The sequence below is a fragment of the Lepisosteus platostomus genome, chromosome 3, assembly GCF_059453375.1.
Source record: "Lepisosteus platostomus isolate fLepPlt1 chromosome 3, fLepPlt1.hap1, whole genome shotgun sequence".
Classification (NCBI taxonomy): Eukaryota; Metazoa; Chordata; class Actinopteri; order Semionotiformes; family Lepisosteidae; genus Lepisosteus; species Lepisosteus platostomus.
Window position 1 is genome coordinate 63,363,796 of NC_142613.1, and position 117,427 is coordinate 63,481,222.

The 117,427-nt window shown below is 38.2% G+C and overlaps 1 protein-coding gene and 1 long non-coding RNA gene across 5 annotated transcripts; both read right to left on the reverse strand.

Moving 5' to 3' along the window:
* Positions 1 to 1,137: 1,137 nt before the first annotated feature.
* On the reverse strand, positions 1,138 to 25,327 carry gckr (glucokinase (hexokinase 4) regulator). Of its 3 annotated transcripts, none has more exons than XM_088626382.1 (19): positions 24,455 to 25,327; positions 22,506 to 22,661; positions 18,782 to 18,850; positions 17,604 to 17,672; positions 17,350 to 17,423; positions 16,904 to 16,970; positions 16,336 to 16,389; positions 15,888 to 15,982; positions 15,390 to 15,495; positions 12,480 to 12,598; positions 11,917 to 12,015; positions 11,575 to 11,672; positions 11,005 to 11,081; positions 9,691 to 9,787; positions 8,342 to 8,439; positions 7,473 to 7,556; positions 5,130 to 5,279; positions 4,542 to 4,676; positions 1,138 to 2,843 (listed from the first exon to the last, which is right to left on the reverse strand). In XM_088626382.1, exons 1-19 carry the CDS (start codon positions 24,476 to 24,478, stop codon positions 2,670 to 2,672), a joined length of 1,845 nt encoding a protein of 614 aa, XP_088482508.1. In that variant the 5' UTR covers positions 24,479 to 25,327; the 3' UTR covers positions 1,138 to 2,669. The 3 variants fall into 3 exon arrangements, with proteins under 3 accessions (XP_088482508.1, XP_088482507.1, XP_088482509.1); XM_088626381.1 differs by lacking the exon at positions 24,455 to 25,327 and adding an exon at positions 23,590 to 24,063; XM_088626383.1 differs by lacking the exons at positions 18,782 to 18,850; positions 24,455 to 25,327 and adding an exon at positions 23,590 to 24,067.
* A 55-nt stretch (positions 25,328 to 25,382) lies between these two features.
* Positions 25,383 to 83,191, reverse strand: LOC148675253 (uncharacterized). Of its 2 annotated transcripts, XR_015935481.1 has the most exons (4): positions 83,048 to 83,191; positions 53,757 to 53,881; positions 26,359 to 26,479; positions 25,383 to 25,829 (listed from the first exon to the last, which is right to left on the reverse strand). It is a non-coding gene; the product is annotated as an uncharacterized LOC148675253 (long non-coding RNA). The 2 variants fall into 2 exon arrangements; XR_015935482.1 differs by lacking the exon at positions 26,359 to 26,479.
* Positions 83,192 to 117,427: the final 34,236 nt, after the last annotated feature.

Below are 117,427 nucleotides of genomic sequence, written 5' to 3' on the forward strand. Positions count from 1 at the left end.
GGATTTCCGTGCATAATGTTGTACTGAGAGATTCCTAGATCAATCGGTTTGTTAGCAACTGAAAATCAAATGACCACGAAGTTAAACGGCAGCCTCTCATTTTCTTATAATTTTATATATTAATATTCAGTAAATGTTATTTTATTAAGACTAAACAACTAACACCTTCCCTTTAATTACATAATTTAATTATATAACATTTTTGCTTGTAATAGACTCTGCTTTATTGACATTAAGAAATGTTTACTAAATAATTATTTATGATCAGCAACCATTAAAAATGCTGATAACCAAATTTCACGAGGAATGACAGCAGCCGAAAGCTTGGGAGAAATTAGAATTGTTTATTGTGATGTGGAGATTTGGCGTAACCCGCTTGGCTGAGGGCCAACCTCCCGGCCATTGGACGGGGAGGATAGGACCCCCATGCGACCAATTGGGTAGCTGCAAAGGTGGAGAGGGGGTGGAGGAGGGATGCAGAAAACGAACGAGGAAGAGGAGAGGGTGACGTTTGATATTTATGGAGACCGGTTGCTTACGTCAGGATTAGCGAGAATTGCGGCAGCTGTGTCGAATGAGCGCGGCTGCCTTCATTCCTCCCGAACTTTCATTTAAAACTCCATAAATCAAAGTAACATAAAAAAATACAGTACGCACATACTAAACATTAATGACAAATCATGATGTATGATTGCTTATGCAATACCCCATATGTTAATATTATACATGTAATATTTATTTTCATATGTCCCATATGAACAGCAGAATTAAAGGTTTCTAATTCTAATATGTGTACCATCATACTTTCTGATCTATATACAGATATTGAACGGATATCTATATCCTTTCAAACACCAGTAAATCTATTGAAAAAACAAGTTTGTGTGCTATACTGTAAAAGATTATTACTGATTTGAAAGTGAAACAATTATGGACAAACAGTATTGAATTGATTGCATATTTAACATATAAATAGAATTTAAATGCTGAATAATATTAACAAGCATTTCCGATTCCAATAAACACTTCATTCTAACAACATAAGATGATGGCTAGCCTTAAAGAACAATTACTAAAAACTGTCCCTGCATCTGATATCTCACTTGAGACAGTCAAGTTCGTGCTTATCTTTAAATCATACTATAATCATACTAAGCCAGTTCTCAGTTACTGTAAATAACTAAGTCATCCTTCATATAATATCAATAGGAAAGACAGGAAAAAACAGTGAAAGTAGAAAGAAGAAGAGAGACAGAGGAGAAGAGATACCGCAGAGAGAAACCTAACTCAAAAGACCAAGAGGCCAGAATCTGTCTAGGTAATCTCAGCACTGAGAGGACTGGTTCTTAGGCCTTAAGACTTGTCTTCGTTAAATTGAATTGAACCTGAGTTTGTGGAAATTTTGATTTGTGTTATCCTTTGACCTTAAATAAATCCTAAGTTGTTTATTTATTCTCTGTATTTCATAGAGAAATAGGTTCTCACTTGTTGAACACATCTTTAGAAAGTGATTTATTTCCAGGCAGGATCTTTTCTTTAAATCTTTCCCTCTTTTCCCTATACCTGTGACTTGTGATCTCAGAGAGAGTTCTGTATTTTCTGTGTTGACACGGGCAGGACTCTTAGTCGCATGTCTGTAATATCAGTATGTAGCCATAAATTTCTGTGTGTCATATGGTAAATTATAAGTTTCCCACCTGGTCATTGCTTTGATATCACGTAATGTCTGGTATTCCCCAATGATAATGAGCGCATAATTTAAAAATTTTCAGAATTTGCTTGTATACAGATGTCTGGACCTAATGTGATATGTGATTTGATTTCTTCTTCTAACCTCCAATGTTATTACAGTATCTATATACACAAGACTGATTCTGTGATCAGCCTTGAGCCCTAAAACTGCCAGGCCTTGTGACACACTGTAGCTTTATTCACCACTGTGTGGCTCTAGTGAGCTAGGAAATGATCAACTGAGAAAAGGTGATCAAATCCCAACTCAGGACAAGCAGCATCATTGCACTATAGTAGGGAACCTACTGGGGAATCAGATTAACGGCTTTGGATTTGTGCCTGACCTTATTGCATTCCGTAAATCTATGGCAGATGTATTGTATTTTTCCTAATGAAACAAGTGATTTAAAACTAAAACCAGGGTCACTGTCATTAACTACTGTACATGTTCTAGAGGTCCTTTAAATTATTCAAATAGTGGCACTTCCTATAGAAACTGTAATGTGGACTGAGATAAACAGAAACTCAATAACAGAGAGAGAGAAAAAAAACAATACTTAAAAAGGCCCTTGCAGTTCCAAAACCATACCAATCTGAAACAGTTATGGCCACTAAACTACAAGATCTTATAATCCAAATACATAAAAAATTGTATGATGACAAGATGTCAGTAATGAATCTTGTATAAACTGTATATTCGTGAACATTGGGACGATGCAGAACCACAAGATCCATTATGTGGGATAGCTGTACCCTGCAGATCTGATACTGAATTGTTGATTTACATGTGTGACACCTCTGGACCCTGCTGTTGTAATGCTGTAAAGTGTGATATGCTGTGATACTGTTAACCGCTCAAGATACTTTTCTTCAAAACGTTTGTGTGCTTCCTTCCATTTCAAGACAAGGCACTTCTTGAAACCCTTCTGTGTTTATCCTCATTCGTTTTCCCCATGTATTCCTGTTGCAATTTGGTCGGCGGTCCTTTTCCGTCCTGTTGCTCTCAAACATGCTTCAATTGCCTCTCGCATCGTTGGGTGGGCATCCAGCCTAGACCTGGCTTCTGTAAGTGAGCAATTCCGTGCCAGGATCACCACTGCTGTGGGCACCACCTGCAAAATAGAATATCAGATGTTAATCTACTTTCATTAATATGTAAACCAATCAATCTCCAGCCAAAGAAGCAAACACAACCATAAGCTCCCGTGCACACGCAGCAGAACTGCTATCTATCAAAGAAACGGCATCTGATATATCCCATATCTGATAATAACCTGATTATGAGAAAAAATAAAATAATGCATTCTCCAACAATTTCTCAGTTTGGAATCCACAAAAAATGAATATGAAATACTATAAAGTCTTCCTTCCTCATTACTTTGATTTGAGTGACTTTTGCATCTATACGAATAAAAAAAAAACTTTTAGTACTGGTGTCTACGTAAACTTTTAATCCAAGTTAAAATGTGTGATATATTGATGTGAAATATATCTGGCACATTGCTGAATAGTGAAAAACACATCATATTACATCTAAAATTTAAATACATACAGCAATCCCTATCCAGAGCAAATTAATGAAAAGCCTCATGATGAAAAGACAAATCAGATGACATACTTCATGAGAATGAAATAAAAACAAAAAATAAATTATACTGATGACTCATAAAGTTGAAATTGGACACCACTGTCAGCAAGCAAACTACATGTACAGTATTAAAATAAACCATAACAATACAAACATGACTGAACTTGAACATGACTGTTTAGGACTGAAAAACAAAATCCTGCGAAAGTAGGGGTTTATAATAAGATGCTTCCTGCATTTGATCAAATAAGTATATCTCATCTAAATTAATACGCTATCTTTTTTATCTTCTCAGATCTGAGATGACCTGTCTCTAGTACAATGGTGCAAAAAAGTGTATAAATATGACCAAAAAATAATGTTACTATACAGGGCAATTCACTTATGTATATGCTAATATCAAGAAAATGAGAAACCTTTTGTAGCAGCTGTATTAAGACTTGAATAGATGTTATACTATAGCAGCAGATTAAATTAAGAAATGATAAAACTCTATATAGTTTATGAAAAAAAAACCTTCTAAAATACTCAACTTATTAGCTGGTTTCAACATATTGCATACAGGTGAAACAATACAAACATTAGATATAAAATGTAAAACACTATGTTTGAAGTGTAGACTTATGAAAAACATGTCTGCCATATGGCAAAAATTATGGTTTATATATTTAAAACTAGAATTTAAACTGAATAGTATTGAAATTGTACAGTACACTAGTAAGACGATTGGTCACCCATGTTTAAAAAAATATTACTTCAAGAGAAGAGTATTTTGATATATTCAAAGGCTGAAAGGAATGTCCTACTATGACAGGTTGAAGGAAATTCTATTAATGCTATCTTTACCTTCTCTCCAGCAAACATACTGTATGGACAAATGTGTTTGGTGTTTGAAAACAATTATGACTTTTTTTTTACCCAAAGGCATGTGGGAGTACAGAACAAGCTACCAAATCATGTTGTTGAAGCTGATATTTTAGTTCATTTTAAGAAACAGCTCCATGAGATCTTTTACTGACCATCAGTCACACTAGATGGTTTATGAATGGATACAAGTTATGAAGGGTTACGATCATAACCCTTCTTTTTATATGTTCTTATAATTGTTTAATTGAAAATAAAAACAAAACAAAACAAAATCTATCTACAATCTCAGCAGTCGCCAGACGTGATTTTGATTAAGAGGGAATATAAAGTATTACTCTGCTGTTTGAGTACTTACTTGGTTCTTTGTACTTGCCATTTGGGTATGTTTTGTGACTTCTGATGTTCTTATGGGATCTGTCAACTCATCAGTGTCATAGATTGCTTGAAGAAGTGCCTCCTGACATCTCAAACGGGATTGACCAGTGACCCTCTTGATAGAAAAAAGGACAGTTAAAAATGACCACTCATGAAGTTATATACTGCAGATTGTGGAAAAATAAATCCTTCTATAAGCACTAAACAAAGATGTGCTTGTGATTCAGTGCCCAAGAGGAAAGAAAAGGTAATTCATTTTCTCAGATATTATATGTATTTTAAATAACTTTTGTTTTTTCTTTAAAAAAATAAAACGTTCCTCATTCTTAAGGTTTTCATTACCTTTGGTGTTTACAAAGGTGCATGAGCCTAAAAAGTCTATACTCTGGTATTAGAGCAACGTTTTATAAAATAATATTTGCAGGCTCAATAATATGTCAGTCTTAATAATACGTACAGAAAACACTTTCTAAACTGAAATTGTTTTGTGCAAGAAACTGTAGTTTACAGAGTGTGGAATATGTGATATACCCCTATATTTCAGTTATAATATGACACTATTCTTTACCTGGAGAATTGCAAGGGCTCTTCTGAAGAGTTTGGTGTTGCTGACTTTGAGGTCCATCATGTAGTTGTAGTAAATCTTTCCTTTTAGGATGTGGCCACCGGTGCTGATAATGTTTAAAATCCACTTTGTGCACAACTCCCTTTGGAGCTTCTGAATATTGGGGAAAATAAACTTTGAAAATGTTTGCAGTATTATTTACATAAGATTAGTCTCTTGGTGCAGATCACAATTATTAATTACAGATTTCAGCTTGTAAAAAAGTCATTATGAGGTACAGTTTAATAAAGATACTTCTTGTTCTGTCTCCAGAATCTGCCTGTGGCTTGAGATTCGTGACAAAATTAATAAGAATTTGTCATTAAGACTTCTATCCTATTGTTATTTCTCCTGCTCCTGGAAGGCTGTTGTACTTTCTGGTTTTCTTCTCATGTTGGATGCTTTATGAGTTTATTTGACTCAGTTTATTGAAGTGGTCTGTATTACCAACATTTCCAGGTCTGTGTTCAATGTGCACTGTATGTTACCTACTGTATAAAATCTCATTTACTGCTGCCCTCCAGGACCAGGGTTAACTAAAATTCAAAAAGAGCTTTATTGGCATGATCGATGAATTACCGTTTTGCCAAAGTAGATACAATTAACAAAATGTTTACAGTCAGTATTCCTTGCTGAAAAGAGAAGAGAGGAAACACAATGTTTTGGCTGTGAAGCCTTCTTCAGGTGAAGAAGGCTTCACAGCTGAAACGTTGTGTTTTCTCTCTTCTCTTTTCAGCATGGAATTAACCTATTACTTGTTCCTTTGCAGACTACGCATGCTGACGCAGCTACCCACCCGAACTATTTACAGTCATTTACATTTATTGTACATTTACATTACATAACATAAAACCTTATTGTTAGACAGGCTCACTGTTCCTCAGGCTGTAACAGAAGATCACATACTGGGTTATCAGCTCTACCGAGTTCCCTCCCTCCTTCTCCCTCCCCCAGTAGGACTGGAAGCTGTTCTGATTCTGCAGGTGTGGGAATTCTGGGATAAGACTTTTTTATTTGAGCGGAGAATGCTTATCTAATCCCAGAGTATCATTTACAGTGCATCGGAGAGTACACTTCTGTCTCTGTTTCTCTCTGCTGGCAGTGGGAGCATAGCTTGTCCTCTCTCTAGGTCCACCTGTGTCACCCAATTACTATGGCTAGACTGTGTTTATTGTCTTTTTAGGATCTGGTGACATTCAAGTTTGTATTGTGTTTGTTTGTGTGTCCCACTGATTAAGGTAGTGTTCTTTGGCTTGTGCTGTGATTTGTGGCGTTTTAGTTGTGCTGTCCTTTTGGATGGTGCAAGCGAGCTTCAGGACCACCTGGTGAGGGAGATCTCTGGGCTTAATTCATGGCTCAGCAGGGCCTGTTGTGGTAACATTTCCTTCTATAAAACCATAACTCTGGCCAGGTGCTGCAGACTATTCCAATACCTCTATTAACTATAAATATTGAACAGCATTGACCTCAGGCTGTAGCGCTGTCTCACCCCATGACCCTAATTGAAGAATTCTGTCTTTGTGGTTCTGATTTGCACTACGCACCTATTCTCTTTATGTTAATTTAATCATAGGCTTTACATTCAATACCATTTTGAAAATAAATTTTAAAACAGTCCTTTGTGCCAAACTGAATCGCTTTTAAATCAGTAAAGTAGCATTTCCCCCCATTGTTTCATTGATGGACATGTTTGTTTGAAAGTGTGTGTGGGGTGTATATGTGATAAGATGTGTGGCAGTTTGGTGGGAAGCTGATCTGACTCTTACTCAAGACATTGCTCTTGGTAAGGAATGCCAATGTTAGAGCATTCATGATACTGCAGAATACCTGCCATTTGTTGCTGTTGACACAGTAACACCAGCAATTATTAGGGTCAAGTTTGTCATCACTTTTATGGTTGGGGGCAATTAGTCCTTAATTCCAGGCCTCAACGAAAGATTGAAGTGTTGAGCAAGTCTTGCTGCAGCTCGGAGCTGCTGTATCTCTAGAATCTTGTTGTTGATTCCATCTTGGCCACAGGCCTTCAATGGTCTGACAGTTTGGAGTTTGTCTTGTATCTCCTGCTCTGTGATCAGGGAGGTTGCCTGATGCTGGTTAAAACTCATCTGGTTTCTAGTTTTACTGCCATCTATGAGACAGACCTAGATTGTAAAGCAGATGAGACTTAAAAAAGCCTTTCCTGAATTCTGGCCTCTCCGCCATTACTTACTATTCATGCTTACTGTGAATGATTCATATGGAAAAAAATAATGCTGAAAGAATCTTATAGTTATTGTAAATGTGGAACAAAAAGTTTGAGTATTTTACCTGTACAAAACAACCTTCATATTCAGAGAATACAATGGGCCATGTGATGCTTATAATGGATGCAAATGATTTTTTAACATTCTCCTGAAATGAAAACAAAATTTAAGAAATTTCATTTGTTAAATGTTTGACCATTTTATTATTGTTAACCGCAGCGGTATCAACATAATAATAAGGAAATGGTTTATGTAATAAATGTAATATATTACACTCTATGTAAATATTAATCACATTATTATTATTATTATTATTATTATTATTATTATTATTATTATTATTATTATTGGAATAGTCCACTTATTCATCTATTGATGAGAAGCCTTTCTGTACATACTGCTGTATCATAATTGAAATTGTCAGCATTATAATGAACTTGTACCACTGATGTATTTAAAGAAGCTGTTTCTTTAATATAATTAACTTAAAAAGGAGAAACTCCAAATATTTTTGTTATCCCCACACACGTTTGTGTGAGCCAATTGGGTGTATTGTATGACTCAGCTCTCAGTCAAGGGACTCTGGCGACAATGAAGAAGTATCTTTGAGCTCCTCATTTCTTACACGGCCCAGGGACAGGGATTTAGGTCCAACACCCTTAGATACAGATGTCCAGGAGGCTGCAGGTGTCACTGAGAGTCAAGAGAACCCAGGTTATCTAATTTCACTCTTCTCTCTGCAGTACATTGGAAACTGTGTACCCACACTTGGGGAATCTCAGTCACAGTGACATGGCTCAGTCTTGAACCTGTGACCTACAGTACACTCAGGTATGTGCCGCTACAGGTGGAGCAATGTGATCCCACCAACCTAATTTAACATTTTACCTCAATGGAACAAAGGGAGATAAGTAAATGTTAAGAATTACCTACAGGAACATAGTGTCCAGCAGTTGAATGGGCAACTGCATGAAGATTTGAGGTGTTTGCGCTTATCTGGGTCGCCAGCTTATCAATTTCATAGAGGTCATCTAAAGTAATCAATTCAAACAAATTAGGAACTTAATATTTATATATGTATGTCCATATACAGGTGTCTCCTAAAATTATACCCTTGATATAAAAATATATATTTAGTAGTGGGTTTAGCTAAATAAATGCTACTCTACTTAAATTGAAATTTAAAAATTAAATTAAAGTTACAGTATACTATACTGTATGTCTAAAATGAATGATCTGTGTTGCTAAATTTTTGCATGGACAAAAACAGAGAACCTTCAACAATTTTACATCAGAAAGCAAAGTCTCCAGGACTGCTATTTGAAGTTGACCTCACGAATCTGGGTCTCATGGTGGAACTCCATGCAAAAATACAAAGATTCGAAGTAGCCAAGTAGCACCTGAGGGACTTCTCTGCTGAATGGAACTTTTGTGGCTGGATGAAATGTAAACTGAAAGTACAGAACACTCAAACATGGTATCTACACGCAATCAGGATATTTGGCACAGAAAGGCAAAGCTGTTGACAAGAACAGAACTAGTAATAAGTTTATTCCATGCTGAAAAGAGAAGAAAGAAAACACAACGTTTCAGCTGCGGAGCCTTCTTCGGAGCAGCCTCCACAGCCAAAACGTAGTGTTTTCTTCCTTCTCTTTTCAGCATGGAATAAACTTATTACTAGTTCTGTTCTTGTCAACAGCTTTGCCTTTCTGTGCCAAATATCCTACGCATGCTGACGGAGCTACCCACCTGAACTACTAAGAACACTGTTATAAAGCATGGGCATGAATCTGTTCTACTTTGTGTTTGCTTTGAATATTTGGAACCTTGTTCCTGTGTTAGATCTGAGTTTTTGACTTTTTAAAATTATACCAGGATATTTTAGCCAGGATATTTTAGATATTTCACAAGCTGTAACTCACCAATCAGATATTAGTGGATACATCATATTATATTGTTTGTCTTGAAGCTTTTAATTTTAAAAAGATTTCTAGATGCATAGACAGACAGACAAATCACATTCTATGGATAGTTTTGTTGACCTATACCTGGCATAATTTTCCACTTAACATATCATTTTAATACAAAAAAAGAGAATACTGTACATCCATCCTTTTTCTAACTGTTTCTTCCAGTTCAGGGTCAGTGCTGGAGCCCATCCCAGCAAGCAGTGGGAGAAAGTCAGGGAACACCCCAGAAGGGATGCCAGTCTTTTACAGGGCTAAACAAATACACTAAATTAAAAAAAAAAGTAATAATAATTTATTTAAACAATTACCTACCATCCAGTGTAAAAAGGAAAAGAACTGTGTCATTGTCATTAACATGCGGCAGAATGTTCCTCACAAAATCATCATGGGCAATACAGAAGTCTGGGCCCTAAAAATAGATTAGATAAATAGTATAATAGTGTTAATAATATAGTAAAATACAGTTCAGCATACTGTGAATTGTGTATTTTATAGATTGTATGAATATGCTTATATTTTAAAATACTTTAGCAAACATTTTTGATGGACATCATTCATCAGCAACTTTCAGCTTTGCATTTCTTTAAATGACTGACTGTTACCGTATAATCCCTCCTGATTTGGAATCAGCAGTTGATTTAAAACAGGATTTTCTGGCAATGACCCAGTAGACATTGAGATGTGCAGAGCCCCTCTCCATTTGACATGTTGCAAGGAGAGTGCAGAGGAGAAGCAGGAAAAAGATGTGCATCTCTTACTAATTTCACGGCAAGAGTGCAGGCACCCCGCACGTTTTAGGAGAAATCGTTTGTCAGAAAGACATGGAAGCGCTGTCTGTACTCTACCTCAGTGCACTGAGCCAGGTGAAGGCAGATTTTTGGGAACGGTCTTGATCACTGTCAGCTAAAAATATAACTTAAACTTAAACTTAACTTAAACTTAACTTAAACTTAACTTAAACTTAACTTAAACTTAACTTAAACTTAACTTAAACTTCCCTGCTACCATCAAATAACATGCAAATAACATGCACAGTATTAAAACAATCAGAAATAGCAATATTCTTAGATAAGAGTTAAAATGTCATGTGCCTGAAGCAGGGATCTTTCAATCAATCTTTCAATCATTATAACTTATAAAGGTAAAATAATTGAAAATTATTTATAAATTATAACTCTTTGGAGTTATACATTGCAACAAAGTAGTTACTTTGTGAATTCTGTACACATACAGGTAACTGTCATATATCAGCATGCAGGCTGGTGAATTGCAACAATACTTTATTGGGACATCTCTCAGTTTGCCTTGAGCCATTTTATTCAACAGGGTTCATCTTCCTCTGCATAAAAGTAAGGGTTATTTGGTGTCTCTTTAATAATGAAATGGCATCCTGTTTTATCAAGACATGTGCTCTTTGAGAAGCTATGATACATGTTTCATCTCCCCGTGACTTCATTTTCTAGCATCTGTTTTACAGTCTGGGAGGAATGCACAAACTGGCTTTCAGGTCTTACATAAAGACCTGTAATATGTACTGTATAACATTTACTCATTGTTCAAACAATTTGTGAATAAAAAGAGAAAGGCACTATGACATGCTTTATGTTTGAAGCTTCAGCAACTTACAAGTGATGCAATATTCCCTTCTTTGTTGTCCATTTCTTTATATCCATTGTTGATAAATCCACGAACATCACCAACGTCTATAATGATCAAAATGTAATAAATCCATTAGTTTTCACTTGTCCTTACATGTCAAAGAGCCTCATATTATCACTCAAGTAACATTATCAGAATCATACAAGCTTTTAGTTTAAACAAGGGCTACTGTAACATATAATGTATGAATACTGTATTCGGTATTATTCGGTTTAACTATTTGGTTAAAATGAACATTTTTGACGCAGACAAAGGCATTTTGGGACCTTTCCTGAGGTTGAACTGGCCAAGCATTTAATACTTCGCTAAGCTTTCTCCAATATTTTCAATAATGCCAGCAAGTTTGATCATTTATCACTTTATACTGTACAGTATACACCTTAGTGGACTGAGATATTGGCACCGGGTATTTCCTTATGTTCTTGAATTATACTGAAATGAACCCATTTAAAATTATGTGACTAGGTGTGAGGTGCTTTGCTCTCAGGCCCATCAAATTAGAGCATGGATCTATAAAAAAAGGGAAACTTTTGTTACCTGCTCCAAAAGTGGGTGGACATTCACTGGCATCAATGATCCCCATTACTCCTAAAGTTTGCCAACCAATGTAATATACATGTCCCCCTTTCTGCAAGCTATTACAAAAAATAGGAAATAAAGATTTAGAACTGATGTTTCTAATTTAACGGAAAACAATAGTAAGCACACGGTGGGTCTGTAGTTGATATAATTGAAGAATATTATCTACAATAAAACTTTTCTTCCTCAATAGGTGTGTCTAATATACAGTATAAATATATCACTTTGTATTCAATTACAGTGATCTATAAATGATGCATAGCAAAGCAACAATAAAATGAAAAAAGATAGACGTCCTACCTTTCTCCAACTTGATTTACTAATACAGAAATCTTTTTACTCTGAGAGTAAGTGACTTTATGGACTCTTTCATAAGCTTGCAGACAATCCAAAATACCACTGTAAGATACAAAGAACAATCAACCCCCACCTACAACACCAAAACTTACACAATGGAATGATCAGTTTTTTAACATTAGCATTTAATAATATAATAACATTTTTCTGTTATTGTGGACACATATACTGTATCATTGCATATGATGTTTTAGACTACTACATCTTTAATGAACAATGTAAAGTGTACTCATAAAAACGTTCCACATAACAACAACAGTGACAACAACGACAATAATAATAATGAATAAAGTGACTTAGCTGTGCATTAAATGATATAATAAAATGTTTCTGCTATTGTGGACACATATACTGTATCATTGCATATGATGCTTTAATGGTGTGAATGTGGGTAAGACCACTACATCTTTAATGAACAATGTAAAATGTACTCATAAAGCATTCCACATAACAACAGTGACAACAACGACAATAATAATAATAATAATTATGGTGAATATACTGACTTAGCTGTGATTTCTTTGTTGCTAAAAGCAGCTCTGTGGGCTGCTAGGAAAAGAATTTCTAACATTATTTTTGTTGCACTCCCAGCTTTCATGCGGGAAGAGCCAGTGATGGCTTCAGGCTAACAAAGAGAAAAAAATATGCATTAGATATTGTCACGGATGTCCAAAGGGACTAACCGTGGGGAGTAGGAGAGCGGAAAAAGACCCGGGAAAAAGAGCGGAAAAAGACCAAATGCGTAGCGGCGAGACGGGAAAAAGGCCCAGGCTCATTAGTGCAAAGAGTTCAGGAATGCCGTATAGAAACCTATGCCCTCAGGGAGCGGACGTGGGGCACCCTGGTGCTAGGCGGGTCTCAGGACATCCGAACGTCAATGCTGAGCGAGGACAGAGTGCAAGACCCGGAAATATATAACCCAAGGGAAAGAGAGGGACAGGAAGGACAGCAGACCGGAAACTAGGGACAGGACAGAGAAGGAGCGCCCTCTGGCTGCAGAGGGCGTGACAGATATACACAGTACAAATATACTGTACATTTCCTTTACTAGCCCTATACAGGTAGATGTGATTCACAGATAGCCCCCAGCAATTCACAATAAAAGAGCTGATCCTTGATAATTTACCTCCATGGCAATCTGTCAATGCACCCTAACCACACCCCAGCACTTCACACTGGTATAAAATGACCCCCCTGCAGCAGCAAATTGCTATTGTGACACTTTGTCCGCCTGATAATTTTTCCCAGAAACATCTGAACCACCCTCTGACAATTAATCAAGATTGCAGCACAGATGTATGAAGTTAAAATCAATTCAATATGATTCATTTTAAAGTTGAATTTTAAATTATTTTGCTTCAAATCTTTCTGATGTGGGCTGACCACTGTGGTGGTCTGATGTTCTACAACCTTGAAATTGTAGATAACCGCTAGAATCTACAATTGTCGATTACAAGCTTGTAACATGACAACAATGTCCCAATAAAGAAAACTAAAACACTGTGACAGTTTTGTGACTGTCTATTTATGTAATCTGGGCATTAATTTTAATGAGGCAAAAATCACTTATCACTGAACCTTAGCTCAGATTCTGCATATTTATTTTTTCATGCATTTAAATATAGTATCTTAAATCTTCACATGTGGAAAACTGCATACATAAGTCTCAGGGGATTGAAAGATTTTGGGCTCCATCACACCACTGTGAAGTAAATCAGAAGAAATCAGATGAGAGCAAAAGCAAGCAGCAGCCGTGATTGTGAGATTGTAGGTGACTTTTCTGTTGATGTGAGCTTGCTCAGTGGGTTAGAAATATTATAAACCACAAAGTTCTAAAGTCATTTAATTTAATCTGTAATCAATCAAATAAAAAATAGAATATAATTATGTATTTTCTGTTCAGTACTGGACCATTAGCTCTTTATTCGTGCTTTAGCATTTCAAATGATAATCAAACAAGCCCTCAGTGTACAGTAGGTGTTTAAATATACAGTATATACTGTATGTACATATATACAGTACATATTTATGTTAAGGTGGCCATTATGCTCCAGAAAAGCCAAACTGTCAGAACAGGACTTGTAATCAGGATTGTTTTAATTGCACTTGTGCTAATTTGTTAATTACCTCGATGCATCCCGACAATAAAATGGTAAAGTCCACACCAAGAAGCTTACCAGGTCAGAAATCATCCTGTTTTTTGCTGTGTTAAGTTAACAATATAGCATGTGACTGTCAATCCTTCATCCCCTAGACTCTGGGCCATTGGATTAACCACCAGGCAATGCAGGCTGCCACATATACAACTGGGTGCTCTGAAGCAATAGACGTAAAGTACCTAATTCAAGGGGTACAGCAGCAGTGACTAGAAATCGGATTTGAACCCACAACCTCACAGCAAGACTGACCCAGCTAGTGATGAGAGATAAGCAGACAGGCAGGCTGACAGTCTTGGAGAGAGAAGGGCTCCCAAAAAAACTGTTTAAGGACTGTCTTGTGTGAAGGTAGCGAGGTAGCGGGTTGAGCTGGTGGAGGGCTGTCAGTGCAGAAATTAAGTGAAACACTAATAGATTGAAGCTGTTGTGAACTAATGCTTGTGGTTTGGGAGCACAGAGTATAGCCAGTGGCCTCAGGGCTCTAGGGAGCTCAATGTTGGAGCATCTCTCTAGTGCAGGCCTTAAACAGGCCGATCATTCAGGCACTTGCTGCCCGATAGATACTGTGGATTGAAGCTGGACTAGAGAGATGGCCGGGAGCATTCTCACGGGGCCTTTATTTGGTGAACACTCATGGGAACGCCCTGAGTTCCCAGGTGAAACACTACTATTTTCTAATGTTAATGTCTTCTCTTCTTGATCTTAATTAGTGGGGAGCCAAATACTGAAACAGTGTTTTAAATAAAGTCCAGGAGAAGGTGGAACCCTAACCTCACCTACTTCTACTCAAATATGTACAGTATAACTGATAATAATGATTCTAGCATAACATTGAACATAGTAATTTGAATCCCTCCCACCACCCCATCATCCCCTTGTGGCATCTCTCTGGAAACTTATGGTGTACATTTTTTATCTTCATTAATCTTGCATAGTTCACTGTTGCCTATCAGGTGAAATAAGTCATTTTCATAGTGAAGTGCAAAAGCCCAGGTGGAGATGTAGCTCTCTAAGTATATCATTAGTGTTAATTACCAGTCAATCAATAATATGGTATTCTCTGGTATAATCTGCAATGATTACCATTCTACTGTAGGTTTCAATTCCAGACCTATTTACATGGTAAAGCTTCATTTAGTTTATGGTCCTGTTCCATATTCAATTTAGAAGAACAGCAGCTTTTCATGTGAACCATAGTAAATGAAAATTAAAAGCAATATGTTAATGCATGACTATTAAGATGACTCAAAGAACACCTACTCCAACAGCAGGGTTCAATATGAAGGCTCTATAGTTCTTCTGCAGCTCCTGCATCCTCTCAGCTACCTGGTAGAATGTCAGATGCCAACCCTCAATGATTTCATTCCTATATTACAAGAAAGAAATTGAGAGCACCTGCATTCAAAAAAGGCCAGGAATATCAGGAATGAGAAAATACAAATTGTGTTTGTTATGCAACTGCTCAGATTATTATTTCTAGAGCAGTTACTTTACCTTGCCAAACAGTTTTACCTGAAAGAAAAGGAAAATTATGGAGTTGACATACAATATAGGACAGAACATTTCAGTTTTTGAAAAAACAGCTTTGATTCCTGGATATATCAATTGCTGAGTACAGTATAGCTTAAATTATTTAAGCTGAGGAAACCAAACCATTTTTCACATTGGACACTGTGGATGTATTTTTAATTATTTACAAATGCAATACTATTCCTTATTCAAAGCTGCAAATAACGTACTGGGATAATATAGTCTTACCTTGCCATGTTCGTAGGATTAAATCCAACCAACACAGGTGTGAAGACATTTAGATTGTTCATACAGAAATCTAACTGTCCAGCAATAAAAGGAGCCTTTAGATTGAAAAAGTAAAAACACAGCACTGTGAAAGTTATTAAAAAGAAATAAGAAATAACTAGAGTAGAACAAGTAAAAAAGAATAAAAAAGTAGACAACTGTTACATACTAATACACCTTTTTTTGCTATGTGACAAAATAGGAATATACTTATTCTCACACCTAAAGAAGGCTCCACAGCCAAAACGGTGTGTTTTCTTTCTTCTGTTTTCAGCATGGAATAAACCTATTACTTGTTACTTATTCTTATATATATCTACTTCATATTTGTAATTACTAAATTTTGAATAATATATCTCAACTTTAAGAATAAAAGAAAATACATACATAAATATATAACAGTTCCTACCGATAAACCACATGATATCCCAATGAAAAGCACTTGCTTCTTTCCTGCACACACCTATGAATAAAGAAAATACTTATTAATATAAAGGAATACATAGTGGTAATTCTGCAGTGATGTTTGGCTTCTCAATACAATGCTTGCAGGGTTCCAAAGTTCTGTCCTTCATCCTTGTCTCAGAACATGGGCAATGAGTAAAGTAGGTTCAGAACTACAAGGGCAAGTGCTTTGGTTACCATGAATGTCTGTCGGAATTACCCTTAGGGCTCTAGTAACCAAATCTTCAATGGTAGAATGGGCAGAAGACAAATGGATTCACAAGGACTGGCCAAGCAATGACTGGCCAGAATGCCTGTTTGTGGCATGTAGAATGTGGAGACCTGGTCCAGTGACAGAGAATGACAGGTTTTTCTCCATTGGTTCCTGGGAAATGTAGTTCAGAAAAAACTAAACACTTAATCACATATGATACAGAAGAACAAATATTACAATTCAACAAGCAAATAATGGGATTTAAATACTTAAAAGGTATTTACTTGATTCCGCCATTTTATAAGCTGATCAGACTCACCTTTTCTAGTTCCTCAGCTCCCAGATAAGGGTTGTCTTCAGGAGCTTCCTGAGAGGTCAAAAGGGCTCTAAAATAAAATTAGATACCTGAATAAAACAAAATGCAGCTATAAAATGTTAAGTTTAATACTAAAAATACATCAGATACTTGCTTCTTGCAATATAACCACTTGGTAGTGCACTCAGGGATGGTCACAAAAGTCACATATACCTAACTAAAAGTATATGTGAAAAATATTTACAAACAGGAAAAAAATACACATTTAACAAAGCAGTAATTGCAGACTTTCAAGGAAAACAAAAGTACAAAGAAGAAGGATTTGTTGAGTATAGTAAGTGAATCAGGTTGCAATAGACACATAGGTGATACTGTATAACGAAGATGTGCACAAGCACTTCATTACATTTCTCAATATACTGTATGGCTGTGAGCTACAGTATACTTACTTGTCTCCCCCAGCAATGATGTAGTCATAGGTGTGCTTCTTCTGCAACCCTTTTAACAACCTGTTGAATGAGGTCTGAATAGAAGAAAAAAACATACCGTAATACAATACATAATTAGATCAAATATAGTACATATAGTAGGTAATTAAAAGAGAAATACAAAATGTTCACTTTATTTACATTATATTTTTTAACTACAGTAACTTGCAAAGCTTAAAATCATATTGATGAAATAAACAAAAGAAACCCTTTACCACAAGTAAATATGCAAGTCTTCCAGATGTTCCGCAACCACTTAAGACAACCAGACTGTGTTCTGGATCCTGAGAACATAAATCTGTCATTAGAATGCGTACATTGTACACTTATTTAAAACAGAGATGACATTTAATGTACTCTAAATTCAAGTCTAATCCATATTTTCTTATCATTCTTTATCATAGGCACATCCATATGAAAAACAATTACATTTGATCTATAGATAAAATAAAAAATAAAAATGCTCCTATTTTCTATGTTCTGTATTGTAGACGAATATTCTGTAGACAATTGAGAAATGTCCTAAAGAGCCACTGAGTGATTTTCAGTGGTCTACAATTCTGCTAAAAATGCAGCAATTTGAGTTATAAAAAATAATGTGCCATGCCCAGATTTTCACCTCCATAGCATGATATCACATTTTGTTGAATTCAAAAGAGTGTTTAAGCGTATACTTTTCATCAAAACTTTTCAATGCTAAAACTGAAGACTTTTATGAGTAAAATAAGTTCAATTTCAGCAAATACTGCAAAGAAAAAGAAAACAAATATAATTTGATGATTGCATATTTTTTACCATATTAAAATGCATCCAGACTGTATAAAAGCTAAATACTTTGCCAATCACTTCTATGTTTCCTGAAGAAGACTTACATTCTGTGTATTAACTGCTTTAATTGCTTAATGCTTTATACCATCCACTCAAAAACTGTAGTGCTGCCTGTCCATTCTCCAACCTTTTGTCTTCACTGCAGCTCTTTCATTCTGACGTTGACAGAAGAGGATCTACAGATTTTATTTTTCTTAACCATACTCTCATGAATTGGGTGTTTCTCATTTGACCTAATTTGTGTTCTATTAGAAATGTCCAAGAAATGTGTTTGGATTGCATTTAATCGACATTTCATTTTTACTAACTTTGTATACTTCAACAGAAATGTTTTGAGAAAAAATGCACTTTTGCTCAACATAGTGTATATCAACCTGTTACAAATCAACAACGTCTTCTTTACTAGTCACTAGTCCAGCAAACCCATGGGGCTCCTTCAATTATGATAGAGCTTTTACAGTACTTTCCTTGTACTGTTCATTTCTACAAATGAAAATCAGCAGTGATTTGGTTAACAGTGTTATTTACCATTTGATCCAAAAAAATAAAAAGGAATTACTGACACCTTCAAAATATCTTCCACCTTCTTGGCAACATCAATTAACGTCTGGAGTACAGATTCACTGTAGAGTCTCTGTTAACACACATTCAAGAAACAGGACGTGAAAATGAACCATAAAAACAACAGGTGAATTCATACTATAATGTGTAGCTTTTGTCTTACACTTTAAGGAAACAGATTAAGAGTATTTTGTATTTAATAAAAACAATGTCAGTATGTATAGCAGAGGCATGATTTTGAAACACACCAAATATGCCATGATTGAAGATTTATTCATACATATTCATACAGTACTTTAAGTGTTTTTTTAAATAACTTTCACACCAAACTATTTGTGCTTCATTTCTTTTGTATTATATGTTATTATTGTTCTTCTCTGAAACATACAGTATATACTGTATGCTTTTCAGTTGTTACAGTCTTAGGTGACAGTCTTTTTTGCCTCAGTCTTCTCTGGCTTGTCATGCTTAATTACTGTTTTGCACACTATATATTTATATCAGATGTGTTAATTGTTATCTGCAGAAACAAACAAATCTGCTACATATAGAATCTGCTAACTAAATACATACTTCACACAGGAGTAGACCAAGGAGGTAATAAAATATTTCAAGCCAAAGAGGGGCAAAGGTTTATCAACATAGAAGATGTACTAGAAATATTAGGAGCTCTTAAAAACTAATCTGCAGGGCTGAATGGATTTTTTCCAATTGTATAAAAATGATGGATGTTATTCACAGACCAACAACAGAACTGTTTCACCAGTGACTCTGGACGGAGTAATACCCAGTCACTGGAAAATTGAAAAAGTAACACCTATCCAAAAAAAGAAACAAAATCCAAGCAGGTAATTACAAAATAGTTAAAAACAACTTTTTTACATGTGAGAGTATAAAGCTGATGATTAGACCTAAACATTTAGAACATGTCTTATTAAACATGTTTGAACAAATGGCAACAATAATAGATTCAGAGAGTGCATAAGATATGGCATATTTGGATTTTCCTAGCAAGTCAAGTTAAAAAATGATAACACAATTGAAAACTTAGTAAACACTGCAGGAGCAAAATAAATTAAAAAAAGATGGACAAATTCCAAATTCAGCACCTATAGATGTACTCATTCAAATGCATGGTTAAAACCCTGTACCAGGGGTTTTGAGCTACAGGCGACCGCGATACATGATTCAGTGGCCAAAGATGATCGACAGGTGGCACTTGTAGTGCATTAGCTGTAAGTGAAATGATTGCTTCATTTAATCTCTCTACTGTGCATGTTTAAATCCGCTTAATATGGAATATGAATATGAAATTTTACAACTAAAGGGACATTTTGGTAACTGAGCATAAAAACAACAGGAGCATAACATCTCTGAATATCATATTGTCATAAACAAACATTAATTTATGAATATAAATATATGACACACTTTATATGGCCAGTAGTGGTAGCTTACATAAAAAGTACACAACAGTATTCCACTTACTGTCTATTTTGACAATATTAAGTTTATATACTTTGTAAAAAGCTATAATGTTTTAACCTTTTCTATGACTTGACTTGACTTGAACTTTATTGCCATATGTAACCGGTGCTGGTACAATGGAATTCTTACTTACAGAAAGTCTCTCGATTGTAAAACAAGTGTAAAAAAAAACAAAACAAAGTGCAAACAGTGCATCAAGACAATGTACAAACAAACAATAGACAATGTGCAAGTAAACATGCAGACAGTTTGAATGTAAACAATACAGACGTGTAGACAATGACTGGAGACGTACAATAAATAAATTACAATGAGGTAGATGGTGATGGTGTAGGTGTGGTCCGAGGGGGGTGGCTAAATGTGTTCGCCAGTCTCACTGCTTGTGGATAGAAGCTATTGAAGAATCTAGTGGTAAGTGTCCGTATGCTCTTATATCTCTTGCCTGAGGGCAGTGGGGTGAAGAGCTCATGCCCGGGGTGGTGACTGTCCTCTGTGATGGCCAGAATTCTACCACGGCAGCGGTCCTCATAGAGCTGTTTAATCTCGGTGAGACCGCAGCCGATGATCTTCTGGGCCATATTGACCATTCTCTGCAGTGCCTTTCTTTCTCGCGAAGAGGTGTTGCCATACCACACGGTGATCCCGTTGGTGAGGACGCTCTCGATAGTGCAGCGGTAGAAGTTCACCACAGATGTATTGGCATCCCCCATCGCTTGAGGCACCTCAAGAAATAAAGGCACTGCTGAGCCTTCTTCATGATAGAGTCAGTGTTCACAGTCCAGGTTAGATCTTTAGAGATGTGAATTCCCAAAAACCTAAAGCTGGTGACTGTTTCCACTTCCGTTCCATCAATACTGAGTGGGTTTTGAGTGTGTGGCCTGTGTCTCCGAAAGTCCACTATTAGCTCTTTCGTTTTCTTTATGTTCAAGTCCAGGTTATTGCTATGACACCACCTAAGCAGCAGTACAACTTCATCCCTGTAAGTGGACTCGTATTCATCACTGATCAGTCCTATTATAGTGGTGTCATCGGCAAACTTAATGATGCGGTTGTTGCTGTGTCTTGCTGTGCAGTCGTGAGTAAATAGGGAGTACAACTTTGGACTCAGACAGCAGCCTTGTGGGGTTCCAGTGCTCAGGGTGAGTGGTGTTGATGTTTTATTGCCTATCCGCACCACCTGTGGTCTCTCGATAAGAAAGTCCAGCAGCCAGTTGCAGACAGAGTTGCACAGACCTAATCCCCTGAGCTTTGTCACCAGTTGACTGGGTATGATGGAATTGAATGCTGAACTGTAGTCCACAAATACTTTTGTATTAAAATGAATACTTGCTGTTGTCATTTTTAAGGAAAAAATTGTATTTTTTAGAATCTGCTTAATAGGGAATATAATATGGAATCGCATAAATAAAGAAATTAATAACAATATTAATTTAAGGATCTAAATATAACATATTTATATAGTTGGTAGTATTACCGTAGTCCACTTTCTTTGTAAACATGTTTTATTTTTTCAAATGTCAAACTGTTTCCAAAACATCCACTTGTGATATTTTAGCTGCTTAGTTACATGATTCCATATTAATATTACTATCAAGTGGTATTAAGAAAAGGATAAAACATTATAACTTTTATGAAGTACAATATATACTACTGTTTTTTATTTTCCGTTGTGAAAATTTACTATGTGGGATTAAACCCGAAAGAGGCACATCACATCACGTTCACAAGCTACAGTATAATAATAAACTCTTTTTTATATATCCAGCTGAGCAATCTTGCTTTTATAAAACATACCTACTTTTTAATTATACACAGTTTAATATTAGATTGTCCCTCAGCATTGACCAGGATTCAAAATTAGGTGTTTTCTGGCAACAGCCCAAATGCTCCACACACCATGTTAAGCTTTCAGTACTCCACCTTGCGATTTTACAAAGTATTACAGTCCCACAACTGAGTATTTCTAAAAGCCGCAGACACTGAACTGCAAGCTACTGCAGTATCTTAGTAAGTTGATGACGGACTGCGTAGTCTTGTGTGTTAGATTATGAAAATAATGCACTTTATAGCATTTTTTAAATCAAAGACTGAATGCAAAAAGTAAGTAGATACTGTAGGCTATAGGCAACAATTAGAACTGGTAATTAAGGGCCCAGTTGGAACAAAACCCAGCACTCATTACCCTGGATTGAAAACAGCTGCTCTAAAGGAAAGATTGCCACCTGCTGTACACATCCTACCTGGTAATTTATGACTGTCTCCCCTTCCTCTTGAAATATTTCTGCATCACACAGCTTTAGCAGGTGGACAATCTGCAATGGGTCAGCTTTGTCAATCTCTTTCGTGATAGGGTTTGATTTTTCAGTGAGTGGGAGAGAGGCTTCGTAACCAGCAAGCTGTAATATAAACACACATGATATAGCAGAAGATTCAACAGCAGAATTGAACAAAATCTTACCTCCCAAGGTTACACCTCAAACAAAGGGTTATGCATTATTTAAAATATATTTTATCACATAAAAGGGCTGCCAGTTTCTATGGAGTTCTGAAAACGCTAGGTTCTGAGATGTTTTCAGAAGTGATATCGGGATGTGGCATGTAAAAATTAATTTGATTTTTTTTAAACACAATGTAGAATTATTTTACATATTGAAGTAAGGAATAAAGGCAAAAAGATAAGGTAATCCCACCAATAAATGAAAGTCATCTTGTTTCTTTTTAAAACGATGTTTTTTCAAATCCTAGAGTGAAACCCAATACTTCTGACACAAATTCCTATACACTTTTATACACTGCCCACACAAACATACTGTATGATTATAATCTAAATGCATATGTGAGTAAAATGAACCACATTGTTCCTTGATCCTTGCTTATAACAGCTGTAAAAGAAGTTTTGGAACTTCTATTACACCTATACACTGACTTGTTCTCACCTGAAGTAAATTTATAAATGACACATATTATTGCCATGTACATTGGGCTAATTTATTATTTTTATAGGAAAATGAAACAGAATCGTCAGTTGATAATTTTGAGATAAGGTAAAGGGATGTAAACAGTTTTAGAAAAATATATTGTACACAAAACAATGAAAGAGCAATAATTTTGTATAATTTTTTTAATCTGTAAAAAATATACATATTTTAGTGTACCATAAAATTTAAGCTTGAGAATGTAGTTACTCAGCTCTGCCCACCAAAAAGCTATGAATAATGTCCCTTATCTTTTACTGTCAGTGCCACTGAACCTGTCGCTGTCCATGTGAATACAGCAGCTCCCATCGTTCTCATTAGCCCTACTGTTCACATCAACTGCACTCACCTGCCATTTCCCAGTGTCCGGTGTCTCAATAATATGGTTGTGCTTCCGTGACCCTAACATCTTTCTGAAAATTCATTTAGTTCCTTATTGTTATGAAGGCTAAGTCCTAGCTGTATCCTGCTTTTAGATATTTTCCTTTACTTTTTAAGCACCGAAGTGCTGAATCTGTTTCACTTCTGCACTTAATGGCAGTCCATCTGGCAAGGAATTGTTTACTCTAAAGAAAAAAAAAACAGAGCCGAAGTCCATGAAAGTAATCATTAATCTAAGCTGTTAATTTTCAAACTGCCCACTACTGTCATTGATCCCAGCTGAAATATATCAACCCTGTCCAGCATCGTGATTCATTGCTGAAAACTATTATGCAGTTTACGTTGAGGCTATAAGGATGACCCGGTATCAGTTTAACTGATATTAACCATCTTTAACTTTAGTAAATAAAGTCTTTCCGGAGCAGAGTTGTTTGCACTGCAGACTTGACAAAGTGTTTGCATCACAAGGGTACTTACAGTTCGTCTCTGTCTGTAACTTTCTAAAAACTAGCTTTAACTCTCAAAATATTTTTGTAATTATTTTCAAAATGTGAGTTTACAGCAGCTACCCATCTTCCTTCAAAGCTCAAACCTAGAGCTAAAATATTTTTTTTCAAGAAATTACTGGAACCTGAAAGCTTTTATCTTCAACAGTGCTTAAAGTTCTGTGTTTGAATGTAAAAGGTTTAAAATTAAACAAAATTGAACTCCGAGAAATAGGTTTTTTACCTAGATAGATCTGTGAATGTTACACAAATAAGTAATTATTGTACACAATGTTTATAACATTTGTGATCTATTCAAACAACTGTTTCAGAAATACCGTACAGTACCTGTAATACTGCCCAAGGATTCATATTGAAGCAGTTATGACTTTCAGTAGATTCATCAGAAACCTTCAAACTTTTGTCTCCTGAAAAGAAACACAGTGTACTGCATTGTGTGTTCCAAGAAACATATTGTTATTTCAATGGTCTGCAGTAAAACAAACAACAGAATAGCTGCTTCACTTCCTTGCTGTCCAGACAGGTCCTTATTAAGGTGGGACATAAAAAAAGAAAATTTCCCATTCATTTGAATATCTTGGACGCACTTACTGTAACTAGCAGGAGCCCCAAGCAGCTGCCTTTTTAATGCAGCCCTCATTAAGTAGTTGAAGTAGTATATTAATATGATAAAGATATATATATAATAAAGATATATAATAAAGATAAGATAACTTTATTAGCCATATACAATTTCTTGCATTAGGAATTTGTCTTTTTGCAAACCTCAGCTTACTCTCCATGAGACACACAGGCAGGGAGAGAGAAGCTTGGGGTCAAACCTTATAAAAATACTTAGGGACTTGGGTCCACACTAAACAATAAGTGGTGTGCCTTTAACAAAGTACTGTATTTGTGAAATAGTTAATGCAGCATCCTATCTAGATACACCATAACCTAAAAGGTATAATGCATGTAAGTATATTTAAAAATGCAAGCAGAGAAGAAAGACATACTGTACAGTATGACTCATATCTAATTTTTCACTGATTGGTAAATCTACAGTACATTCCAACCAAGGTACCTGTACTCATTAGCGTTCCATATAATGTCATGATAATACTGAACATAATGTTTAATTCACCAGAGAACTGAAGAGATATGATTCATTTTATGTGTAAAAATAGTTAAAATAGTATCTGCGAGCTTTTAAGAAATAACAAAACCTTATAATAATAATAATAATAATAATAATAATAATAATATAAGAAATAACAGTTCCTTAAACTCTACCTATTTTGAATAAAGTCACTTGTAAACAAAAAACAGTTTTTCAGGTTACAATTGAACTGGAACCATTTTCAGTCACTCTTTAGGTACAAAGAGTAAACACTTGAAATTCTATGTTATCATTGTTAACCAATATTAATTCATAGCTGTGTAATTTCTCTTGAAAAGAAAAAAAGCTTCCACATAAAAACAAACATCCTCTAGCTTTCGTTTGGTTCCCTCTTCAGGGGGTTAATTAGAATTCGTCTCATGCCTTGGTGCTGCATGATTCTTTGAGCCCTGCGGAGCGCCGAGCGGGCAGGAACGTCTTGCTTGCATGCAGCTGCAGCAGGCAATGCTGACAGAATGACTGAGCGCCAACAGACGGCCGGGCTGCAGGTTTCATTGCTCTGAAGACAGATGATACACCAGCAGGCAGCTCTCAGAATGTGGCCTTAAAAAAAGAAAACACAAGCAGTGACTGATGCCATTTGTTGCGTCTCTAGATTCTGAGCAGTAAAATCCCCGACCTTGAGCACTCCAGTCATCATGTTGAGGGTATTGTGTGATTTTGTGGCATTTTGCTTAATACCGTGTGGCAGATTCCTGAAATGCAGCAGATTAGTCTTAAATGCACTGTCGACCTGTTTTGGAGGTTGTACATGTTACACTGTTCCTCACTCAATTGTTGCACAGCCCTGTGCTGAATTGCATAACCAGATGACAGGACATTCCTTGTTTATTATAATTTATGAATATTCTCTTTGCTACTGAACAAACCCTTAAACTATATATTTAGCAGATCATCCACCCATCCATTTCTAACCATTTTATTCAGTTCGGGGTCATGGCAATCAACTGGCACAAGGAAAGATACAGCCTGGAAGGGACGCCGGTCCACTGCAAGGCAGACACACAGACAAAGAGACACGTCCACTCACACTCACACCAGAGACAGTTTTTCCAGAAGCAAAAGTACTTACAAATATGTCTTTGGACTATGGGAGGAAACCAAAGCAGCTGGCAAAACCCCCCAAGAACACAGCACCCCACGAACAGAACCCAGGGCTTCAGTGCTGTGATGCCACTGCACTACTGTCACCCCTCAAAAGCAGAACAAAAATAAAATATTTGTAAGGTGACGTTTCTTCCCCAATCACCATAAAAAATATTACATAATATTATAATAAGCATATATTATTTTATGTGGTACTCAGGATAGGAATGTCAGAGTCTGACTCACTATTCGACCACAGGTATTCAAATTGGAACTGTACTAGATAATAGTGATAATAGTGTTGGACTATTATTATTATTATTAGTAGTAGTAATAGTAGTAGTAGTACGCTGGGCAAACGTCCCGAGATCGAATTCTTCCGCGACGGGGGTACCTTTAAAGCGGAGACGACGGCACCGAAAATTTTTGGCGCGCCCTCTCTTTAAAGCCCTGGCCAAATACGAAGACAGTACGTACAGTTATAATTCAAACGGAATTAAAAACTACACATGACAGTTACCATGGTGGTGCTTGTGATCATTGCGTTTAACCAACGAAACAGGGCGAAAAACCAGTCACATGACTTTGGGGCAGAGTTTCGAAAGCTTAACCTATCAGCAACAAAGCGAAATTTACACGATAGGCTACCTCAAACTGTCAGTTACACGACTGTGTATGTCGCTTAAGCCACTCCTATTTGGCATTTTAGTTATGGAGGCGAGAAGACGCCCCCCCCCCCCCCCCTCTCTGGGTGTCTGATTTGCCGCCATGTTTAACCGTCCGTGTCCGAATCGCAGTAGCTACGCGTATGAAATAAAGTTCATCCCAGCTACAAAACATATATATTTTTGTGGTAAGAGGGCGCAAAACATCAGTATTTACTGCTATTAATTACTGTACGATTTATAGTTGAAATCTGAGCCTAGATATAAAGTTAGATATAAAGTTAAAATCTCGACAAAGCAATGTAGGAAATACAGAGAAAAGAAATCCTTTCTGACATCTAAAATCAGTTTCGATCAAGGTCTCTAAAACGAACAAGAAAAAGAGGATTTTCGGAGGGCAATTACGCTGTGTTTATATAGGATAAGTGATCTATGAGCAATCTAATTTCTTGTTCGTTTAAAACAGTGAAATGTCAGCTGCAAAAGATCGCACCAGAAACAGCACTCTCTCTGCCTGTCATAGACGTTCAGGAAAGGCTGAATGAAGTCATGTTAAGAACAATAATTCTGTGATCAATAATAACAGTTGTAGGACAAGAAACAAAAGATAATGAAAACTTCTTTAGGCTAAAACTCAAGTTCATTCTACAAATTAAGGCAAATGAAAATTCAGGATGTTAAAGTGCTAGAGGTGTAAAAAAATACAAAAATGCACATGAGTAAAAAGTTTTAGAAATGGAGCAGGTGTTGCTTTGAAATAAGCAAACAGAAAAAAAGCCATGACTAAAGTGCAGAAGAGGGATGCAGGAACACTTGCTTAGATATACAAAAAAAATCACAAAAAGGTGTATGTTACAAAAGAACATGCAAACATGTTCATCATGTACATCAATTTCCCTTCACGATCAATAAAGTCTTATCTATAAACATGAAACAGAGTGAGGAATCAGAAAATTAGCATGCATAAAAAACAGCAATTCTGTCAGTGACCCCTAAATGAATTAATAGCAACCATGGTTTCATGGAGGGCTTCTCAGATAGTTGGGCATTCAGGTAGATTGCCAGGTGAAAGGATTTGTAAACATACTTTGTTAAAGCAAGTCAGTTTTTTCTGCAACACATAAAAGACATTTTTCCAAGAAAGTTTAGCCTTTGTCACTAATGAAACCACTAAATAAAGACATAAATATAGAAATCTTAAGATTTTGTTATTCAATGTTGGTAGCAGGATGAACTGTGCTAAGTGTATATTTTGTCGCAGCTTTGCTGCAAGATGTTAACAGTGAAAAAAGGTATTTAGAAATGAGTTATTTCAAGAAGAAAATGTTCAGAATAATTGCAAATCTAGCAGGATAGAGAAAGCACAGAAAACAGGCAGTAAGATTGATCAGATTAGTATGAAAAGTTATTTAGCAAAGGGAATGAGAAGAGTGACAAACTAGTATGCTTTAGATCTTTTTATCTGGACCAGGGAAAACTGATCATGTTTCTCTATAACAATAATAAAAAACTTTATTTTATATATCACCTTTAAAAGTGGCATCTCAAAGCATTACAGTAGATATAAAAACAGATAAAAGGACCACAGATTACAAAGTAAATACATATAAGAAAGACAAGCAGTTAGAGGTGCTACCAAAATTAGAAAATGAAGCAGATACAGACACTAAGTCTTCTGAAAAGAAAGGTTCTGAGGTTAGATTTAAATGCACTCAGGGTACGTGACTGATATCACTGGGAATACAAATTGAGAGCTCTGGGGTGCAGCTAGAGAAGACCCTGTCACCCACAGAATGTAGATGTTCTTGAGGACAGCTAGAAGACCAGAGTCAGACGGACAAAGGTGGGGAGTAGACAGATAATAAGCCATATACTGTAGGTACTGAATGAGGATGAGGATTTTGAAGTTGACTCGAAACCTGATAGGTAACCAATGCAAGGACTTGAAAACAGGTGTAATGCATCCCTGATAGGATTCTCGCTGTCATATTCTGAACATATTGAAGATTGCTCAGTGTGGATTTAATTTCCCCAGTGAACAGGATGTGCATTTATTAATTCTAGAAAAAAAAGCCTTTCTTGATTTCTCTAGTTCTTAGTTTCTCTAGTTCCCTTTAAAATAAACTATTATTCCACAATGCAGAGTATTATATGGACAGTATTTACACATGATATTGTGATTTAAAGAAATGAACACAAGCAGCTTTTCGAGATTTAAGTGTTGGCTGAGTTATTGCAGGATAAAAAACTAGAGATGTTGGTAAGAAGATAATATTGGGATAGCTGAGGAATACACTGATAACAAGAACACTTCCTAATGGGGTTAGGCATACTTTTGATGAAGATGATGAAGTTAACTGAGTGTATGTTTACATAGATACTAAAATGAGGATTGTATTTTAGATTTTGTGTAGTTGCTAGCATTGAACTGTGTGTTGGATGCACATGAATTGAAGGAATGGGCAAACATCGCTGATGCAGATCCACAGAGCCAGCATATTAAGATGTTTATAATTAGAGGCAATTTGTTTAAATAACTAGGTATGGATACTGATGTGCAAGAGAGGTGGAAAGGCTGTTTACTTAAGCCAGCACTATAAAATATTTTATTCTCAGTGAGATGCTGCCATTTCATAGTGGGTTTCTAACACTGTGTATAGTTCAATCCACACAGTGCCTTTACTTCCATCCATTTCTAATCTCTTTATCCAGTACAGAGGATTAGGAGCCTATCCCAGTAAGCAACGGACACAAGGCAGAATACACCCTGGACATAGCCCCAGTCCATCACAGGACAGACAGACACAAACACACACACCAGGGCCAGTTTTCCCATAAACCAATTAACTTACCAGTATGTTTTGGAGTGCGAGAGGGAGTCATATCACACATATGGAGAAAAACCATGTAACCCAGAGAGAACATGCAAACCCCACACACACAGGATGGCAGGAATTGAATCTAGGACCCTAGTGCTCCAAGATAGCAATGCTAACCACTTTGCCACCATTATAAATGGATGGATATCTTAGTTATCTTTCTAGTTCACAGGTTTGCATGCATAATTTAATTTTGAAAGGCGCCGAGACATCAGGTACTACGGTTGTATTTATGAAAAAGAAACAAAACAAAAAGCATACTAACAACTGTGCCATCCTACTCTTTAGTTAATACAATTTATTATTTATAAACAGTTAACATTGTTAGCAAAATATTTTGAATTATATTTAGTCAGATTTAATGTATATTTGAACAATGAAAATATATTTTTACAAGATGCGGGGGAAAGTGCAACAACTTATTACAGTGCTAAATTTAATATTGATTGCTTATAGTTTATGCTAACACCTAACTTTCTTAATTAGGTGTAATTAAAACAGTGAACTAAGTGTAACATACCATTCAGAAATACAATCGAGAATAGTTTTGTGGTGTTTGTATGGAAGAAACGTTTCTAAAATGTATAACGTAACAAATTTAAAGACGATTAAATTCTGTAATCTTTCCACTTGTAATGTCATTAGACAGAACAAGAAGTTTCTGCTTTGTCTAAGGATGGTATCAAAAAGTAGTCTAGGTGGTGAGAAAGCTGTGCTTAATGATAATTAAGTGACTTAAAAGTAAAAAGAGATGGTTCATATTGCTTGATTAATTTTAAAAACTAAGTTATAAATGCAGACGCGATCACTGCCATAAGCGCTCCAGGCAGTAGAACGTTCGTTCTGTGCTGCTGCGCTCCGCGCCTCCTCCCTCTCTCGGTGCCGCGCCCCTCTCTGACGGAGCGCAGTGGGCGGTACGCTATTTTCAGAGCCTCTGATTGGGAAAAAAAGACCTGCTGATGAGTTTCACACAACAGGAAGAGAAAAGAATGGGATTTTTTCTCTTCGAAACGTGTGTTGTCTTTATGAAATTCGTGTATTTTAAACGTTTAATTAAGAAGTAAAAACCTTACAGCGTACACAGAGATTCTGAGCTGATCACGAGGAAGAAAAATCACCCATTTTTCGCGCATAAAAAGTGGTTTTTAACTCTCGTAACCCATTTTTATACGTTTTAAAGTCGTGCAATGTCTAAGTTAAGCAGGAACACATCATTATATCTCATTTTTTATTTCTTTTAAAAAAAATTAAAAATCGTTTGCCCAGCCTAGTAGTAGTATTGCAGTAATTTTGTTTTTAGATATACATAAAAAATGTGTTTACCATTTAAGCATGACAACTGTACAAAACAATAGCACACTTTGTAATTGAATCAATATTGTGGAAGCTGCATTGTGTTTAGGTATATTTAGAATCGTGGAACTGTAACGCTTTCTCAAACAATTTTATGACATAAGTATTCTGGAATACTGGTGTAGCGGCAAGTCTTATTAAAATACAGGAATTAAGTTTGCTGCTCCCTTGCCAGTCCCTCTCTCCTTCATCTCAGTGGTGCTTGATACAGAGAGGCCATTCCATTTGGTTCACAATGAAGGTGTTTTTCTAGCCGATAGAGTGTCCTGATAAGTAACAACTCCTAGTGCTGAGATTCTCCAGCAACCCTAATAAATGGTCATCTCTGGTGCCTTACTGTCTAGGAGAGTCTCATCCCAAGTTGTTTACAACCCCAAGGTCAGAGTGCATGGTTACTCATCCTCCACCTACTGTAGATCAGCCAATCAGGAACTTGTAGGGCAGGTTAACCCCATGTGGGTCTTGGATGCCCACGAAACTTTCAACCAATGAATGACTGTAGTTCCTCCAGGTAAAACAGGCAGCACAGGGCTTCCTCCACGCGCCTCAGCGCCTCCTGGACATCCTCAGACTCAGCTCGGACCACCACGTAACGGCCAGTGTGTCCAAGTGCAGGATTTTTCTTTGTTCTAAGAGTCGAGAATGGAGGTCACCAGTGCGTAACCAAAGGATCCACCCAAAGTTAGCCCAGCAGCAAGCTTCGTGAGCCCACTGCAAAGCTCACCTGATCAACAAGTGAACTACGGTCGGAACTGTGGACAGCTGAAATCAGTATTCAGAACTAGCGCTATATCAGGAATGAACCGGCCTTCTTCCTATCTAAAGAGTGTGACCTGCTGGGACCCGCAGTCACTTTTCTCCTGTGCACAACTTTGCTAGTAAGCCAGAACTAACTAGGCGGTCTTCAGAGAGCCCACTGCTAGAGCATCGCAGCAGAAATCTCTTCCTCCTTCCACCACATCGCAAGCCGCAACAGCATTGCCTGGCACCGAGCCAGAGAGCACCGATTGGACATAGCAACAAGCCTGCCACTGTTTCTTTGTGTCAGCGGGAGATCTGAATCCACACAGATTGGATGAGTATTCAACTTTCTGCATTACAGCTCAAGAATTCAATTGTTACCTCAACCCCAGCTGATATCAATTTAATTCCTATGAGTGATGTACTTGCTTTTGAGTATCTAGTGTAGAAGTTGTAATCCAAGTTCATTTACGAAACGGTCTAAATGAATGATATACTAAATGTATGTCCCTCTTGATTTGTAACTCTTCGTGATTGAATATATACCTTTTGTATTCTGCTCACCCTCACGATAAGATCTGTTATGTTTATATGCACATTTTATGTATTAATAAATGTATTCTTGTGTATCAGTATCCTTGTGTGCGTTGTTTGAGTTATACTGCAAGGTCGATTCTAATAGCCATCAAAGAATCATTTTGTGACTTACTGCTACAATTAATAATTGTCCCAGTAAATGCACAAACCCCTACATTTATCGGTGCCTCGTGAGAGGATGCATACACTGGGTAAAATCTTACCATTCTTTTTCTTTTACCTTTTTTTCTTTCATGCTCTTGTCTTTTATACCATGACTGTAAGCCATTTCACAAATAAATAAACAACTATCTATAGGAGGGGGTAGTGATTTAACGTAGAAGTGAAGGGGCTTCTGGTTCCATGTGCAGTGATGTGATCACTGTGATGTGTACCACTATTCAACCATAAATATTCACAGATTTTTTTTAAGCTTAATGTTTTCATGGTAAAATGTTTCACTCTGCATACCTTTTATATAAAACCCTATAACTGTGTGAGAACAATTCAAGCAATATTTTGTTAAAATGTTATCACAGATTTAGTGCTGCTTTGTGATTTGAACAATCAAAACCCAAATAAAGTGTTAGATTGACTTTGATAGCATTACATGTGCAAAAGAATCATTGACAAATGGCATGAATGAAAAAGGAAAATATCAAATTATCTTGGTTTATAAAATTGTTTTTTTGAGTTTTTGTGGTTTTTTCTCTATTTTGCTCTATTTGTGAATATATTATCACAAACAGTTTTCTATTACATATACTGTAATATCCAGTTCTTATAGTGTGGGTCCTGTAGCTAGGAGTCATCACATATATTAAAATGTTCTGAAGCAATATTTTGCTATCCTCCCCTGGAACCATTTTACACTATCAGTTTAATGGAGAATTCCGATCTTATTTGAACCAAGTATAATAAAAGTGGCCAAAACCTTGCCCACAGGATACTTTGTCCAAATCAAACAATGAAAAATAGCATTTGGAAAGTGACTGTTGTGAATGGAGCTTTTCAGTTTGCCAGCTTTGTTTTAATCCAGCAATGTTAATATTGAGAAATCATTGATATGACCATGAAAGATTACCAGGTTTTAAATAATCACTGTTTTTGGAAACAATATGGCTCTTTATAATGTCTTAGAAATTACTTCTAAGGAACCAATGCCAGGAGCTACATTTTCCCCATCTGTAAAACATTCCTTTTACAAAATGTTTATGTCAAAAAGCATTGATTAATTAGGCAAAACGTTTGTATTAACCTCCGGTAACCTAACTACTGAGTCAGCTCCTTTCACTTACATTCTTGCTTTGTGTTTATTTCTGAGTCATTTAGATATTAACCATAAAATGTTACAAAAAGTGCTTTCCCTCTAAAGGTCTCTTATCTTGAGTGCATTAAGCTGTCAATTTTCTTAATACAGCTACAGTATATTACTTAATTGTCAAAAGAGGAAACATGAGCTGTACAAAGAAGACAGATGTAATGCAATGGTATGCTTCATAGCATTAAGATCATATATTCCATTGTTCCTTATGAACTGACAGATCCAGACATGAGCAGTCACATCGAGTGGGCTTGTTTGCATTGATTTACAGTACTCGCCATATACACTATATATATGTACTGCTTTACATTTAAAGTTTAAATGAGCAGAAAATGATATCTACAATTTAATTGTAGATTGCCAAGGGAATCGTCTAAAATCAGCCTTTTGCAGATACAGTATCAAAGCTCCACGATGAGACTCACATTCAGTCTCAAATTCAGTATTAGAAAAAGAGGATTTCCACTGCAGTTTCCTTCTGTATGTTGATAAGAAGGTACTGTAGATTCCCTCCAAGCTGCCACCACCTGAACTGCATTGCTGTCACATAATCTTAAACAGACAAGATTACGGGGGGTATTCAGAATCCTTGAAGACCTTGCCAAAGTAAAAGCAGTGGACTTCTTCAGAATGATTAGTGAAACATAAAGCTTAAAGCACAATTGGACTCTATTTAGCATTTAAAAACTGAGAACAGGAGGAAATTCTTAGCCTTCAGTGCTGTGGGAGTATGGAACCATGTTGTTGATGCCAATACCATGCCTTCTTTCAAGTAACAACTGGATGAGGTCCTTGGATTGATAACTACATGATTATTGATTACCTAATAAGTACCTAACAAGCTAGAAAGGCCAAATGGACTCCTCTTTAGTAAGCCCAATCTATCTTTAGAAAGAATTCCCTGGTTAAACTTTCACTCTATCAGCCCTCCTTTAGTTCTGTTCTTCATTGTGAACATTTCCCTAATGCATTCTTGTTGGATCCCTCAGTGTTTGCTTTGTTTTTGGACATTGCATCTCCTGCTGGTTTTGTCTGAAAGACATTTTGTTTCATGGTAACAAAAGCAGCTCTAAGAATGGCTATCATCTGTTTATCACTCTTTCAATGTGAATCCATTTGATATTATGATCGCGTTATGAATTAGTCTTCATTATTATTTTTTTTCATTATATAAACAATATATTATCTTAACAATACTGCTGGATCCCTGGCTAGATGCTCAATAACAGAGTTATACTGACCGGGTATTTGCTACTTCTGTCAGATAATTAAAAAATATCAGATAATAACTACCAGCACAGTGTAATTTTGTCTATTCTTCCTGATGAAATTGTTCCAGTTCTGAAAATGAAGAAACTTGACAGACTAGATTTCATCAAGTCTCAACATAAATTTTGTATTCAAGTCAATTCACTCTCTTCTTGATAGAACACAACAGTGTCTTTGACCTAGTACTTTAGGTCACTGTCTTGCTGAGATTTAAATATTTGATCCAATTTTAAATTCTTGGGTGACTCAAGCAGGTCAGATTCCAGGATTTTAGAGTAACAGCAATACATCCACAATCCACTACTTGGTAATCAAATTCAGAGCTGTCTAATAGGAGAGAAACAAGATGGACATCTTTACCGATGTCTGGCGGCACAAATGAGGAGCGAGAATATGAGGATGGACTGTAGCTGCAGCTTGAGAACCTGAGGCAGTAGCTGTGCTGAGGGTGAAAATCTGAAATGGGGATAGGTAGAGGGAAATGGGGCTGAAGCAGGACGCGGAGCTGAAAGGAGGGATCTTTCAAGTTTAAGCAGGCAGAAATTAATGGCAGCTACAGGTTCGAGAACCTGAGAAACCTACTGGGAAATCTGAAGAGAAATGTTATCAATTAGAGCTCAGTGGTTCTGCGTGAGGAGGAGAAGGCGGAATCGGAAAGCTGAGTGAAGGAGGAGGAGCTGTCCGTTTCGCAGTAGGTGAAGCTGAAGAAACTAGAGTAGAGAGAGAAGGACGAAGAACTTGTTCAGCTGAGATGGAATCGCATAAAAGTAGAAAAAAACCTAAAAGGTCAGACTGAGGTGGAATAGAAATAGATCTGTCCAACAGCGATTTGAGGAGCTTTGAAAGAGGGTAGTTCTTATAAAATAAATACGAGTTGGCGTATCTGTGATGTTCGGCGCAATCTGGGAGAGACGATGGGAGCAGCAGAAATGTTGGCAACCAGCGAGAGAGGTGGATTAAGTTGAATCCCAGGAGGTCGACGGGGCAAAACAACAGAAAACGAAAAGTGGGGAGAATTTTTTTAAGGTGCAGAAGAAGAAGGAGGCCATCTGAGGAAGGCAGAGAATTATGCATGCGAGCCATTATAGGTCTGGCGCTCAAAACTCAAGAGACTTGAATTCAAAACTTAGGACATATGTATATGTTACCATGGTTCGGGTTTATATACAGTAGGAAATAAAAAATTGAATGAAAGAGGTAAGGAAGGAGCACCCCCATCTTCTCCCCCTGAACCTTCACCTGTCGGTTTCCATTTTATGTAGATGAAAACTTCCTTTGAACATTCTGGGGTTAAATGTGTGTCTTTTTCACCATTTCTGTGAAAAGCAGAAATGACACGTCTTTAATCTTTAAACAGCAAAACTGAAATGGTTATAGTACAATAAAAGCATGAACATTAATCCCATTTACATGTCATAAAACAGCATATTACTGAGGGACTTTGAATGGTAATGATGGTGCTTGTGGAAGATGAGAACTGAATTGTTTGAGGCCATTTGACTTAACACATTTTTCTGTTAATGTCATAACCATGTGAGTTTTCTCTACACTACCACTGTCAGGTGCCTTGAGTATTGATGCTATACTACTTTGAAAGAGGATTAACAAAAACAAAAGAAAAAAACAAACAAGCAAATACAACTCTGTTGATGTCCAACAGTAACAGAGTGATTGAGAGAGAAGACAGTGAATAGTGGTGATTACTCAAAGATTTTAGAACACAGCTACCATGGATTTAGGCAGACTTCATATGATCAGGTATCGTTTGTGTCTAGTCCAATGTGCATTGGACAAACCTACATTGGTGAAGTTTCACCCACCCACATTGGTGAAGGATTTACTGTATCTGTTTGAGTGTACAGTATGTCAATTGTGAGGTGTTTATGATTATGGAGAGCAGGACAATGTAAATGCCATTGTCCTATGCCTCATCTTCCACATGCTTTATCATTACAATTAAAAGCTGTTTAGTAATATGCTGTTTTATCATATGTACAGTTAATGTCATTAATGTTCATGCTTTTATTGTACTATATCAATGGTACTTTCTTTTTTTTGCAGATCTTTTTAATAAAAACAAATAGTAATTAAGCATGTAATTATATAGCCAAAATGAATCTACAGTACCCATACAGTATATTTTCAATAATCACTTAACACAAGGCAGGAAAGATGTAGGAAGGGAGGCCAGTGATTTGCAGTGGGGAAAACTGGAATAACATAATTCTTGTTTATAGACAGTCACCACAAACAAGACGCTTATGGTAAACGGATGCCAAGATACAAGATTGTGAGGATTAAAACACATTTGATGTGTGGTGAGCGTACTGGTGCGCTACAGCCGCCATCGCATCCTCCGTTTGGGGCTAAAAATTGGTGGGGAGTCCCCATTACTTGTAAAGTGTAAAGTGCTTTGAGTGGAGTGTCCAGAAAAGTGCTATATAAGTATAAGGAATTATTTATTGTTATTAAAACAAAAAGATTGTGAAAAACAAAGTAGTAGACATACAAATTGAAGTTTGGGTAAGGTGCCCTGCAGATCTTTCTGGTTGTAGAAGTGAATAGGCAGCTGCTTTACATTCCATATTAATTTAGAAATATGAACAGGCAATCTTTCCTAATCCCTAAAGGGGAAGAAATACAAATTATGGTACCAAAAATATTCAAGCGAGGGAGCTCATTAGATTTTATGGAGAGAGATGAGCTGAAGAGAACTGGGAACATTTGTCCATCTGTTCATTCAGCATCTAACTCTTTAAAAATTCTATTAAACTGTATATAGTGATGGCGTGTAATTTGTAAAATAAGCGCCAAGACAGGAGCGACAGCAGATGACTAAATCTGATGAAGCAGGGGGGATGAGAATTGATGGAGAAATGTAAGAGATCTAGAAGAACGATCCATGTTATAATCTTAAATTAAGTCTGAACAGTGCAGCAGGATGTGAAATGACTCAGAGGTTGGTCCAGTCACATGGTAGTTTTGGAAATAAATTTATAGAACAAAGTAATTAAAATGCTGCTAGCCAGCAGGTTTTTATTTCGCCTTACAGTACAGTCCCCTTTTGACCTCAATACACTTGTCTCACTTCTTCAAACTGTTTACGCCAGCAAAATATCTGCCAACTTCATGGCAGGGCTGTGCAATTTTCATTGTGGTTTTTACAAGCACTTCAAAGCAGCAGCCCCAAGGTGTCAATACAGCCTCATATGAAGGCATTTAATGAGTAATCACTAAACAAGCATAACATTATGATGCTTTAATCATTTTGAGTTAGTCTTCCTGCTGCCACAAAAAGTATAAAATTAGTCATTAACAAATAATGTTATAGACAGCTATATACATTTTTTCAGTTTTACAACCCACAATATAAGAATTGTAAAGAAATGTTTTTATGTATTCGTGCTTTTCCACATAGTACAATTAATTAAAATGTCATAATGATATCTTAATATTAGCATAATTCAGGATAACACATGCTCCTCCAGTCTAGCTCTGATTACTCTGCGATTAAAAAAGGGCATTTGTTAAACAGAATGTGTGTATAAAATGAGTTCTCCGACATAAATAGTTGTTAAATGTATGATTATTTATTGAATGTGGTTTGTTTTTTTGGTCCGATGATGTGCTATTAGCGTTATGCTGCGGCTGGCTGCAGCTCACTACTGCGGATCGAAATAATTGGCTGAGATCCAAGTATAAAACTCTGTTTTCTTCATAAGATCCCGGAAAGGACTGAGGACTGAGGAGAGGGAGGCAGACTGGAAAAAGACCTCTGGGGTGATTTCTGGTAGGCGGCAGGCAGACAGATGACAGGCAGGCAGAAACAGGCTGTTAGGCACAGACTGGCGGGTACAGACTTGTAAGAATGGGCTGACAGGAACAGGCTGACCAGAACAGTCTGGTAGGCACCGGCTGGTAGGCGGGCACAAACAAGCAGACAGGAACAGGCAGACGGGAACCACACCAGACTGGTGCTTACAGCAAATGATGGTCAAGACACTAAGGTTTGGTTCATCAATCAGGATTCAGAGTCTGTGGATTCTAGAATTACAGGTTTCTCAGAGCAAGGTTACTCGCAGCACTACCTGAGGTGGATCTTAAATGGCAGAGCCCTGTTCCAGTGGTGTTTCAGGGATTAAATAGGGCATTCAATTACCAGTTCGATTAGCTGATTAAGTGCCCGTTTAATAGGGGGAAAAGCACACTGACAGGCAATGACCTAACACTAACAGACTATGTTCTAACAGGCTCTGGAATAATGCAAGCGCTAATGTGAACCCTGTGGTAGCTATTGCAGGTTGTGAGACCCGGCCAGCCCAGGCGTGACAGTTACAATTTATTTATACAGTATATACTGTAACATTTTAGCTTCCACCTCATAAGTAAAAAGAAAATTTCTGGATAAAGCGGGAAATATTTTTTCTTGAAATTAACCACATTTCTTTAGAAAAAAAAAACACTGCTGTTTGTTTTATATATCTGTTCCTTTCTCTGACTTATATTCAGCATCAAAATGGTGTTTTAGTACAGAAGTTAGGTCTGTGGAGGTCAGATTGTAATCTCACACTTACATTTCCCTGCAAATCAAAGCTCGCTAGTTTAACATACAGTAGCACTGCTTGCATCTCCCTAGTACTCTGTGTTGTGGTCTTTCGCAGAAGGACATGTTTTGCATATGGGATCACTGGGGTATACCTTTATCATGCTCATCTGAGTTGCTTCCTTGCCTGTTCAGCCTCAGAGTCCCACCAAAAACAAGCTGCTCCTGTGTCCCACATTTTATTTCAGGTCTCCCAATGTCAGAAAGTGTTTCTAGAAAGCAGCTGCAGCAGTTTTCCCACTTTCCCCTTTCCTGTCTCTTTCTAATATCGCCCACTTCCTTACCCCTTTTTCTCTATATATCTGGTCAAACATCCAATGTATCACACCTAGGACCCAGACTATTTCTGTTGTTTTGTCTCTTCCCCTCTCCTCCATCCCTCATTTTTTTTTACTGACCACAACATTAGCTCCTGCTCTCTGACTTCCACTCCACAGTGTGAGCATGTGGTATCAGTCTACACAAGATCAGGTTCCACATTACTTCCAAACTGTCCCTAACGCAGGCCTAGGCAGCTACAGTGATTGATTCTGGTCCCATTGTACAACTGGTCAGTGCCACCCCCTCTCTTTTGGGGATTTAGCTCCCCCCCTCCCCCCATCTAGTTGCAATCTTAGACTAGTTAGTGCTACTTCTGTTGCTAGACATTAGCGCCTCCCACTATTTGCTGACTCACGTTTTGTCGCCCACAGCATATGTGCTTCTCATGCCCTGCATATCTGAATCCACTAGTTCAATCAAGTGCACGCTTGCATCATACAGTACATGCTTTTCAGTCATCACATGCAGGCTCTACTTGCTTCTGGCAAAACTGCACCCACACTAACTCTTAGCACAGTGTTCACAATCTGTGTTTTGGCGATGCTTTTGGGGGAACCAGGTGAGTTCATATTCATCTTTATATTCGAATACTTTATATTCGTCAGCGCATTTCAAGATTGTTAGAAATTTGACCAAGCAACATGGAAACACAGATAACAGACATGATGAAAACAACCATCTGAATCAATCTTTTAAATATAAGTTCTGTGTTGCTTTCCAGTAACAAATTAAATTACAATTAAGCATACAAGAGGGTGCCACAATTAACCTATACAGTAGTATTACTTTGAGTGAAATTCACACAATGTCTTTGTTCACAGATTTAATTTTTCATTGTAATTAATGAGGTATTTTATAATGAGCCATTTTGATTAATTGAGTTAATCGAGGTAGTTAAATCCTGATACTGGAGGGATATGTGTCAGCAACGTTTTTTTTTGTTTTTGTTTTTTGCAAATCTTGACAAGATAAAGCAGACAGATTGACTCTCCAGGACTAGAATTGGACTGAACTGGATTAGACGATTACTGTTTCGATTTTTGGAGCCTGAGTGCCTATACAGATCTCCACAGATTCACTGTTGAGATGTTAAAAATGACTTTATTATACTGTGAGGTTTATATTAAAAACAAAATGCAGAGGCCCTTTCATAACATGAATAAAAGTCTTTAGATTCTGAGAGACATCAATAATTTTTCACCAGATGTGCACTGTAGATTGGGTATTGCATAAGGAAAATCTTGAACAACAGTGTCTTGGGAACAGTAACAGTACATCATCGTGACGTTTAAACAGAGAATTTTTAGTCAACATTTCCCTTCTTTTTCTGCATGATGGCTTGCTTCAATTTTTTACCAGATATAATTCTCAGTGTAATAGGAACATTGCGTGACATATCAATAGTCATCACCACTCCCTGTGTATCCCATAAATTGCTTGCTACGATCCTGTCCATTGATGGTTGAGTGTGGAGCTTCTGCAGAGATCCCAAGTGCTTCCACTGCTTAAACCATCTTATCTAAGGGTCCCAGTGTTGAATTAATGTAAATTACTTAATACTTTCCAATGGCTCCATACGTAAAGTTAGACCCCTACTTTGGTGCTGTCAAATATTCGAGGTTCCATCACCATACGCTCCAAACATTCTTACCAGCTGACAGATTTGTAGGCCTTCGACTTTACCACTGGCAGAGCTAGCTTTACTGTAATACATGCTGTTGTGCCAACAACAGAAATAGAAATGCATTGTTTTCCCTGTAGAGTTACAGTAAGTTAATGTGCGGAACCCAGATGTTGTGATTTTGAGAAGCTTTTCCTATGAATGTGTTGACCCTTGTTGCTTTGAAAATGCATGAATTTACTACAGTGCCAAGAAAAAGTTTACAAACCCCTTTAACATATTTGAAACCTTAAATGGTATTACATCTTATGTCCTAGTAACATTTAAGCTTAAATTATGAAACTTTCAATACCCAAGTATGACAAAGTAGGTGAACCTTAAGATTGAGTAATTGGTCACAGCAATGGCTGCAACTACTGTATGTGTTTCCTGTAACAGTTGACCAGTCTCTTATATCAGTTTTAAAGAACATTGGCCCATTCTTCTTTATAGAATTCCTTCAGCTCTGTGACATTTGAGGGCCGCCTTACACAGACATTTCAGGACTTTTCCTAGACCAAGTGCATAATTTCTTCTTTTTCAGCCATATTTTATAAATTTGCTTGTACAGTATTTTTAGGATAATTGTTTTGCTGTAAGACCTTTCAGTTCAGCTACAGCTCACAGATAGATGGCCTGACATACTCTTCTAGAATCTTCTGATGCTGTACAATGTTGATGTTTTGACCTTAGATTGTGACATGATTTGTTTTCCACACTCCTTTATGATTAAGATCAAAGTCACTATGTTTCTGATCTTTATATAAGGTGGGGCCTTCCAAACAACCCCAAGTTGTGCCTATTTATTTAAACATCAAATTCTAATTAATCATTAATTGAACTTAATTAATCATTGTTTAATACATCAGTATACAGAATTTTGTTTCAAGAGACATAGACTATAAAACCTATTGGATATTTACATAAACACTGGTTTTGATTTTTAAAAAGCCATCATAGTAAAACTTTCCATATGTAATTTCCATATGAGTCTTTGGGGTCCACAACCTTTTTCTCAGCACTGTAGATGTATTGTAAATATCTGGTTCTTCAAGAAAAGATTAAAAGCTATATCACTGCTAAATGTTTAGATTATCACTTTTTTAGCAGTCTAATATGATCTGCCTACTTACTTCTCACATTCACCAGGATAGGACACTTTAAAAGAATGACTTTAATGGATAGTTGGTGTTTCCTTTCCATATGTATGGAGTCAGAGGTTGAGAGTTCCTGCAACACATGTCACAAACTGCATAATAAATCATTCCCCAGCTACCTGAAGAAAAGAATGCAGATTGGGAGGTGACTTTGACTTCTCCAGGAATCCTAGTGCGGTCTGCTGTTCGTGACTATTAGTCAGGGACATTGAGTCCTCTCTTGTCATAAACACAAGCTTCTCGTGACTGGAATGGAAAAAGGGTACCATACTTCATAACACCGGTTGCAGAGCTGTAAGAGTATGATTTTAATAAAGGAAAGGAGATAAAGAAAAAAAGAGATATTTACATTGCAGATATTTAAATTAAAGTCAGAGGCTTTTAACACTAGTTTTATATAGAATCTTAAAAGGTTCAGAAGTAAATTCCTGGATGGCATGTTAATTTATAATAACTAATTAAAATGGAATGAAAATTAGTGGATCCATTTCTTGAACATACACAGATTTCAAGAAGCTATCTGTTATTTAAAGGCGATACATGGATAACATTTTTGTCCTTACTGATATAAAATGTCCTTACTGTATTCTTGTGAATTACAGTAATTCTGCGAGTAGTATATCAGAACTACTATAATCCACTAGAACACAAAAATGTAGTTGCAACATAGGTTATGATTGGAGGCTTAAATTTTCATAAATGTAGTAATGTGCAAATGTAGTAAAGCGTAATAAATGTGTAAAAGAGGTAAATTTTTAAATTATATAATACATAAAATAAACAGCCTATTGCTGTGTTCATTTCATTTACCAAAAGATAGATGTCTAGTTGCTGGTTTAGTGAATGCAATTATGCAAATATTGTAGCAATTCCCTCTTTTCTATAGCAGCGTAGGCATGTGCTGAACGAGAGGCAGGAGAGCAGACCTGCAGGCTCACTGAGGTTTATTGGCCTTAAAGATTCCAAGTTTGTTAGTGATGGAGGAGGGGAGGGTGCAGACACAGAGAGCAGCTTTCCCTGCCAGAACATGAGGTAAAGAGAGAAGGAAAGGAAACCTCACCCTCCTTATATAGAGAGGGGAGAGGGAAAGAGTAATGCTATCATATACAGCTTTTGTATTATATCAGGGTTGTCCAATCAATACAGTGAAGGTCCATGAAATGCACATCAGCTTTGGTTACCCACACAGGTTTGCTGTACATGTTTTTATTTTGGTTTCAATTTAAACCATCAGAACTGTAACAAAATAAGCAGAAACGTTGTAATACGTTTTTCCACACCCACCCTCCTCCCTGCCATCTTCCCATCTGTCCTCAAACCCCTCATAAATCAGACCAAAGTCAGTCTCTCATTTATTCTAGTCACAGCTTCCCTTCAGATCTCCAAAGAACCATCACTAACCTTGTTTATCCTGGAGGTAGAAAATTGAAGCATCACTATATCCCAGAAATATGACATCTATTGACAAGACCTTTGTTGTGCACATAAGCCATGGAAAAGTGCTAAAAACTACACGGTATCTCCAAAATTATTCCTTCAGAACTCAATAGAAATGTGGCATGTACAATGCAAAAAAGTACATTACTGGAACTATTTCTACCTTCTTTTCTGTACATCGGAAATTAAAAAGTCACAAAAACTAAGTCTGCTGTCACAGGATTCATTTGATCATTTTCAAAGCATGGCAGCCATCTGTTCATAGTGCATTGAAAAACACCCTCCTGGAGGTTTGATACAGATAAATCATATGAATTGAGTAACCTGGAAATTGTTGTATAAACTGCGCAGTCTCCTTTTAACATTCAGAAGAACTCTCCCTGATTACAGTCAGTATCACATCACAACAGATCTGCTTTCAGTCTTTTTAGATTTTAAAACTTTATCAGTATATATTGGATTATTAACAAATTAAAATCTATTTTATGATCATTCTTATATGAATACTAATAGTTCTTCCCCCACCATTTTTGTAATTACTGTATACACACATACTGTATATACGATAAGAGATCACCTTATTGGCCATATACAATTTCTTGTATTAGGAATTTGTCTTTTTGTATACCCCAGCTTGCTCTCCATGAGACACACAGACAGGAAGAGACGCTTGGGGTTAAATCACAGGCTCAGCCATTGTACAGCACCCCGGGAGCAGTTGGGGTTAAGGGCCTTGCTCAGGTGCCCAACGGAGTAAAATTCCTCTGCTGGCCACGGGATACGACAACCTTCCAGCCACAGGCACAGATCCTTAGACACAGTCACCACACTGCCCCCCCTTTTATATATCGTATATAAATAGCCTGTTTTAGTGCAATTTCAGTGGCATATTAATATGTTTTATATTTTACAATAACTAAATAACTGTTCTTACTCCTTAGTTAGAGCTTCCTAACTTCTTTGTTAGAGCTTCCAAAATGGAATGCACTTGTTCATCTTACATATTTACAGATGCAGCCATTCAAAGTGCACGGTACAGACACGTACCGGAGGTAATTGGCTACAGCGTCGTGCATTGTGATGCACGATGACGCGCGGTACTGCTGTACGTGATTGGTTGACCGACAGGGGCACTCGTGGTCCGTTGGTCTGTCGTAGAAAGATTTACAGTAAACGTCTTTAATGTGCCCGTTGTAGTATTGAATATTTATATGGAATTTTACCACTGAAGGGAAATATTAGTAGCTGAGCATAAAAAGAATAGGAGCATACTGTAACGTGTGTGAAGGCCATAAACGATATTAATTTTGGAACATAAACATACAGTATATGGCTGGTCTCGGTACTTTAAAGAAAAAATACACACCAGTATTCCATTTCTCCCTAAACATTTTAAGCATCGAAGTCTTTAACTAACGAGATACCGGAGTCAACAAGCATACTTTTAGAATTTGATTAAAAGGGAATATAATATGGAATCGCGTATCTAAAGAAATTAATATCGATATAATTATATTCATGTACCGCAACACAAGAATAGTACACGCTGTACATTGTCTGTTGATAATGTTTCTGTAGTGCTTTTTCAGCACTCTGCATGTGACCTTGCTGGTGGCGCTGTGGGTTAGGTTCCTGATTCCCCTGTCACATGGTCTGTGATCAAATCCCACTGTGGAACCATTACTTTTTTTTTTAAGAAACATTTCTTTGAAAAAATGAAACGTTTCCCTTGGTCAGAGATTAAATAAAACCTCACTCACACCAAACAAATTTATATTGTAGCGTATTGCAGGTTCTTTCTCAGAACTAAAGAACAGTGGAGACGCGATTAACCAAGCACTGGCTTTATTTTACAACCACACCAAAACCAAACACAGGATCTACACACACATGAGGAGACTGACGAACACGTACACACATTTAGGGTGGTAATTACCTAACAACACACTCTACTTTTACAGGACTACACAGGGCACTAGAATTACTAGGACATTATTTACACAGGCAGGGTCAGCCGCTGGTCATCGTGCTGACCCTCAGACTCTTCCCGGCTACCACTCCCAGCATGCCCAGCGGTACTACGAGCGCCTAGGGGCGCTTCCTCCTCACCACCAGGCGAGGGCGTTACACTGCCCCCACCTGAAGCGTCTGGCGTCTCGCCGACGTCGAACACCCCCCTCAGGCTGTACTCGTATTCGGCCAACTGCTGCGGAACCCTGCGTGAGCGGCCGCTGCGCCGCGGTGACGGCTGGCGATCCACGGACGCCCCACTATCGGCCGGCTCCGGCCCCGGCTGCTCCTCTGGAGCCTCCCCACACGGCTCCTCCTCCCGGGCCCGGTAGGGGGCCAGGCGGTCTCGGTGTAGGACCACCACTCTCCCCCGTGTTCGCAACCGGACACGGTAGCAGACCTCGCCCACCACCCCGAGTACCTCAGCGGGCCCCTCCCACGATGGCGCCAGCTTAGGACTGAGGCCTTTGCGGCGCCGCGGGTTGTACACCCAAACCGAGTCCCCGGGCTGGAAGGCAGGCCCCCTGCAGCGCAGGTCGTAGTACCGCTTCTGCCGGACCCCCGCCTGTGTCAGGTGGGTCCGTGCAAAGCTGTGCACCCGCTGCATCCGCTGCCGCAGGTCCCACTCGTAGTCCGGTCCAGCCGGCGGTGCCGACCCGTCTCCGGGCGGCGGGCCGAAGACCAGGTCCACCGGTGTTCGCATTTCCCGGCCCAGCATGAGCGAGGCCGGGGTGCACCCGGTGGATTCCTGGACCGCGGTCCGATACGCCCAGAGCGCAAGGGGGAGGTGGCGGTCCCAGTCCCGTTGGTGCCGGGACACCAGGGTGGCCAGCTGGGTGGCGAGCGTCCGATTAAACCGCTCTACCAACCCGTCGCTCTGGGGATGCAGCGGGGTGGTCCGCGTCTTAGTAATCCCCAGGCGCTGGCACACTCTGGCGAAGACCTGGGACTCGAAGTTACGCCCCTGGTCACTGTGTAACTCCTCCGGCACCCCCAGCCTGGCAAACATCCCCTCCAGCAGTGCATCGGCCACCGTGGGGGCACTCTGGTCCGGGAGGGCGTAGGCCTCCGGCCACTTCGTAAAGTAATCCATAGCCACCAAGACGTAGCGGTTCCCGGCCTCGGTGCGCGGAAACGGGCCCAAAACGTCCACTCCCACCCGCTCCATAGGAGCCCCCACCTGGTGTTGTTGGAGGGGGGCCCGAGAGCGCTCGGGGGGACCCTTCTGCGCCACGCACACCGCACACGTTCGGCAGTACCGCTCCACGTCCCGGTGGCAAAGACCCCAATAAAAATGGCCTCGGAGACGCTGCAGGGTTTTTTTACCGCCGAAGTGCCCCACACCCGGTTGGCCGTGCACCGCTCGGAGCACCGCCCCGCGGAGCGACCGAGGCACCACCAGCTGCCACCGTACCTCGCCACTGGAGGGTACCCGCCACCCCCGGCGCAGCACCCCGTCCTTTACCTCCAAGGCCTCCCACAGGGCGCAGAGGGCCTTGACGGACTTCGGGTGCGGGGCGAGCTCCTCTCGTGTAGGCCGCACTCCTGCTGCCCTCCAGCGGAGCACCGGGCCCACGTCAGGATCAGCTGCCTGACGCTGCGCCAGGTCTGGCAGGCCCACCCCCAGCGGCCCCTCCCGGGCCGTGGCCGCGGCGCTCACCCCCGCCACGGTGCGGACAGCCTCCTCACGCTGCTCCCGCCGGGCGCAGTGATGGCAGTCCGCGGCCTCGCAGGGGCGCCGCGAGAGAGCGTCGGCATTGAGATGGCGAGACCCCGCACGGTGCACGACAGTGAAGTCGTACTCCTGCAGGATCTCTATCCATCGCGCCATCTGTCCCTCTGGCTCCTTAAAGTGGAGCAGCCAGGTGAGGGACGCATGGTCGGTCCTCAGCCGGAACCGGGTCCCGAACAGGTACGGCCTGAAGTGGTGGACCGCCGCCATCACCGCCAGCAGCTCGCGACGGGTCACGCAGTAGTTCCGCTCAGGCCTAGTCAGAGCCCGACTGTAGTAAGCCACTACGCGCTCCCCATCCGGCCCCTCCTGCGCCAACACCGCCCCCACCCCCGAGTCACTCGCGTCGGTGTCGAGTATATACGGCAACCGCGGGTCGGGGTAGGCCAGCACGGGGGCTCCCACCAGAGCTTCGCGCAACCGGCCAAAGGCAGTCTCACAGCCCGAGTCCCAGTCAAAACGGCGGCCCTTGTCGGTGAGGCGGTGCAGCGGGGCGGCGATGCTGGCAAAGTCCCGGACGAACCTCCGATAGTACGAGGCCAACCCCAGAAAGCTGCGGAGCTCCGCGACGGTGCGTGGAGTCGGCCAGCCCCTCACTGCGGCGACCTTACCTGGGTCCGTAGCCACCCCTCGCGGTCCAACAACATGTCCCAGGAAGGTCACCTCCCGCCGCAGGAGCTCGCACTTGCGGGGGTTGAGCCTCAGGCCAGCACGGCGGATGCAGGCCAGCACCGCCTGGAGGTTCGTCAAGGCCTGGTCAAAACTCCGTGCATGAACCAGCAGATCGTCCAGATATAACACGCACTGGTTCCGCGGGACCGATGCCAGCACCCTCTCCATCAGCCTCTCGAACGTCGCCGGGGCATTGCACAGGCCAAAAGGCATGACAGTAAACTGCCAGAGGCCCTGGCCGATGGAAAAGGCCGTCTTCGGGCGAGCATCGGGAGCAAGCGGTACCTGCCAGTAGCCGCAGCGGAGGTCCAGGGAGCTGAACCAGGTCGACCCGGTGATGTAGTCCAGGGCGTCATCTATCCTCGGCAGGGGGTAGGAATCTTTCCGGGTGACCTCATTCAGCTTGCGGTAGTTGACGCAGAACCTCCACGAGCCGTCTTTTTTTTTAACCAGTACGGCTGGCGCCGACCACGGGCTCGCGGAGGGCTCAATCACCCCCGCTGCGGCCATCTCCCGGATCTTTTCCTCGGCGGCGGTCCGCTTGGCGTGGACCATGCGTCCTGGTGGGATGCGGATGGGCCGAGCGTCGCCGGTGTTGATCTCGTGTTGGACCAGGGCAGTGCGGGTGCAGTCCTCATCCCTCGCCGCAAAGAGGTCTTCGTTCTGGGCGAGTAGCTGCTGGAGCCGCTGCCGCTGGTCCTGATCGAGGCCCTCGCAGCTCCGCTGGAAGAGGTCCTCAACGGCACGCTTCGCTTCCACGCAACGCTCGGCCCCCGCCGCCGCCTTGTCTGGCCCCCCGGCCGACTCAGGGGCAGGATCCGGCACGCTCGCTCCCCGGCTCGCAGGCCTGGTCTGCCCCGGCGACTGACGCCGCCGCCGCCGCCGCTGCCTCTTGTTCCCCCGGCTCCGGCAAGCCCGCGTCCCTCGGCCCTCGCCGGACCTGCCCTCCACCAGGTGCAGTCGCTCCCCCTGCCACACCAACTCCTGCCGGTCCAAGTCCAACCTGGCCCCCACTCGCTGCAGTAGGTCCAGCCCCAGAATGCAGTCCTCCTGGATGGGTGCAAGGTAGCAGGGGTGGCGCACCGTCGCTGCACCCAGACGGAAGGCAAGCACCCGTTTCCCCCGGACTGCAGCGAGCTGTCCCGTCACGGTCCTCAGCCGCAGGCTGGAGGCCTCCCATCCTGGGGGGTTGGTGCCCTCGGTGTCGGGGAGGACGCCCGGCCGAAGTAGGGTCACTGATGAACCGGTGTCGAGTAGGGCCAGGCAGGGTTGGTCCTCAATCCGGCAGTGGAGGTACAGGCCCCGGCTACAGCCGACTCGCCCCACGGTGGCGTGAGGGGCGCCGGTTTTTACAGCGCTCTCCGGAGCGGGGGTTGAGGTGTTCAAGGACGGCCTTCCCCGCGCTGAGCCGCCCCGTTCCCGTTTCCCGACGCCGATCGGGGAGAGCGAGGTTCGGGTGCCCGGCAGACCCGGGCTCGGTGTCCTCTTTTCCCGCAGCGGACGCAAATCAGCGTGCGGGGCTGTTCCGCGGCGGTCGCTGCACGGGCTGGCTCCTCTTCCCCCTCGCTGGATTCCTCCGTCGCCGCCTCGGTCAGCCGGCAGGGCGCACTGCGTCTGCTGGCGCTGCCAGTCACCCCGAACACTACCTCAGCCCGTGTAGCAAGGGCCAAGGCCTGCTCCAGCGATGTTGGCGCGGCCAGCTGCACGTGGCGCCGCAGCTCCTCGGGCGAGAGGGCCTTGAGAAAGGCCTGGAGAGCCATCTCCCGCTGCGCCTCCCGGGGGAAAGTTGGGTATCCTCGGCGGGCGAGGAACATGACATCCGCGGCGACCGGGCCCAGTCGCTCTCCTGGTCGGCGCCGCCGCAGGGCCAGCCTCTCCCGCATCAAGTCCGGCGCCTCCTCTACACCGAAGCGCAGCTGGAGGGCTGCTGCCAGCGCCGTGTAGTCGCCTCTGTCCTCCTCCGGGACGTCCAGGAGCACCTGGCAGGCCGCTCCTTCCAGCGCCGCCGCCAGGTGGCCGGCCATCTCCGCCCGGCTCCAGCCATTCGTCCGGGCCGCGAGCTGGAACTGCGCCTTATAGGTCTCCCAAGGCGCCTCACCATCGTAGCGACCTGGTCGCACCCGCGCCGATGGGTGTGGGAATCGCTGATCGGCTCCGGCAGGGAGGGCATCCTCTCTCCGGGGCGGCCGCCCCAATTCCACTGGCGGGACCACTACTGGGTAGCCCTGGTAAGGGCTGTGGCCACCTGTCGCACCCAGGAGTTGCTCAGGCTCCTTATGTGCGCCGCCGATGGGTTCTGCGTCTTCCAGCGTCAGCCGGCGCTTTATGGAATCGGGTAGTGTCTGCCACGAGTTGTTCATTCTGCCCGCTTCTGACACCAATGTAGCGTATTGCAGGTTCTTTCTCAGAACTAAAGAACAGTGGAGACGCGATTAACCAAGCACTGGCTTTATTTTACAACCACACCAAAACCAAACACAGGATCTACACACACATGAGGAGACTGACGAACACGTACACACATTTAGGGTGGTAATTACCTAACAACACACTCTACTTTTACAGGACTACACAGGGCACTAGAATTACTAGGACATTATTTACACAGGCAGGGTCAGCCGCTGGTCATCGTGCTGACCCTCAGACTCTTCCCGGCTACCACTCCCAGCATGCCCAGCGGTACTACGAGCGCCTAGGGGCGCTTCCTCCTCACCACCAGGCGAGGGCGTTACAATATTTCTAAATATCACAACATGATCGAATTTAAGTCATTTTAATAACAATGAATAGTCACCTAGGCATTACAATATAAACATTTATATTGATTTAAATCGCAAACGCGGGTTTAAATATATGTGTTTTTTGATTCACAATCAGACAAATGCAACATAAATTGATATCTTTGTATATATTTATATATCACCTTTAAAAGTGGAATCTCAAAGCAAAGTAAATACCCAACACTGATTGTACCCATCTGTCATGCTAATAAAGCACCTTGAATTGAATCGAATTGGGGGAGGGCGAGCGAGAGAGCCAGGACAGACAGGCAAATAAGATACACTCCACAGACATTCACAACAGCGACATATCATAAAACGTTTGCACATATAGTTAAGTTATTACTTGGTTTTCAAAGTGCAATGAAATACAATATTGTTGTTGTTGCTGTTATTGTTGTTTTTATCCTGTAAAGCGTTTTGAGAAGCCACCTTTAAAGGCGATATATAAAAGCGCTGATTCTTATGGAATGTGTTCCGCCGGGGATTCAAAATATTTATTTTTTTAATCGCGTATCTAAGGAAATAGCAGTATAACTTTTTTCATGCACAGACAGTGGCATGTTACATTATTAATTTGGGTGTCTCCTCTTGCCAGAAAGCTCAAAATTGCATTTTGAGTGCGGTTTTTGACTTTTTCTAAATTGCAACCCATAAATAAAGCTGATACAGTTTAGACTTATTTTAAACTGTATTACAGCAGCACAATGGACAATGCAACATAAATTGCAAAAATGCACTTGGAATCTGTCCAAGCCCTACTTTGTCAGGCATTTTCTTTTACTGCAACGGACATAAAAACTCCCTTGCTTTTAACAGAGCGTTTCATCTAACTACGAAAATTATTTAAACTGTGACACTTATCATTCATTCCATTCCATTCCATTATCAGTCTTCCATTTCTCCCTAAACATTTTAAGCATGAAAGTTTTATGAAACGGTACCCAAATATGCGATTGCTGTATAGAATGAATTTTAATTTTAAAAAATTATTTAACACGAAAATTAAGCGGGAAATCTCGCCCCCTTCTACTTTGAAAATACCTGTGAAACCAGTTTAATTCGGCACAGCCAGCACTCCCGCAGAGAGGGGGGTTGTACTCGTTAATGTCTTAGCCGGAACACATCATTACAGTATATCTCATTTTGTATTTCTATAAAAAAATCGTTTGCCCATTCACTATTGTAGTTATTGTTTTTATCCTGTAAAGCGCTTTGAGGAGCACAGCTTTCTCACCACTTAGATTACTTTTTGATACCATCCTTACACAAAGCAGAAACTTCTTGTATTTTCCAATGACATACAAGTGGAAAGATTACAGATTTTAATCGTCTTTTTTCTGAACCAGGGAAAATCTGATCATGTTTCTCTATAACAATAATAAAAAACTTTATTTTACATATCACCTTTAAAAGTGGCATCTCAAAACAATACAGTAGATGTAAACCACAGATTACAAAGTAAATACCCAGACAAATGCAAACGCGTTTTTAATAAAATGCTTTTATTCATTCAGCAGAGAGAGCGTAAAACCTGGGCGTAACAGCTGTTCCTTTTTCTGATCACTTGCTCTCTGGATAAACGTCTCACCTGTCCTGTTCTTTGTTTTCCTAATTTGCTGATTATGCCTTCTGCGATCCACTCCTGCCCTCACACCTAAAGAAGACTATTTTAAATTTCTTTGCGCGGTCCATTGTGCAATTAACCCTTGTATGTGCTGTCCTTAAGGTGATATCACACAAAGGTGATATGTAAAATAATGTTTTTTTATTATTGTTACAGAGAAACATGATCAGATTTTCCCCGGTTCAGAAAAAAAGAAGTTAAAGAACACTATATGTGAGCCAAATAGGTGTAATTTGTGCAGCTCTTCAGGGGTGGATAAAATGGTTGTCTTCCTGTATTTACTTAATCGAAATCCTTTGAGAAGAAATTGGCTACAGAAATGTGAGAAATCTATCTTTTATAATTCACCCACAAGCAAACCTTTTTTTTTGTTATATTTTCTGTAAAGGCCAGTGGATTAAAACATATAAAATATGACCAATGAAATCACACTAAAAAGCAAAAGGAGCAAAAAGCATGTTAATGTGAAAATATGTGTCATGGAGTTCACTAAACAACTAAAGATGGAGAACTATAAAGTTATCTTTTTTAACACATAATAAATAAATAATACATACAGTATATTCATTATAACTTACCTGTAGACTTTATTTTGCTTGAATTGCTTAAGCTTCTTTTGATAGGTGTTTAAGTGTCATCTGCCATTCCACGAGAACTGGAGAAAGAGGACTGTCCAGCCTCTGAAAACAATTGGATTGTATGTCTGGGGGATGATAAGAAGATAAGAACTGTAATTATGAACCTAAATTTAGTACTTAGTTGAATCACACTTCTACCAGTATACACAGTTCTAGTATATTCCATTGTAGTTTAGGTATTACATCTAGTTCTTTTAGTTATCAGCTTCAGCTTGAAATCACTGGACTTACAGTAGCAGGAAAAGAAGGCTGTCGTAGAAACATTTGATGGAGAACAAGTTATTCAGTAAGTGGAGAACAATCGATGTTTACATATACTTTATAAATTGGTATGCAATATTTTAAACATAACGGATTCATATTTTGTTTAGTTTTGGAACACAATTGCAAGACATAAAAGAGTGTCGGTTTATTTCAAGATAAAGCTCATTGTGCCTTATTCATTATCTAGCTTATCTATTCAGTATCCATGCAGATCAGTATCCATTTTGCTGACACCGTTCAGAAAAATAATGGATCTTGATTTTCTGTTTGAGTTAATTCAAGTTGCTTTTTGGATTGATCTATTTTTGTCAAGCCACTGTGGCTAAAACCTGGAATTTACATATCATAAATAGTTATCATTACATCAGTCTGATTTCCAAATGATATTGATTGTTAAGTTACTTCTGAAGTCAGGAACTGAGCCTTGTATTTTTAAAGATCTAATTTAATGTAATGGGGACTGCAAATTTTTCAAAGCTTTTTTGATTGACTTTTTTACTACTTTGAAGTAATTGAAGCAGATCCCTGCCAATAAAAACAAATTGAATGGGAATGGCTTTTAACATCTGCTTTTGGCTACATACAACAGAGCTGGAGATAACAGCCAAACTGAGAAAGACTAACAATCTCCTTGTGATTCAGCAGTCATGGTGGCAGAGGTTTTGTTTTATGAATGCTTTAGCAATGGACTGCAAGGAAGTGTACAGTAAGTATACTCTCCTGGAAAGGTTATTGAAGGGAGCAAAAATGTTGAAATCTGGTATTGGTGATTAAGGATGAAGAACCCTTTATTTAAAATAGAAACCAACTGTAGGACCAACTCCCTCTTTTCTTCTAGAGCCACTTTTCATTTTGTATTTCTCTCCTGAGAATTAATTTGTTAGTAATAGGCTAAAAAGAGACTTTTAATTCTATCTGATTTAAGGAAGATATCCCCTGTATAAAATAATCTTTCAGTTTAACTTAAAGAAAAAGGGAAACTTCACAGTCTATATACTGTGCAGGAGGAAGCCATTTTGCCCATCTAACCCATTTGGTACTTAGTAGCTTATCCAAGGATCTCATCCAGATATTTCTTGAAAAGCCAGGCTACAGGCTTCAGTAACATGGCAGCTTTTTCCATAGTTCCATAACTCTTTGAGTAAAGACGTGCCTTCTGTTCCTGGTTTTCAATGCGCTTCTACATAGTTTCCACTTGTATCCACTCATGTCTCTAAATTGTCTGGAGGAAACTGGGGAGGTCCAGGATGAAGCAAGCAGCAACTTTAAAATAGTTCAGTGTCCTCAGATGGGAGAAATGATCCATCAGTCAACATTGCTGTGGTCACTCCACAATGGGTGTGTGTATGGAACTGAAAAAAAGCAGCAATTTTAAAATATAAATAAACTGAGCAACAAAAGGAACGGATTTCTTCTAATTTCAAGAAATTCTACGAAACATTTTTGTAGCAAATACACAGACATTTTATTGCAAAACCATCACACAGGCGAATTCATTATGCTAATTATTTTTTCTCATCAGTAGGACTAATCATAATCAACCAATTTCAAAGTGTAATGGTTAAAGGGCAGGGGAATGTAAGGCTGCCACTGGAAACAAAATGAACTGTACATCTGTGATGTATGCTTTGCACCAAGTTGCAGGTGCTGTCTTGTAGTATTCAGTCCCATTCTGGACTGGACAAGCAGGTTCCTGTTAAGTAAAACATACCGGTTGAACCCCACACCATCACTGTCATATTCATGAGTCATAAGGATGACTGTTATCCTGCTGGAGTTTTGTCTTATGAGGATAAACGTACAGTAGGGGCAGCAAGTGAAGTCAATATCTTGTTGCAAGCTGGCATTTTTGGTGCAGTGGAATTGGCAGGGTAAAAATAATCACAAAAAACAAAGAGCATGACAATAAGTCAATCTTGGTAAGGTGTTACGGCTCATGCTTTTAATAGCTGGACAGTACTGTAATAACAGGTTAGTATTTGCTGGCTGTGAAGATCCCAGATAGCAAGCAGCAGAGAACTAATGCAGCCCAGTCTCCAACACACAACTGGCACAAAGACATTGTTCTCTTGACAAGCAGCATAAACTCGTTCTTTTCATTTTTACTTTCTCCACCTTGTTATTCCATAGGTTAAATAACCTCGTCACTTGTACCTAATCAACTCTGTCATTGACGAGGTGATTTAGTAATTTTGAAAAGGTCAAAATAACTAAAGTGTATTTATTAAAGTGACACATTTCTTTTGATGCTCAGTGTGTCCCTTTTCCCCTGGTTCCTGATTCCAGGATGGACTGGTGTCTCAGCAGGCATGTGCTGTTAGAGCTGCCTTGTACCCTAGGATTCCAGAATGACTTCCAGCCTGGAAATGCGCCGGGCTAAGTAACTTTCAAACAGTGATGGAGAAAAATATTTACATATACATGAGGTATTTATGAATTCTTATTTTTCAATACTGGGCCTTTTCATAAAATTAATGTATTAGTTTCCTGCATTCAGCCTTTGGATGAATTTAATCTGGTTCACAGTACTTCAGAAATACTATATCTAGTTCAGTGTTAATATGACGTGATCCATACCATTTTGCAGAAAGAAACCAATATGTATCAGACTGATTGATGAACATTTAAAAGCAAAATCTAGAGAAACCCTCTTAAATTGTCTGAAGTAAAATCATATTTCTCTTACTACTGTATATCCAATAACTTCCAGTAATCTTTATATTTAAGTAACAGGTGACACAGACTTTGTGCTTTACCAACTGAAAGATTCATTTTATTATCAACCTCCGAACTAGTCGAGTGTCAGCTATTTGTCATCAGCTGACAACCTCTAATACCAGCTTTTCAAAAGACAGATATTATCTAATGACAAGCAAATGTATAACCGGAGGACTGGCTGCTATCCCTTTTCCTTCATGGTGATAATTTGATTTGAAGTTTGTGCTGAAGATGACAGATGAGCAAAAGAGGATTTCATTTTCTGATTCTGCTCATGTCATCAAACACAATCATTTCATTAATCACTGAAAGAATAGAAAACTTTTGTGAGACATTCTTGAAAATTCTGCCTTATGGCTCACAAATGTAACAGACTCAGCAAACATTCAAAACACAGCAATCTAATCTGACATATTTAAATCTCCTGGATTTTATAGATAAGTGATAAGTGGACGGTCCTCCATAAGTAAACAAAATGAGCATAATGAGTTATCACAAGGTATAATATGCTATAATGCTGCACAAGGAGTGGAAAGATGAGGGAAGGAGCTGCTTTTTTGGAAGTATGTCTCTGAGAGACTGCATCTGTAGGAAATATGCAACTCAATGAACTACAGCTGTGGGCGGTCTTATAAAGGTTTATAAAAGACTAATAAAAGTAAAGTTGCATCCAAAAGCAAGAGAAGAGAGTGTCTTCTAAGCAGTGTGTAGCAGGATGAGGCACAAGATCTGGCCAAGCCAGAGTGAGTGTGGGGCCAGGTGTCTGCAGTAATGTGTCCTCTTGGCTCATGCGGAGGCACAGCAGTGAGACTGGCTGGGCCAAAACCTGAGAGAAAAAGAGAGAAAGCAGGTCAGTGTTCGTCCATGTGCAACATTGAGGAGCAGAAGTACAGTAGGATCCAGGAAAAACCATACAGTATATCAGAGAGCAGGAAGGATGTGATAGCAAGGGAAAGATTCCTTAAGATAGAAGCCTTGGTCATTGTCATATCTGGTTGCCAGTAAGGAAAAAAAGGTGGTATAGCAGTTCTGGCTGTAAGTCATACTATATGATATTAAGGTGTATGTGATCATTCCTTGCTAACAAGTCTGCATGCATCCCCCACTTGGAACATGCCTAAATAGTGAGGCATCTGCATTCCTTTTTGTGCCACAGAGGCTAGAAGAACTGTGATCCTCTCACGGCCACGACCATAAAATCATTGGACCATGAACAAAGTAGGTCTGGTAATTCTGCTGAAGTCAAGAAAAGAGATTTCCCCCATAACCAAGAAGGTCATAAATTTGGGGTCACTGCTTAGCAAGGAATGCAAGCAAGGACTTTTGTTAAACTTCAGTTTCACTAAACTGTGCAAGGATAACTTTAAGTCATTAACCACTCTGTTGAAGTTAAATGAAGACATCACATGTTCATACTAAAAAAAAAATATCCAACCTCAAAGAACGATGAATATCTGAGCAAATGCCAATAAAGTAGATATCTCTTGTGTGGTATTAAATTAAAGAGCATTTTATAATAAAATTGAAACAGTCAGAATTCTGATATCAACAGGCATTATTGAATGGATTTAAAATTTAGAAAACAGATTATTCAGATCCATCCAAAATGATTGAGTCACCCCTTTAGTGGAGAAATGAGGTGCAGACTCCTCCCATTGTTTGTCCAGAAAACCAGAATTCAGACCCAATAAAATTCATTCTTTATTGCTAAAAGACAGCATGACATACTGGATGAGTTGCCATATCACAAGATACATTTAAAAGAAAAACATTTCTGAGAAGTGTCTGCAATGGTTGTGATGGATTCAGACTCATACGGTATGTTTTGGTTTGAGGAACATTTTCAAATCTGATGACTGGAGGGCTTCAGAGACGCATTGCAGATTTGATCTGTTGAAACCTCAGCTAGGTTTAGGGTTAGCATTCCCACACTATTAAGACATTTTTTCCTTTTAGTGCAGGATTTTGGGTCACATATGAACTTTAGGACGAGTGGTAATGTGTTCCTATCTGAAGATATTGAATCCTATCTTTTTTATCAGAGACTTTTTATACTTTATACTGCTTATATTGTATATTGCACCATTCAGTAGTTCCATTCCAAAAGTGAGTCAGACCAACAGTTGTCAGAAAACATGTTCTTCTGGTTAAACTCTCTTAATTTTGTCATTTAATGTGGAAATAGATGTATACCTGGAGTCAACATTTAATAGTTGTTCTAAACAGCATTTTTCTGCTAATTGAAATTTATTCCAACGAAGATACATTATTGAACAAGTTCTATTTCCAAGAACTGTTTTCAATGGTTTTGATTGTTTTAGATGTATATTTATTGGTTTCAGGAACATTTTCAAATCTGATGACTGCAGGGCTTTCAGACACGCATTGCAGAAGTGCTCTGTTGAAACCCCAGCTAGGGTTAAGGTTAACATTCCTATGCTACTTAGACATTTTTTACACTCAGTACTGGATTTTGGGTCCCAAGTAATCTTTACTATGGGTGGTAATTAGCTCCTATCTGAAACTTTTTTGGGGAGACTTTTGGCTGCTCATATTGTATATTGCACCATTTAGTAGAACTAAGCGAAACCTGAGTCAGTTGAAAAGTTGTAAGAATACCTCTTCTTCTGTGTTAAGTCTCTTAATTTTGATATTTATTGTGCAAATAGATGTAAAGGTGGTGTCAACATTTGACTTATAACCCAAACCCTCCACTGGCCTGAAATGCATGCTCATTCAAAACCATTTTACAGCATTTATCAGTTGAATGAAAAAGTGCCTAAATAAGATATAGTATCCCCTTGCTTTTTTCAGTGGTTTTGATTGTTTAAGACTCATATTCATTGGTTTGAGGAACATTTTGAAATCTGATAATTGGAAGGCTCCAGAAACGTATTGTAGAATAGCTCTACAGGGTTAGCAATTCTGCATTACTTAGACATTTTTCACACAGAGCGAATACAGGAAGTTGGGGGGCTGCAACACAGACTCCGCCGGTCCGAAAAACAGAGTCTCTCGAATTGCGAGCTTCCTGAGAAAGGAGCTGGATGGCCAGAAAGGCAGACTTGAGGCCGTCAAGACTTCTGCGCTGAGTAAGCCTGGCTCTGTGCACCGGGTCAGCTGGAGCTGAAAACTACTAAGAACAAAGGAAGAAAAAATAAAAGGAGGCTCGGGTACGGAGAACTCCCAAATAGCAAGCGTCCTGCCTAAGTGGAAAAAATGTGGGAAGGTTCGGGTACAGAGTACTGAAAATAGGAAAAATAGGTACTTGGGTACTGAAAAAATAGGAAAAACGAAACATAGGATTGGTTACAGAGAAAACGAATAATGCGCCTTGTAATAAAAGAAAAAGAAGCAGACAAGTGCAGACAATACTGTCTAGCTCAGCAAACTAAAGAGTGGTGTGAGAAAGAAGTAGAGGTGCAAGAGTGCTTGTGAAAAAATGACGAATTGCCGTCGAACCAACTCCCCAGCTTGAGTCAGAAAAGCGGGAATTGAATAATGAGCTGATTAACACAGATCGCAAAAATGTGATCTGTGATCTGTCAGAGCTGCAAAACCCTGGAGAACTGTGAGAATGTAACGGTTTCCCAGGGTAACTGCTAGCCGAAGGACGCCAACATGACAGTAGCAGGGAAATCTGCATGTTAAAGGAGCCTAGACTGCAAACAGTGCTATAATGCCTTACCACCCTGATGATAGTCAAAATGAAGGCATGCCTAGTTACCTTTTTAATCCAGTACCAACAGTGGAAATCTCTTCACTTGGTAGAACCCATTTGGTCAGTCCACCCAATTACTGTCTTCCCTCTTACCAGTGGATGACATGGCTACAACCGAGGCTATAACTCGGTATACAAAGTGATAATATCTTATTCTAATCTGTCAATTTAAATCCTTCTCCCTAATGCTGCAAGTGATTGGATAAAAAAGAATGTTAGAAATATGGTTAAAAGAACAGATTTAAATCAAGAGATTATGTTCAAGTTGAATACTGCATTTATAAGAACTCATTTAGAAAGCAGTACAAGACTTTGCTCACCAAATTAAAAAATAAATACACTTAATGGACTAAAAGGACCAAACCATTTTAGTTTTAGTGTTGACCAAAAATTCATTCCAGATGTGGAATCAATTTTATACTGTACGATTAACTCAATCAGTTAGGTGTGCCGATTGCATTTTAAACCAAAGAAATTTGAAAGATGCCATCACTAATACTAGCCCTAGTGTGAGTCTGTGTGTGTTTGTGTCTGTGTGCCCCCTGCGATGGACTGGCATCCTGTACAGTGTTTCCTGTCTTGAACCCTTTGCTTGCTGGGGTAGATGACTATTGAATGAAATTCAGATTTAATATTTAAAACCAAATTTAAAAAATACATCTTTAAAGAAATAAATCCAAATATACTTTACTGCAAAGGTTTATTATTTTATGTCTTAAAATTTACCACTTAAAATGTTGTACTTTTGTCCCAGGCAGATCATATTGTGTGAGATTACAGTATATGTAAAAAAACCACACAGCTTTTTATATTTTTCACTTCTGAAGTCACATACAACTGCCTAGCAAAAATTCTCTACCATTTAATTGTATTGTCTTAAATGCAATGTGATTGAGAAGTAGGATGAAACGATTGTGTTTAGTGGAGAATATTCCAGATATGTAATTATCTAGAATTTGTATTCTTCTTTTATATCTGCTAAAACTTGATGGATGGGTTTAATTACAGATGAACTTTAAATCCTAATAAAAGAAAAGCCCCTTTGGCATTTAAAAAAATGGCATTATAGTTTTTTCAAAGACAAAAACCTTGATTTTTTGCTTCTTGTATATTATAAAAACTATAAAATACAGTTTTTACAATATTTGTTTTGCTATTTTTGACAATACAACATTTTTTTAAATGCTATCCATATTTGTGTTACTTGCAGAAGATAGGCAAAAATGAGGATACGACAGATTTGACACAAAGCAGAAAATGTAGGCCCTTCAGTTACGGATCTGCTTCAGTTACTGTGAAAACATGTTAGAGTTATGATTCTGGTGGCCATGTCTTCAATGGCAGAACAGGTGGAAGATGCTGTGTCACCTAGAATATTTCTTTGGTTTTTGGTAGAGGAAAACTGCAGCATAATTAGACTGCCTTTCACCACTGACACCTTGTTTCACCAGAAAATCAATCACAAAAATGTTATTGTTTCTTATCAGATACACTGCACTACACTAACAGAGGACAAACGATAAAATATCCAACCATCCATTCATTTTCTAACCACTTCTTCCAGTTCAGGGTGACGGGCGAACAGAAGCCTAACCATCGCGGGGCAGATAATACACATACACAGATGCACACACATTCACGCCCAGTTTTCCAGAAATCAATTAACCTACCAGTATGTTTTTGGACTGTGTGTGGGAACTAGAGCACTGGGAGGAAACCCACACGAACATGGAGAGGACATACAGCACTGCAAAGCAACAGTGCTATCCAATGTGCCACCATGCCACCCACCAAATATACAACAGTATATGAAACAAAAATTCAAATACAATGACATAAGACAAGACTAAGTCAAAAAAGAAAACAATAAGGCAGTTAGAAATTGAGAAATGCCTATACAGAGTAGAATGAAGCCCATGCAGTGGTGAACAATGTGTAAGTACTGTAAGCAGTAAGTGATTAAAGTTGTACAGTTGATGGTTTGGTTTACTGAAAGAATAAGAATTTGGAGCATTGCTGCATTGCAGCACTAGGGCCCTTAATTCATGATTAAAAGAATAAAATCACATTGATTTATTGATTAATTGAAAAATCACATTGATTTCTTTCAATGGGATTATTAATCTCAGTTGAAAGGGTTTCAGTGCAATGTAGAGTGAGATAAAGTATAATCAAAGGAAGTCGGTCCACCAACAAGCAAATGCATATACTTTTGTCACTAGATCAAAATTGAAACTAACCTTGATGGTCATCCTTGTAGTCGTCATTCCTACCTTACTGCTCACTACTAAATTGTGGACAGTTTACAAGAGACACTTATAAAGATTGGAGTAATTTCACCAGTACTGTTGATTTGGTATCAACTGGGAGGATATATGCACATAGATCAGTGTTTCCTCCATAGAAAGCACCACCTCCATAGAAAGCATTGAAGCTATGATAATCTGCCATTAAGTTGGTCTACTGTGTTGGTCATGTCATCTGGATATCGGATTCCAGGTTCCCACAGATGCTTCTCCTTTACCAGTTTAGCCAAAGCAACTTCACCAGAGAAGGCCAAAATAAGTATTTCAAATACATGGTAAAAAATAGAAATGAAAAAATGTAACAAATATGAACTCCTGGGAGATTATGGACCCTGGCTAAACCAGATGGAGGAAGGATATCTGGGAAGAAGCCCACCCCTTGTTGTCCTAAATGTGTCTTGCTGGGAAGGAAGCAAAGTAAACTTGAAAGTGAGCTCGCCATGATGGGATTTCTCAATACTCATCCAGATATCGACTGAGACAACACCTGCTCAGCTCAGTAATATAAAATTTCATAATAGCCTTATGAGTCAACTACATAGACTTCATATTCTTAAAAGGCAATCATCTTTGACCTTGAGGGACAGCCAAAAATGAATGACACTTACCCTTGTGAGTATACAAGTTATATAATAGCAGCATGGTAAGTTTAACATTACATGTCAGGCTTCATGCCTTTAGAGATGAAAGCATGAATCCGACACGGATCTTATATGAAAGTCTTTTAAACATTACTTAGAACTAAACAATCATCTGTGTTCCAAAGGAATTTAATCAACATGAATTCACAAAATGCAGGTCTTGCTTAACTAACTTGTTAGTGATCTTTGAAAGTAATTTATAGAATAAGTAACATGGCATATTTTGAAGGATAATTATAAAGATTTTCAGATGGCTTTGAACATTTCTAAAACTCCACATAAAGGACTGTCGAAAGTAAGTATTCAGTGATTTGCATTTATTAGATCAAAAACTTGTTAATGGAAAGAAAACAGTACAGATAGGTGGTGAATGCTCAAAACATCTGATGAAATTATCAGAATACCACATAGAGCTGTATTAGGGCATGTGTACTTCCTAATTTACACCACCATTCTATATTTTTATACAATTTATAACTAGTACACATTTTCCTTGTCCAAAAGGACCCTGGGCTTTTTGTACAGGTATAAGAATTTAATATAAAAAAAGAAATCACCCTTGCCCTAAATGTTACTAGATACCGTCTTTTACCGTGATTTTATTTTTAAGTCATATGAATGTTTTTACAGAACAAAATTGAATGTGTAGTATTGTTACTTTATTCTGTTTTTCTTTTTTCTAGTAATAAGTTGTGCAGATTTTCTGAGATTGAAAGAGTGCTCATATTTTAGATTGAATGTGATTGTCTATTTTATAATTCAGAAAAGAACAATACAAGATTAATAAATGCACACCAGGTACTAACATTTTAAGAAGTCAGTTAATTAAGCAACCCTTGTTTCAGAGGACTGAAAGGTTTAATTAGCTCTTCCATTTAATCACACTGTTTTATGTCTAACATGAATGTATGCAACATCCATTAAGAACTATGGTATGTGCGAGATATCAAGTGATAGCCAAAGCAATTTAAACACTTTACAAAGTTTAGCTCCTGATGAAAATATGGCATACCAAACAAATGCCTAGGCATTAAGTGTTTTACATGTATGTGCAACTGTAGTTTAATATATATTTTATAAGGTAGGGTACAGTACACATATAGTCATACAATTACTATAGGAATTTGATTCCATAGGAGAGATGATTCTTTGATAGTTCATAGTCTATAGAAACACTTCACTCTAGGCTTCTGAAATGTTGTTATATTCTTACATCCATATAATATTGTATATTGTATTCAGTTTTCATGTGTGTTTTATTTATCACAAATACTGTTTGTTTTGTGGTTGTTATTGTTTTGATGATCATATTAAGAGAGATTGGTGTAAAAATAAATTTGTCTAATACTTTAATAACCAAAGCAAATTAGATTTGGACCCATTTATACAGTTACAATAGGCACATTACTGAAGTAGAACAAGTGAAAGGTTTATTCCATGCTGAAAAGAGAAGAAAGAAAAAGAGCTCACACCTGAAGAGGGCTCCATGGCCGAAACATTGTGTTTTCTTTCTTCTCTTTTCAGCATGGAATAATCCTATTACTTGTTCCTTTGCAGGCTACGCATGCTGACGCAGCTTCCCACCTGAACTACATTACTGAAGTACCTTGCTCATGGGTACAGCAGTGCCTTCTCACCTGGGATTCAATCCAACAACAGTCTTGTGTCCAAACCCATATTCTACTCGGCTGCCACTTGCGAAAAAGAAATAGAGATAGAAAAAAGGAATCAAGGTAATTTCACGTGGGACAACAACATCCTAGAATTTAATGTTCAGAATACTTGGTGAAATAGGTTTGGCTTAACCTGCTTGGTTAATGGGTAGCCTCCTGACCACATAAAAAAGAAGCTTGAGCCCCATTCAGATGGAGTGAACCAAGGAGCAGCTGCAGGGTGGAGATCGGGCACAGGATGGAAGAATGCTTGAGATAAATGATGATGATGATGGTGACTACAGTATGTACAGCTGTGAACTGACTTGTTGTTATTACTCCTGAACATCAGTTAAAAACTCCCATTTAAATAATAATAATAAACTATTTTAAATAGCACCTTTAAAGGTGACTTCTCAAAGCATTTTACAGAACGACAACATCAACAATCAAAAAAAATACATAAGATATGTACGATGAGAATACACGAAACTGGACAGGAAGCCAGTGCAAGGACTCCAGGATAAGAGAAATGTGACCACTAGACCTGGTTAGGATTCTGGCTGTCATATTTTGGACATACTGGAGTTTGTTCGATGTGGATTTAGAAACCCCAGTGAGTAGACCATTATAGTAGTCAATTCCGGAGAAGACAAATGTGTTGATCAGCTTTTCAGCCACAGTTAGTGATAACATAAGACATACTGTAGTCTAGCAATATTTTTGAGTGAAAGAAACATGTCTTGACATTATCCTAAAAAGCTCACACCTGAAGAAGGCTCCACAGCCGAAACGTTGTGTTTCCTTTCTTTTCTTTCAACATGGAATAAACCCATTACCTGTTGCTTGACATTATGTTGCACATGTTGGTAGAATGTCAAGCCTGCATCAAATATCGCCCCCATGTGTTTCCATTAAGACTAAAGTTCATACATAGATAGAGAGCATTCACAGACACAATTCACTATTATCTAATAGTTTTTTTAGACTTTAGGATTTGTTTTTTTTGGTCTTGCTTCTGAGTAAATAATATTTTAACCAAACCGCTGAAAGAAAAATTGTAAAGATGTCCATGTTGTGGTCCCCAACCTAGTATTTAAGAGATCTCTTTAAACAATAAAAAATGTTATACTGTATTTGACACTCTAATTACTAGTTTATTCATTATGTTTCACTTGTTTTAAAGAAATTTAGGGTATCAAACTTTGCTTTGCTGAGGCTCCATTATTCTTTTATAAACCACTTTCTATACCGAATCAGGTCATCACACATTCTGTGTCTCAAACCTTTCATTTCCCCCTGAAATTCAAAATCTACTACTTTTACCTACTACTCTAGCACTTTATACTGATACCATACATCACGTTGATAATTTTATTCATTTTTACCAATTATGGGAACATAAAACTTTATCACAATCAAACATTTGAATAATAATGATTTTGTAGGTAATTTAAAAGTTTTGGGTTTCTAGAGTGATTCTCAACATGAGATGGACTGTTCACATGTTTTGCTAAGGGTTAAGCAGCATTGTTATTCTAATTTCACAGCCCTACTTTAAACAGTACTTTCTATTACCCTCTTATGACACTTTAAAGCTTTACACATTAACTTAGTCCCTGATGCAGATCTAGTGGATAAGACATAACATCCTTTAACAGAAACTAGGTTATTCACTTATTAAGCAAAATAAATTGTTTTAATAAACTACAGTAGAAGGTCATCAAAATATCATTAAATATTTTTGAATACTCATTTTACTAAAGAAATTGTAAGATATTCCATTAAGAATACTAATTTAAGATATAGAGATCCAATTTATCTACTGTAGAATTCTATGCACATTTACTGTGAATGCTCTTAAATGCAATGAATAAATATTTGATCTACAGGATCGGACTATAACAGGCAACTAGTGTCCCTGAGAGGATGGTTGCTGACGTCAGATGTCTTAATATAAATTTGAAAGGGTAGGCTGTTCTTTCAAAGGAAGACTTGAGTTCAGGCAGAGCTATTTACAGCAGGTGTTTTCATAATATCACAAATGGCAGATGGTAACAGCTAAAATACCAAACCTGAAAGCAAAATGTGACTATAATTGATTTCATGTATAATCTTCTTAAGAGATTAAATTAATCTATGCTTATAACATTGTTTAAGCTTGTACATCTGAACTCCAATATTTGAATAGCACTTAAAGACCCAATTTTCTATTCAGCAGAACTACATCACAATTAAACTACTGCAGCTGTAGAGGAATTTGTACGGATGTTGCCACAGAATCAAATTTGTAAATGAAAGAATAGTCCACAAGGATAAATCAGGTGTGAAGCAAAAAAAAATCAAATAAACCACAACAACCACAAAGGATCAAGAAAAGTTTAATTCCACATTGAAAAGCAGAAAGAAAAGACAAGCTTCCCAAGCCATTTGCGAGGGTGAGAGAGAAAGAGGAATGTAGCAGGGATATAAAGTACATGTGAAGAAAAGACAGAGCAGGGAAGAAAGCATCCAAACAAAGGGAGATGTTGGGGAGAGGTATGAAAAGCTGACATCTGTGAATGAATGGGGAGGATCTAAAAATGATGTCAATGAGACAAAGTGTATTCCAAATTTAAGGGTGGGTTTAGATTCCAGTCTTTTCTAGAGTAAAGTCATATAATACTTGTAAAACACCAAAGCCAGAATGGTCAGTAAAACATTGGCCACCATCCATTCTGTACCAAGCACCTTTTGTTGTAACAGACATCTTTGAACTGCAGATATATGGTATATCTAGTATGAAGTATATACAGTACATAACCTCTCTAGCCATTTACAGTATATACTACCCAGGTATTGGGTGTCTAGCAATCTCATAAATTGTTTCTCTATTAGAATCCGCCAGGCTATTTACATAGTTGACAGAGGAAAAAGACTGTCCAACCCTTTCAAGGAACATATTAGAGCAGGGTTCAATAATCTTTTTACAAGGACTGCAGGAACTCCTTCTCTAGAGGAAGGTCAACATTAAGCTAACTATGCAATATTAAACTTTGATTACTCCTCTCAGATCTGAACAGCAAAATGACAGGATTAAAAAAACAATCACCCAACCACCACTTAATTAAAAAAGCCTAAATGCACAAATGTGAGAATCTGAAATTATAATCCCTATACCTTTGCTAAATCAATCACTCCTAGTGTGGCTACTTACAAGTATAGACTGTAAAGCGGCCTCTAGTGGCACATTACCTGTGACTGCAACCCCTTCCTAAAATAACCTGTCACACACAGTTTATAATGAATGTAAATTTGATTTTGCATCACATTGTGCTCTCCTCGGACATCCTCCTGAATTCAGGGAACATTATGACATTACTTTATGTGCTGCAGAAAAGAGCATTACATAACACAGAAACACCCATGTACTGTACTAGCAGGACTGTAGCAGATGGAAATTAAATGGAATGGAAATTCTATAATTCAAGAGCTGGGAAGCGTTTTGCTTGATATGGGATCAAGCAACATGTAAGAACACTGATAACAGAATGTGACAAGTTCATTAGATCTTATGCATCTTTTATGATGCATAGTTCCGTTTTGCATCTGTGGAAATCAGATGCAAAATCTACACATTTTTCTTTATCTCTATGATAAGACAATGTGCTTATTAATAAGATGCAGTGATATATTTTGAGGGATATACTGTTAACTGACTATAGTGAATGCAATTTATGCACTTCTATAATCAAAATAATACAGTAGAGACCAGTTAGGTCTTGGTTTCAGCAATGTCTTTTTATTTTGAGTGAATTCTGCACAGCACCTACTGTATACAGTATCAATTTTTGTACTTCTACTGTGAATGAATACATATGTGTGTGCATAAACCAAGCTAAGAACTCCACAGTATACTGTATTTTGGAAATTCGTAGTGTATAATTTTTAAAGTATAACACTAAAAAGATGCAGATTTCAAAACCTGTTTTCCTGAGACATTGACTGAATTATTCTGAACAAAAAAAAGTTAAGTGTGGCAGAGCAGAAAGAAACCCAGCATTCTAATTTTTATAAGAGCCCTCATACACTTACAGTATCTTTCTGATTGAATGACATAATACTAGGCTGAATTGCGGGTGCACCTGCTCAAAGACTGATGGAGTGATTAGAGATTAGATATATTTCTGTATCTCTCTGTGTAGACAACACGTTGAGCTACATTTCTTCCCATACCTAAATGACATTATACATTATACTGGCAGAATAAAGCTTACATAATAGGAATCTTTTGACTCCCAGGCTTTTTGAAAAACATTTTCCTTGAGTACTGTATATAGCCTTTGGACTCTGTTCTTGACTGACAGTTGGAATAGATGTGACTAAGCACCCCATCTTATTAGATCACTCCTTTGTTTGCATGTAATCAAAATTATCTCGTTATGTAGTTCAGGTGGGTAGCTGCGTCAGCATGCGTAGGCTGCAAAGGAACACTAGTGACGGCCACGACCACTCTAATCTCCACGTCTGTGTTCCCAAAGACGGTTTTCCAAACTCATACATCAGAAAGACCACCGAAACCAAACCTATCCTGCAGCTAGGATCACACATTCCCCGTTCTCTTAATGACAGACTACTCTTCTTTTAAGTTTTCTCAGTTCATTGGAAGTTTCATTTCACACCTCCCTACACCTATTCAAATCAAATCATATCAAAGTTTATTTATCAAATGCACAACAATACGGCGTGCAGCAGTAGTTGCTGGCAATGAAATGTCTTTTTCTGCGAGCTCACAAAAATTACAAGAATCACAAAAATTCACAAAAACACAAAAATCAGGTTACATTTTTTAAATTGAATAAAACTCAGTATGAGTAGAGCTGCTGTGTGTCCATGGTGTGTGCAATATATACATGTAGTGCAGTTATGCTGGATATAGTGAGAATTGTGTGTCCATGTAGCCATTACAGGTGATTTGCTAAGGAGCTACAGGTTGGCTATTTAGCAGTCTTATTGCCTGGAGGTAGAAGCTGTTCTGTAGTCTGTTGGACTTGGACCGAATGCTTTGGTACCGTTTACCGGACGGTAGGAGGGAAAACAGTTTGATAAGCTGGTGATAAGTTGCGCTGACTTCACCACCCTCTGCAATACTTTGCGATCCCGTGCGGAGCAGCTCCCATACCAGGCAGTGATGCAACCAGTCAGGATGCTCTCAGTAGTGCACCTGTAGAAGTTGGCCTGGATATGTGATGGCATGCCGAACTTCTTTAGCCTTCGGAGAAAGAACAGGCGCTGCCGTGCTGTCTTGACCACGGTGTTGGTGTGGTGGGTCCAGGTTAAATCCTCTGAGATGTTAACTCCCAGGAACTCAAAGCTGTTGACCCTCTCCACTGCAGTACCATTGATGTGAATAGGTGTGTGGTCTCCACCCTGATGTTCAGAGAGAGGTTGATCTCCTGGCACCATACTGCCAGGGTTTCAACCTCCTCCTTGTATGCAGACTCCTCACCATCTGTGATCAGGCCAATGACTGTTGTATTGACAAACATGATGATGGAGTTTGAGTTATGCCTGGTGACACAGTCATGGGTAAATAAGGAGTAGAGGACAGGACTAAGCACATAGCCTTGGGGGGCTCTAGTGTTTAGAGTCAGGGTAGAGGATATGTTGGTGTCCACCTTCACCACCTGGGGACGTTCCGTCAAGAAGTCCAGGATCCAATTACAGAGGGAGGTGTTCAGTCCCAGGTCCTGGAGCTTGATGACGAGCTTTGAGGGCACTGTAGTATTGAATGCTGAGCTGTAATCAACAAACAGCATTCTCACATATGTTCCTTTCTTATCCAGGTGTGAGAGGGCAGTATGGAGGGCAGTGGCAATAGCATCTTCTGTTGACCTGTTCTGGCGGTATGCAAATTGAAGTGGGTCTAGGGTGTCAGGCAGTGAGGAGGTGATGTATGCTTTGACCAACTGCTCGAAACACTTCATGACACCTGATGTGAGTGCAACAGGGCGGTAGTCATTTAGGCAGCTGACTCTGGATTTTTTAGGAACAGGGACAAAGGTGGTTTTCTTAAAGGAGGAAGGAACTATAGACTGAGCTAGGGAGAGATTGAATATGTCCGAGAAGACATCTGCCAGCTGGTCTGCACATGCCTTCAGAACGCGACCAGGGATGGCATCAGGGCCAGGAGCCTTGTGTGGATTGGTCTAACCAGAACGCCTGCCCGTTTACCCCTCTTCCTACGACGCCATCTTCTTCCCAGTACAGGTACAGGTGAGACACCACAGTCCATATAGTCGGCAGTAATTATTGGTGTAGATTTAACTGTGTTAATATTCGATCTTATGTTCATAAGTGTTTGTCGCTCATAACTAATCACTGAGCAAGCAGTATGTGCAGTTAGCAGTACGAAAAACAACAAAAAATAAAGAAATAGACAAGGACGAATAGGAGCTCGCAGGACGGCAGCCTTCCCTGTCGGCGCCATCTTTCTATTCTGACTTCACACCTCTTGATTGGCCTCTCTTTCTGTCCCCTGCTCCCGCCTCTCACTCCTCCTCCCTCCCAGCCTTTGTTCTCCCGCTACATTACCTTTGCCTACTGCCTTGTCTCTCTCACACCTGAAGAAGGCTCCACGGCCAAAACATTGTGTTTTCTCTTTTATTTTTTTCAGCATGGAATAAACCTATTACTTATCTCATTAAGCTAGCTAACCTAGTTAAGAAAGTTGCATAATTTAAAGACTGTAGCTCTACCTAGTAACAGCAGCAGTGTACCAGAAAAATATAACACCTATCATGAGCTCAAATCTTTGCTGTGCAACTTCAGGTGCATTTAAAGTTCTTATTGTACCCAATTCCAGAGAGAATCTTTTTGGAGACCTGACTTATGATCATGTCCAAATTCTAGAGGATAATCAAAATCGATTTAGTAAAGGTACATCTTACTTAACTAACTTTTCAAAGTTCTTTGGACAAGCAACAACAGTAATGGATAGAAGCAGAATATACTGTATGATACCTCAAATTACAGGTGGTAGGCATTCAATGAAATGTAAGTACTTACGGTCTCTTTATATTTTTAAATCTTGTATTGATTTTCAATGTCCTTCCAACTCATAATGTCTTTCAAAAATCAAATTTAATACAAGATTTTAGTATTTTTCTGTACTTTACTGTATTTTTTATATGTATAATTTATGTAATGTCACTTGAAAAATGCTCTATATTGAAATACACTAATAATAGAAAGTTTATTGATTGACAGTCAACATAATACATCCCCTTTTCTTTAGAATATTACCTATAACACACAGGTAAACGTGTCATGAATACAAGAGGCTAAGATCATAGGTGTTTTGCGATAGACTAAATCTGACAAAGTGAATAAGTAATCAGGTTGAAATGACTTATCACCTATTAACATAGTAAAAAATCAAATGATAGTAGGTTACCTGCACTAAGCTTCAATGCTTTGTCTCTGCTTCAGAGAATGCTGCAGAGCTTCAAAAGAATCAAAGGGGCGCTTTTCACCTCAAGTCTGGTAATGTGTAAAATTAAAGCTCTTGCTTAGCAGATATGCTTTGAAAGATTTGCACTGGGTGTGTTGCATGACATTTTCTGATTAATAGAAGGGCTTTAACGCATAATTACAAATTTCAATTTAATTTTAATTTATGGGGTACTTCTCATCCAAAACATAAGGTTGAAAACCTCATTAGATTATAGTTACTATTTTTGCATTATGAAACCCTTGGATATTAATGTTACAATTGCAAGAATGTTGTGTTTAAAACCTCAAATTGAAGAAAGAAATACTTTTTGAGGGATATAATTAAAAAGACAACCCTTTCTGTTCAAAACAACTAGTTGTTTTCTTGTTTTAAATATAACTATCTATATTCTGTTCCTACGGTACTGTATATTCGTTTTTTGGATGGGCTCACAGACCACATTCCTGTGACTGTTTCCCCAATGTGACCGTTTCCCCAATGTGACCATGCCTGCAATATACTTTTACCTCAATGTCCTCTAAGAAATGACTCCCATGAGGAAAATAATCACTCTGATTGCTATGCAACACACCACATTGACTAGTTAACAAGCATTTTAAGAGTCAGCTAGTGCTCTGTGTACAAAATGTCAAACAGTGACAATAGCAGACATCCTCGTAAATATTCATCTGGAGCTATAACCTTGCATTTCTGTCCTTTTGGTTAATGAAAGTAACTAATTTTGAAAACTACCTTCCTTCAATTCAGAAATATTTAAAGTCTATATGACATATCCAAAGCTTACTTTACTGTACACTAGGTTTTCTAATTGATCTCAAAAGATTTGTTTTTTCTTTCATTACTACACTAATACAATAACCTTTGCAGACAAAAACATATGCAGACATTTAAGCAGCATCTGTCATTTTAAAAGATGTCCTTCTGCGCTTTTTGTGATATATTTTGTCAAACTACTTTTTTTCAATTGAAGTATTACATTGTGCAATAAGTACATTTATTGTTTTAGAGTTTTAAAAGACTGAAGCTGGTCTCTCCTTACTCTAATGTAAACCTAGCTATTTCAAGACTGGGTTACCAAGACATTTTACCATCAGGTCTTGAGTGGTCTGCTTTTGTGCTTCATTTATATATTGCTTTCTTGTGGTGTATTATAACTCTCTAAGTTCTGTTTATATCATATCACTGTGCACACAGAAATAAAATGGGGGAAAATGTGGAGTTCCTCTAACTATAACTGTGTTTCTACTTTCTTAACAAAAGGGAAATAAAATAAGAGTTAATGATACATTGATAAAATACATCTGGGGAATTCTAGATTAACTTATATGTAAGTAAGCAAAATAAATGCTAATGTAAGTAATTCATCATCATTAATGGTATTAACATAGTTTTAAAGTAAAGTTTAGGAGGAGGTCAAACCCTTACCTTTTCCATGTCTGCTTTCCTATATACTGTATAAGAATCATGGTTCTATTTCATCATTTATACATCACTGTGCCAAATTACACTCATCTTGATAGAAGACTGATTTACCTCACGCCTAACTGCAACTCTGTCACTTGCTTCTCCTTCCTCCTACTCAAGGAAACACAAACCCTATTTTTCCCAACTATTCATTAAAGTCACAGGATGATAGCCCGATTTCACAATAAAATCGAAACTCCCCTAGCCTTCACTTCCCAGTCAGTTGAACTCCACCTCACGTCCCCTACACAGTCTTCCTAACCCTTCCCCAGACAAGTAACCAGCATACAGTAGCTATGACTGTATGACCAGCGTAGCTATGAGGTGATGTATCCCTCCTCCAAACCAGCAACCATAGTTGAACCACAGCTGTATCACCACTGAGCTTTGCCCAGCAATCCTCCTTCAGATGCCAGTTCCATTCTAAAACTGCAGCCGCCAATGACTCTCACCACGTCATCCATGGAGTCCTCATCACTAATTCCATCTGAAAGCAGAGATTGGACTGTGGTTCACCTGCAAAGGACAATGAAATGACCCTGAAAGAATGGGTAGTTTCCTTTTCTCATTATAGTTTCAAGAAGCAACTTTTCACTCTCCATCTTTGATACTTTTACTCCCTTGACCCACCTCCGTCCCTGCCTGGTCCATTCTTTCCTTTCTCCTATCCTCTCTTTGTCCCTTCCTCAACACTTGACATTGGAACCCAGTGTGCTGAGCCCCAGAAATGTCTTTTGTGTTTTTCTCTTTTTCCTTAACCCCAACTACCTCTTCTCTCTGCACACAGCTATCAATATCTGCTCTGCCTTCCCTACTGGCCCAAATACAAGATGGTGCACTTGCGTCCATCATTGGTGTTCCCTTAGCCCTCAGATGTTCTGGTCACAGCCCAGACTGTGGCAATGACTGGTTGTGGAATTCCCTTCCACTACTCCCTGCTGGCACCTCAACTGAATTGTTTCATTCACAGATTTCTTCCCCCACCCCCTCCACCTTCATCTCTAGCCCATGTGCCCAGTGGCTTGAATATCATCCTCATTTCAACAATGCCTCTTTCTGGCTCCAGCTCTGAAATACCTTTGCAGCCTCATGTTCTTTCTTCCTCTGAAGACTTCACCTCAGCAGTTCCCCTTCTGCTCCCTCAGAATGTCCTCATCTTCAATCCTCCCCTCTCACATCAATAGATTATTTGAAGGGCTGACATGAATCTGACCTCCCCTATCCGCAATACCAGCAATTTTGCACATTATAGGACCATAATTTGCATTTCTGTCTCCATGATCCTAAAGTCTGCAGATCTCAGCTCCTTTTTGTCCCCTTACAATCCCTTTATATTATAATTATTGTACAAAGCTCACTCCCGACCCTTCTTGCCCTCCTCCCTTTCCTTCTACATTCCTGACCACCATCCACACCTCCAAAGTGAGTGGCCCAAGATCACTCCCAACACCTTCACTGGGGACAACAAATCTGTAGCAATTGTAACTCTTTTGGATACAGAAATGTCATCTACATGTGCTGCTGTTGAGGGTTACGCTTGTTGCATGGGTGTTTGCAGCCCCTTGAAGTAGAATGGGCTTCTGCTTGAAGTAATTCTGCTCACTCTGAATGTTACAGCATTCAGCAGTTACAGATTATTACAGCACATGTTCCACTCTACCAATATTTCTGCACTAATTTTGGAAGTTTTCCTACACCCAATCCCTCTTTTGCTCAATTTTCTTTGTCATCTCACTTTCAGTGCTCGTCAGGGGCTTGTTGCTCTTCACTCTTCTTTAACAGCTTATAACAACCTCCATTTGGTGCTTACTGGGCTGGACTCCTTTTTACTTAAGGAAATTAACAGAGGATTTATGATCAGCCACTTCTCTGTTCCACCTTTTTGTTTGGGATTAGCCTAATAAGATCAAGCAATTCCATTGAGATCTAGCAAAGTGTTAGACAGCACATTTGTTTTCATAGATTAGCATGGTGAAAAAATTCCTTCCTAATCATTGTTCCTAACTGTTCCTATCCTTCCTGTGTGCCTACATATACTGTACATTTCATACACATAAATAAACAGTACATAAAGAGCTTGGGCAAATGTTAATTTTCAATTGCTTGTCTGTCAATCATTTCCATTCTTTTTTATGAAACATGTCAGATTCTCAAGAGCGTATGAAAGAACTCTGTAGAAACAAAATGCAAAATTGAGTTATAAAGCTGCCTTATCTGGTTTGCAACATATTGCATACCCCTGACAATCTCAGGGGATCATTGGGTTGGCTGAAAAAGCCGTTGTCTGTGTTTTTGCCACAGATTTCAAGAATGTATTACTATATAAATAATTCAAAGAGACAAAATGTCCCATTCTTTAAAGCGATTCTTTGGCTCACATTTATGTGGTAATTTATCATGTAATATACTGTATCATGCAACTATGTATTTTAAAACAGGAAAGCATATCAGAGAGATTGAATTACTGTGTGCTGTAATGTACCTACTTCGTATTCATGACAAATACACAGAAAAATCTCAAGTACACAAGGCAAGGTAAAACACAGCTGTATACACGTACATGTACTAGCATGTAATTTATCCAACACAGTAGGATAACAAAGTAATTACCAGACAGACAACAAAAAAAGGCAAACAAGTATATATGCTGCACTCCGGAAGTGGACAGCATGCAGGCAGGCAGGAGGACTGTAGTGCAGGAAGAGTAGTGCAAGCAAGCCTGGTAGGGAAAGGGTGAGCCACCAAGGTCCAGAACTGTACTACAGTAAGTCAAGAGGGCTTCAGAGAGTGGAAGGGTCCTACCTTCTAGACCAGGCAGGGAACTCTGGAGGGCTCTGGGAGATCGGCCAATTCAAGGCGAACACCGTCTTGGGGGGCTTGGGGGGTTGACCGTTGGGGAGTTCTTCAAAGAACAAGCCCGGCTTGCACTGTCAGCAAGGCCAGGAACTCCTCTGGGGAAGCACCTAGAAGAGGACGAAACCAATTTCCCAGGCACCACCTAGACTGGGCCGGCAGAGACATCTGCTTAGATTCAGTTCCTCAGTTCCCTCTTCAGACTGGACTTCCAGTCCCCTTTAAGCCTCAAGGGGGCAAAAGCTCGCAGACAGAGCCCAAGCAAAGTGGAAACCAGGAACAGGAAGGGCTCTGCTGGGAAGCTGGAATGGTGGCTTAGAGGTGAGATAGTGATAATGCAGGATTTGGGCGAGCATAACAACATGATGAATATACTGTAAAAGCATGGTGTACTTAATATCCAAATATTTGGTGCTAACTCATCTGGATGAGAAAAGGAATGGAGGAGATAGTAGTCTTTGGAATGTAACCATTCTCAAGGAAGGGGTCTACCATGATAATATTCTCCTTAACAAATGGTCCGTGAATGGACTTGTCGTCACCAACACCTTGTTTTTTCCAGACAAAAATTAACACAAACCATCCTGGCAATATCCACAGTCAATTAATGTACGCATTACAACATCCACCGCGAGATCTTTGCCGTCAAGAAAATGCCTGACGATTTAATATGTTAGACTCCGTTGTGAATTGTATCAAGGCTCGAAAAATTAATTCACATCTGCTTTGCTCAACTAAACAGGCTCACCCCTCTTACTGAAATGGTGCTTTTTTATTAGTTGTTGTTAATGTTTTTTTTCTGTAAAACACTTTGAGAAGCCACCTTTAAAGGCGCTATATCAAATTAAGTTTATTATTATAATATTTATTATATGTATGTGTGAGTGTGTGCACACGCGCTCATGTTGGTCATTGTGAATTTCTGGGGTTCCTATGAGAAGATGACTTGTAGGTGGTACTTGGATGCTTTGGTTGGATTAGGGGTGGTACTTGGTCCAAAAAGTTTGAGAACCACTGCTATAAATGATTAAAAACTTACAAACTTTTCTTTAGTAGAAATGTGAATAGATACAAAAGGGCAAGACAAAAAGACAAAAAAAAATCCTAAGGCTGGAAAGGAAGATAAATAGCTCTGCCATAAACTGAATTTTCTACCAATTAAGCTTTTTTGCCACTTGATAATATTCAACTGTCTCAATGAGTGAGGAGTAACAATATAACGTAATTAGTTGCACATTCCCTGGGGACTCAGTGGAGTTGCAGTGTATTTGTTGATCACACAACAACTACTTTATAATGTAAGAAAGAAAACCAAAGATGTGAAGAAATAGATTTCTCAGACAAGTAAATTGAGATGTAAAATAATAATATTATCTGAAAAGTAAATTGATATGTTAAATAATATGCTAATAGTTCAAGTTATGCATCTCTTATTCTTTCTTGCTAACAACAAACATGCAGCAAGAATACTAATGGGCAACTTTAATTTAGTCAGGAGAAACCTAAGCAAAATAAACCTTGCTGATTAAAGATATGGAAAAAATGGCTGTGAAGTATTGCTGTACAAACGTCCTATGCCTTGAAGTTCTTCCTACTGTATATATAAAATAAAACTTTGTTTGGAAAGTTTGACTGGCAATGTGAGGCCTGAAATTCAGAGCCTGAATGACAACTAATTTATTCAGATGAATGGAGTGAAAACTTTCATCGGAGGCCTACTGTGATACAGTTTTAAAGATTTTATATGAATTGTAAATTGTTTAACAGAAAGTCAGAGAGTTTTCTTTGTTGTTTTTTTGCAATTTTCAGCAAAAAACAATCTTACTTGGTTGATTTATGCCATTCTTAAAATAGGGTTCAGTACAAAGCAACATGTATAGGTCTATGTATTTATCTAGCAAAGTTACTTATATACAGAACATTTAAAGTTGGTGAGAACACAGCAAAAATGAAAATAGAACCCTCATTAATAATAACAGATTGCATAACAGGTAACAATTTGAGTAGGAGGCATTTTGGCAGGTTAACATGGACTTCGCTGATACAACCAGAAGGCAGAATGAGATGCACGTTGGTTTCTCGGATGTTTACAAATTTTCCCATGGACAGCAATGCAAGCTGTACTGCTTTTAAAATGTCAGCTTTGAACTTGTAAGTTCTTTAGAGCAGTCTATGTAGGCACTTCATTGTAGAGTCAGTGCTTCTTTAGGTTCATGTTGAGCAACTTCATACAAATTCATACATCTGTGTCAACCTGGTAAGACCAGGAAAGATGCCATTAGCCTCTAAGTGCATTAATCAGGCTGGAAAATGAAAGAATTAGGAGCATGTATGTGAAATTACACATCATGTCCATTTCAAATAAAAAATGTTAAAACTTGGAGTAGAACACCTTACTTAGTGTTGTCCAAGTAAATTTAATAAAGAATATGTGAGTAAACAGAATGTGTACTACCCTCCAATGGTGCTGCTGTACTTCAGATAACCTAAGTGTTGGAATTTGCTCTTTTTAGTCAGTCCCCAGCATATAAAGTAGTGCATTTATAGGGTAATAATTAATTAATAATTGCTTACACTTATATAGTGCTTTTCTGGACACTCCACTCAAAGCGCTTTACAGGTAATGGGGACTCCCGTCCACCACCACCAATGTGCAGCCCCACCTGGATGATGCGACGGCAGCCATAGTGCGCCAGAACGCTCCCCACACATCAGCTATCAGTGGGGAGGAGAGCAGAGTGATGAAGCCAATTCATAGATGGGGATTATTAAGAGGCCATGATTGGTAAGGGCCAATGGGAAATTTGGCCAAGATGCCAGGGTTACACCCCTACTCATTACGAGAAACACCCTGGGATTTTTAATGACCACAGAGAGCCAGGACCTCGGTTTTATGTCTCATCCAAAGGGTGATATGGCTGATATGCAGGGTGATATGGCTGCTGGGTACACTCTCACCAGACCTCTTACTCTTTAAAGCAGATTAATATACTGCACAGTAATGGCAAGAATAAAATAATTTTCAGTTTTAAGTTGTAGAATGACATGTTTAACAACATGTATTAACTAAATTTTAAAAATGTATATTTCTACTGTGCAATTATTTTTTGGAGACTAGATCTGTTAGAAATAATGCACTCTTAGGAGAATTTAATGATTCATTATTCAAAACCATTTCTCATGTTTCAAGTTGTCAACTGTTTGTCTTATGAACTCTTCTTATAGTCTTGTAGCAGGTAAAATCTCTCTATTTTTGTTGTGTCTCTTTTATTTTGCTTTCAGCATGAAATAAACCTTTACCTGTTCTTTGCAGCCTATGCATACTGACACAACTACCTACTCAACATGAACCTATTGCAGATAAAAAAGACCATAACTCCACCACAGTACAAGTTAATTACTCCATAATGAATATGATTACATTTAATATACAAATGTATGAACATGGAAACTGTTGTTTCATTTCACTGCGAATGAGTGCATGAGTAATAAAATTCTTAGTATAGAAAGAAATATTTCTGATTATCGATTAATTGTTAATATAGAACATTAATGATAGTAAAAAAGCCTCTGTCAAAGACACTTAATTACTTATCACACAGAAAACTAATACTTTCTGGACATTTTTCAAATGGACTTAAAGAACAGTTAAAGAGTTAAGCCCTTCCCAGTGATATTTATACAGTATGTTGTCAGCCCACAATTGATCCATGGTTTTTAAAAGCCCAAAATCAATGTAATGGCCAAGTCAATCACAATTTCAAACCTGAATTGATTAAGAATGGGAATACAAACAAGAAGAGGCTGTTTTACTCATTACTAATTAATCTCATTTAGTTCTCAGCAACTAATTGATCTGAGGAACTCATCCAATTGATGGAATATGCAATTGTGTTACTTTTTCTTAAGATTGTATTTATATACTGAGATATTAAAATGCAATAGATGCTTGTGGTTCCAGCTCATGTGTTGTCTTTTTGATGCATACTGTATATGATCAAAGTACAGTAAATGTTTTGTGTGAAAGTGAATGGGATGTAATGTTGTAAGTCAAATTTAATTATCTGAACTGGCCTATGTTTAGAAAACAAGTTTTAAGAGTCTTTCTTGTGAATGTCATTTTTAAAGTGTGTCTCTGTCTGAATTAGTACTTCTACCAATGGAACAGGACTCGTCATATCAGTTCTCTTAACAGGTTTGATTTAACATGGAAAATTTTGTTTCATTTATAATGAGGATGTCCTTAGGTAGCCAGATCAAGCAAGTACTGGAACCCTTTGTCTTTGTGCACATACAACAAAACAGTGTATGAGATTTTGGGGCCTCAAAACCCAACTTTAACAACAAACAACTTTACCAAGTAGATCTAGATATATTCCTAATGTACTGAAGAGAGTTTGGTATCTTACTGAGATTAAATGAGAGTGACAAGGCCTTCAACAGAATATATCCTATTTTGGGTAGTAGTATGTGACAAACAGTGTTTTAAGCAAGTGAATCAGTGAACTGAACACTGTTGTGAAAGATGAGGCTCCCAACGTAATATGTGAATTCTGTTATTCTCCATTGCAGTGGAATAAATATACTATCTTAGCAAATTTAGTGAAGTTCAGATCTTATGTGAGATTTAGTTTGAAAGCCATTATTCTGGAAAGAGTTAAGCAACTATGGAAGCGTATATCTATGTTTGTGTAACTTACATATTTTTCTTGTTTTGGTAGTTATTTGGTAGAAGGTAGAGGAAAGAAAAGCTGAATTTTAATATAATATTTTCCAATATAAGGGGTCATACCTTCTTAAGACTTTATGAAAAAACATTTGGTACTTACCATTTTAATTCTAAATTGTGATTAAATCAAAAATTTTGTTTTAGACAGAGACATTTTTTGTAACTATTAACAAATATTGACATACTGTACTAGAGTGCTGCTGAGTCACAGATATCTAGTTCTGGGTTTGATTTCAAACTGGGGTGTGTTTTTCTTCTTTCATCTTGTGTTTGCCTGGGTTTTGTCCCGGGATCTCCAATTTCTACGTGCCATCAAACCAGACACGCTGGCTAAGCTAAGCTTAATTGGAGTTTCTAAATCACCTCTGCAAGCATGCGTGCGGAGTGGTGGACTGGTATTTCACACAGGCTCCCATTTCCCCTTTGGAACTTATTTGTATGGTATTTCTACAGACCTGGCCAGGAATGCTGTTGGCAGAGTAAAATGGCCTGAATCAGCAAATCTTTGTTCTGTTGGACTATATTCATGAAACAATTAATTGAGTTATAGTCCTGGAGCTGCAGCATTTAGCATTCTAGTATGTGAGCATAGAGCCCACTCTATATTTCAGAAGGATCTAGAGAGATGCAGAATACATTCAGCTAGCACATGACCCACCAAAGTTTGGAAAGCCTGTTTAATACCATAAAGATTATGTAGTATGTTAGACACTTCAGCAGTCTAATTGTGCTAAAATAAACATTTATAACAACATTTTAGCGTCAGATAAGCTTAATCAAGGGCCTTAATCAAACACTGGCATGGAAGTGGAAGAAAGATTCCACTGGCATGGAAGTGTAAGGCATTATACAGGCTGTCAACAGTTCACTCATCTGGATAGGCCACAAGCTGTAGCTGTGGCCCTGCCTATTTGATCAGTACTTGATCTTTAAGGACGTCAACCACCATTCTTCACCGTATGAGGGATTGTAAAGATCATGAGCGACATTGACTCAAGACAGATTCTCTGTTCCACTTCTATTTTTATTTTCTTTTTTGGGTCTGTTTAATTTTTTATGCATTTATATCCTAACACCCTGAATTTCTGGCAACAATACAAGGGTTTGCAAAAGTACAGCTGGAAACTAAAATGTGTCTTAGTAGTCCTTCCTGGATCAGCCTGTCACAACTGGGAGCTCGTCACAAGGAATTATTTTCTAAACAACCTTGAGAGAAGTATTTTAAAAAATAACAATTTCTCAGTTACATTAGGAATGTGTCTCATTTTTAAGGTTAAAGACACATGCCTCTGACATAAGTTGGCAGTAGGCTGTATTTAAAAGGCTTGCTCCTTTTGATGGGGTACATCCCACATCCAGCAGGTAAAATAAACTAAATTAGTACTTACCTTTTTGTTTCTAGAGTGTATTATGGTAGGAGGCCAAAAGAAAAAATAAGTAAGTCTGAAATGTTTTGTATCTACTGTCAGTCTTTCTAAGGTCACATACCTGTTTAATAGTCGAAACCACATTCAGAGTCAGGGCCAAATTTAAACTCTGGGAAACAGCTACCAGATGACTGCTGTCCTGTTTTCACAGTGCCCTCGTCTGGACTGGAGGGGAGCTGGTCTCCCCATCCCTTTGGAAACACTGGTGTTTTAAAAGTAATTATTCAGTTTTTTAAGGAAAATATATTGAAGAAATATTTTCGTATTGACTGAGGTATGTTTTAGGTATTGTGTTCTGGTGAATAAGGGTATTTATTAATTTATGTGGGTAGCTGCATCAGCATGTGTAGGCTACAAAGGAACAAGTAATAGGTTTATTCCATGCTGAAAAGAAAACACGTTTCAGCCATGGAGCCTTCTTCAGGTGTGAGCTCTTTTTCTTTCTTTTCTTTTCAGCATGGAATAAACCTTTTACTTGTTCCACTTCAGTAATGTGCCTACTGTAACTGTATAAACGGGTCCAAATCTAATTTGCTTCGGATAAAACCTGAAGAAGGCTCCATGGCCGAAATGTTGTGTTTTCTTTCTTCTCTTTTCAGCATGGAATAAACCTATTGTTTATTAATTTAGGAGATGGAGCCTCCACAATAAAAGTTCTACGGAGAGAGTTTTCTTGGAGGATCCAGGAAGGAAGGTAGTATGGTCCTTTTGTAAAGGGCACTGGAGGAATTTTATTTGGTCTCTTGTTGTGACCAAGTCTGCATCCTTATAAATGTATTAAGACTTGTTTGCATCTTTTTGATTGTGGATTGGTTTAATTTGGCACTTACTACTTACTATTTGCATTTTATTATAGTACCATACAGTAAGATCTAATGAAATAGGTGTTTCAGCAGGCTATTCTTGAATTAAACAGACAGGAGTCGTGGCCTAGTCAACCTCCAATTCCTTTCAGCTTTTTTGATAATATGCTGATTTGGTTTGCAAGTAAATCGATCATAAAAGTTAAAACAGTCCATGACTGCAGATAATCTGACCAGTAGGCAACATATAAACATTAATTTGCTAGGAATAACACCACCCAAGAATAAAGTGTACTGAAAGGATTATGGAGTGTTTTAGTCAAAATCTGGCTTTTCCCCATTGGCTGAGGGCTAACCTAGTGTCTATAGGGCGAGGAGAATCAGACCCCCATGCACAGTGAGGAGTGACCAATGGGATTCAAAGAGATGAATGCAAGGGAAAGAGGGGATAACATAGAGCATTAATAATGTTTTCAGATGAGGAAATGACATTTAGCAGATTTTCTTAGATTGAATCTGATGTTGACTTTCCTCCCAGACTTTTGTTATAAACTCCATATAGTAAAAAGTCTCAATTTGCCAGGCTTGTCAGTTGTTTGTTGAGATTGATAGTATTACAATCTACAGGTTTAGGTCCAGTAGGACTAGAATATTAAGTAACCCAAAGTCAGAAGCAATCAGCAAATCATTAACTACCTTAACATGACTTTCAGTGCTGTGTCTCTGTCTAAACCCTGATGGCAAAGGTTCAAAGAGCTCATTAGATACAAGATGAAATTGTAATTGCGCTGCCATCGCACATTCTAGAATTTTTTATCGGAAAGGTACATTGAAAAAAGGACAGGAGCTGTTAAGGCCTTAGGGGCCTAGACCAATTTTTTAACACAAGTGTGGTGGGAGAAAACATTTCCCTTAAAGGAGCAAGACCCAATTTTAAGGACTCATTGAGGAGATTAATTACCAATAGAGAAAGGAAGCTCTAACGTAGTCACACAGGAAGCATCAATGGGAGAGTGGAGAAGGTTAATGGTAGAGATGATAACTGAATGTTAACTGTCAACATACACAATATGGCTTAAAGTTATATCCTTCGTTGCCAACAATGTATTGATTATAATAATTTGTAAAGATCCCATTATTTTTTAAGGTAAACAAATATGTGATAAATCATTTCCTTTTTCCATGCATCATTGTTAAATCTTTGACAAAACATTACAGGAAATCTACTGTATTTCTGCTGTGTATTTACACTGACATTACACACGCAGTTTCCTGAAAGTAAATACACATAATTCTAAGACTCTGTGTATTGTGTACTAAATATCAGAAACTGTTGTTTATCACTTACAGTAATATGCATGAAGTTTAACCACTGAATCAGGTGAGTTTAAGTATTTTAGATAATGTAAAAATCACATCTCACAGCTTCACTTTATATTTAGCTAACAAATAACATACTGTACTGTAATGGGTTTAAAGGATTAATGCTTCACACACATGAGAACCATAATTTGCAGTAGTCAGGCAAACTCTCTGTGCTGGATGGCTCTACACAGTACAGTATATCCCTATGTTTTAAAACTTCTACATTTATGAGTGTACTTTTGTACTTTTGAAACTTTTGAAAATTTTAAAAGCTTTGTGCTCTGAAGCAAACACACTCCAGTTTTAATTTAAAACTACAAAACTGGAAAGAGGCCACACTACTGTGCTCAATGTGACTCATTGAGTTGAGTTACATTCTCCTCATCTAAACTCCTCTCCCTTCTCCATTGTCACCTCGGTGACTTATAGACAGCAGACTGTGAAAAAAGATACAGCACTCCTAATTTACAACCTGTATATCTCTGATCCTTATCAATGTGTGTATTCTCTAAACATTATGAGTAGCAAATCCATGCTTTGCTACCTCTCATGTCTTCAACCTTTCCCTTGGTGAGTCATAAACCAGGCTTTGCATTTTGCATTTTAAAATTCTAAAGTCAAGTACTAAACAGGCTGATTGACTTTCCCTGCAGTTTCCTTTGTAAAACCACGTATACATGTATACTAATAAGCATGGACTGTGTAGTCTATCCACTTGATTCATTTGCCGGCATCTGTGTCAGAACACAAACCCTGTTGTCCTGACTGTTAATGTTTAACAAGTTATGTTGTAGTTTTCTGTAACCAGAAGTCCTGAAGTAACAGGGTATTGATGGGGGGGGGGGGGGTTGATCTCTAATGGATTTTCAAGGAGCTTTGTTACTGCTGCCCTCCCACATTTTCATGTTAGCACACAGGTGCTATGTTTGTCACCATAGCAACTGCATTGAATCAGCATCAAAACAGTATATACTTTCACACCCCCAGTACACAACCAGCTGCTCTAAGAACTTGACAACTGTATTGGAATATACAATATTAACTACCAAAAACTGTACCTGTTCATATTAAACTCTATTAAACATATGCTGCTATGGTCTGTAATTCTGTGACACCTACAGTACTTGTATACTTTGTTTGCAGAATAAAGCGTAATGTAACATAATGTATTATGTAAATATTAAATTTCATAGATGCTGTAACATACAGTACATGTCCAAATTTCTTTCATGTTATTTTTTGACTGATGTACTATTCAAGGAATTTTTAATTATGCAATTATGTGCTGGTGTGACTGTCATGACCATGTGAAATGAAAAATAAGTCCTTTTAAATTGCCCAGTGATAATCAAATATATTTAATATTATTCAAATGTCTTCTACAATAATCATATTCTATTGACCCATTTTCTCAATTGGTCAAATTTTATTTTCAATGGGTTTTTTAATGTTAGCTCTGAATTCAGGAGATGAGATAACTAAAGCAGAGAAACAAGCCTTGCTTAAAAAGATTTCAGAAAGAGCAAATTGTAGGAGATAAACATTTGTTTATATATCAAAAAGATTAGATGCATACTGTAGCTCCAGGATGTGAAAAAATATTGAATAAAATAGTTTGGATCTTAATATAAAAATTGAAATTTTGTCATTAATAATGTTTCTTATTTTTTACACCTATAATAAGATGTGAGCTTAGCCGTGTACAATGAACAGATGCCTGTTCACCTGCTCACCTCGGACACGCCCCCCTGTCTCCTGACCGACTCCTGCATGATATTTTTCCCTATTGTTTCTTCACCTTTCGGATCGTGTCGTCTGCATAGGGCCCAGAAAGAACTGTTCCTGACAGTTGTAGTGTGCTCTCTGAAGGCACTGCAATTATTAATTGTAGCAGTAAATCACAAAATTGATTCTTTTGATGGCTTTAGAATCCAACCATGCGATATAGCTCAAACAACGCACACACACAGGTACTTATACACGAGGATACATTTATTAATACATAAAATATGCATATAAACCTAACAGATCTTATCGAGAGGGTTATCAGAATACAAAAGGTATATATTCAGTCAGTTACAAAGAGTTACATATATCAAGAGGACATACGTTCAGTATATCATTCATTTAGACCGTTTCGTAAATGAACTTGGTTATAACTTCTACATTAGATACTCAAAACAAGTACATAACTCTTAGGAATTAAATTGATATCAACTGGTTGGGATAACAATTGAATTCTCGAGCAGTAATGCAGTGAAGTTGAATACTCATCCAATCTCTGGGGATTCAGATCTCCTGCGGGCACAAAGAAACCGTTGCAGGCTGTTGCTGTCCAATCCGCGCTCTCTGGATCGGTGCCAGGCTGTGCTGTGCGGCTTGCGACGGTGCGCTGCTGATGCTCACTGACCGGCTAGTTAGTGTTGGCTTTAACTAGCAAAGTTTGCGCACAGGAGAAAAGATGACTGTGGGTCCCAGCAAGTCAGGAAGAGGACCGGTTCGTTCCTGATGAAGAGCTAGTTCTGAATAGTGATTCAGCTGTCCACAGTTCTGACCTGTCCATGAGGCTTGCTGCTAGTGCTAACCTCGGGTGGATCCTCTGGTTACTCTCTGGCAACCTCCGCTCTAGACTCTTAGAACAAAGGAAAGTTCTGGCACTCGGACACACTGGCCGTTCCGTGGTTGTCCGGGCTGAGTCTCAGGATGGTCAGGAGGCCAATGCGAGAATGTCCTGCCCATGGGAGCCTTCTGCTCCGGGGCCGTCCTGCCCTGGAATTCTCCTTTGAATTCCCTTTAGAAAAGTCCACAGAATTCCACTGAATCTCTCAGGCTCTCTGTGTTGCCTGTTTTTACCTGGAGGAACTTCAGCTCGTTGATTGGCTGAATTCCTATGTTTTTTGTGGTTTGTCTCCCTGGCCTTTCCCAGGTTTTTGTCTGTTGTTTGTGCTTGTGTACTTTTTTGTTTTAAGTCTCCGGAGCTCTACTCTACCCCCCCTTCCTCCACCCAATAAAGGTTTATACCCCGGAGGAGGGGGTAGCTCACAGCCGTGGACTCCCGGAGGTTTCCTTTCAGTTAAATGAGGTTTTTCCTCCCCCCAGTGGTGTGCAGCTTATTTATTTGTATGGGCGTCAGGAGCCGCCCATGAAGGGGGGGGTACTGTCATGCCCTCTGCAGCCAGAGGGCGCTCCTTCTCTGTCCTGTCCCTAGTTTCCGGTCTGCTGTCCTTCCTGTCCCTCTCTTTCCCTTGGGCTATATATTTCCGGGTCTTGCACTCTGTCCTCGCTCAGCATTGACGTTCGGATGTCCTGAGAATCGCCTAGCACCAGGGTGCCCCACGTCCGCTCCCTGAGGGCATAGGTTTCTATACGGCATTCCTAAACTCTTTGCACTAATGAGCCCGGGCCTTTTTCCCGTCTCGCCACTACGCATATGGGTCTTTTTCCGCTCCCCACGGTTAGTCCCTTTGGACGTCCGTGGCAACTATGAGCTCTGTCAGGTCATAATAGTTCCCCCCCTATTCCCAAAGGTGGAAGATGTCTCCCATCAAGACATTTTCTGTCTCACAAGGATGACAATATCTAAGAAAACAATTTTAAATGGTTTTGTCGAGCTTTGTCGTGGTTCCTTTCTTATATTTCTAACATCTTATTTTTGAAAGAACCACAGCTCAGCTGTGTTCATCATCCTCCATCACAATGTCAGCCTGGGGCTTTACTGTGTTGCTTTCAATAAAGCAGCAAGTTGAATATTTTCTGTAAAGTTCAGGTTTAGTGTCCTTCAATGTACCGTATTTGGAATTGAGAAGTATTTTGTGGGTTTTTTCTGTTCTATATACGTATGCAACATATTAGCAGGGATTACATAACTGTTGTTAATTTGCTCCCTCTCCTCGAGGGAGGGGAAAATAAAACCTATTGATGTTCTATACACAGAATAATCAGTATATTAGAGAGACCATTAAAAGCACCAAAAGGTCTTTAAGATACGTATGAATTAGAATTGTTTTTAGCTTTAAAGTTCTGCTACATTCACACAATTAACTTCTATTGTTTCCAGAACTATAATTTGGCATCTTAAAGTAAGTCTTTTTACATTCACTCCAAAATGACATTTCTGTTATAAACTCTTTGTGCATTATTCACTTTTTCACATACTGACAATTGTGACAATTGCTGTCAGGTTTAAGACTCAAGCCTAGAGCACATTAAGTAATAACAACAGTCATAATTTGATGAATGATAAAATGATCCATTTAACTGGAAAGTCAGTTAAAAGTTTTTGTTCAAAGAAACTTTCAATTCATTTCAATTTGCATCATAATTTGTATTCTAGCTTGCTCATGTGTTCTAAATCTGATTGGTTTCTGTTCTGGATTTTAAATCAACTGCTTAACAAATATAATTGTTTTACCCTCCAAAATCACATCTCAGATGCATATGTTTATGTCCCCAAGGTGGTTCCAGCAGCTACAGTATATCACCCTGCAACTCACAACTAGCAACCCACTGAAGCTCAGCAAGCATGAGCCTGGCCAGTACCTGGATGGGAGACCTCCAGTAAGAAACTAAGGTTGCTACTGGAAGAGGTGTTAGTGGGGCCAGTAGGGGGTGCTCACCCTGCAGTCTCTGTGGGTTCTAGTTCCAGGACATTTTCTCAAAAAGAGTATGGGTGTTACCCTAGTGTCCTGGTCAAATTTCCCATTGGCCTTTATTAATTCAATTCAACTTTATTGTCATTAAACTTACAGAGGTGCATAGTATAATGAAAAGTGTTTCTCATTAGTCACTCAGGTACAGTATATAAATAGGACAGAAGATAAGACAATAGACAGTTACACAATAGCAATAACAGTAACATGTAATAACATAACATGTAATCAAGTAATCAAAACTGTGCAAAATTCCGCAAACAGAGAAAATTAAACAGGACAAAAACAGTGCAAGGTAATTCTTGGAACAGTGCAAAAAAATAGTATGGTTAAAAGTAGTATGGTTAATTAATAAATAATAAATGTTATTATGCCTGTTACAATTTTACTGGGCTATCGAGGGGACAGTACAATTTTGGCTTACATGTGTGTGTGGTGGTGTAGGAGTACAGTGGTTGTGGGTACAGGAGGATGTTAGGAGAGATCATAATAAGGTGGAAGGGAGTGGGGTCGTCACCAACTTGACAGCTCTGGGGAAGTTATTGGGGACTAATTGTAGTCCTCTAATAATCCCCATCTATGAACTTTTCTTCATCACTCTTCTCTCCTCCCCACCGATAGCTGGTGTGTGGTGAGCGTTCTGGTGCACTATGGCTGCTGTCGCATCCTTCAGGTGGATGCTGCACATTGGTGGTGGTGGAGGGGAGCCCCCATTACCTGTAAAGTGCTTTGAGTGGAGTGTCCAGAAAACTGCTGTATAAGTGTAAGCAATTCTTATTCTTATTTTGGTTCCTGACCATGGAACACATTCCACCACACTCATACATCCTAACACTGCTAGAAGCTGCCTTAGTTTTTCACTTTTTTATTGATCTTTTATTGATCTTGTTATTTTGAATCCCCTCTGGGATCCTACTTCTTATACATTGTTCCCCCTCAAGGAATTATCTGCTGATCTCCCCTTGTCTCTATTCACACACAGGCTCCTCACACTCTCTAGAGCTTCTCACTGTTACGACTGCCAACCTACCCAGACCAGCTCCCAAGAGAGCTAACCAGTGCCAGCAGTGGGGCGATAATTACAAGCGCCGCCGCACGTGTTAAGTCAGCACCAGACGCCCTACTGAGCGGCTGGCTGCAGTATTTAAGCCATTTAAACCCGCTTCTTGATGCTCGGTATTGAGTCTACTCTTTGAGAGCTCTACCTGGCGTTTATACTGTACCACGCACTCTTCTGGATTCTGGGCTTCTCTTTTGCCTTTCGACTGTGGACCTTGCCTCTCATTTCAGATTGTTTGCCACTATTTGTACTTCCTGGATTTCGAACCACCTTTCTCCTTTTGACCACAAACTCGCCTGACGTACCGAATTGTTCGCCTGCCTCAACACCTACCTACACCCGCGTCTGCACAGGATCCACCCAATTCATTTGGAATTCCTACTGTAACTTTTTACTTGCTGGTCTTCATCAGCCACCAGACACTAGTACTGCATATTCATCCCAATCATCCTGTTTCCAAAATTCACTGATGACTATTCACTCTAAAACAACGAGGCACTGGTTCAGTTCAATTATATTTCGCCCATGTCCATATCCTTTACAAGCCCTTAATTAGGAGTGGCTAATTCCACACAGAGTTAATCCTGAAAGCTCCTTCCTCTTACGTAGAATCCCACTCTCTTTAAGTGCTAATTGGCTAATTGGTCATTCAGACCATCTGTGCCTCATTTAGCATGTTTTCCCTATTAAAAGGTGGCCATCTAGGCTCAAGGCCACAATACTGTTCCTGGGTTTTGAGCCAAGATTGGTGGCTTTCTCACAGAGCCATTACTCACTACCTCACAATCCAACAAAATATCACAGTTACACCACAGGAGCCTTGAAACATGGGTTCACAGGCTTTTAGTAGTTCATTACAGATTACACAACTTCTCAATTTCCCATGAAAACTGACACCATAGTTGTCAGTTTCAGTTAACATGTGAAAATACATGTAACATTTCACACTTCATTAATGGACTGATGGATCATTAGCAAAAAGACTCATCAGTCAGGTATTACAGTATGTCTTGAACCAACCATGCTTCTCCCTTCAACCATCTAGCCTGACCATTCACATTAATCCTTTCCTGTCTATCCTTTGCAACTAACAGATGGCTCTTCAGAGGGAGCTCTATGCAGAGTCTGATGCGAGCACTAACTTGCACCACCTGTAGCTGAGTGTTTTTTTGCTCCCACTTGCAAATACAAGCAATTAACCTGCATTCACATCTGCACCAATCTGTTTAAAACCCCTAAAAACCAATCCATTGATGAATGAAAAACCTTTCCCAGACACTAACACTCAAAACTTTAAAGAATCACTGCCTAATAACACCAGAATATGGTGTGTAATAATATAACGTATTTATATGTATAATAATTATAACTTTTGGAAATATATAATGTGAGGCAGGACATTTGCCGCATTGCTCTGGAAGCCACTTCTTCCAGTCATACTAATGCTCTGCTACAGTATATTGACCATAAGAAACAATTGTAGAATTCTAGTAACATTGTTTTGTCTAACAAAACAAAAGGAAATTCCAATATGAACTTGAGCTCCTCTGAAAACATAGCATAGGATGCAACCAGTGGACTGAGGTCTATGGTTCTTCTCTTTTACAATGGGACTTTCAGTATTCTGCAGTAGTGGGAAGCAATCTGTACTGTATGAGTGGCTCTGTAATCTGCCTCATGATTTGTGTTTAGATGTGGACCCCAGTTTCAAGCTGCAAGTCAAGAAGATCCCTTGGCAGTGTGTGAGCTGCGTATTGTTTCTGCGATCTGAGAAATAACCTGAGATTTTTCCTTAATACATAATTTGCCCTGTTCTTGCCCTGTTCTAAAGAAATCAGTCTTTGAGCATACATTTATTATTTTGATTGCTGAGATGTGCAGTATATTTGGCACAGTAAATTCAAGCCCGATAACAGAAGTAATCAAATTAGTCTGCTTGGCTGTGGGAACAACAGTCTTTTCCATAAAGCATAAGACCTATCGGAAATTCCTGCCCCCTCCTAGTAAAAAAGAGGGGGCTTGAAGGAAAAAGAAGGAAAGCAACACTTAGGAGAGGACGCGAGTGAGTTTAGAGCTGTCTTCCTCCAGAAATGTAATTAAGATATACATTTAAAGTAATTCGGAAAAAATATTGAACTCCTGGATTTATATTTATCTATAAAATAAGTACGGTACATGGATGAAGCACCACCGACTTTCAGTGGGGCTAATTGGAATAAAAAAGCATGTGGTATAATGTACAGAGATTGGCCAAAGATTCATGGATTTATGTGAAGTTAATTGTTTAAACGGTAAAATGTCACCATTGGGATCAATACTTGTTTATTTCAAAATTCAACAACTGTGGTAACATATATGTTATGTTCACATCAATGTTTTGTCATTAAATTCTTCAAGTTCTTTCAATTGATTTACTAATATAGAAGAAGATAGTCCAATCACTCATCAATGTGCGATCAATATTGAAAAAATTAACATTAGCATTAACAATTTATAGCTTTGATCGTTTTCCTTAAAATCCATTAAGTGATTTAGGAAATCAAGTGTGTTGCTTTAAAACCAGCCAAGGAAGTTAATGCAACAAATTTAAAACTGTATTAATTTCCAAATATAAATGTAGCACTGCACAGACAGGAACATTATTATTTTTGTTGTGTATGAAGCACAATAAACAAATACGATTTCAAAAATGATTACAACCACTTTGATAGCTCTGTGCCTGGGAAACCATGAGTGTTTTTTACCTAATGCAGTAAATGAAGATGAAAATTTAAAAAGATTTGTGTGTATTTGTTTATTGAATAATTACTGATAATTTACTGTATTTACTGGAAATGTGAATACTATGTAGCCAGAGGCAGGCATTCTCTTCTTAAAGATTTTGATAAAAACCTGATTTAGATCTACTGTAGTTTGGATGTCAGTAGTTACTGAGTCAATGTTCTCATCTTGTCTTTTCCTGAAATACATCAGGTTATCAACTTCAAAGACGTACTGTAGCTGGGTAGCTTGTTCCAGACTCCCACAATATTTGGTTTAAAATCTGACTGCTGTTCTCAGTTTTAAATGGCCTTTCTTGTAATTTATACTTGTGCCATTTGGTTCATGTTTTACTGTTGTTTAAGACATTTTCTTAAACTTGTTTTATGTTTATGATTATTTTGGTCAACTTCTGAGACCCAATTCCCACTTCACCAGGTTAAAATACCTGATGGATTTTCAGTGCAAGTCTTTTCCTTTCGGGAGAGTTACAGTACTGTACATTTAGAAAATGTGGCTGAATATTTCACTTTGCATTATTTGCCTATTTATTTCAGACACTTCAGATTACATCATGTGTTTTCATGTTGCCAAGAAGCTTTTACACTGCTTCACAAAAATTAGCACTTAATATTTCAGCAGTACCTCCCCTACTTTTCTACCGCTGCCAGATGTCCATTTGTTGTTCACCAGGAAGTCCACAGATTTGGAAAGGACTATACATTTCTAACATGGTGTAGAAGAAGGCTTTTACATTGATGTTGTTCACCGGGGCTAATTAAGGCAGAGGCGTTTCTGGAACAAAATGGTTGAGCATCCTTAAAACAACTTACTGTTAGAAGCCACCATGTTGGAGGGGGCTCAGAGATGGCAAATATATGCCAGTTTGGAGCAAGGATGCACACGCTTTTTCTTGTTCTTCATATTTTCATGTATTTTGAACAAAATGTTTTTAATAATAGGTCCAGTAACCTTTTTACAAGTTTAGAGACTGCATACCAGAATTCCTTCGCTGTCAGTCTAACACAGAAAATATTACATTTTCTACTAATGTGATGTGAGTCATTGAAGCGGGATAAAAAGGGACAACTATATTGAAATCATCAGGAAAAGGACAATTCTTTCAATACCATGGGTTTCAAGATTAACTGTAAATGCCTTGTGCCAATGTCAATTGCTAGCTTATTACAAAAGCACTGTACTGTATGTACTGATGGAGGTGTGCAATGTTTCTTTTTACTGTCTCTCCTTGGGAAATTAATTAAATAAAAATGTAATGTAACATTGAAATAAATAATGTATGTCTTTAAAATAATGAAAACCCAGTAGCCTAGCACTTATTTCATTAATTGAATTAGACAATTCTAATGTCATTCTAAATGAAAAGTTATAAATTGTTTGCAAGGACATCTGAAGCTTCCTCTACCAGTCTTTGCCTCAAGAGCAAATATATATTTGTTGCTGTAAGTTGTTCACTGCTTTTTGGGAATTTAAATAGTGATAAAGATTAGATTAGATTTAATATGCTAAAACAGCATAATAAATACAATTAAAAAATGGAGAAAAGAAACTCAGCATGCAGGAGATCTCTGACAAACTGGTAGCTACACTAGAAGGCTCTTGGATATATTATTGCAGAGGGTGACTTACTTTCAGTATGTGAATAATTCATTTGCAATGATGAGAGACTCTCAGTCCTCACACCACAATCTGATGGACAGTCAAGTTTAGTGTCCAGACAAGCCACATGACTGACCTTCCAGCAGTGGTGCCTGACAGACACACACAGAGCTTCACGGTACTATTCTGTTTACAAAGATGAACCTGATTATCGTCAGGGCTGTTTAAAAAAGGTGGTGCTTTGCAACCAGAATTCTACATTTGCATGGGTTAAACAAACAAAGAAATATAGAAAAAACCAAATATAAGAGAATGATGTTGGTTTTATGGGTGAATGTCTAGTCATAACATCTTATATTGCAGCACATACAATCACAACATAATTTGGATTTGAGGGTGATGTTAAAATTGTAACAGTTAATGACTTTAACAAATTCATCCATCAACTTTGAATATTATTCATTATTTTGAGTTACATCCAGAAAATGATATGCTTTTCCAATTTATTTTTAACCCCTTATAACATGGATGTTTCTAAGCACTAAACACTAGGCCGTTTTCAAGTTCCAGATCAAGGAAGGTGAGAAATCCTACTGACATCCATCAACAAGTGGCGAATCGATATACTGTAACAAACTAGGTCAAGCATAGATGTGACACCTTTGAAAATTATGTTTATGGTGACTGGAGTTCTTCACTTCACTGTACTTTCTTTGAAGTGGTTCAGTATTTATCTACAAGTATTTGTGTATATACAGTATAAGGTATTTGGAAGATTGAAGCTGTGTAACCTTTATGCTTAAGTTTAGCATTAGAAGAGAAAGACATGAGTGTCTAGAAATCATAACTGAGTATCTATCTAACATCTGTGTCCGTCTGTCCTTGCCAGGGGTCCCTTTCACCCAAAAGTTCCACTTTAAACCTTCAATAGGCAAGGTCATAACAACTATTTTCTGTTATTCAGAAGGAAAGCTATAGTGAATGTACAGTATACCAGATAACACTAGTATTGCCAGAGAATATCTGCCTGTTTGATATAAAAATCCTGAGGTATGCCATCAATCTGCCACTTGTGCACATTCCTCATAATTGAATTATGGAGCAATTGAAATTGACAAGAAATGCCTTCAGGAAAAACATCTAAGTATGAAAAGATAGCAAAATGACATTCAGAGAAAGAGTTAGAAACACAACAAGGCTAAGCAATTATCATACCTGCATGAGCTCTAAATGTTTTCTGTATTTGTTATCCTTCCATATTAATGCTGGTAAGGGAAAAAAAAATCCTTCAGTTCAGTTTCTGTTTTTACTAAAAAGGACACAGTTTTGTCTATGACTACAGCAATAAATAATACATTTTCTAATTACTGTAGCTTTGTCGAACATGACAAAAAATATTAAAATGTGCATTTTAAAATATATTTTTGGCTTCTGAGACTGAATTGTTTTAAGAGATTAGTGCTAACCACAAAAATTATATCAGATTGAGATAAATTGTCTGTTGTATCAAGAAAAGAAGGAACAAACTTGGATAAGAACTTTATTTTACTCTTCATTGTGGGCAGAATAATTACATAAAGATAAAAATCGAATTTCCTATAAATCATCCATAAATAATTTCACATAAAACTCTAACTCATTAAATGTAAATTAGTTAGTAGTGTATTTAATTAGTATTTTATTTTGGGGTGGTAGTGGTATTATATGAGAAAACAAATCATTTTATTGTAAATGTAAAATAAAATCATACAGCAATAGAGCTAATGTTAAGTATAACATAGTCAGAATTTAAGGTTTTGCTCCTCAACCTAAAATAATATAAAGTCATGGGTCATTTAATAACAAAAAACTGTAAATTTAGTCAAATAGAAGGTGCTTTAGAAACATACGGAATCCAAAGATGAAAATAAATGACTGAGTATCAATAGATAGTAGTACTAACAAAACAGCAGAAAATGAACAGTGAGGCGAATCTTCACGGTCCTGGTGAAACTGAAGGCTGTCTGAGGATGGAGGAGAATTAGGCATGCGAGCCATTAAAGGTTTGGTGCTCAGAACTCAAGAGACTTGAATTCCAAACTTTAGAGTCGTGTGTTAGCGTGGTTCGGGTTTAAATAGGAAAGAGAAAATTGAATGACAGATGAAGGAATTAACTAAATGTTTGTATTATATCTTGTCAACTATATATCTTTTTACTTATATTTTACTAAAGCTGTCTCAGGATATCTGGTCTGGTCTCAGGATATCTTGTCCCACACCCCAAACTCTTTGTGTACTGTAAATAAGTGTCTCCTATTCCTAGCTTTAAAAATCCTTCCACATACACAAATTCACTCAAAAATATTATAAAATCTCATGGTGTCTAATGTAAAATTTTAAAAGCTAATAAAATTCAGCCACTCTAAATGCACATACAGTACAGAAACATAACTCTAACATTATGGTTTAGTGTTAAGCAATGTAAATTGCACCAGAAATGCACTGTACAGGGATTTTGATATGATTTAGGGTTATGTTTTCAAAACATGAAACAAGATGAAAGCTGAAGATTTGCCTTTCAGCACCAAACTAGGATAGAGTGGATAGTGCAAACGGGGAAACTTCCCTTAAGGTTTGCCTAGTTCCTAATATCTTTGTAGAGCATATCTGACTCCAGATTCTTCAAGATTCAAATATTTAACATTGTGTAACAATGCTCAACCTACACATGTTTTCCTCTAGGATTAAACACCCCCATACATTGTTTCATAATACCAAGATAAGCAAAATGAGAGCAGTACATAAACACTTTATGGATAGTAGAGCATCTTAAAGTACGGTTTTTAGTTAAATTCTGAGTGCTAAAAACGTAACAAACAAGAGGAAGTAATTCAAATGGTCTTGCTATTTTTTTATTTGAAGCTTATTGATATACAGTAAGAAGATTATTCCCCATTTCTTATTTCGAATTTTGTTTCAAACTCCTATGACTCATTAGTATAAGGCATTATCTTATTTTTTGGGTCTCAAATCCACTTCTTCTAAATTCCATCTGTGACTTGAAGTAGTCTATTGGGCTGAATTTCATAGTATCTTTATGGATTTTGAAAACTTAACCAAATCACTTCTTAATCTCTTCAATTTGAAACTAAATCTATCCATCCTCTTTAAACTGTCTGCATAATACATACTGTATTTATCAAAGCAATATAACATGATTAACTAGTTGCACCTGGTGTTCTAAATGTGGATTAGTTGATATTATGTTTAGTTGTGACTTAATTTCAACTTTACACTCTTGTTGTTAATGGAAAGTATTAAGTTAGATTAATTAAAAGCCCAGAATTAGACAGGGTTAGACAAAAAATAATTCAACGGTTACCATGTTAAAAATATACTACAAAACACCAAATACAAAGATAATTACAATTCAGCTTAATACGTACAATGAAAACAGGAGTGCATATGTAACGGAAGTAGAGGTGATTTTAGGAGATTTCATTTTCCTCACATTAATTTAATTGGCCTTTCCCAATTGATGAGGACAATGTGTCCCGAAGGTGTTTTTTCAGGACCCCATGCAGACAATAGAATCCGGAAGGGTGTGCAACAAACATGGGGAAAGGAGACTAGGAACGGGGCTGGTAGAAGAACAGGGGGGCGTGTCAGCGGTGCACTGGTGCTCAGGGGGGCGTGGTCCAGGCAAACAAGTCCAAAGGGAGTCCGAAGGGAAATCCAGAATATGCAAAAGTCCAGAGCCGGTAATCCAATCCAAGAAAGAGACGACAAAAGTTAAAAACCAGAGCAGGATCTGGTGAAGGCTTGGGGAGATAAAAAGGGGTAACGGGACCAGGCGCTCCAAGCCCCGGACTCGGCTGGGTCAGGAAGCCGATAGGAGGCCTATGCCCTCGAGCCGCGGGTGTAGGGGGACTTGGTGGTAGGCGGGCCTCCGGGCGTCCGTCTTCCAATGCAGAGCCAGGAATGGCGGGATCGTCTGGCTTTTGTAGGGGTAGCGGTGAGGCTTATTAATAAGGCAGAATTAAGTGTTTCTGAGCTTTCCCAAATTAGGCCTCATTTCTCTGTTCATCTCTGTGGTGCAGCCACAGAGAAACCATGCAGGCTGATTTAGGGTTCCTTTGATAAAAGACAGCTCCCAAAGGGGGATGCACTTAGCTAAGCCTGGCTATCATGATCAATGGTCATCCATTGGCGCCTATCTGTCTAGGGAGTGCCAGTTGGACATCTGGACTGCATTACTAAGTGTCAGGAGTAAGTGACTCATATCTCACCTTGATCAACCAATCAGGGACTGGTAGGGCCGAGTAACCCACGTGGGACTCTGATGCCCATGGAACTTTCAGCCAATCAATGAGCTGAAGTTCCTCCAGGTAAAAACAGGCAACACAGAGATTCAACAAGATTCAGATTCAACGAGATTCAGTAAGATTCTGGAGAGGATTCTGTGGACTGTTCTAAAGGGAATTCAAAGGAGAATTCCAGGGCAGGACGGCCCAGGAGCAGAAGGCTCCCAAGGGCAGGACATCCTCGCAGCGCGCCTCCTGACCATCCTGAGACTCAGCCCGGACAACCACGGAACGGCCAGTGTGTCCGAGTGCCAGAACTTTCCTTTGTTCTAAGAGTCTAGAGTGGAGGTTGCCAGAGAGTAACCAGCAGCAGGCCTCGTGAACAGGTCGGAACTCTGGACAGCTGAATCGCTATTCAGAACTAGCTCTTCATCAGGAACGAACCGGTCCTCTTCCTGATTTGCTGGGACCCACAGTCATCTTTTCTCCTGTGCACAAACTTAACTAGCAGGCCAGTGAGCATCAGCAGCACACCGTCGCAAGCCGCACAGCACAGCCTGGCACCGAGCCAGAGAGCGCGGATTGGACAGCAACAGCCTGCAACTGTTTCTTTGTGCCCGCAGGAGATCTGAATCCCCAGAGATTGGATGAGTATTCAACTTCAATGCATTACAGCTCGAGAATTCAATTGTTATCCCAACCAGTTGATATCAATTTAATTCCTAAGAGTTATGTACTTGTTTCGAGTATCTAATGTAGAAGTTATAACCAAGTTCATTTATGAAACGGTCTTAATGAATGATATACTGAACATATGTCCTCTTGATATATGTAACTCTTTGTAACTGATTGAATATATATCTTTTGTATTCTGATAACCCTCTCGATAAGATCTGTTAGGTTTACATGCATATTCTATGTATTAATAAATGTATCCTCGTGTATTAGTACCTGTGCGTGTGCGTTGTTTGAGTTATGTCGCATGGTTGGATTCTAAAGCCATCAAAAGAATCAACTTTGTGATTTACTGCTACAATTAATAATTGTCTCAGTAAATGCCCAAACCCTACAGAACTGGTGCCTTCAGAGAGCCACTATGATTATATATTTGGCGTCCCTGAACCTGTTTTCTTACATATTTGGCGTCCCTGAACGGCTATGAATCACTACATAGGGAAGGGCTGGAACAGGAGGCAGGTGCAGAAAATCAACTAAAATGTGAAAGAGACGGAGCGCCCTTAAGGGGGAGGGATTACATTTTGACACAATGGTGAATATCTTTATTACAACTGGCATGAATGTATTGTAATGTAACATGTACTGTAACATTCTTTCCATGTAATATTTTGAACTTTTTACAATTAATGTATCAGGTTTCTACCCAATCCTGAGCAGTGTAAAAGTGTAATTTTATTTCTCTTTGTATTCCCAGGCTCTATGCAGCCCATCCTATTTTTGTATAATCTGCAAAATTAATATTTTCTACCTTTGAAAGCAGTAGAAGCAAGATCATGAAATTACGAGGAACACCCGTCCTAATATAGATTCCTGTATTGCTCTCCTAATGATGTGACTTCACATTTCTCTGCATATTAATATTCATTTATGACAAATTTGGACTTTATCAGAACATGAATAGGAAAATACTGTCAGTAAAGCCCAAACATAGCTGAACCCTGTGCGTGGTCAGAGAGGTGGTTGGACAAAAATCCAAAAACGAAGCGACAGTATCCAAATCATTAGATGATAGAGGAGTCTTGGACGTAAAGCAAAAGGTCATTATTCAAAGAGAGAAGCAGGATTGAAGGGTTGAGTGGCCATGTCTCAATGGTGAGTGAGGACGGATTGAGGAAAGAGGGTTTAAATAGGAAGGAGCTTGGTATCAATTAGATAGATAGATAAGACTTTACTGATCCCGAAGCGAAATTTATGTAATTGATTAGTGCACGAGTATGTGCGGTGTGTAGTGCAAGTGGGTATGTGGTGATGCCTGCGTGCTTGCATGCGATTTGTGCCAAGTACGCTGAGAAAGACAAACACATGCCAATACATACATTGGGAAAGTGTACTTTTTTGTTTAGACCAAATATTAAATTAAATTGTAAAAATAGAATAAAACAACAAAACACACAAAAAAGTGAAAAACAGGAGCTCACAAGGAAATAAAAAGTGCAAGTGTTCAGTCAGATGGTTTGAAATTGAAAGAGTACTGTATCTGACCACATTGTTACAACGTTTGTACTTCTGCACACACTCACCTCCATAAGAGCAATTTCTCCAAAAATGTGCAAGCAAATGTGATGTAAAGCTATCCGAGTCTCAGCTTAATCCTGTGAAATATTAATTTAGTAACTGTAATCCTGCAACATGTTCAATGAGAAACTGAAATTTTACAAAACTGAAGTTTAGGAAGTTTTACATGTACATAAAACAGTGAAACATTCTTTCAAAGTATTATCGTTCTCTTGCTGACTTGAAAAAGCCATCAAAAAGTTACTGCATTCCCACAATGTTTGCACAATTAAAGAAAACTACTGTAGCTACTGTATTACAATCCAAACCTTCATATATGTTACACAGTGCCTTACAAATATATTTGCCCCTCATCCCTTATGTTCTGCAGTTTAAAAATGCATACGGACTAAATCTCAGAAGAAATGCCATTTTCTTCTTTCTTTTTCAGTATTAACAAGTTTTTAATGTAGGATAACAAATGGCACTGCTCCCTTTGTTTCACAAAATGTAATGATTCCTCCCTGTATCAAGGGCTGAGGATGTTAAAGGAAAGCATTGACTGAACTTTACTCTTTTACTCTTTAGCATTTTATTTATCCTTATGTGATGTCACATTGTATAATTATACAGGAAAGAAACACTTTCTTCAAGTTCAAAGCAAAGGATACTAAATGCAAATGACTCATCATAAGTATTAATAAAAATGGTAATAAAATTAGCAAGTGACAATGGCAGGATTCTTTGTTTGTGAAAAGGACAGAAATGTGATTATCTTGTGGTCAGTTGTTTAGGATTATATATACATTATGTTCTGATTGTCATGTACTGTATGTGAACTACTGTATGTGAACAGAAGAAAACTATAATTACCCTTATGCCAAGTGTTGTCTATTTTATTTGAAAAAAAACTTCTGGAGAAAATTTCCTTGATTGGAATCATGCGTTTGGCTGGATTGTGTGTTGTTGGCACTGAAATCCATGCTTTTCGGCGATGCATTTGTCAAAGGACAGTTACTCAAGCATAGACCATCTGGCCTCCACGTGTTGCTTTGCAAGAAAGCAGGCTTGTAAAATTTCCCTTAAAGTCAAAGACAATAACGTGCCAATTAAGATTTGCACTTGAATCTATAATATATCCAAGTAATTTGCACTGACCCTCCAAAATCAGTTCTTCAGATCAGCTGTCTAATTAGTGACAGATGAGATATCAAATCAAATAGTTGGTTATTGTTACTGATTCTGATTTTAATGAGTACATTTTATTAAATTGTTTTAAGAGAGTAACTGAAATGAAATGTTGATTTCTTTCATTTTAAAGTTAGCTTTAAACCATGTCTTGTCTCAAAACAAGATGGGAATTGTGATGCCTGACGTTCACTTTAGCCACAAGTTATCGCAGTTGTGTTTTTTTGGGAATCTGACCAATATTAGTCACAAATATAATCCCAGTCAATTTTTCAAAACCTTTGATTTATTAATATTTATGAATGCATTAAATGTTTCAGAATACTAAAAATTAAGCAATGAAATTCAGCAAGAAAAATATATCTCTTGACAGCTCAGTAATGCAAGAAAGGTCAGTCTGTTAAACCTGAGAGGTTTTTCAAGGCAATGTGGAAAACTCTACCAAAGTGAACATTACCAAAAAGACAGGAAAACAGTTCTGTGAAAATGTAATACATTTATCAGAAAAAACAAACACAATTTGTTGATTCTTTAAAAATCATTAATAAATGCATTGTTAATATTACAATCTTTGTGCATCAGACTTTCAATTACACTTGCAGCTTATATTTAAACAGATGCAATTTTTTATTTAACCTATCTTCATCAAAAAAAGATTAAAACAGATTGGGATGACTGGAGCATTAAATGCAGTTCATACATTTACATTCTGATAAAATATGTTATAATCAAACTAGGATCAAGTTTTAAAATTTCAAATGAATTAAACAGATTATGAAATTTCATGCTCAAAACAACAGCGATAGTTGTGATACAAAATAGGATAGAATGTATAAGGTTCCTAATATGCAACATACTATACTATACTATGTTAGAAAGAAATTAGTCATGGCATAGATACTTCCAAATTAAGAAGTTTATTAAATACTTTGAAGAGGATCTATGTAATGAGGCTTATTTAAATAGATTAGTTTTGATTAGTCTTGCTTTTAATAACCAGGAAAGTCCCTTGGGTAGAGCTTTCTTATTGCATCAGTCAAAGTAATTTAACTGATAACTGAAAGAAAACAAATGCAGTGTACAATATACTGTAGCTTCTTTGACAATGTATTATAAATCATTTTCAAAATACTTTTCTTAAAGGGTTGTATGTTTGTTCAATGTTATTTTTGTATTGGTAATTTCCTCTTTTAAATGTGTTTTGTTGATGAAAGCACAGCTCATGTAAAACGATAATAAAGCAAACACCGTATGGAACAGACGTACCTACAAAACTGGGTCACCTTAAAGAAGTTCATAATTACTGTTTGTACATAGTTCATTATGAAAATTAAGGTATCCCATGCAGAAGAGTTAGCAGGCTGAAAATGAACAACATGTAATTGAATAGCCAAGTATTCATTAAATGATTTTACAGAAGAGGCCATAATATTCAGTTGGCAATATACTGTATTAAAAATAGTTTTCAAGAGTAAGTATCAGTTTACAGTAAGTTGTGATTATAATTATTAGGGAATGTAAACGGAATACTAAAAATATTAACTTCATCTTGCTTCAAATGGAAAGTCTCATTAATTAGTATAAAACTGTAATGCGATGATAGACAATTAAAGAAAGTTTAATTCGCTAATGAATTAAACATGCTGACAGTTTTAATTTTGCCGGAAAATATTTTTTCTTTTATTATTTTACCTCAGAAAATTGTTTCACACCTGACATTTAAGCATGGTTTCAAATAAAACAAACATACAAATGAAAATAGTCTAAAATAATAATCCCTCACTGCCTTTGTACAGCTGATGTACACAAATAAATACAATTTGCTTCTTTGTTAAAGAAATCTACTGTAAGTGGTCAAATTAGAAACATTTAATTGGAATTACAGTATAAATCAAATACTCAATGAAGCACTAGGACTGTTTAAGAACCAGTAAAGATTCAATATTCAGTGGCACACGAATGAACTGACGGTCTTAATCACAAGTATTCATTGATTTAATTTAGGTCTATAATGCTTTTTTCAAGTTACTCTTTATTTTTAAGTACTGTAAATACAGTATTTACAAAGTGTTTTGAACACTTTTTTATCATAGTGTTCAGGAGTAAAGGTTCCTAATTAACTATCTGAGTTCAATACTGGTGTCAATACTAAAATATTCACAATATCACTCCAAAAATAATTAATAAATATAGTACTATACAGTATGTGTTTAACTGAATATGACCACAAATGAGTAAATATTGCATCGATTGCTGACTGTGCTCCTTATCATACAGATGGAAAATGGTCAGTTATCAATAGCAATGGTTACTGCTATCCCACAAAGAGCTCTACTCACATTTTGCAAAAAGAAATTGGAATTAGACATTTCAAAATATTTCTGAGAAATTGGTCTTTGATATATGAAGTAAAAATTCAATATTTACTGTAACACCAATACCTTTTTAAAGACTCTGTTGTCCAAGAGCTGATTTTTAATAGACCAAATGCATGCACCGTGATAGATTAAAGTAGATACTGTCTGTACAGTACCACAGACAAAAAAGACTCAGTCCTCCCATAGGTTTCTGAAGAGGGGAATCAATGCATTACCTGTATTAACTGAAGTAAGACATGGTGCTTATTGTCTTTAGAAATACTGTATTTGACTTAAAAATGTAAAGATGTGGTTCAAACATCACAAATACTGTATACAAATACTGTTGTGATGGATTTTTTTCTAGTCATGTTTTTTACCATTAAAGACTGCATTTTGTAGAAGCAGCAACCTTTTGCTGATGTTGTATTTGGCTCCTAATAGTTTCAAGTTTGGATAATATATACTGTAACAATCAGCAAATTAGAACATTTATCTAAATAGCCAAATTGCTTGATTAATCTTTACACAGCTCTAATTTGTTTAAATTAAACTCACTCTAGCCAGGACCAGAAAAATATGCAATATTTTTTTTTTAATTGTGTAGGAATATACTTTCAAATGAGCCATGAGCTTTGTGCCTTATTTCTACTCTATGAACATCTATGGAGCTCTGGAAATTATTTTACCTTTTAAAATCCCAAGGAGTCAAATTTGATTACAGTTTTGTCACCCTCTATGCCTTCTCCCCCAACATCTTCAAAGTCCCAAGAAGGAGAAGCAAGAGATGATCGATTATTTTTATAGAGAACGCTGCACTGAAACATTAATTTATGATCTTCGTGCCAGCAACAGGAAGTATAAAAGGTTACTCAATGATTACATAGATGCCTGTGTCTACATTTAGTATTGTAAAAATTGTGATCTTAGTTACATGTTTGCAACACTTTAAACCTTCTTGGAACGCAATTATCAAAATAAATAAGTGTCAAAATACATATTTTATGTATAAAAAAATACATTTTATTCTTACAACTCTTTGTCCAGTTCTGTCCCTCATTAATCTGCCTTATATGGAGTAGTTCTGCTGGTGTATCTTCCCTTATGATGGAATAAGTTTCTGGTGATAAAGAAGAAGCAGTGATTTAGGGTGGCAAGGGACTAAAAATCATAGTTTTGGTTAGTGGAGTTTTTCCATTTAAAACCTTATTACAAATTGCTGAGGTAAGTCAGTATACTGCAAATATCCAACACTAGAAATAGCAATATAACAAATGACAGAACAATTAGTAAATTTGTAAATGCATTACACACTGAAAAAAAACTAAACTTACTATGTTCTTACTATTGTGTCAAACAAAGGGCATCAGCTGAGAGTTTGTGTGCTGAAAGTCATCTTTATTTCATATGAATATGGAAGTCTTGCTTTTGGACACAAGACTTAAAAGACAACACTTACAGTGCTCTTTTATATAGTGAAACAAACAATACAAGATACACTCCCACATGACTCTCTACTTGCATTGTGGCTATATATGGTCATTCTAGAAAGCTGACCAGTACATATATTTTCTTCCTCTCGTTTCGGATTGTTTGCCACTATTTGTACTTCGTGGATTTCGAACCACCTTTCTCCTTTTGACCACAGACTCGCCTTACTTACCAGAATGTTCCCCTGCCTCGTCACCTACCTAATCCTGCGTCTGCACAGGATCCATATATCTATTCATTGGGGTTTCGTTACAGGGACGGATTTAGTAAAATATAAGTAAAAACCTTTAGTTAATTCCCTCACTACCTATTCAGAAAGACTCATGTAAAATGAGAGAGCTACGCTACAGTGTGAAGCTGCCTACATGCTTGAATATCACTACTTGCTTCCAAAGAAGTCATCATCTGGTATACAATCTAAATAGCCTCCAAACAAGGCAGCTTGTTACCCCAGAAGATGAGCTAAAAGGACTGGAGGGGTTAAGAGCAGAGATGGGAACTAGAGAAAGGATGAGACACAGTGATGAAGAGAATAGCAGGTAAACACAAGAACTGGATATGAACAATAGTATACTGATGGAAAAAAGAAAAGCAACACCTCCTCCTCCACACTCTGGCCCTCCCATCTGCGTGGAACAGGCTGAAGAGTGACTCATCCGTGAAGAGGACCTGTTGCCACTGCTGATGAGTCCATCGCAGCCTCTGTCTGGCCCAAGCCGGTCTGGTGTGACGTCTAGGAGGTGTCAATAAGTATGACCTCTGAGAGGTCGCCCTGCTCTAAGACCAGCAGCATAGAGCCTCACTGTCCTGTCACTGATCCTGCCATTGTGTCTGCCGGATGTTTCTGCAGCAGTACAGGTGGCAGATCTGAAACTGTCTCCCAGATTGACCAGTCTGATATGTCAGTCCTGCCCTGGTGTGGTCACTCAAGGGGGCGACCAGATCTTCTCTGCAGTCGGGACCCAGTGGAGCGGCATACTCTATAGTGTCTGGCAATGCTGGCACATGACATACCTGCCTGCAGCATGCCAATGGCCGTCTCCCTTGTTTCTGGTGTGGCCTTTTCTTGCAGTGACCTAAGCTTGGAATTAAGGCCTTTTTAAAGGTGACCTGATCAGGCATTGTTCCACCTGGACCTCGTTGGGTAAATGTGCACCTAACGATGTGATTGGCAAGTTGCATTGCCTCACTGCACAAGCTGTATTGCTGGTCAGAGGGCTTAAAACAAATTGACAACTATTTGTGAAAGTACATAAGCTATAACTATAGTATTATCATTCCAGGTAATGTTGCATTTCTTTTTTCCATCAGTCTAGATTTGAGATACAATAGGTACTGTATTGCAGAGGAGAAACAAAGTAGAGTAATAAACAGAATAGTAAAGCAATTATAACATTGTATTGTCTGGCCCATATCAGGCTCCAAATATTGTTCTTGTATGTTTGGATAAAATTGTATCACTGCCTTCAGACAGAAACAACTTCTTTCAAGAGGCTATGTGCAGTAAGTGATGTTTAGTGAAGATTTTGATATCAGCAACCCATATTCAGATATGAAGTTGTGTTATAAACTTCCATCCATCCATTTTCTAACTGCTTCATCCTATTCAGAGTCACAGAGGAGTCAGAGCCTGTCTCGGGAAGCAACGGGCGCAAGGCAGAATACATGCTTTAAACATATAAATAATATAATATTTAATTTAAATAATTATCCACAACCAAAATCAAAAAGCTAAAAGGCTCTTTTTTTTCAAATAACAGTACATTACACTAAGGATCAGCAAATCCCAGCGTGGGTGCCAGTGTAGAGACTGAATCTAATTTGCTTGGTGTGCCAATCCCTTTTCATATCATGCTTTCACATATACTTCCCAAAAGAGACTGAAGACTAATAAAATGATGCCTAATACATAATACATCCAAGAACAGGAAAGTTTTCATCAATGAAAACCCTAAATAGCTACTTAGAGTATGTATCCCATGCACAAGTCAGAACATTTAATGAGTACTATTAGTGTCAAATAGTCTTGAGATATTTGACCATGAATTTCAATAAATGTTACGGTTATGACCATAGAATATATTTCTCAGATTAGGTTTCCTATGTGTATTTAATTATAGAACATTAATTTATTATGGACAATAATAAGTAGGACAGCACAAGCTTCCACCAGTGTCCTCTAAAGCACACTAGACTTCTGTTTGTCTTCATGTCCATTGCTTTAGCTGATATTTTCTCTTTTTTGGGGGTGTTCTGCATAGAATCCATTCTCATCCATTCCACTTGCTAAAGCAGCTGTAGTATGCTTTAGCAAGTGGTGACTCAGTACTAGTCAATATCCTTCTTCTACGTCAGTGCAGATGACCTCAGGCTACTCTTTCTGGGTTGGCGCAATGTCTCTCACATTCTACCACATAACTCCAAACTCATCAATCCTGTTAGGGAATTAAAAGAAACGACGGAAATGGCGTTGTTGAAGAAATGTTCGAGAGAAGGTCAAATTATAATTTTGCGCAGTTGCTCTCGTATGCATGAATAGTTGTATACTGTGCAAACCTTTGCACTGGTCTTTTCCAGCACGTCTTCCTCTAATACATCTTCCTCCTTGAAACACCCTCCCTTGTTCATTCCTCGTAAATGATGGGGGCCAAAGCTGTCATTTCCTCAGCGTTAATGCATTTATTAAATATGTAATGTGTAAACAATATTTATATATAAAACATGTACCCTGTAATTACTTTACATTTGTCATCTTTTCTCATCATAATTAGAATTTGACCAAGCAACTGAACTGAAAGGCAAATATTGAAAAGTTTCAGCTATCATTTATTTAAGCAGTTATTGCATTTTTTTAGGCAGAAGCAGCAACGTTTGACTTTTCATAGTTTTGTTTTATCTTTGTCACAAAGGTGTTTGATATAAAATATATTAGAATATTGGAATATTAGAAAACGGTGTTAGTCACTAACAAAAAAAAACTTGAGGTAAATGAAAAATGTAAAGGAAATTGTGACCTGCATCTGACTCTTAAAATTTGATTTAAAAAAACACCTTAAAAAGGATTTATATTAATCCTTGAAACATCTGGAATTAAGAGGTGTCATTTTCTGTCTGTCCTTTAAAAGTATCTTGTCAATTATTTCTAAATTATGTCCGATAGACAAACAAAAATATTTTGATATTCCAAATAATGCAGGTAATACAGTATGAATGGGATGAGAATCCTGTAGTGCATGCTCAGTAGAAAATATTTTAACAGACAATACACAGGAAAAAAGAAAGCAAATCAAGGTGTTATCACCTGTGGTTTTACATGGGAAAAATCTCATTTTCACTTATGTAATGTAGAATACAAAGCTAATTTTGTAGAAAATATGTATCATCAAGCTGTTTTATAAGATGTGAATTTCCTGATTCATTCTAATAAATTAGGGCGGATGTCAATTCACCTAACTGGATAATATACTGAACATACTGTACAAGAACATATCTACAGTAGTTAGAAAAACATTAAAATGTAATATTCTTTAGTTAAAGAGTAATCATATAGTGTAGATCAAGAATTGCTTGAAGGAATTACATCATGAGCAATATTTTTCTTTTCTCTGGTTAATGTCTATGTAACAATATGCAAAAAACATTATTTCTCAACCCCCCAAAAAGGTACATAAATCAGATGTTTAAATATATTGATTTATTTATTATAATTAAATCAGTTTCTATAGGGATTAAAAGAAAACTATACAGTACTGTAAAAATGATCAAAATGAAACAATTACAGCATTTTAATACATATATTTGGATTTCAGTACTGGACTTGTAAATACCTATTGACGGTATAGTGTTAAAATTCCATTTTGATCAAGCAGAATATTCTAATCACGTATTTCATTTCAGCAAAGTTTGACATAATTTTGCAGCTGGTGTTTGTCTGTCTCCCAATACATGATCCATTAATACGTGTAGGTAGACTATTCCCAGAGGAATTAAATGGATAAGTGCAATTGGATTTAATTCTAACTGTAGGCTTCAGAAGATATCTCAATTATATCGGTTTTCATTTAAAAATTCCCATACGAATAACGTTGCTAGATCTCATTTATGATTCCCCTTATTTTAATTTACAATTGTTTTACTAATCAAAGTGCACATCTTCAAATCAAGTTAATTACAGTGTGTATCTATGAATTAAGAATATAGTTCTTACTAACAGTACAATTCAAATAAAAAATGGTACTGGATGTGGTGCTATAAGGCAGTTTTTCAGATTGTAGCAGGATCCGATATAGAGATTTAGGAAAGGAGAATGAATCTGAAAAGCAATAAGATTTGCTTGTGAAATATAAAATTGGTAGCAACCCATTTCCATGGATACATATGAATCATAGCCTAGACCAAATGAAAGGTTTTATTGCTACTTATTTTTAGCATCCACACACTTCTTTCTGATATTCACAAAGGATAAAATGCATGGTAGGGGGTCCTGCCAGTATTTTTCCCTGGAACAACTTGCTCACTAAAAAACTGGATAGTTTCTGAGACACAGTTATGTCCTCTTTCAGGGCCTTATGAACTTTTTAATGAGAAATCAGTGTCACCTGCACACCGATATCACAGATTGATGACTCGTGTTTTATGTATGTGATACATTGTCATTGACTGCATCTGTGCTGCATCATTTTTTATTGTGAAGAGGTACAGGTGTATATACTGTATGGTACCACACATAAGTAATTATGTGTTTGCTTAAACTTACTTATCTTATATCGGTGAATCCTATTCATGGCATCAAAACCTTTTCTTTAGTTTGACCCAAACCCAAGTTCTAAACCTTACCCTATATCCTGAAGGAATAACGGATAACTGACAGTAATAGTGGAGTCACTGCAAGGATGATGGTGAGGTGGAGAAAGGAGAATGATGATGCATGAGTGAACAGAAGTGGGTGAGCTCAGGATCTGACCTCCTCCCGGTCTTTAACTGATAAATTAGCTTTAACAGCTTGACCCAAAGCCTAATTGAGATGGAGTAAGAGGTGTGATCTGATTTAGTTAAGCTTCCTAGGCTGAACTCACCTGGCTGAGGGAACAAGGCCGTCTTAATCTCCAAAAGAGTGAGAGAGAACCTCATACTGCAAAACCAATGCAGAATCATTCAGCTGCAGAGTTTATTCTGAAGATGCTTAGAAGTATATAACATCAGAGTTGGATAGGCTTCAGGAGAGTAGCGTAAAAGGGATTGAAGTGATTCCTCACTGAGTGCACAGGAGAATGCACCACTCCAGAAGGAATGGCCAGAAAAGTGTGTGGAACTGAAGGTGGCTTTAACTAACACATTGAAGTCAGTGCAGGAACCGGTGGCAAGTACTGTAAATAGAAATCAGCAGATTTTCAATGATGTACAGAGAGTTGAAAGGGATGACTACTGTCAGTGTAATCACTATTTGGAATGCAGATTCTAGAAGACTTGGGGGCGTTCTGAAGAATAACGTTCCGAGAGAGGGGGTTGCCAGGTCTGTAGAAAGAGAAGGATGGAGGAGAAAACAGGAGGCCATGACTACATCTGGTAGGATGTCAGTGAAGAAGGGGGTTAGAGGATTGGAACCCATTGCCTCCTCTGCATGGGCTCTGACCAGAACACCCAAAAGATGAGGGACCGTGGTCCAAAACACCAAGGGCAGCAAAGAATTGTGTAGGAAAACACAATTTACATACAGGAGGGTTAAAAATTGTGATGAGCCAAGAGAGAAGGACAGACAGAATGATGTATAGTTTTAATACAGTTGGGTCCTCTAGTGTTATGGTATTTATAAACAGAAGTGGAGAAGTGAACATAATTAAGGTTTAATTCCTTCCCAACTTTAAAACAGAACTCTGTTAATTTGACTAATGGAGTGGCTTGATTACATTTTTCCCGTCCATTTCAAATTGTTCTCACCGTGTACACATTCTATGGCTTACTCAACATGTGCAAAATGAGCATCAGTCTTGGTCCCAATGCTGGCTGCACCTTTCAGACAGTCATGCCATTATTGCACAATATTTTGACATTTGCCATTGTAATTTGTACATTTGCAAGTTATTGCTATGATTATGTGCAATTTCAAAATTATCTTTAGAATTTATGGATGATAACATTTCAATAGATTTTTTTTGTTTGCATACAACTTAAAAACAAGACTTAAATGTGGTCTTAATTTCCTGCAATACTCTCTGAAATATTCTTCCACTGAACATTACAGTACGATTACTGTCAAAACTGAGCGTTAAGGATGACAGCTTCTTTCAACGGTACCCTTCCTTGTTCCTTTATAAACTTTTTTTAGAAGGTTTTCACTCTTCAGTTGTGTGTAAAAAAGCCCCATTCCAAAATGCTCCTTTACTTCTTTCCAAATGACCTTCATTCGTTTCTGGTGCCCACGCACCATATGGCATTGGGGGAAATTTGCTACAGGTTCTACCTCTGCCATACACATTCAATCTCTTATTGAGGAAAGGGTGCTATTAATTTATTGCATTCAAAACATTTGCTCACTCCATTAATGTGAATTACAAAGTGACCTTTCTTGTTAGTAATGAAGATGGAGAGATGTAAATCCTTCAGTGTACTAAGTGAGGATTGCTCACAGATCATGTACTCAATACTCTTGTGTATTTCGTGATTTTAGCTTGGATGGAGTTCATTCAAATTTTAATGTGTTAGCAAACAGGGGATTGAGCCAAAGCATTGATGCATGTAAGGGGATGAAGTCTAATGCTTTAACTTAGGATCTCACTTGAACATAAAATTACAAACAGGCCAATGTTAAGTGTCAGGTTTGATGTCTCTCTAGAGAAGACAGAGCTACTGTACAAAACAGAGAGCTCTTTTTAGAGCTACTCTTTTCCATGTGTGAGTCTGAACTCCATTGCCCCTGTTTTTAATTATTAGTTTATTAAATCAGTCTATATTTCTGCTTTGCTACAAGATTTTTCCCTTGTTTGCTTTGACATTTTCTACTGACATAGACATTTCGAGATTTAGTTAGGAACTGCAATACATTACTTATCTTATGTTTTGCTTTCATTATCTATGTATTTTTTGCCAAGTTTCTTTTAATTTAATTTTAGAAAAATAAAAAAAAATATTTTCTTTCTTTTCTCCTTCTGAGGAGCTTACTCTTTTCTCTGTTGCTTGCACTGTTTTTGTTACACCCACTATCCTTTTCTTCCTTTCAACATTTTTCAACATTTTTTCTACCTCGTGTGTCAAGTAGAAATCCAAGAGGACAAAGAGACAGGGAGCAGCAAGCATCTATTATTTGGGCTACACTGTAGTTCACATTATAGCCTCTTTCCTTGATTACTTGCTTACTTCTTGTCTTCTTCTCCTGCTTTTGGGTTTGTTGGCAAGCGAGACCTGTAATTCCACACACTTGTCCTCTCAGGTCTCGCATCCCCCTCAACACTCCAGAAATGGACTGCAGCCTCCACTGGGCCCCCTACCCCCCAGTATTCTGTACCTCCACATATCTTAGTATCTCCATGTAACTAGTGCTTCTGTGCACGCCTCTCTCCTGCACCTCCATTGCCCACAACTGCTCCCCCTCTATACAGTACCTTTGTGCACCTCTCTATAGTGTGGCTCTGTGGACCTACTGTACATATTTCATAGTGACACCATTTTTTGCATCTCTGTGGCACCTACAGCTAGCGACACTTGGCTGCGTAGCACGCTGCTAATCCAGAAAACACTAATACATACAGCAGGCTGCTTACTGCAGGATCAGGAGAGCCTTCTAAGACTGTTTCTCTTTCACAGAGGGATTTCTTCTCATGAGAGTCTAGACAGCCAGCTTAAATAAGATGGCTCACAGCTGCAGCCCATTGACACACCAGCTCCCTGAAGCTGTGACCGCTGAGGCTAATGTCATCTAACAACTTGAAACAACAATATACAAACAGTCCTTCATGCCACACAAGTGCACACATACTATAGATATTTTGTTACACTTCTCAAAAAATATTGAGATTTCCTAAAAAAAAACATTTTACACAGATATTGTTGGTGTAAACATGATATTGATTTATGTGAAAATGATTAGAAACCTGTGTATTTAGATTAATAGGGGGTTTATAAGTTTGCTCATGATCTAGGAAGGAATGTGAGACATAGTGCAAAATTAAAGTCTTACAAGTGGGTAAATGCTACAATAACTGAAATGTACACCTACCTGGCTACTGCTCTGCGTATGGGTTTTAAAAAGTAACTAAAGGAATACAGGTCTACTGATTTGATTCAGGAATAACATGTCTTTTCAATTACTAGCTTGATTGCTTCTTTCCATTTGTGAAGGCACTTCAGTACTGCACAAACCAGCGACTGTCTGAACAAAATCTGAAAAATTGTCAGTGACCTGTAGGAAATATCTGCTTGAGACCTGTGTATAGATGGGCCACTTACTGTATGTTTTGGAATGTCATTCAGATACTGTAGTACTCAAAACATCATCATTTTGACATAAAACGCTTTGCTTTGAATTTGCAATGTCAAAATTTAGATGTCTGAAATTCTGAATGTTATACTGGTTGAACAGCCGCTATAATCCCTGAGCCAAATATTGGAGTTTCTGGATCAGTGTTTCTCATCCTTACATCGTACAGGTATATCACAGGTTGTACATGGACAATAGGTACATGAACCTGACACCTGTGCTGAAGCCAGATGAGCTACTCCACACTACCAACTAGGATCTAGCAACTGAACATGGTCCACTTCACAAGAGCGATAGCAGCCACCTCTGTCTTACAGACAGAACATCATTCTCATTTTGAGGACTACTGTAGGTATTTTGGCTCTGGCTTCACTTACACCTTTATTTAAATATTTCTTGTTCGGCCTATCACATAACATCCATTGTTTGGAAGTGACTCTCGAAAATTGTAAAGGATCAGTAGGTTACTACCATAAGAGAAATGTATCCACCAGGCTGCTCAGACAGGTAAACCAAGTGTGTTTCTTTTGGAAAAAAAAAATACAATCTCTTAGAAAACAAAGGGTTAACCTATACGTCTTTTAGTTCCCACCACCTATTTCATGTTTGAGAAGCATTAAATGACATACTTATATCCATTTTATATTTAGACTGAATATTGCCAAGTCTATTTACTGTCATGTTAAGCTAAAGTCTGTTTAAGAAGAAGGTATATGGCCTCTTAATAATTAATACAGTATGTCTCAGTACAGTGCCTTTAAAAGTGCCAACTCATCTGTTTCTTTTGCATTGATTTTTTTGTACAGCATGTTTGAAAAGGACAAGTTATTCAATGGTAACAAATTGCCTAACACTCATCTATAACATAGCTCATTACACTACTGCCATCCCTATAGCCAAAGATAAAAAAAACATCCTTTGTAGATCTTTGCTTTTGTCAGCAGATTTGCTCATATCTTATTTATATTATCCCGATTTTCTAGATACTGGCAAGTCCAGATTATTATCATCATCCGAAATGTCTCCAAATTCCTCAGACGTGGCAGTAACATTATAATACAGCATACTTTATAATCATCAATACTCCATATTTCTAATCATAGTCATCTATTAATATTATAACAACGTTTACCATGACCTCACCATTCATTCATCTTCATTATCCCTATCCCAATATATGAAATACAACCAGGTTAGATTCATTTTAAATTCATATGCAATCTGATTTTTGATCCTTATCTTTTGCTGTTTACTTCATTAGAGATTTACCTAAGACTTAGACTTAGATTAGGGCTCCTTTTGATCCTCTACATCTTCCCACAAGTTAAATAAACACCTACCCCGCTACACAAATACAACCAAACAAAATCCATTGTTCCAAACCTTCTTAGTAAGGCAGCTCTGTGCCCCTCCAAGTCAGAACAATTTAATAAAATGATTCTGATGGTAGCGCATGTAATACAGAGGGTCAATAACTCCATAGAACAAGACTTAAAATAGTTCAGTACACACTGTCTTTATATCCCTTTCATTTTTTTTTATTTTCTTTGTTTCCTTCAAACTGACCATCTAGCAAGGCTTTGGTGAATGCTTTTGATTATACTTTTTCACAAATTGCATAAAGAGGTATGTAAAGATTTCCAAAGATTTTCAAACACATCCTGATGACAATCTTCTTCTGCGTGATGGACTTTCTCAAAATATTCATCCCACTTGCTTAAACCATACCCTTAGGTGAGTAATATAAAGAGCTTTATATTTTTATTTAGGTATTTGTTCAGCAGGATTTATTTGTGGTCACAGAAACTTTAAGTGTGGAACTTTGTGGGTAGCAAAAACTAATAGTATGTACAGTGCATGGGCTTTTATTTAGTTTTAGGGTTCCAGTGGTGGTACTGTAATCAGGAAAACACATTTTAGCTGTTTCCTTAAGATTTCATAGAGCTGATAACTGATTTCCTTCTGTTTGTGCTGATCTTGAGCACTGAGGCATCATGCAGTCGATCTTGCAGCCAACTTGAATGCTCTGTACACAAATAATCACGGATGTTTATCAAAAT

Excerpts from the sequence above, each read along its gene's own strand:
- gckr (XM_088626381.1), bottom strand. The coding sequence starts at position 23,649 with ATGTTAGGGTCACGGAAGCACAACCATATTATTGAGACACCGGACACT. Across the intron at positions 16,971-17,349 it reads ATCATTGCTGGGGGAGACAA|AGCCCTTTTGACCTCTCAGG; the intron begins GTAAGTATACTG and ends ATTTTATTTTAG. Across the intron at positions 8,440-9,690 it reads TTTCCTTTTTACACTGGATG|ATGACCTCTATGAAATTGAT; the intron begins GTAGGTAATTGT and ends TGATTACTTTAG.